Consider the following 122,185-nt stretch of genomic DNA (forward strand, 5'->3'; position numbering starts at 1 on the left):
TGGAGGTGATGAGCATGTAAAACAAGCTAAGGAAGAAAGCCTTAGAGGAAAGTTTGAAGACATGCGAATGGTTGAAGGTGAAACCATTCAACATTATGGTATAAGAATCAAAACAATTGTTGGAGATATCAAGAGTGCAGGTGGTAAAATAGAAGATTCCACTATGGTAAGCAAAGTCCTGAGATCCCTATTGTCGGTCTATGCAATAAGGGTTGCTGCTATTCAGGAGCTGAGATCAATAGACAAGACTAAGGTATCCTTGGACTCCATCATAGCCAAGTTGACAGCCTATGAGATAAATAGTTTTGATGGTAGTGTTCAAAAGACTGAATCAGCTTTTAAAGCCTCTGCTATACCATCCAAAAAAGGAAAAGAAGCTAGAACTAGTGGTGAACCTAGATAGAGCAGAGAAATGGATGATGAGGAGATTCTGATGGCATTTGAAGCTCTCCTTGCCAGGAAGCTTCCTAAAGGAATTGGTAAATACAAAGGTAAGCTACCTTTGAAATGCTTTTCTTGTAATCGGATAGGACATATTGCTATAAATTGTCCTAATGGTGATAACAAGGACAAACCAGAAAGGTTAAGGAAATTCAAAGCAGGAAACCAGAGAAACTATTTTGTGGCAGTTGATGAAGGTGTCACAGATGAAGAACCAAAGGATGAAGAAAATGAAGATATTGTGTTTGTTGTTGTCAAAGAAGATGTGTCAGACAAGAAGGCTCTTGTCTCCTGGTTTGATAATTCCAATGAGTGGATCATTGACAGTGGTTGTTCTCACCATATGACTGGTGACCGAAGCAAGTTTCTATCCTTGGAGGAGTATGATGGTGGTGTGGTTCGCTTTGGCAATGATGCACCATGCATGGTCAAAGGTAGAGGGTCCTTTTGTCTGAATGGAAAGAGTAGTGCTGACAATGTGTACTGGGTTGATGGTCTCAGACACAACCTACTGAGTCTTGCCCAGCTAAATGATAGTGGCCTCACTCTGGAATTCAAGAATGGAGTTTGTAGAATCAAAGGAAAAGATGGTGAATTGGTGGCCACCGGCATGCAGACCAAAGGTAACCTATTTCATCTAAATGCAAATATAAGTACATGTCTTATGGCTAAGTTTGATGATAGCTGGATATGGCATAGGAGACTCTGCCATGTAAACTTTGATAACATTGTGAAGGCTAGTAAGATCAAGGCAGTTAGAGGGTTGTTGGTGCTAAGAAAACTAGATAATACCTTGTGCAGAGAGTGTCAATTGGGGAAAATGTCTTCCTCAACCTTTAAAGGTAAATCTTTCACTGCTGACAACTTGCTTGATCTTGTGCATACTGATTTGTGTGGTCCTATGAAAACTAGAAGTGTGCAGGGTGATAGGTACTTCATGATTCTCACTGATGACTGCTCAAGAATGATGTGGGTCACATTCTTGAAAGACAAGTCTGAAGCCTTTGTGAAGTTCAAAGCTTTCAGAGCATTAGTGGAGAAGGAAAGTGGTAAAAGGATCAAGTGTCTCAGAATTGATCAAGGAGGGGAATTCACTTCCGGTGAATTCAACAAGTATTGTGAAGAATTTGGCATCAAGAGGCAATTATCTACCCCTCAGACTCCACAGCAAAATGGCCTAGTAGAGAGGAATAACCGAATTGTGGTTCAAGCAGCTAGAACCATGTTGATTCAAGGAAAGGTAGCTCACACCTTTTGGAGAGTAGTAAGAAATGTAGTCTACACAATGAACTAGGTACTCATCAAGAAAGGTAAGGATGAAACTCCTTATGAGTGTTGGACCGATAAGACACCTGTGGTTAGCTACTTTAGAGTGTTTGGTAGAAAATGTTACTTCAAGAGGAGTGAACACCAGAGCAAATTTGATGCAAAATCTGATGAGGGAATATTCCTAGGATATTCCACCAAGAGTAAAGCTCTCAAGTGTTTCAACAATAGGACTCAGAGAATTATGGAAAGCATCAATGTGAGAGTTGATGAAACCTCTAAGAAATCGAAGGAAACCGGTAGTGAGAAAGATGTAAATGAGCCGGTTGCAACCTTCTGGGAACTGGTTGTTAGTCAACCAAGTACCAATAATAGTATTCCTAAACCGGTGAATGCTTATACTGATGAAGATGAGGATGAAGAGGAAAAGCAAGAAGAACCCGTCAAGACTATTCCTCGTTATGTCAAGCTAAATCATGATCCTAAGCAGATCATAGGAGATAAGGATGTAGGAATCCTTACAAGAAGAAAGATCAGAGAAAAATCATGTATGATCTCTGAATTTGAGCCTAAATCATTCAAAGAGGCTCATAAAGATGAAGACTAGATCAAGGCAATGGAAGAGGAACTTGACCAGATAGAAAAAAATGGTACATGGTCCTTGGTACCCAGACTAGAGCATAAAAATGTCATTGGCACCAAATGGGTGTTCAGAAACAAGCTGAATGAGGATGGTACAGTGATTAGGAACAAAGCCAGATTAGTGTGCAAAGGATATACTCAAGAAGAAGGAGAAGACTATGGAGAAACCTTTTCTCCAGTAGCCAGATTGGAAGGAGTTCGTATGATTCTTGCATATGCAGCTTTTAAAGGCTTCAAAGTATATCAAATGGATGTAAAATCGACATTCCTAAATGGTGTACTTGAAGAGGAGGTGTATATTGAGAAACCAGATGGGTTTTCCCTATCTGAAGATAGTGACATGGTATGTAGGCTACATAAAGCCTTATATGGTCTAAAGCACATACCTAGGGCATGGTATGAGTGCCTACATTCCCATCTTGTGAAGATTGGATTTGAGAGAACAAGTGAAGATAGCAATATCTACTTGAAGTCTGAAGGAGATCAGATCTTGATCTGTGAGGTATTTGTTGATGACATTATCTTTGGTGGAGATGACAAGATGAGTCATGAGTTTGCTGATGAGATGAAGGAAGAGTTTGAGATGTCACTCATAGGGGAGATTCATTGGACTACAGATCCAATAGATGAAGGATGGAATCTTTATCACTCAGTCCAAGTATGTCAAAGAGGTGTTGAAGACCTTTGGTATGGAAGATAGCAAACCAGTTGGTACACCAATGGTGACCAGTTGAAAATTATCAAAAGAGGATGATTCTGCATTGGTTGATGAGAAGGAATATCAATCCATGATTGGTAAGTTACATTATGTAGTGTATAGAAAATTGGATATTGCACATGTAGTTGGCATTACTGCAAGGTTCCAGGAAAGTCCAAGACAATCCCACTTGGTTGCAGTCAAGCGGATTCCTAGGTATCTGAAGGGAACTGTTGACTATGGATTGTGGTATCCATATAGAAAGGACTTCAACTTGAAAGTGTTCACAGATGCTGATTGGGCTGGTAATGTGGATGACTGAAAAACCACAACCGGTGGTGCATTCTTTCTCGGCGGTAGACTGGTCTCATGGATGAGTAAGAAGTAGAGTTGTATCTCTCGGTCTACAGTGGAAGTGGAGTATGTTGCAACTTTTATGAACTGCACTTAGACAATCTGGATGAAGCATGTATTAAATGGCTTCAAAATCCTTGTATCTGAACCGATAAGTATATTCTGTGATAATACAAGTGCTATCAATATTTCAAAGAATTTGGTTTTACATTCTAGAACCAAGCACTCTGAGCTTAAGTATCATTTCTTGAGGGAAAAGGTTCAGAACAAAGAGATTGCACTGGAGCATGTGGCCAGTAAGGAGCAGTTAGCAGACATATTCACCAAGCCTCTCCCAAAGACTACATTTACACACTTAAGAGGTGAATTATGGGTATTGCCCCTTCAGGAGCTGAACTAAAGGTATATGTTCCACATCATTCATGTATTGCATAGTCAAATCTTTCTTCAGGATTGATGTGTTGAAGGATGCTACTCCTCAGGGGGAGTAGCATAATGGAATAGGGAAACTTGTGCCTCCACTTTGGCATTGTTGTCAAAGGGGGAGAAGATGTAAAGTGGAGAAGATATCTGTAGAAATTGGGGGAGAAGATGTAAAGCAGAGAAGATATCTACAAAAATTGGGGGAGAAGATGTGAAGCGGAGAGATATCTTTGTATATTGCCATCAATGCCAAAGGGGGAGATTGTTGGCATTATGTGAACCAGTATGAGGACATAATGATATTGCATGTTGTCACTGATGTCAATATGTGATATGAAGAGAGAACTGGCATATGTGAGAACCAACATATGTGAGAACCAACATATGTGAGAACCAGTATATATGCCAAAGTAAAGCGATATATTTGTTCAAGGTGAACCGGCATGTAGTCATGGGAACCGGCACATGGAAGCATTGTATGACTACCCGTTGGTAGGTAGTTTCCACTTCAGGATTTCCGGTTGGAGTACCTCAAGCCTGTATGACTCAAATGGTGATCTTTGTATGATGAGTTAGCAGTATAACAAAGAACTAATCATGTTGCCACATCAACCTTGTGCATGTGAAGGATCTTGCATGAAGAAGACTATCCCTATCTACCTCAGGAATGTGCGAAGTTTGTAAATGGTGAAAATGCATGATGGATTATCAGCCGCCATGAAATCAATGGATAATGAATGATGGAGAATGTCTTGAGATTTATTCAAGATCTATTGCATTCAATACAGTATGATCAATGGTCAGGATTGAACCGTTTGAATTCCTTAACCCAATAGGTCTAGGGTTTAGGGTTTATGCTACCGACCTATCTGTTGTCCTATAAGGTCGATGTTGTGATTCTTTCAAAGGTTGTGGCAAAATTTGTGTGTGAATATCCAAGAGAAGGGATGCGTGATTCTTGCCAAACCAAAGGAGAGAAGTGATACCTGCATAGTGTAAGTACAGAAGGTGAAGAGGAGCTTAAGCAGATCTGCATTGGCATTGAGTGCTATTACCAGATCATTATAATACTTGTTGATCTCTAACCACCTCAACAGTTGGAAAATCCCCTAACAGGGTAGCCTTAACTGGCTTGCTATAAATCCCTTAATAGGGTAACTCAAAGTTATTGAGATCTAGAAAGCTAGAGAGCTCTAGAAATCCTTTAGCTATTGAGTTCTTGAAATCCTCTAACAAGGTACCCTTAACAGGGTTTAACCCTTAACCAGGTATTGTAGCCATCCCTTAATTGGGTGATCTCTAATAGGATCAGTTCCTGGTAGAACCTTTTGTAATGTCTTTAACTGGACAAGGCTCCTAACAGAGTGGACTTCCAAAGAGTTCAAAAACATCTTGTGGGTATTCATCCCCACCGTGGTTTTTCCCAGTTGGGTTTCCACATGAAAAATATGTGTGTCATGTGTGATTATTTTATCTTTTGATGCTTTGTTATTGCCTGTTAAGCATATGATGGTTTTGTGTTTTATGTCTGTCAATAAAACATGTTGAACTGGTTGTTGTGAAGATATGATGATAGATTACCTGTTCATGCATAAGGGTGAAATGGTATTGTAGTTTTGAGTTGAGTGGAAAGCTAAGTGAGTAACCAATTTATGATTGTTTTAGTTGTTTTGAGTTTTACCAGTTGCACTCTGTTTCAAACCAGTGTCACTATTTGCTAGTCATTGAACCGGTTTAGGACTGTATTTTGTCTGTACTGATTCACCCCCCCCCCTCTCATTACCGGTTGGGTACTATTCATTCATCATTGAGTTATCAAGCTCTAATAGCTCTTTAACTCAGCACCACAATTGAACAAATGTTGGAGTAATTGGGACATTATCTAATTAATTCTATAATTAGGCCCTTATTGCTTTATTTGCTTAAGCTAAACTTAGACCTACTTTTTATATTTTATTAGATTAGGATAATAATAGCTTATTTTGTCTCATTCATTATGATTGTGACACTTGTCTCTAGATAATTTAATATTCCTTTAGGGTTTGCATCAAGGGATTCATCTTTATGCTTTTATTTAAGCATTCTTTCATTCATTGTGAAGAGGGGAAAAAGACGGAGAAGGGACAAAGGAGGTTAGCTTGCAAAGAAATCAAATAAGACACAATACAAATTCAAATAACCAAATTTATACCTTGTCTTTCACCTCTCCCTCAGATTGAGCTTGATGAAGTGAAGGTGCCCCTTTTTATGCTCCACTTGATTTGCTCCTTGCTTGATGTGGATGTGGATTGCTCTCCTTTGCTCAACAAGATTAGGATTTGATAGGATTTAGATTGATGAATTATTGATGGATGAGGATTGAGGATTTTATTTGAAAGAAGTATTATGAGGGAATTACAATGGTATGATAGGAAGAAGAAGAGAAATGGGTAGTATAAGGATAGAAGAATGGAAGACTTTTTTTTAAGAAGGAAAGATGCTCTAATTTATAGATTGGAGGAGGCCAATGGAGGGCCAAGATTGATTTGCTTATGAAGGGCTAAGATTGATTCAAGATAGTGGGCATGGATCAAGGATGCATTGGAGAAATAAAAAGGAATATAAAATTCCTTGAGAAGGGGGGGGAAAGGAAATTTGAATTTCAAAATGAGTATGCGTAGGGGGATTCAAAGAAATTTGAATTTCTTTGAGAGGTTCAATGTTGATGTGACATGAGTGGGAATTTAAAATTGGAGAATAATGATAAGTGGTATTATGAGAGATTATAGATGAATTAATTAGGCTAAGTAGGGATTAAGAAAAGTGATTTGTAGGAATCACATGACTAGGCTAATTAATTAAAATTAATTAACTGAGTGGGTTTAGAAGAAATAATTATTGGAGGGACTTTAGAAGAATATGGAAATAATTAATTATTGGACAATAGTGACATGATTAATTAAATTATATTTAATTAACACTGAGAAGAATAAGGATAACACAATTAAATCAAATAATTATGATGACAAGCTTAAATTAATTAAATATTGATTTAACTAATTTTAGGTGTCTACATTTTGCCCCTCTTTGATATAGCGTCATGAAGTGATGTTATATCAAAGAAGAATAAAACATAGTGGAAGAAAAGGATAAGGACTAGTAGCATGATGCCCCATTCATAAGATGAGGAAGAATGACGAGGAAGTAGTTATATGCCCCCTCAAGAGGACATATGAATTCGAAGAACACGGGTGTGCTCTCGAAATGGATGAGAAGACAAGGTGATAAAATAATGAGAGTGATGAAGAGGGAAAGAGGATGGATTGGAGTCTTGTGAATGAAATGAGATAAATAAATGATAAATGGATGGGGTTTCTTGTTGAGAAAACATAGAGAGCAAACCTAGGTTTGATATTGCCAAGGATGGTCTACACCACTTATTATAAGAACCAGGATGATATGAAGATCCAAGGCGTGGACTAATGCTCAAACAAATAGGAATCCCTTGCACACAACCATGCAAGTGTTGATAAACACTAATGCAAGGTTGTTGGATCGTACAAGGAAAAACCTTCAAACACACCATGCCATGAAAACTATGCCCCATTATACACCAGCCAAGACATACCAAGATATAGGATGATCAAGGCAGCCATGAGCAAGTATAGTTCTGGGACACAAGATAAAAATTAAAGCAAAAATATCAACCATGCAAACAACCTGCACATGACCAACTGACATCTCTCACCAAGAGTAGGACATGGATTTGGATAAACTGTCAAACTAGGGAAGGATGCATCGCGATGGACAAGTGATGGATTTGGATGAACTGCCAGACATGGGAAGGATTTATCTCGATGGGCAGGGTGTGGATAGATTGATAGATGACAAAAGACAAGTTGGATGTGCAAGGTCTGCAGATGAGAGGATTGTTGTTTGGATTTGATTTTCACTATATGGATTGGTGTCTAGATTAGGCACTAGTCAGTATGATCTCAGGTAGATGGGAAAAGCTCAGTTTGATGGATTGGATAGGATGGAAGAAGGATACATGATTAGATAGGATTAAAAGGGGGATGGATGAATAAGAATTATTGGGTTAGGGATGGGATTAATGATTGAATTGGAAGAGATGGAGAAGAATATGATTAGATGAGATAAGATTGGATTAAAAATATAATTGGACAGGATGGGGTGGATTGATGGATATGATTTGATTGTGGATGATAGGATAAATGGATAGGAACCAATGACAAGGGAGAACCACGGTTCTATAAAAGGATGGATGAATGGATGAAGATATTATTTGGATAGGATGTGGATGGATTCAGTAGATGGATACAGATGGGATATGGAGCAATTAAGGATGGAGGGTAGGATGATGGAGACCCAAGGACTATACTGAAAAGGGGGAAAATTCCCCACTAAGGGTAGTGGAATGAAGGATAGGAAATATGGTGGAAAATGATGTATGAGATGGATGGATAATGTGTAATGGATATGGATGGTAGAGGTATTAAGGCTTGTATGTTCCAAAGAATGCATATACATTATTTTGCCTCTAACATGATCAAGAACAAAGATAAGAATGGAGGATTGCATTTGGATATGATGAGGGATATGAGATGGAGGATATGGATAGGATAGTCAAGGTCAAAGATAGGAAAGGAGGATGAGCTTAATGTGGATGGTAGGAAGACATGGATGAATCTTGCCCCCAAGTGTAGAGTGCAAGAGGATGAGGGGATTACACATGATGTTTTTTTGCCAAGTTTTCATCATGGTACTTACCCAAGGCACCACAAGACATGATTTTCACCATTGGATGAAATGATTTTTCTTTACTTTTCTGATTTTTTTGCTTTTTTTTTTACTTTTCTTGATTTTTTTATTTTTTTTGAATTTTTGGAATAGTTTGGATGGATGAGGATGAGGATGAGTGGATATAGAAGATAGTGGATGCATGAAGGAGGAAGGGAGGACTCAAGCATCTAGCTCCATGGATGGTATCCCTTAGTATTGCTTCAAACTGGAGGTATGCTCATAGATGTTGGTAAAAATAATTGGTGAGATGAAATGGATAGGGGATGGAAGATAAGGATTCACAAAGGATTGGACTAGTAGAATGGGATTGTGAAAAATGGATGGTGGATAATGGATGGGGTTTTGAAACGTTTGTGGAAGATCAACATTGGCACACACCTTGAAGGGTGGTGGAGTAGTGGAGGAGAGGGTTTTGAATTAGATGGAAGATAAAGTGTGGATTTTGGGACATGAAGACCCAAAATAGAAGAAGGGGATGATAGAGTTGGGATGGTGTATTTTGGGATGTAAGGACCCAAAATATATTTTGAAGATGGGGGAGTGTTAGATGGAGGATTGGAGGACTTATGAATGGATGGAGCTTTTGGATTAGAAACTTTGGATGCCAATTTTGATTTTACTTTGAGATGCATTGCTTCTTTGAGTAGTTTGGGAATCCACATAGTTTTTTATTTTTTATTTTGAGGCCTTTGTGGCCTTTTTGATTGTCATTTCTTTCAAATCATATTTTTCTTTTGAGCATGTCATTTTGAGGGGACATGTTGATCCTTTGATTTTTGTGGATTTTGAGCTTTATGCTTTTTAGATTGGGCATCCAAATTGCTTCCAATAGCAATGGTATAGGTGCATGAGGATGGATGACTTAAGGATTTTATGGATAATGGGATGATGGAGGGAAAGTGTTGGGAGGGATTCGATGATGTGTTCCTTTGTTGATCTTGCTTAGGGATTATTTGAGGTGATGGGGTGTTGGATGGAGGGATGTAAGGACCCAAAATGGATAGAAGGAATGGAGGATTTATCTTTGTAACATAGGGCCCCAAAATGGATGTGGGAGATGAGGGATGGTGGTATTTTTATTTATATGAAGGGCCTTTGGATTTAGGAGGAATGGGAGATGTACCAACATCTTGAGCATTAGCTTGAAGACCCTTATTATTTCAGAAATAAGATGCGAGTCCATTTTGAGGGGGATGGGTTGTGGAAGGAGGATTAGGATCTTTAGATGGATTGGGATCATAACATGGAGATGAAGGGATACTTTCATATTTACTAGGGAGGGTATCATGACATGGAGTGGGAGAGGTGATTGGATCATGAGATGGAAGAGGATCATGTGATGGAGGGAGAGGGTTGGATAGAGGAATCATATGATTATTAGATAAAGTGGAGGGGATGGGACCATTAGATGGAGTGGAGGGTGATTCATCATGAGATGGAGAGGATTCTATGCTAGCATGCTTTGGAACAAGCCCTTGGCATGTTCAGGGTTGTGGGGGTATTGTGATGGAGGAGGATAAGGAAGCTTTGATGTGAGTAGATGGAGGAATGGGGGTATCATGAAGTGTGGGGGATTGGGATTTGTTTTGAGGTGGAGGTGATTGAGGTAGATGGAGGACTTGAGGAGATGAGGCAACTTGATTTAGAGAAGGGTATTTTATCTCCTTTTCTAGCATGTCTTGGATAAGATCACGAATGATGGACTTGGAGGATGTGGATAATATGGATTTTGGAGGATTAGATGAAGGATTGAGATAATGTATTGGGGAATTAGGATTAAGACTTGGAGGAATATGGAGTAGAGTATTTGTATGGGGAGTAGAGGTAATAAAGTTGTTGTAAAAGGATGGGGATTGGGATGTGGATGGGAGGGTAGATGGAGGTATATATGCGGATGAGGGATAATATGGAGATAGGGATGGGGACTAAGATGGGTTTCCCTTGTAAAAGGTAGAGGAAGGATAAGAGATATCATATAGATTGGGATTGGATATAGTGTGGTGAGTTTTGTTGTAGGTTACCATTCTAGCCCAAAAGCTCGTATGAGTTGCTTCTAGGTATCGTACGAGTTTATGTTGTTCTAAGAATTATTGTATGTCTATGTAGAGTTTGTCGTATGGCTATGCAAGGTTTTTCATATGGCCATGTATGGTTTGTCGTATGGTGAAGTAGGGTTTATCATACAAGTTTCTGCTTTTTGTTTTGTCGTATCAAGAACAAAGAGGTTTTTTAGGTGTCTTTTGATATCAATTTGTTAATGATAATCTTAACCTCTTGTTGTCCTCAGTTTTTCTAACCTTTTTGATAGCTTAACCACTATTTTTGTAGAACGTTAGTCAAATTTTTTGCTTGCCAAAGGCTATCTTTCTCAAACAACATGACTACTAATCCATTATTTTTGCAGGTTGCCTAAGGAGATCCAACCAATTATTGTATCTTTTAATCATTTTCTTAGGCACGTAGATCTAATTAGGGGTAAAAGAACAACTTGATTGATGTGTTTGGGAGAAGTGTAGAGGTAGGAGAGTATGCTCTTGTCTACATAGACAATCAGAAATCTAGACCCTTGAATCTTTTCTAGTTTGTTGTGTGTATACCCTTAGCGGGCCTGCCCTCCCAATTTTGTGAGAGGGGAATGACTCAAGTGAGTACGGCTAAAACCCAAGCATTCCAACTCATTATAATAAATAGGCCTTTTGAGATGAAAATCTTGGAGAACGGATCTATTTGAGTTTATACTCATATCGAGCACTTTGTAGGTCCCCTTGAGGTCTAAATCACGCTTGTGTGACTACCATTGTGCTTGGTACTTTGTAGGGCTATAGGCCTCAATCGCGCTTGCACGACTACAAAGGGTAGTCTTTGAACAAAAATCCTTACTAAGAACCCTACGAATAGAAACTACCTGGTTCACCTCCGAAAGGTGGATAATATCTATGCAAGGGAGATAGTAACTCCCCCAAGAAATTTGCCATATCATGCCCTCATTATCGTTTGGAGTCGGCTAATACGGTATTGAGAATCCATTGCGTGAGACTCAGTGGTCGTATTCTGATTAGCTATTGGGTGTGTACCTGAGTCAACAAGCAAAGTTTTTCCTCCTCATCCAACTTCCTAGGATAGTGCATTGGGTGGCCAATGTGTATTCATTGCTTGATATCTCTTGCCAAGTCCATCCTTCCTCAATCCAATCAATCTTCCCTCTTTCCAAATTCTATCTTGTCATCAGCAAATCCCTAATTCATTTCTATCTACCCAAGTAATTCTCCAATCCCCAATCCACTTTCATCCATTCAAGCAATCATCCTTTTGCAACCAATATTTATGTCCAAATCAATTAAATCAATTAATTATGTTGACAAGCTTAAATTAATTAAATATTGATTTAACTAATTTTAGGTGTCTAGACATTGTAATCAATTCAATCTTTATGCATCAATACAATTCTCAAGTTTTTGAGAAAATGTATCTTGTTTGATCTCCATTTGTGATCAATTTTTTTCTTGCAAGTAATTCATGGGATTGAGGGATTGGACAAATAACTCCAACATGGTATCAGATCTCTAGATTTATTGATTTCTTGTTCAATTTTTGATAGATATAGACTTGGGTAGTCTTTTTGGTAATATTTTGGCACACTTTGGGTTCAATATGGACTCATCCCTAATCTAGTTATCCAATCATTCTCCTTCTAATCCAATCAAATCTCCAAATTTCCAATCAATAAATCAATCCATCTTTCTAATCTAGTTATCCAATCCTTCATCAGTAAATCATCCAATCCTTTAATCTAATCCATCATCAATTCCCATTTGTCCTAATCTAAAGGCTAAGGTGATGCAGAGAGTCTTGGAGCTAATCCTAATCACCTTCTTGGTTTACTTGTCTACTCAACCCTCTAACTCCTCAAGCCCATCCAATGGCACTTTGTAGGGGTTTTTTCTATCTAGACCTCCAAGGTCTGATCCATTTTTTCTTGCCTCCAAGGTATAGCCACTAATCTTTGACAATCTAACTACCTTTTGAGGATTCCACCTCAATCTCTAACACCACCCCTAAGGCTCCAATAACCTTTGCAAAGGATCTCAACTCACTAATTAGTTCTTTGTGCTCAAAATGAATTTATATTATGTCTTTGATTTCTTTAAGGTTTTTGGGCATCTTCACACCCATCGTTAAGGTTTCCTAACCTCTCTTTGGCTCCACCGGGCTCAAATAGGCCTAATTCAATTAGCCCTCCATTGGCGGTTTGCAGGGCTTAGTTTAAAAACTTTCCACACAAGTCCACAAAAAAATTGTAGATTTGAGTACCCTTTTCATATTTATAAACAATATTGGAAAATTGAATTTGGGTTATCCGTACACATGGGGTTTTCAACACCACATTATTTTCAAGGATTTAAACCTCCCCGGGTGACTCACAAATGTGTGCTTGAAAATGTTCACCAGTCAAATCATCTTCCAAAGATAATCATGTATTATTCAAGGGCACTCAGAAGGATTTCCAACCATGGGTCCATTTATCTTCTACCAATCCACATGTGCTCAGAATTAGCACATCTTCGATTGTCCTAACTCACTAACTCCTAGCAGTGATCCTAGGGTTTCATTGTAGCTCCTTCACCAAGGCCTAAAAAACAACAAAACCTACTCTAAACTTATGTACAAACCCTAACCTAGCATTCCACTTGATTTCAATAGGTGTCATCAATGGATGCTTAGGTTAGAGTCATTTTGCTCTTAAAACCCTACTTGCAAGGGTTTTACACCTAGTTACAGAGAAGGAATGAGATCTCTGCAACCAAACACACTTAAAACTACTAATCTACCTTGTTGGTAAGATGTTTCAACAAACACTCATGCCCAGAAATGAGATTCTACAAGTAACTTTTTACTGGACTGTACAATGCAACAAAAACCAAGAAAACTATTAAAACGATGAAGAAAACAAGATTTGCTTACAACTCAAAAAAATGTTTGAAGGTGTTTTTGGCTTATATGCCCCTATTTCAGTTGGTTGAACCAACTTTTCAACTAATGCAACTTTTGTAAAATGTTGCAAAATGTTGCTCAACAACTTTTACATCTTTTGACAACTTGGTTGCAACTTTGCACTCAAGTGAATTCCAAGGCTCCCAAAGGCCCTCAAGCATCCTAGAAGACTTAAACACAATACCATAGACCCCTATTACATGATGATAATGATCTAGAGTACTATTCCTATGATCAACATTATCATTACAACTTCCTAGGTTGATAGCACCCTGAACACAAATGACATAGCCAAAAGCTTGGACAACTCAACCATGGCTCTACTAAGTCCCAAATGGTTGGTCCATTATTACATCATGAAAGACAACACAAAATCTTAGGAAAAAATAAAAATTGCATGCTTGGAGTGTTAGGTGCCCTGCACCATAAGGTGTCATCCTAATCCAAATCAATCCAATCAAGTCCTAATCCAAGGACCAATCCAATCTAATCAAATCCTAATCCAAATCAAATCCAATCCATCATCATTTGAATCCAAGTTCTAATCCTCATCTTCATTTAACATCATCTTCATCAACTTTCTCCTCCAAAACATATTCATCCAATTCCAATCTATTCTCTCAATCTCAACATGGCTACCCAGGATTTCAAGGCTTGGTATGATAAGATGCTCATGGAAGTTAATGGACCACCTCAACCTACCTACCAAGCAAATCCCATAACCTCCCATCCATATATCATATCTTCATCCATTTCATCTTCCTATCAACCATCTTGTGCACATTTTGGAGATCCAACCACATACAATCCAAGATCAAATCAAGTGGAGTGTCAAAGGGGTTCCTTCACTTCATCCAAGGCTCAATCTGAGGAAGGTGTCAAGCTTGAAAAGGTATACGTGTCAGAATGAAGAGGGGAAAAAGATAGAGAAGGGAAAAAGGAGGTTAGAATGCAAAGAAATCAAACAAGACACAATACAAATGTAAATAACCAAATTTATACCTTGTCTTTCACCTCTCCCTCGGATTGAGCTTGATAAAGTGAAGGTGCTCCTTTTTATGCTCCACTTGATTTTCTACTTGCTTGATGTGGATGTGGATTTCTTTCCTTTGCTCAACAAGATTAGGATTTGATAGGATTTGGATTGATGGATTATTGATGGATGAGGATTGAGGATTTGATTTGAATGAAGTATCATGAGGGCATTACAATGGTATGATAGGAAGAAAAAGAGAAATGGGCAGCATAAGGATAGAAGAATGGAAGACATTTTTTTAAGAAGGAAAGATGCTCCAATTTATAGATTGGAGGAGGCCAATGGAGGGCCAAGATTGATTTGCTTATGAAGGGCTAAGATTGATTTAAGATAGTGGACATGGATCAAGGATGCATTGGAGAAATAAAAAGGAATATAAAATTCCTTGAGAAGAGGGGAAGGAAATTTGAATTTCAAAATGAGGATGCATAGGGGGATTCAAAGAAATTTGAATTTCTTTGAGAGGTTCAATGTTGATGTGACATTAGTGGGAATTTAAAATTGGAGAATAATGATAAGTGGGATTATGAGAGATTCTAGAGGAATTAATTAGGCTAAGTAGGGATTAGGAAAAGTGATTTGTATGAATCACATGACTAGGTTAATTAATTAAAAATAATTAACTGAGTGGGTTTAGAAGATAATTATTAGAGGGACTTTAGAAGAATAGGGAAATAATTAATTTATTTGATAAAATAATTATTCAACAATAGTGACTGGATTAATTAAATTAGATTTAATTAACACTAAGAAGAATAAGGATAACACAATTAAATCAATTAATTATGTTGACAAGCTTAAATTAATTAAATATTGATTTAACTAATTTTAGGTGTCTAGACATTGTAATCAATTCAATATTTATGCATCAATACAATTCTCAAGTTTTTGAGAAAATGTATCTTGTTTGATCTCCATTTGTGATCAATTTTTTGCTTGCAAATAATTCATGGGATTGAGGGATTGGACAAATAACTCCAACATGGTATCAGATCTCTAGATTTATTGAGTTCTTGTTCAAATTTTGATAGATATAGACTTGGGTAGTCTTTTTGGTAATATTTTGGCACACTTTGGGTTCAATATGGCCTCATCACATGTTCAGAACAACCAAAAACATAAATATTGATTCTCTTTGCCAAAATTTGAGAATTTGAAAAAACAATTAAAAAATGATGACAAGATCCTTCCATTGGGATTTGTGCCATTCTTGCTACAATTTCTCAATCTACATGCACAACTATAGTAGTTTTTTGTTGTTGGGGTTTCAATATTTTTTTTGGCTTTTATCCTTTATTTTTTCTAGAAAATCCAAAAAAAATGGCTCATTAAGGTTTAAAATGCAACAAAAAAAAAATCCTCTCTTTTTTATTATTTTTTTCCAAAAATTTGTCTTTTTGCTTTTCCAAAAAAATCCCACTTTGTTAAAAAATAAAAAAGAGGGGCATGCATTTTCTTTCAAAAAATATTTAAAAATCTTAAAAAATCATTCCTTAGCATGCACCCACCTTATTTCCTACACCATTAACATTTCATCCATATGTATATACCTTTTTGGGAACCCCCACATGCATTTGTATAGCCCACATACATGCTTTGACTTTTGTGAGACCCTTTGTCACATGCACCTAGAAACTATACATTTTTTTAATTCATGCAAAGATTTTAGAGAATATTCAAGGTACTTTAGAGATTGAATGATATTCCACCACCAAAGAGAATATTCTAGCATCCATTTGTGCTTTTGAAGGACACAAAATATTTTAGAAATATTCTCATGATGACATCAACATATCAGGTGGCCCCTAGCCCCCTTCTTCATGTCTAAAGGAGGGCTTTTTTTTGTTTTGGCCATAACTTTTGCATACAGTGTCAGAATTGGGCAAACAATATTGTTGGAAAGGTAATTTCAAGAAATTTCTAGTGGTAGTGGACTCATCTTCAAATTTTCATAGTACTTAGTCAAGGTCACCATAATCTCTGATTTTCATGTTTCTTGTGGTATTGGAAAGGTGATTCAAAGCTCTTTAGATCTATACATGTACTTTTTCAATATTTTTCCTCAGGTACATTTTATTCAATTTTTTTGTATACACATATTGGTTAATTACTAGACTTTTTGGCACATGGAATAGATATGTTTATGGTAGAGTGCTTTATTTAATCTACTTTATGTGTATTGAGGTTTTTTTGTCTAATTATTTTATTTAAGGAGTCATGGGTTTTTTGTTCATCCTTTTGTTATTAGCCTAGGAAAAGATAATTATGATTCTTGGCAAAAGGGTATCTTTACCCATCTTAGGTGGCTTATTTTTTTTTCTTATCTATATGGACTCATCCCTAAACTAGCCACAATGAAGGCTAGAGTTTCTTGGAGGATTATAAATGGCCACGTTGTAAGAGCTATTTTGTTTAATATTGATTTTGATATTATGTGTGCTTTATTGTACATTGATTGCCCCCACATACTTTGGATTCACCTTTGGGAGATCTATGGAGACCCTCATATCTCTATATTTCCAAAGGATCTTGCAACATATTGCCTTATTCCCTTTGCACACTTAGATTGTCAATATGCTTATATGAAATTTCAGATTCTTCTTTGCTAGGTATATGGCACTCTTACTATCATATAACTCTAATAGCTCTTTAAATCGGCCCCACAATTGAACAAATGTTGGAGTAGTTGAGACATTAGCTAATTAATTCTATAATTAGGCCCTTATTTCTTTATTTGCTTAAGCTAAACTTAGACCTACTTGTTATCTCATTCATTATGATTGTGACACTTGGCTCTAGCTAATTTAATATTTATTTAGATTTTGCATCTAGGGTTTCATCTTTATGCTTTTATAAGTATTCTTTCATTCATTGGAATCAATTCAATCTTTGTGCATCAATATAATTATCAGGTTATTAAGAAAGTCTGTCTTGCTTGATCTCCATTTGTGACATGAGTTTTGATTGTAGGTGATTCATAGGCTTGTGAGGTTGAACACATAACTCCAAGAACATAAACTATTTAGCAACATGGTCCCTTTACATGTCTTTATAGTTTCTATGCACTCAACCTCTATAGTGCAGAAAGTGACAACAACTTATCACTCATTTTTTTAATTTAATAGAATATCTTCGTATAGTGAATATTGGTATTTTGGTATGGTTTTGTCATTGATGTCAACACCTGCTAAATACACCTACTTTGGAGATCCAGCAACATTCACCGGCAAACAGTAAACTATGCAAACAGTTACCGGTATATGGTTAACCGACAGGATATAATGTTCACCGGTACCTGCATTGACATGGAAGACACTTGGTAATGTCGAAGACATCATGTGGACACTTTACTTTGAAGTAATAATCATTGGTATATTCTCATTTGCATATTTTCTTTTACTGGCAAATAGGTCCAAGTTATCTAGGGTTACACCGACAGGTTTATTTTTTCCAGATCAGCATGGCATGCTATGGAGATGCTTTATTATTGTTGTAAATGCATTAAGCCAACATGTTCAATCGGTTATTGCATCGAATATTGTATTGTTTGTAAAATGTTTTTATTGTAATATCTTGTAGAGCCGACCTACTAAAATTGGTCTTAGGGTATGGTATAAATGTAAGATCAAGTGTGGAATGCGAAAAAGATCTAAGGAAGGGTATATGCGAGATCAAGCAGGGATATACACGAAGACATCATTTGAAGGTGAAGCTAGGTTTTTGTAGAAGCATATCAGCATTACACCGGTACTGAATCCAGCATATGAAGATGCTATTTTGTGCAGTTCATTCTCATTGGATTTAACCATCCAACTATAGTCAGTGTGACTCCCATTTGTGATTGAGCAGTGAGCTCTAGGCTGTTGGCCTTTCTACATGTGCAGACCCCTCTTTGTACACTTACTATCTGCAGTAGTATCATCTGATTGTGGGTAAGGTTTCCCACCATGGTTTTTCCCCCTTACAGGGTTTCCACGTACAAATATTGGTGTCATGTGTTGTGGATGACTTTGTGCTTATGTTTCATGCATTAATTCTTACCGGTACAGCAATTTTCTATTAACATTGTCTACCAGCATACTTAACTAATTTACCAGTATTAAGCATTAAGTTGGTTAATAAGTTTTTGGTTTGAATTTATTAGACAACTGATTCACCCCCCCCCCCCCTCTCAGTTGTCTCTGGGACCTACAGTGAACAAATAACATTAGTAGTGGATCTCTTGTTAATATATCCTACTTAATTTAAATCCACAGAATCTATGAATATTTATTAATTGTTTGTCCTTTTTAAAATCTTTGTGATAAAAAATAGATTAAGTTCAAAGGAGCCATACAAATACTTGAAACCCCTCTTAATTGTATCTTAATGGACTCATCCAAGATTAGCCCTTCAATTACTAATAACTTTTTCAATTATTGGGGCAATGTCTAGTTTAATCCAAACCATAACATACATCAAATCTCAACAACACTAGCATAAGGTACTTGACTCATGTCCTCTATATTGATGTTCAACTCAAACATTTCTATATAGATAACTTAGTTCCACCAAAATAGGAATACACAAAGTTCTACAAGATTTCTTAAAGATCCTCTCCAAAAATAAGTTTGTGTACTTGATGTGGCCTAACCAAATATTTTAATTAATTTTTTCTCTTCTAATCTCCATACTAAAGACATATCTAGTCATTGCCAAGTCCTTCATCTCAAACTATGTTGAAAGCTAATATTTTTAATTATGAATTTTATCATTGTTATTACCATAAGTAAATAATTAATATAAATACAATAATAATGACTTGATCACCATTTATCTAATAAAAGAATTCGATCATCTAATTTAGATCTCCAAAATCCCAAACCCAGTGCAAAAGAGTTAAACTTTTAGATCATACCCTAGAAGACTATTGGCGATCATGCAAAGATATTTTTAACTTACGAATCAAAGATTATTAACCTTATTCCATGTAAGGCACTAGTTGTGCATGCAGATCTCTTCCTCTAAGCTATGAACATGAAAAATTATCTTCATGTCCATTTTCTCAATCTCAAGATCAAAGGTTGCTTCAATAGATGATAAGAACTAAATGGACATAAGATCAGAAATTTGAGGGAAAAAATGTCAGAATAATCAATTCCTTAAATCTTAAAATATCTCTTCGCTTTTAGTCTAGTCTTAAATTTATCAACACTACCATCATAAGTGATATTCCTTTTAAATACCCACTTAAAACTAACAACTTACAATCATTAAGAAAAGGTGTTAGTTGTGTATGTTGGAAATTGAAGCTATTTGTAAACCCTAAACAACCCAACCACTAGTCTAGATCTACAAAAATATCCAACAAACAATCAATAGAGCTCCAAATAATTATTGGTGGTTTGTTGGCAGTTGTATGTATTTACTTGGCTTGAAGTTCATGGTTACACTTGATGTTATTGACTTTTTAGTTGTATGAATGTAGACCTAGATGTTCTTCATTTATGAGATGGTTATCACGAGTCATGTGTGACTCAAAATCATGGTTCACTGGGAGTTGTTGGCAATGTTTTGGATTCACCTTTGAACAGTCGATGGTGTTCTTAGTGTATAGATGTTGGAGGATATCTTGATCTTTTGTTGCACAGGGTCTTTCATATTTTTAGGTACATTGGTAGGAGATGGTGATCTTCATGATATTTGAGGGCGTGGACATCTTAGAGGACTCGTGGAGTCCTTGGTTGAGGTGTGGTTTATGCTTTCATTTGATATTCTATCATGGTTTGTTATTATGTCATGGTTTACTCGTGATGCACATTTATTGTTTTGGTATGATACCATTATTTGATATGTTCATATGGAGCATGTTATCTCCTAAGAGGGGATGGTTAGATCATGTTGAAATTTTTATGTTCCTGATTTAGTTGTTGGATCTTTGATATTGATCTTGGTTGGTTCTATTTGTATTGAGTGTATGGTCATTTGCTTGATACTTCATGATGGTGTTATGTTGCATTTGGAGTTTGGCCTGGATTGGTCAGTTATAGGTGCTCATGGATACATGGAGACGTAGGTGATGTTGATATTCTCTTTTGATTAGAGACATCTGTTGAGATGGCTTTTATTTCAAAAGGAAGTCTAAGGAGTATTCATCTGGTATAGACTTGAGAGGAGATTGTTCTTAGTGTGAGTCATGATGACTTGGATATATTGATGAGCATTCTCATTCCCTACTCTTGGTCTACTTAACAGTTTACTACTTGAGAGGTATTGCACATTCTTCCTTTTAGGTACATTATGTTTACGCTTATCTTTCATAGATATGGGTCTCAAGCTATGGAGATGTTTCATCCAGAAGGGTTCATTTTGAGAGATGTATAACATGGTTATCTCTATGTGCATATGGTTTGATATTATGATATCATTTTGAGGATGTTAGGAGATGGTTTAGTGGGCTTATTTCCTTCATTTGGAATGGTATTATGAGTTTGATATTCTTGTTTTTGAGAGGCTTACATCCATGTTAGCATGTCATGATACTTATGTGTGTTTGATCTAAGAGATTGAATGGGGTTTTGGGTGTTGTTATGGCCTTTTATTTGGGGTGTTTTGGAGGAGATCATACTTAACACAATGTTGCTTCTTTGAGGTGTTGATAGAAATATGGGTATGGTCTAGAAGTTGTCTCTCATATATGTGAGGATGGTGACATATTGTTGAAGAGTATGCAACTATGTGGGTTGCATATGTATATCATTGTGATTGTTCTTGGTACTACATGTTTTGATTTACTTATCACACATTGATATGAGAAGTAATTGGTAGAATGCTTTGATCTTTATTTCAGATTTGGCATTACCCTTGCAATGGGAGATCCTGGATACGTATGTACTTCATTGGCATGTTTTGATACAGTGATCTTGATTGTAGTTTATGGGTTGATATGATATTGGCATGAGTTTATTGATGTTCTTTATACCTGGGAGCTATGGATGGTTGGATGTATTGGCATGTGTTGTGGATGTCATTTTCAATCATGTGGGTTTTTTATTTATTGCGACAGCTTGGAGCTTTTGTTATCACAGTGGATCTTATGTTTGTGTTCATGGGTTATTGCATCATCATCTTGGCTTCTTCCATAGGTGGCATGTTGGAGGATGAGAGGATTTGTTGCTTGAGATGGTGGTCACTTGGTTTTATTGCAGGTATCTTGATGGAGCGCGAGAGCATGGTGGAGATTAATCTGGTTACATGTATGGCTATGATAATGTATTACATTGTTTGACCCTATGCAATGTATATAGCAAGTGGGAGAATGTTGGGAAATAGGCGTTGTACACCTTAAAAAATAATGCTTATAATTGTAATATTTTATTTATAATGCGATGTTGTACATGGACCTGTAACATGTAGAGATCCTTTTGGAATATTCTTGGGGCCATTGTGATATTGTATCAATACATTGTAATATTATATTAATATTATTTAATATTGGGGATAAATATTTAAAAAGAAAAAAATTAGTACACAATATCAAATTTGGGGTCAAGGGTTAGTTGTGAGTACATGGTTTTACTTTATCACTAGTATTTGTGTGAGATTTCGTCTATAAAGGAATTTACACATGTTTAGTGGTTAAGGTTGGTTGGTAGTTTGGGTTGTCATTGTATTGAGCCATTTGGAGAATTGCATTTGTGGAGCTTGGCATGGGATGTGTGGATTCATGCTTGGACACATGGGAATGCATTGAATGGATTGATGGTTTGAGGGTATTCATGGTAGCTTTGTAAGTGCTTTATGGCTAGTTAATATGATAGAGTATGAATGCTTTTGGAGGCTGGTTTTTTTCCTCATAAGAGTTTTCCTAGGGTATATCTTGTGTTATCTTGTGGCTTGTCTATTTGATCTTTGTATAAAGGTGATTCTATAAACTTGTATGCATGCTTTTATCTCATGCGTTATGTAGGAAATAGATTAAATGAATGTGGATTTAAAGCATTATTTCTTAAAATGTACCCTTTTGCATCATTATTACTCTTCATCCATCCTTCACCACAACCTCCTTATAAGAAAAGGCATTGTGATCGATGTCATTATTTTGAGAATCAACACACAAATTAGGCATTGTGAGGACTAAAGGCTAGTTCTCAACCTATTGTTGATTGGAATGCATTAAAATTTGTGGTTGTGTCATCATATTATTTCTAGCTAGGAAATCTCTTATCAAGTGACCTTCTTGTTGGCAATAAAAACAAGCATTCAATTTATTTGAATATATTAATGATGGGTAAAACTCACATTCTAGACTAATAAGCTTCAATTTTTTAGGTACCTGATTGTTTAAGTCCATCTTCACACAATCTCTAGGATGCATCTTTAGGTTAGAAAATTTATTAGTTATTTTTGCACTACATAACCCTACTCAGCTAAGCAACTATATTCCATTTGGATATCTTGATCTAAAAGACTTTCTGGGTGAAAACTTAAAGACCATGCTTGTAGATAATAGACTTGTCTACAAATAACCAATGTTACATATTGTAATCCTCCCTAGGCATGGTTTGCATTTTTTAATTTGCAGAAAACATAGCCCTTTCCTTAACCCCTAGTGCTTCTATCTCTCAACCCCCATTTTCCCTATTTAATTTTTCCTATTTACACAATCTTCTTCAAATGGCACTCCTCTTTAAAAAAAAAAGATAACTAATCTATGTTGGCATTCAACAATCCAATCCATAACATCATAAGAGAAAAAAAATTGAAGTTTTACTTGAATTTGAACCACTCTTTCCATTTTTAAGAAAGGTTTGCTCTTCCATTTCTGAAACCTCTTTCTCTTCATTTTCTTCTACCAGTTTCTTTCCCATGGTTGCTTTGCTTCTACCCCCACCATTTCCAATTTCATCAACAATAACCTCTTCTTTATATTGATTTCCTCCTAACATTCTTGCTACATTTTTCAGCCTCATTCCTCCCTTAGAAGCGACAATAAGCAAGGATAAATTTCTTAGGGTTTGGTCATTGTGTTTCTCCTGACACTTCGCTTCCCTAATAGTGTAAGTTATCCTATGCAGACATTTGTATGGAGGCTGATGTGAAATAGACACCTAAGAGAAAAAATAGTAAAGTAGACGGTGATGGTTCCTTTTGGTAAATTCTTGTTGGTTAAAGGTATTGACTGAATGTGACTAAATGATGGTCTAACCCTTAGGATCGAGGATCGTCTCTATTTTTATTTTGTGACACACAGAACATAGAAAACAATGATTCTTTAACTTGGCACATAGACCTTTCCTTCAAAACTAACTGTATTGCTAGTGAAGGGTAGTTTACCTTGAATTTGATAAATATGTACATTGGTAATTTACACAAGCTTTTGATATGTGTTTCTCCTATTGTAGGGCACCCAATCCTAAAATCCCTAACAGTAGTATCTACAAACCAAGGGATGTCTTAATGCCAAGGGCTTGGGAATGGTTCTTTAGAAGAGGCCATGAGTTCCATAGCCCTATGTAAAATGTCATTCCAATCTCCAAGGCTTTTCCAAACTGAACATTTCACCAACCCAACTAAGGATTTTTGCTCACAACCAAGTACGCTTAAATACGTTTGTTTTAGTAAACTTTAATTGCACCTCGGGTGGAATCTTTGAGAACAATTCAAAAAAAATAGCCTAGGGAAAGATAGGTTTTTTCCATGAATTAATTAAACATGGACGCTAGTAAGTAAGAAGGTAATATAGATATGTTTTGTCTAGGGTTGTAAAGGAAAATTTTCACTAGATAAAATTAAACAACAAATAACACTAGGGAGGAAGCTAGTAATTAATAAAGTAATATTGGAATTAAGGTCTATGGATTATATCAATTTTGAAGGCTTTTGAATTAAAATTACGTAGGAGGGTTTCATATCTAACATTTGGGATCAAATTCTGCAATCCACTTTTTGGCTCTCCTAGTCTTGATGATGGATCATTGTAATGTCCCCTTCTAAGTAGTAATTAGTGTAGTTGATCGTTAGCATATTCCAGAGACCCGTAGGCTAGTCGGAAGCATAAATTAGGGTTTCCTACCTCTAGGAGGATATTTTTGCATTTTCAAAGGCTTGCATGTTGGAGTTTGTCAGTTTAGGTTTTGGATTCCTTATGAGTTTTAAGAAAGCTTTGCAATGAGGGTACATGCATAACAATTAATGAAGTTTGACAGAATTACTATTTTTAGTAAGTGGAGGTAGAAGCAACTGAGTTCTCTGGGTTTTTTTGGATTTTCTAAGAGCTTTGTGATGGTATAACATGCAAATCAATCTAAAGACCTTTCCAGGACTTACTATTTTTAGTAAGTTCGGCAGCTACTTAGAATGTGGAAAAAAACACCTTGGAAACACTTACTATTTTTAGTAGTATGCTATTTATAGTAAGTACTGTTTTTGGCAATAATAATAACTCGGTCAAGTCGGCCTAATACCTGTCATGCCCAAACTTTTGGGCACAAACGGAATAATTTTTTTTTTAAAAATACTTAACCTAGTACAACTAACTTACTGAAATAATGCAAAACTAGTTTAGTCTTAACTATGTTTGAGTGAATCTAACCACTAAGCCAATTTGGCGAAAAACCATCTAAGTTAAAAGCGGGATTATAATTCTCCAAAAGAATTAATATTATCTCTCATTAATAAATAATTAAACTCACTTAACAAATAATCTCAAAATTAATTGATAAGGGATATTATTAATCCTCATAAAGTCCTTTTATTGCCTAAGGTCTAAATAAATTTGCCCTAGCTCTTAGATTAAATAAACCTATTAAACAAAATTTCCATTAATTAAAATGCCTCATAATTTAAAATTTAAAAAAGGGGCCAACTTGACCCTACATATGTCATTTTAATTCCCTGAGGATTTATCCTCCCAAAGAGTTTTTAAAACATCTTATTAAAATGCTTCTTCATACATATAATAATTGAAAGTGAATTAATTAATTTTACCATTAGCTATTTTAAATCCATATAAATATAAAATTTAATTACATACATATATATGTGTAGATAGCTATATATCTAAGACATATATATATATTTATATATCTAAGCAAGTGTGAGGGAATGTAAAAACACACACACACACACACACACATATATATATTCAAAGATTAAAGGGGTTCTTTTTCTTTATTTACTTTTAAAAGAACCCAAAAGGTCCATATGCTAACCCTAACCCGAAATTGGGTTGGGGTTGGATATATATTTTTTTTGAACAACCCTAAACTTTTATACTATCCACACACATCCCTTATTTTTATAATTTAATCTTTTTTTCTTTGTGTGTTTTTCCCTAACCCAAAAATTGGGTTAGGGCTTTGTAAATGTGTATGCAAGTTTGTTTGTTTTTTGTGTGTGGTGTGTGCAGGTCGTGGAAGTGGAAGGCGTCGCCTATATTTTCTTTTGGGCGGGTTTTGGGCCTGCGTGGGGGCTAAGGCGCTCAAAGGCAAAGGTCGAGCGGCTTGCATGAGAGGGGGGAGCCGAGTGGCGGCCACTGCGATACCCCACAGGGAGCGGCCGCCATCCACCAACAATGGCAGCTGCCGCCCACTGCGGGTTACCACAGTGGCGGTCACCGCCGTTGGGGGTCACCGTAGTGGCGGGCTTCGCCCTGCCCACTACGGACGGCCCACAGTGAGCGACGCCCGTAAGGGTGAGGGAGACAGCCGGCAGGGTAGGGTTTCTTGGCCCTTCCCCCAGTCTGCACATTGTTAATAAATTTATTTTTTTTAATTTCTTTTTCTTTAAAATGTCTAACTTATATATATATATATATATATATATATATATATATATATCCCTTTTTTTGAAAAATGAAGACTTCCAAAATAAGACATTTAAATGAATAAAATGTATATATATATATATATTTTTTTTTATTTTTATTTTTTTTTTTTAATATCTCACTTAAGCAAGTTTATGAGTTTTCTCTTTTCTTTTTCAGTATTATTAAGTCTATATAATCATGCAAAAATTAGAAAAAAGATGACAGTAAGCTATAGATGAAGGTTTCTATTTTTTTTTTAATATGTTAATATGTATGCTTTATATTTTTTTGTTGATTAAGGCATTCTATTTATTTCTATCTTATTTTAAAATAAACATTAACAGCAAGCTCTAATCTATCTATTTTCCTTTTTAAGACTTAGATTCTAACTTTGGAAAGGGAACACTAATTAGCTTTATTTTTCTGCAACTAATAAAATGATAGAAAACAGTAATTTATAACAGCAACTACATTAGCCTAGAAAACATGTAAATCAACTTAAAGATAGATAGCTAAACCTATTTAACACATTTAGTATTTGTATTTAGCTCAAGAGACCTATATGCATGCTATTCCCTATTTCCATAATTTTATTTGGATGAAGAATAAAAGGAACTTTAAACTTCAAAAAGAAACATGAATGCAACAACTTTATTTTTTCCCTTTTTTTTTTGAAACCATAGAACTTAATAAAACTTGTGCATTTCATTTTTTCAAAAATAACTAAGTAAAATCATGCATTTCTTTAAGCTTTTTTTTTTTAATACAATGAAGATAGCATTACAAATGGGATTGAAACCCTACTAGCCTCTCCTTCCCATTGAATAAAAACTTAAAATAAATACATACATTTCTTTGCTTTTAGAAAATAAATACAATAATGGCTTCTTCTTTTTTTGCTACAAAATAAATACATTTTCCATTGAAACTTTTCTGCAACTCAAAATAGCAACAAATCTCTTCATCTTTTCTTTCCCATCCCAAGCAACCTACAAATAGAATACAACTTGACCATGGAGAGCTCACCTCCCAGCCTAGGCTTATTAGAAGCCACCCTCGAGCTTGGAGAACCAAGCACTAGACGGGTCACAAAAAAACAATCACAACAAACATAGAGCAAACACTCAACATGCATTTTCCCATCCAAGCTACACTCTCACCACAACTTGTGATGATCTTTCCATGGGTGGAAGTGGACCAAATACCATTGGGGAGATTGCAAGCATAATACAACTCAAGCCACCTCATGGCAAACCAAAATACAACAAATACATCTCCACACCCTTATGCCCCCCAAAGGCATAAAAGCCATATCTTCTCCCCTTATGACCCCCAAATGCATACACAAGGCTATGCAACAAGGGTCACAAAGAACACCCTTGAGATCACTCTCCATAAGGAGAGCCTCTCACCCAACACTGTCATACTTCTTCCACCCCAAGACCATCCTACTCTCCCAAGAGTAGGAGGCCTTGGACACTCCCAAAACAAGAACACATACAAAGAACAAGGAAGGAAAAATTTACATCTTTCTCCTACAAAGAAAATTACATATACACATCTCCTCATACAAGCATTTTTTTCTTTTCAAAACAACATAAACAACATAACTAAAAAGAAGTAAAACCAACCTTAATCTGCCAAAAGGTATGATAGACTTAGTTGGGGATGAGCAGCCCAAATCTACACAAACTCTTCACCAACCCTTCACCAAAAATCCTATCCTACAACTATTTTCAAAAATTTCATAATCTCCAACAATGGAGAGTGGGTGATTACTCACTAAGTCCCTAATCCTTGCCTAAGAAGGCCTCTCTCACACTTCCCAACCCCTTGGGTAAGGTGAGAGTTCCCATTGGTTGTTCTTCCCAACCTCTTACATGTTGCTAAAACTGGAAAGGGAAAAGGTGAGAGAGGATGGGGAAGAGAGTTTGACATCAAAAGGGAAGGTTGTCTATCCTAGGAGGAACCTTCTAAGTTGAATTTTCGCTCACCTTGGAAAAACCACTTTTTGAGGTGACTAAACAGTCACATGGGAGTAGTCACATGTTTAAAAATACCCCTAACCCATAGGTATACCCTTTGGACCTTTGGAAAATCCCTAAAACTGACCCTAGGAGTCCATTTGACCCCTTAGAAACCCAACTAAAGTTAACCTACGGGTCAAACCTGAGTTGACCACTCCCAAGACTCCCTACCCAAGGCAAATTTGGGACCACACTCATGTGTTTGAATGGCTTTGGTAAAAACAAAACTCCCTCCAAGAGACAAGTCAAAATCAATGACACTAATTAGCACATGTGTCAAGTGACACAATAAAATACAATACAAAAATCACATATGGAATTTGTCTCTTGTAGGTTTACACAATTAAATAAAATAAATTTAACACACATGCATCATTTACTTTCACAAATAAAATACAATACAAACGGGGTGTTGTCTCTCCAAATAGACAACCCCTGGCTTAACAAACGTACATAGGTCTAGGTTTGGTTCTCCATATTATTTCCATGGTCACATGGATAATTTTCCTGCGCATCTCAATTAACACATTAGTAATACCAAATAATCACAATTATATATATAATTAAACACATGGATTTCATTGCACAACAACACTCATACATTTGACAACAATAATTCAATATCTCATACATTCAAATTTGATTCCACATAAGCAATTATCATAATCCTCAAAATTGAATCATTCATATAATAAGCATCCTATTTCTATCATCAAAATGAGGTCCTGCAAATCCAATAATGACCTACATCATTTCAAAATAATTCTATTCTATCAACATATGAAGTTTCATAATCATAATGCATAAAATGAATCATCAGTATACGTCAATGCAATCCAAATCATGGAATCATATAAGTTCTAAATCCATAATGCATAAAATAAAGCATCCATAATAGTCTCCATATGAAAATAACAGAAAATGTCAGGATGAGTCGGGGTAGGGCCTCACAATACCATCCGGTTCATAATGAAATGTGCTAACGGTAACAAGTCAGCTCAAATCACTAAGAATATCTCCAAAAAGCATAAAACATCACGCGGTTCTCCGGGAACATCAAACAAGGCTAAAGCAACATTGATCAATGATCCACAAGTCACGGAAATCAACCGCAACCCAATTCAACTTCGCTCAACACTCTGCAAGACTAAGCGATAAGAACACATCAACTGGGCCAATACCAGAATCGATATCTCACCACAATCAAATCCAAATGTTATGAATCTCGAACATGATAAAGACAATGAACTCAACGAGTTAAATCCAAATCCACAACACTAAACTCTCAAACATGAAGAAATGCCACGATCTCCAAGCAATTCCACTGCTAACTACTCAAACCATTAAGAACTACATTGGTGCTCCTGCATTAGACTATCGGGGTTAATTGAAATGTGAGCCCCATCACTTGATCCAGTTTGGCGATCTATCAGTAGGTACTTGCAACTGCCTCGGGGGTTTGAGAATCTGACTTCAGGTTCTGGTTACCTCTCCTCGGTGATATATCGATCCAACCTATAGCCTGCCTCAATTGGCGATTTGTTCAAGTCTCCACCCACTAACTACCTCAAGCTCAAGCTCTAGGATTAGTGGTCTACCTACAAGCCTTTCTCTGCCTCACATTCGGCGATCTGAACAAGTCCACAAGTTGCCTCAACTTCCTTTCCAACCAATCGATGCATAACTGAGTCTTCCTCCAACAACAAGTTCATAAACTAGCTCTGATACCATTTGATGCAGTCAAGGTAGGGAGATCTAATGAAGGACATCCCATCCTTGCAGCCTAACACAAACAACATGAAAGATATATTGGTAACGGGTAGCACAACACTAGATAAAGCAAAAAGAACAACTGGTGATAGCACAAAATACATAACCGATAAACAGTATAAACAATTCTTATAACAGTTTGAAGAATTACATATGCCATAGATTGGATCATAGTCCAAGCTACAAATAATGCTTACAACACAATTATAAAATCCGTAGATCAACTACACATCAAATCGGCCTCAGGTAACAATCTATCGGTTCAACCCTAATCCAGACCTTAGCCCTTCCGGCTTCAGTCCATCAAAACAAATTCTCATTGGTATCTACATCCTCACTTGATCTTGAACTTTTGTCTTCTATCTTCTATCTTTTGTCTCCTCAAATGATTCGCAAAACTTCTATTTATACCATCCACAAATAATAATAGCTCGATCGAGTCATCCTAAGACCAACCGGTTCATAATGAAACGTGCTAACGGTAACAAGTCGGCTCAAATCACTAAGAATATCTCCAAAAAGCATAAAACATCATGTGGCTCTCCAAGAACATCGGACAAGGCTAAAGCAACGTCGATCAATGATCCGCAAGTCACGAAAATCAACCGCAACCCAATTCAACTTTGCTCAACACTTTGCAAGACTAAATGGTAAGAACACATCAACAGGGCCAATACCAGAATTGATATCTCACTGGAATCAAATCCAAATGTTATGAATCTTGAAACACGATAAAGACAATGAACTCAAGGAGTTAAATCCAAATCCATAATGCTAAACTCTCAAACATGAAGAAATTCCACGATCTCCAAGCAATTCCACTGCTAACTGCTCAAACCGGTAAGAACTACACCAGTGCTCCTGCATCAGTGAGATGGCTACATTTGGGAGAATATTGCTACAACTCCTCTTATCACATGTCCATCAAAATGTCTCCTTTCATGGGACAGTATGGTTATGAGGCTCCCAACTTTGTTGATTTGATGTTTGGTGATTGCAAAGCCCCTCAAGCTAGGGACATGGTGCAACAGTGCTAGGATATTTTGAAGGTTTTGAAGAACAACCTCCAGATTGCGCAGAACCAACAGAAGATGTACGTTGATCAGTAGCATGTAGAGTGTTCATTCAAGGTTGGAGACATTGTCTATCTTAGACTTCAGTCTTTCAGACAATCTACTCTCAAGAAGAGTGGAGCGGAGAAACTCAAGCCACGCTTCTATGGGCCATCCATAGTCATCATGAGAGTTGGTGTCATGGCTTACAAGTTGGAGCTATTAGCGAGTAGCAAGGTGCATAATGTTTTCCATGTGTCATGCCTCAAGAAGGCACTTGGACACAATGTTGTGGTCTCTTCAGATTACCTCCCTTGGATAAGGAAGGACAGTTGGTATTTATTCCGAAGGAGATCATTGATTCATGAGAACGCTCTTCGAGGAGAAGGACAATCAAAGAGTATTTGATGAAGTGGAAGAAATTACTTGTAGAGGATGCTACTTGGGAGAATGACAAGATTTTGTAGCATCCTAACTTGCGGTTGCTTGAGGACAAGCAATCTTGGGGAGGGCGGACTGTAATGTCCCCTTCTCGATGGACTAAAGTTGGTTTTTAGGTGTGTGTGAGTTCTTTGGTGTGGTGAGAGGAGTCTTAGGTTTGGTTGCATTTGTTGGTTTGGTTATGAGCATTGAATATCTATTATGAATCATTTGTAATACTGGTTAGTAGTACTAACAACATTTTTTATTGGTTTCTCTTAGTCCCACTGCATAAGTGGAAGAGGCTTTGGACAGTGTTTTCTAGTAATTCTGATAATCCATATTTGCATTGTAAAGCTGATTAGTAGTACTAACAACTATCTATTTGGATTGTTTCTCTTAGTCCCATTGCATAAGTGGAAGAGGTTGGCTTGTGGCCATCTTATTTATTGTAACATTGTCCTCTCGGTAAATAAGTGGTTGAGTTGATTGTTATTTCATTTTTCAGACCTCCCACTAAATAAGTGGTCAATTGATTGATGTTCCTTCAGTTTGCAATCTTATAATTGGTTGGTTGCACTACCATACTACTGTAGAAATTCTTACACCCACTAGAAAAGTGGAAGGGGTTGGCTTGCTACCCAATATTGTATTTGAGATTTCATTTCCAGTAGTTTATTGAGCTAATGATCCCCTTTGACGTCATATGCACTCACCCTCCCATATTGGGCTCTCAATAATCAGAAAGTGAAAGGGTCACTTTTAGTAGTGTTGATTGTACATTATCTAACCCTAATGGGTGTTGGTGTTGATTATTAATTATGAAAAAATCAAAAAAAAAAAATAAGAGGCTTATTTCAATGGTATTAGAGTTGGTTTTCCTGCTAGCCTATGAGTTAGGTTTGATCAAAGTTCTCCATGAGTGACAGAAACATTCGTTACTACAGTATAGAGCAAATAAGACAGTAGTATCAGATTCCATTTGTCCTAGTTGAAGAGACCTTTTCAGATTTTTTTTAAAACAAAGAGAATTATTGATTCATTTGATACTATGGTAGAGAGGACAACAAAATAGAATGAGGATCCTAGTGTCAGAGCAGAAAGACAATTTAATGCCATGATGGATATGTTGTGACAACTCTTGGCTAAGCTTAACCAAAATATTGTGGGAACTCCTAATCAACACGCTAATGGCCATGAGGCTAGCACTTCCAACAACCCTGGAGGAAATGGAAATGGGATTAACAATGGGAGCAATAATGGGGGTTCAGTTTCAAGACCCTTACAACCCATCTTCATACCTAGGGAAGTGCCACAACCTAAAGTTGAGATTCCAACGGTAATGAGATAAGGAATAGTTACATGGAGTATGCTTCCCTTCTAGCTGAGATCTGAAATATCCTCATTCTTGACCTGTTTATGAATAAAAAGATGAAGAGAGGTAGAAGATATGACAACCGTCCTCATACTCCAAGAGACTATCAGTAAGATCTTAGGAAGGTGACTCTATCTCATTTTGATGGAAGTGATAAGTGTTCCGCTAGAGCTTGGGTGCAAAAGTTGGATAATTACTTGTCTTTCAAACTGATGTCAGAGGAAGATGCCATGAAGTTCACTACCTTGCACTTGGATGGAGCTTCTCACAAGTGGTGGTATCATAGGTTGGTCACCCTTGGACATAGCTCGATTGTCACCTACAATGAGCTCACCAACAAGCTCATTGAAAGGTTCAATACTAAGGACCAAGAGGTGAAGTTTCATGATCTTGCACAACTGAAACAACAAGGGTCATTAGACACCTACATTGTTGATTTCCAGAGATTAGTTGTGATGGTACCAAAAATTATAGAGAAGAGACTCGTGGTCCTCTTTACTAAAGGATTGGAGGAGTCATTGAAGGGGTGGGTGAAAGAATTTGATCCTCCCATGCTCAATGAATTTGTTAAGAAGTCAAGGAGTATGGATTTAGCTGCCCCTAAGTCTAAATTTCACTCCAAGCCCTTCCCCTATCGGAAGGATAAAAAGAAATTTACAAATCAGACCAAGAAGTTCCCTTCTCAAATGGATGATGAGCTCTGCCAAGAGCTCTAAAGGAAGAATTTATGTTACTCTTGCAAAGAATCATGGGCTTCGGGTCACAGGTGTCATGGAAAGGTAAATGCACGTCAAATGGATGCATATTCAGCTGATGGATTAGATTCTGAAACTTCAAAACAACAGACTGATTTGGAGGAGAGTGAGTACGAATAGGCTCCAGAAGGGCTTGAAAATGATGAAGATGATAAGGGATTAGTTGCTCAACTCTCTAGCATTCATTAAAATGAGTCATTCAGAGTTCGGGGAGTGCTTGGAGAACACCGAGTTATTGCCCTTATTGAAACTGGAGCAACCCACAATTTTATTGATGAAAGGATTGTTGCAAAGAGAGGCTTGATAATTAAGGAAGTTGATGGATTCAAAGTTATGGTAGCTGATGGGTCAACTATCTCTTGCAATGGAATGGTTTCCAATATGTCTCTAAAGTTGAGAAATTATGAAGTCATGACTTCTTTGTGGTGAGTATCAGAGGTACTGATGATGTAGTTATTGGCATTCATTGGTTGTGATGTCTTTGTGAGATCACTCTCAATCTAAAAACAATGGAGCTGAAGTTTATGTCCGAAGGGAAAAGAGTGATGTCTAATGGAGGCCCTTGAATTGTATAATTGAAGAGAATGGAGAGGTTGATCCGTCATGACCAAGTGGAGTGGGCAGCATAATGCTTGATCATGCCATCCAATCCACTTGATGAAAAGAGAAACTATCCTACTGACATTCAAGCATTGATCACCAAAAGGAGTAAGGTCTTCAAAAATCTTCCCCCCGAGAGACCTCCTGAGAGAGGGACCAAGCATATCATTGAGTTAGAAGAAGGAGCTAAGTCGATCATCACTACTCCATACCGGTACCCAAAGAAGCAGAAGGATGAGATAGAGAAATCAATAAAGGAGCTTCTGGATATGGGATACATTAGGCCAAGTAAGAGCCCCTTTGCTTTAGTAGTGGTATTAGTAAAAAAGGATGGGACCATGCACATGTGTGTGTGTGTATTATCAGGCTCCCAATCAGAAGACCATCAAGAATTAGTATCATATTCCTAGGATTGATGAGCTCATTGATGAGCTATATGGTGTTGTCTACTTTTCAAACATTGATCTTAGATCTGACTATTGTCTACTCCAACTATTATAATAATAATAACTCTAATTGAAATCTCAATCCAAAGTTCGAACATTCATCTAGTAAAGTTACTATTTTCATGGCTAGTGTTCATTTAGTTATCAACCCAGGGACGTAAAACTTGAAATGGGTCTGCACTATATATGCACTAATCTCCTTCAATGGCTATTTTGCATTACTGCAGTAACTAACATTATGTAGAAAGGAAAGGCAAGAATGGAAATCATAGAAGACTACATGAAAGCTTATAAAAACAATGCTGGAATGATCAAATGTAAATGACAGAAAGCACTCTGTTCTGGCTTGGCTGCAGGAACAGTCAGCGGATCTATTTCCAGTGGCTGCAGGAACAATCAAGGCGTGAACTTCTACTGTAACTAAAGAAGAACTAATTTCAATGAACATAAACATAGGATCACTCACTAAGTGGGCCCCCTTGGATGAGTGATATCAAGCTTCCAGAAAAATACTTTTAACAGATCAAAACAACATATCTTTCATTTATTGCTTCCTGAAAATGATTACATGTTCTAAAAGAAAAACTCCAGAATGCTTGTCGAAATTCTCTACTATATTCCTTTCTATTCTGTCTAACCTCAAAGAAAAAGGAAGATCTTATTATCAAGAAAAGATCAACTACAATGGACAACTCAAATCACTCCTAGAAGAAGAGGCGGATGATTGACAGATGAAGAAGATAACTAGAGCTTGGTTGCAGGAAATGTGGATCTAAACCGAACCATAGTCTTTGCACGTTGTAGTGATATTTTGCAAATTAAATGCCCACTAGAGTTAAACTCCCATAGTGATGTATGGCTACTCCAGTTATGTCATACCTTGCGCTCGCTTGACTCCTCTTCAGTTTGATCTCCAGTTATCACATATGTGATTCTTCATTCTTCAGGTGCGAAAGGAGAATGTCCACCGTGGCATCATTTATTTTTAGCACTACAACAAAAACAACATACAAGGACATGCATACATATTTTACTTAATTAATACATCCATTGACTCACATATGATACTATCCCAAATAATCCACATAACAACATGAACAAGTCACTTGGCTGCAGGAATAAATTGGCATGCCTGCAGGAATAGACCGGCAAAGTTCAAACATGATTTCATAAGTTCAGGTTTAACACATGGAATACATATAGTCAATTCACAATACTTCACTACCATAATGCAACCCAAAAGATGGCAAAAACCTAAGAGTTTTGATGATAAAAACATGACAAAGTATCAGCTTATCATGCTCCCCAACTTTAAGAGTTTGTTGATCCTATAGCAAAAAGAAAATTTCTGATTTTCACAGTAACTCTTAAATCACCAATAGTGCCCTAACCTGTCCCCCTTGAAGCCAAGTTCCAATAAAATCCTTTCATTTTTTCCAGTCTGGACCATCTAGTTGTTTCTTCTATGACTACATCATAGTCCTGCTCTGTTGGCTAGCATGCCAAAAGTGGCCACATAAGGATTGGAGGTTGAAAGATCAATGGTAGCCAGTTGTTGGCTTTCTCCCTACCTAATTGTATGTATTTGGCAGCTCTTTGTATGGCTGCATGAAAATTTTGTAGTGAGTAAGGTTCTCCTTGTTTTAAATGTTCTGGTAGATTATTCCAGCACTGAGTTAACCCTTCTATTGCAGTTGTCCTGTCAGTTTGAACCAATTGCTCATATGCTTGATAGACTTCCTCTCTCATTGGAAGCACTAATTTGCTAACATCATCTCTTACCAGTAACTTTTGTCAATCATAATAAAGAACCCTTGGTGCTTGTGATTCCCTTCTTAATGGTAATGGACAATCAAGCTCTAATTTTTCATACTCCCTGGCTTGTGGCCCTATGATAATCTCATTTTGGATCCATGACATTAAAGCTTTGATATGGATATCCCCAATATACAATAAAGGATTCCACTCCCTATCTGAGGGTACAACATAGTTATGTAAGTATAATTCACATAGCAAATTCTTCATAGCAGGTGGAGAGGTTTGATAAGCATAAAAGAATTCTTCAGGTGTTTCTAAGGAAGGATTAAGGTCCCTAAAAATGCGGTTTAGTTTAAAGTTTAGATGTTGCTCTTTCAAATGTACTGCATAAACTCTTGGAGGTTCCCTACACTGCATCAACTCAGGAACCATACCATAAATTATTTCTACCTTAGCCTCTAATTCCTCAATTATGTTATCTCTCTTTTCAATCTCTCTTTGTTTTTTATAAATAATCCCCTGCAACCTATCCTTCTCTCTTTCTCATTGTCTATAAAATGTCAAAGCAATAGATAAACTACTTAGGGATGAAGGAGGTCTAATAGGTACTACCTTAGATCGTAGGATTTCTTCAATAACCTCCTCATTCTGAGCTAGCATATCTCCAATATTTTCCTCAGGCTGTTGTAGAACATCTTCAACAGTTTCTTCAAATTGCAATGCCACAAAAGCAAGATTTGCTAGTTTATCCTCAACAACATTTTCTTGAATTTCATCCTCAGCAAAATTTTCTTGAATTTCATCCTCCGCAACATTTTCTTGAATTTCATCATCCGTGGGGCTTTCTTCTTCCAAATTTTCTACTACAATAACCTTTGTTGGATTACCCACAGGATGAGTCTTCTGTGTCCTCCTTCGTGTTCTTCTTACATACACTTTTGGAATGGTTGTAGGAGGAATCTGAGTTACCTGCGGCTGAGAAATAAGTTCTTCATCTGTTTCACTCCTTTCTAACTCTTTTCCTTTCCTTCGCAAAACTGGCAAATCTCTTTGAAGAGAAGTAGAGGGTTGTTCTTCAATTGATTCCGCTTCAATATTTTCTTCCATAATAACTACAACTCCTTCAGCAACAAGCAAACCCTCATCTTCAACAGGCGGATTATCTACAACATTCTCTTATTCAACCAGCGGGTTATCTGCAAAAGGGGCATCATCAACCCTAAATTATTGTATATCCTCAAATACACCCCATTCCATTTGTGAAACATCTCTCGGGGACCACTGTACAAGTAGCTTAACCAATCCATGATGGCTAATGGAGCGATTTCCATTTTTTCGGGTCTCCTTAGCACTTGTAAAAATGAGATGGTATAACAAATTATGGAACATTAACTCATCAGCCATGTCGCGGATGACTAAGTAACTTAAAATGAGGTGAATGTAGATTTGAATACTGCCCTTCACATGTAATGTATTTCATAACATACAAAGCTACTTGAGGCCAATGTGCTGGTAGAGAAACCCTTCTAGTTCCTTGTCTATCCACCATTAAGGGTTCATCAGTCGGAATTGTGAACTCTGCCTTGGCACTCCTTGCGTCTTTTGATTCCGAAAAGAGTTCTCCTTCCTGCAGCAACCCCATTACTTATTTTATTCGGTGCTCCGTAGAAATTACCCTCAAACCTTTAATTGTAGCTTCTCCTTAATTAAAGGAATGCATAAATTATGCAGAAATTTCTTCGTTGTAATCCCTGATTTTCAAGAAGTAATCCAACCAGCCATATTTTCAGAAATAATGCTCACAAAGACCATCCTGTAGCAACCCTTCATGGACTGTTGGCTCATGGCGAATGAGATCACCACCCATCTTTTATTCTGATATTTTTTCTCTCTACAACTGAACCAAAATATGTGACAGTCTTGCTAAAAATGAAATTTCCTTACATATCTTAATTCTGGCGGTAGACTTTATTATTCACTTGTGTGAAATAATAACATAATAAGTAATGATGGAGAGAAAATCAATTTGGGGTACCAAAAAGGACTGATAATTAATCATATTGGAAAATGAACCATAAAGTACCCCCCCCAACTTAACCTAGCACATGTCCACACAAGTTGACAAGATTTCGGTTAGTGGAGTGGATTTAAACAGGATATAATCATAATGAACTAATAAATGCATAATTAAAATAAAATACAATATACACGTACCTGCAATTGCATGACAATGAAGGTGAAATGAAATGAAATGACAGGTAAGAACGTGGGATGGAATGTCGTGGATGATATTTTATGTACGGAGAAGAATATTCCCAAATAAAATTGAAATATTTCATTATGAAATGGAAAATATGTTCACTGCAGAGGCTGCGGGAACATTACCTTTATTACCTTGCTCAATTGCAACAGGAAGCTCATGAGTTGTTGCAGAGTCATTGTCAATTGTTGCAGGAACTTTTTCAGTTGTTGTAGGAACCTTTATGTCCCTTTGTGGAACAAACTGCTATAGGAACTCTTCTCTGGTAACTGGCTTAAAATATAGTCGTAGTCGATGTCCATTTACTAAGAGTAAAAATCCAACAGGATCAATTGTGGATAAACGGACTGCTCCATATCAGAAAAATTCTTCTATCTCTTAAGGACCTAACCACCTGGTTTGAAACTTTCCCATAGCATCTTTATATCTGGAATCATACAGTAGTGCCCAGTCACCAACTTTGAATTTTTTTTCCCTAATATATTTATCATGCCATTTTGCTCTTTGATTTTGAATAAATTTTGTCTGTTGAACAACTATCTTTCTCCATTCATCTAGAGCATTTAATTGTTGAATGCATTCTTTCTATGCTTCAGACAATGTCATATTTAATTGCAAAGTTGTCCTTAAAGTTTTATGCTCAAATTCAATAGGCATCATTGTTGTTTTGCCACAAACCATCTCAAAAGGTGTGAAACCAATTGGTGTTTTCCAAGTTGTTCTATATGCCCAAATTGCTTCTGAAAGCCGGTGAGACCAATCTTTCTTGTGAACAGACACTATTTTTGTAAGAATAGCCTCAAGCTCTCTATTTGTAACTTCTACCTATCCATTAGACTATGGATGATATGGAGTAGATTTCATGTGTCTTATATTGTATTCATTGACCAAAGCCTTTATCAATACTGAAGTAAATTGAGGTCCCTGGTCTGAGACAATTTCCCTTGGTACTCCATATCTTGTAAATATCTCTTCATAGAGAAACTCGGCCACCTTATTATCTCTTGCATGTGTCATGGATCGAGTTTCTACCCATTTTGTTACATAGTCTATACATACCAAGATATAAGATTTGCCATTAGAAGGTGGATCAATTGGGCCAACAAAATTTAATCCCCACTTGTCAAATGGTGCAACTGATATTTGAGGATATAGTGGCATCTCATCAGATTTTGTAGGTTGGCCCATTTGCTGACATCTGTCACATTTCCTTGTGTACTGAGCTGCATCCTTGTGTAATGTGGGCCAATAGTATCATGTATTGAGTATTTTGAGTGTTGTTATTTTGGCAGCAAAATGACTTCCACATGGCTCATCATGACATGCATGCAAGATGTCATATGTTTCATCTTCTCTGACACATCTTTGCATGACTTGGTCAGGTCCAGTATAAAATAGACAATCAGCAATCCATGAAAAGTTAAAACTTTTTTCAACTAGCAACCTTCTTTCCATAGGAGAGAAATAAATTGGCATCTTAGTTGTAGCTAAATAGTTGGAAATGTCAACATACCAAAGAGTGTGAGCCTGAATGAGAAACAAACGTTCATCTAGAAAAGTGTCATCTATTATTGTAGAATCTTCTTGCAATTGAAAACGTGAAAGATAATTTGCAACCACATTAGACTTCTCTGGCTTATCAACAACTGTGATATCAAATTCCTACATCAACAATAACCAACGAGCTAATCTACCAGTGATTGATGGATTTTTCATGAGATATCTAATTGCAATATGATCGGTATGCACGAATATGGGATACCCTGTGATATAGTGTTTAAATTTATTAAGTGCATATATGACAGCTAGCATTTCTTTTTCAGTAATTGTGTAATTCAATTAAGGTCCCTGCAAATTCTTGCTAATATAATATATTGCATTTTCCAATTTGTCAACTCTTTGTCCTAGCACTGCTCCTATTGCATAATCAGATGCATCTGTATGGATTTGGAATGGTAGAGACCAATTTGGCCCTTTAAGGACTAGTGCTTGAGTCAAAGCATGCTTAAGCTTTCAAAAAGCTTCATTGCATGCTAGGGTCCATTTAAATTTTGCATCTTTAGTAAGCAATGAATATAAGAGACTTGCAATTTTACTGAAATCTTTGATAAACCTTCTGTAGTATCGAGCATGACCAAGAAAACTTCTCACATCTTTTTGCTTCACAGGGTCATTAATATGTTGAATGACCTCAATCTTTGTTGGATCCACTTGTATGTCTTGTACAGATATATGATGACCAAGGACTATTCCTTCTTCCATCATGATGAAACACTTGTCACTGTTTAAAGACAAATTGTAGTCTTCACATCACTGCAAAACTTTCTTCAGATTATCCAATGCTTGATCAAATTCAGAACCATAAGTTGTAAATTCATCCATATAAATTTCCATAATATCTTGAGAAATATCAGAAAAATATTGATCATTGTTCTTTGAAAAGTGGTTGGAGCATTACACAACCCAAAAGGAAGAACAGAATATGCATACGTGCCCCATGGGCAAGTAAATGTTATCTTCTCTTGATCGTCGGGGGTTATTTATATCTGATTGTAGCCACTAAATCCATCAAGGAATGAAAAATATCTCTTACCAACCAGAGAATCCAATACCTGATCCACAAATGGCAATGGAAAATGATCTTTTCTTGTTGCTAACTTCAGAGCTCTATAATCAACACATACCCTCCATTTGTCTCATTTTTTAGGTACTATCACCAAAGGTGATACCCATTGACTATCAGAGATAGGATAGATAAACCCAGCTTTCAACAATTTCTGTAATTCTTCTTTAACTATCTCCTTCAAGGCAGGATGACTCTTCTTTGAGGTTGTCTGAGTGGGAAACACTCATCCTTTATGTAAATATGATGGGTACAAACTGTTGGATCATTCCCTTTCATATCCTTGTAATCCCATGCAAAAGCATTTTTATGAAGTTTCAGCAAGTCCATAAGGCCCTCCTTTTGAGTATCTGATAGATCTCTATTGATATTCAAATATTTATTCAATTCCACATCTATCTTAATAGTAAGATCAATCTAGTTTATATCAGAAAAATGAGAAAAAGATAATTTCTGTGGCAATAGAGTTTGCAAGATATTAGTGGCTGCAGGAAAGTCCAAACCTGCAATATTCGGAACCAATTCCTGCAATTTTTTCTCTTCTATAAATTCATTTATCAGTATTTTATAAATAATTGATTCATCATCATATAACTACATGAGTGGTCCTCGATTAATCATCATAAGGTGATTAATAGAGTTAATTTCTTCAGATTCTTCTCCCAAGATAGGTCAAACAGCTTGTTGTTGCTCAAGATGAGGTTGTGCTGGAGAATACAAGGCTAATGTTTTTGTAGAACTCCCATCTGAAATAGTCATGTCCCCCAATCTACACCCAATATATGCATCAGCTGTGTCAAGACAAGGTCTACCCAATATGACCGAATATCCTCCCAATGTTGTTTTTGGAGATAACGTCATAAAGTCTGCAAGATATTCCTAGGAATCCAGATTAACTACTACATCCTCTATGATACCGTCAGGTCTCACTATAGAACCATCAGCAAGTTGGAGAACTGTGGGTGTGGCCCTTAAATTATTGATCTCTAGATGTTTCATTAATTTCCTTGTCATTACATTAATGGCTGCCCCTAGATCAATCAAAACATTTTTTATTTGACTGCCATTAATGACTATACTCACAACAGGACTACCTGGATCAGAATACATTAGAATAGCAATTTTACCTAACATAATATCAGCCAATTGACTCATAACATGCACTGTTTGTGGGTCCTTTTTCTTCTTGCCAGTTTTCTTTAGGCATGCTTCTCTCAATGCCTTACCATATATGGGAACATCCTTTATTGCTTGCAACAATGGAATTTTAACACAAATATGCTTCAATTGATCAATAATATCAAAGCTTTGTTTTTGTTCAATGGGAACCTTTTTTTTCTTGCAGCCTATGGGGAAATGGTGGCAATATTTGATTCTGGGGTACTGTATCTCTTGGATTAGAGATTTCTTGCTCTTCCTGTACCTCAGTGATAACTAAATGAGAGGGATTAGGTAAAGTTGTTCCAGATCAGAGGTGAATGCCATCTAGTGATAAAGAATAGGCTGGGTATTGATTAACATCAGCCGAATAAGCTTGTTGTTGTTGTTGAGATTTGATATTTGGATTTGGTAACAGTTGAGTAGGCAACTGTGGTTTTTTAGGCGGTGCAGTCGTAGCTGCAGGAGGAGGCATTAAAGTAGGAGGTTGTGGTTGTTGAATAGGAGGCTGATATCTAGAAGATTGGGTTGGCCAGGATTGGTTTCCCCTCCATTGAGAGGTAGGTTGCCAATTTCCTTGAAACTGGTATCCTTGACTCTGAGGTGGATACTAGTTCCCTTGTGGCTACTGCCACTATGGTATTTGATTAGCAAATTGCTTCCCTTGGCCTTGTGAACCATACCAATGTGGATAGTTACCAAAATTTTAAGAATGTTGTGGTTGCCATTGGTTATTTGGTGCATAAGAATTACCACTATAATCAGAAAAAGAAAGTGGATCAGGTGCAATACCTTGTCTTTGAAAATTTTCTCTTCTTTGAGCAACATAGAAGACTTGCTCGTCCTCACCTTGAGCTGGTTTGAAGTCAAGTACTTCCATGTTTGCAACCATCTTACATTTGCAATCTTTTTTCCATTGTTTACAATGAGGATAGAATTTTGCAAGGAATGCATTAGCTTCCTCATGCTTCTTCTTAGCTGTCAGTGTATCCAACTAGGTAGCCATATTGTTTATAGTGTCCTCCTTGAAATCCTTTAACAGATGACTAAGTTCCAATCTAGAAACTCCAGTTCCAGATGCTGATAATGGTGCCCCTGGCTTAAATCTCTTATTCTTCTTAGAAGTAGATCTAAAATATTTCTTGCAAATTTGTCCTATTTCAGCCCAAGTGGATTGTGTAATGTCACCTCCTCCCATAATATCTAAGGAATCAGTGCATTCATCACTGATACCCCTCAAAAATATCAATTTGAGGGAATCTTCATTTAGAGTGCTATGCTTGGACTTTTTGACACTAAACAGAAACTTTTCCGAATAATCTTCAAGACTCTCATCTTCAGTTTGTGTCATTCTAAAGATATCATCTCCATGACGATCAGTACCTCTACAATAATCTTTGTCTTTTGCAAGAAACAACTATTTCATCTCATCCCATGTGTTGATTGTGCTACTACCCAAGCTCATAAACCATCTCCAAGATGACTCCTTCAAAGTGGCAGGAAAAATTTTGAGTCTATGGGCATCTGTAGTATAGTCAAAACTCCTACAGAGAACATCAAACTCAAACAGAAATGTATCTGGATCCTCTGTCACCAACCCATAGAATTTAGGGAGTGAAGTTGTTGGAATGTTCTTGAGGTTAGCATTATCATGCTGATCAGAGATGGGAAACTCAAATGGTGGACCTCGTAGTGGTGGTGGTGGATTATTCCCACCAGGAGGAGGGTTCCCTTGCATTGGACTTGTGGGGGTTGTTACTATAGGCAATTCTTCTTCTTGTGGACCAAAAAGGAACTGAAAACTACCTTCCGGAAATTCAGATTTAGGGTGATTCAAATTTTGTGGGGCTTGGTAAAGTTTAGCAAAAGGATTTATATATGGGAAATTTTCTTCTGCATGATTAGGGTGAGTGGGCAAAAGTCTACCTCTGGGGTCTCTTCTTTTGCTATGCATGCAGATTCATGAAATTTTCAAACAATTCTTTATAAAATATTGATAAATGAATTTATAGAAGAGAAAAAATTGCAAGAATTGATTTCGAATATTGCAGGTTTGGACTTTCCTACAGCCACTGATATCTTGCATACTCTGTTGCCGCAGGAATTATCTTTTTCTCATTTTTCTAATATAAACTAGATTGATCTTACTATTAAGATAGATGTGGAATTGAATAAATATTTGAATATCAATAGAGATCTATCAAATACTCAAAAGGAGGGCCTTGTGGACTTGCTGAAACTTCATAAAAATGATTTTGCATGGGATTACAAGGATATGAAAGGGATTGATCCATCAGTTTGTACTCATCGTATTTACATAAAGGATGAGCATTGTCCACTCAGACAACCTCAAAGAAGAGTCAATCCTACCTTCAAGGAGATAGTTAAAGAAGAATTACAGAAATTGTTGAAAGCTGGGTTTACCTATCCTATCGCTAATAGTCAATGGGTATCACCTCTAGTGATAGTACCTAAAAAAAGAGGCAAATGGAGGGTATGTGTTGATTATAGAGCTCTGAATTTAGCAACAAGAAAAGATCATTTGGCATTTGGCATTATAACAGACAAGGAGAGATTGTTGGCATTTCAATAAGGATATTGAGAAGGTTGTTGATGATTATGGATATAACTGATTAAGGATGTTTACTGTCTTAATATTATTATTTTGTCATTGATGTCAAGAAATTGATTTTCTAATTCAGTATGATTTGATGAGTATAAAGATGTCGGTAAGAGACACAAAAAGAATATGATGAATAAGGGGAGGAATAAGTTATTCAATGGGCAACTATTACTGAGTTAGACAATGATGAGATCATGATGTTTAGATTGTTTAGATTGTTTTGACATCATACATATGTTATTGACTGTAAGGTTAATACTACATTATCTTACCAAGCAAGGAACCTAGTCGGTAAACCCTAAGGAACCTAGTCGATAAACCCTAAGGTTATCACTATCGGTTAATGAAGGCGGTATGTCTACCGAGTGAAGTTTAGTATTTATCGAGTTGCAACCGAGTAATAACAGAATGCATTGAATGAATAAAAGCATTATTTAATGAAGGAAGCTAATGAGCTGGCTATGATTGAATGATTGGTATGTCGTGAATGAAGTTTGTTAAAGAATCTATGGCAAAGGAAAATCAGCAGAAAGATCTACAGCTCAGATTGAACTGCAATACCCTAGCACAAGTTCCAAGAAATGTATGCAAGTTCCAAGGCGGGGTAAAACGTTTTCAGATCGAAGGATACATTGAACCTGGTCAAAGTTTGAAGATCTGATGGCTATGATTGATCATGAGAAATGTGATCAAGGAGATTAAGCGGTTGGCAAATTGTTTATAAATAAGGAACTGATTGATAAACAATGTATGCGGGCAAGTGTATGCACAGGGATGCTACATAGTGATTACCAAACATAGAAGCTTGAAGTCCTATTTGAATAACAAAGTATAGAGCCTAGCAGATGGACAAGATTAGTTCTATGTATATATTGTATTGAGCAAACAAGAATCTGCTTTAGCATTTTAGATGTGAAGTTGCAGATAGATTTTTATTACCATTATTTTATAAAGTGACAGAAAATCTCTTAACTGAGTGGACTTAACAGTCTTATTTGTAAAACCCTCTAGCAAGGTGACATTCTAATTGAGTGTTTGAAATCCTTTAACAAGGTCACTTCTAACAAGGTGAAGATCCTAACAGATCTGAGGGAAATCCCTTAACCGAGTCACATCTAGTAATGTGTTTGTAATCTTTAACAGGATTTGCTTTTAACCAAGCATACTTTAGAAGAGTATATTTCTTAGTGGGTCCGAAATCCCACAGTGGTTTTTCCCTATTTGGGTTTCCACGTTAAATTTGGTGTTATGAGTGTTATAATGTTTATATGCTTTTGAGTTTGCATGTTTAGCAGTTTTGGTTATATTACTGAAATATATGTTACCGAGGTTGAATCTGATGTTTTTATGGAAGATTAAGTTTGTATGATTCACCCCCCCCCCCCTCATCTTATCAGCTTGGCATCTGTACTTAACATTAAGTATCAGAACTATCAGGCAAATGGAGGGTATGTGTTGATTATAGATCTCTAAACTTAGCAACAAGAAAAGATCATTTTCCATTGCTATTTGTGGATCAGGTATTGGATACTCTAGCTAGTAAGAGATATTCTTCATTCCTTGATGGATTTAGTGGCTACAATCAAATACAAATAACCCCCGAGGATCAAGAGAAGACAACATTTACTTGCCCATGGGGCACGTATGCATATTATGTTCTTCATTTTGGGTTGTGTAATGCTTCAGCCACTTTTCAAAGAGCAGTGATCATCATTTTTTTGATATTTCTCAAGATATTATGGAAATTTACATGGATGACTTTACAACTTATGGTTCTAAATTTGATCAAGCATTGGATAATCTGAAGAAAGTTTTGCAGCGATGTGAAGACTACAATTTGTCTTTAAACAGTGACAAGTGTTTCATCATGATGGAAGAAGGAATATTCCTTGGTCATCATATATATGTACAAGGCATATAGGTGGATCCAGCAAAGATTGAGGTCATTCAGCATATTAATGACCCTATGAAGCAAAAAGATGTGAGAAGTTTTCTTGATCATGCAGGATACTACAGAAGGTTTATCAAAGATTTCAGTAAAATTGCAAGTCCCTTATATTCACTCCTTACTAAAGATGCAGAATTCAAATGCACCCCAGCATGCAATGAAGCTTTTTTAAAGCTTAAGCATGTTTTGACTCAAGCACCAGTCCTTAAAGGGCCAGATTGGTCTCTACCATTCCAAATCCATACAGATGCATCTGATTATGCAATAGGAGCAGTGCTAGGACAAAGAGTTGACAAATTGGAAAATGCAATATATTATATTAGCAAGAATTTGCAAGGACCTTAATTGAATTACACAGTTACTAAAAAAGAAATGCTAGCTGTCATATATGCACTTAATAAATTTAGACACTATATCACATGGTATCCCATATTTGTGCATACAGATCATACTGCAATTAGATATCTCATGAATAAGCCATCAATCACCGGTAGATTAGCTCGCTGGTTATTGTTGATGTAGGAATTTGATATCATAGTTGTTGATAAACCAGGGAAGTCTAATGTGGTTGAAGAATATATTTCATGTCTTCAATTGCAGGAAGATTCTACAATAATAGATGACACTTTTCCAGATGAACATTTGTTTCTCCTTCAGGCTCACACTCCTTGGTATGCTGATATTTCCAACTATTTAGCTACAGCTAAGATGCCAATTTATTTCTCTCCTAAGGAAAGAAGGTTGCTAGTTGAAAAAAGTTTTAACTTTTCATGGATTGCTGATTGTCTATTTTATACTGGACCTGACCAAGTCATGCGAAGATGTGTTAGAGAAGATGAAACATATGACATCCTACATGCATGTCATGATGAGCCATGTGGAGGTCATTTGGCTACCAAAAGAACAACACTGAAAATACTCAATACAAGATACTATTGGCCCACATTACACAAGGATGCAACTTAGTACACAAGGAAATGTGACAGATGTCAGCGAATGGGCAAACCTACAAAATCTGATGAGATGCCACTATATCCCCAAATATCAATTGCACCATTTGACAAATGGGGATTAGATTTTGTTGGCCCAATTGATCCACCTTCTAATGGCAAATCTTATATCTTGGTATGTACAAACTATGTAACAAAATGGGTAGAAGCTTGAGCCATGACACATGCAAGAGATAATAAGGTGGTTGAGTTTCTCTATGAAGAGATATTTACAAGATATGGAGTACCAAGGGAAATTGTCTCAGACCAGGGACCTCAATTTACTTCAATATTGATAAAGGCTTTGGTCAATGAATACAATATAAGACACAAGAAATCTACTCCATATCATCCACAGTCTAATGGACAAGTAGAAGTTACAAATAGAGAACTTGAGGCTATTCTTACAAAAACAGTGTCTATTCACAAGAAAGATTGGTCTCACCGGCTTTCAAAAGCAATTTGGGCATATAGAACAACTTGAAAAACACCAATTGGTTTCACACCTTTTGAGATGGTTTGTGGCAAAACAACAATGATGCCTATTGAATTTGAGCATAAAACTTTGAGGACATATTTGCAAATAAATATGACAGTGTCTGAAGCACAGAAAGAACACATTCAACAATTAAATGCTCTAGATGAATGGAGAAAGATAGTTGTTCAATAGACAGAATTGATTCAAAATCAAAGAGCAAAATGGCATGATAAATATATCAGGGAAAAGAAATTCAAAGTTGGTGACTGGGCACTACTGTATGATTCCAGATATAAAGATGCTATGGGAAAGCTTCAAACTAGGTGGTTAGGTCCTTATGAGATAGAAGAAGTTTTCCAAAATGGAGCAATCCGTTTATCCACAATTGATCCTGTTCGATTTAAACTCTTAGTAAATAGACATTGACTACGACTATATCATAAGCCAGCTACTAGAGAAGAGTTCTTGTAGTAGTTTATTTCACAAAGGGACATAAAGGTTCCTACAGCAACTGAAAAAGTTCCTGCGGCAACTGACATTGACTCTGCAGCAACTCATGAGCTTCCTATTGCAATTGAGCAAGGTAATAAAGGTAATGTTCCTGCAGCCTCTACAATGAACATATTTGTTGTTTCTTAATAAAATATTTCCATTTTATATGGGAACATTCTTCTCCGTACATAAAATCCCATCCTCGACATTCCATCTCACGTTCTTACCTGACATTTCATTTCATTTTGCCTTCATTGTCGTGCAAATGTAGGTACGTGTATAGTGTATTTTATTTTAATTATGCATTTATTAGTTCATTATGATTATATCTTGTTTAAGTCCGCTCCACTAACCGAAATCTTGTCAGCTTGTGTGGACACATGCTAGGTTAAGTTGGGGGGGTACTTTATGGTTCGTTTCAGTCCTTTTTGGTACCCCGAAATGATTTTCTCCCCATCATTACTTATTATATTATTATTTCACGCAAGTGAATAATAAAGTTTGCCGCTAGAATTAAGATATTTAAGGAAATTTTATTTTTAGCAAGACTGTCAAATATTTTGGTTCAGCTATAGAGAGAAAAAAATGAGAGTAAAAGATGGGTGGTGATCTAATTCACCATGAGCCAATGGTCCATGAAGGTTTGCTGCAGGATGGTCTTTGTGAGCATTATTTCCGAAACTACAGCTGGTTGGATTACTTCTTGAAAATCAAGAATTACAACGAAGAAATTATTGCAGAATTTATGCATTCCCTTAATGAAGTAGAAACTATAGTTAAAGGTTTGAGGGTAATTGCTACGGAGCAGTGAATAGAAAAAGTAACGGGGTTGCTGCAGGAAGGAGAACTCTTTCCGGAATCAAAAGACGCAAGGAGTGCCAGGGCAGAGTTCACAATTCCCACTGACGAACCCATAATGATGGATAGACAAGGAACCAGAAGGGTTTCTCTACCAACACATTGGCCTCAAGTAGCTTTGTATGTTATGAAATACATTACATGTGAAAGCCGGTATTCAAATATGCATTCACCTCATTTTAAGTTACTTAGTCATCTGCAGCATGGCCGACAAGTTAATGTTCCCAATTTCTTATACCATCTCATTTCTACAAGTGCTAAGGAGATGCGAAAAAATGGAAATCGCTATGTTAGCCATCATGGATTGGTTAAGCTACTTGTACAGTAGTCCCTGAGAGATGTTTCACAAATGGAATGGGGTGTATTTGAGGATATACAGCAATTTAGGATTGATGATGCCCCTGTTGTAGATAACCTGCCGGTTGAAGAAGAGAATGTTACAAATAATCCACCTGTTGAAGATAAGGGTTTGCTTGTTGCTGAAGGAGCCGCAGTTATTATGGAAGAAATATTGAAGTGGAATCAATTGAAGAACAACCCTCTACTTCTCTTCAAAGAGATTCGCCAGTTTTGCGAAGGAAAGGAAAAGAGTTAGAAAGGAGTGAAACAAATGAAGAATTTATTACCCAACCGCAGGTAACTCAGATTCCTCTTGCATCCAAGAGGAGTAGGACAAAAAATTAAAACTCTTGCAGCCATTCCAAAAGTGTATGTAAGAAGAACACGAAGGAGGACACAAAAGACTCATCATGTGTGTAATCCAACAGAGGTTATTGCAGTAGAAACTTCGGAAGAAGGAAGCCCTGCGAAGGATGAAATTCAAGAAAATGTTGTTGAGGATAAACTAGCAAATCTTGCTTCTGTGGCACTACAATTTGAAGAAACTATTGAAGATGTTCTACAGCAGCCTGAGGAAAATATTGGAGATATGTCAGCTTAGAATGAGGAGGTTATTGAATAAATCTCGCGATCTAAGGTAGTACCTTTTAGACCTCCTTCATCCCTAAATAGTTTATCTATTGCTTTAACATTTTATAGACAATGGGAAATAGAGAAGGATAGGTTGCAGGGGATTATTGATAAACATCAAAGAGAGATTAAAAAGAGAGATAACTGAATTGAGGAATTAGAGGCTAAGGTAGAAATAATTTATGGTATGGTTCCTGAGTTGATGCAATGTAGGGCACCTCCAAGAGTTTATGCAGTACATTTGAAAGAGTTGTATCTGAACTTCAAACTAAACCGCATTGTTAGGGACCTTAATCCTTCCTTAGAAACATCTGAAGAATTCTGTTATGCTTATCAAACCTCTACGCCTGCTGTGAAAAATTTGCTATGTGAATTATACTTACATAACTATGTTGTACCCTCAGAGAGGGAGTGGAATCCTTTATTGTATATTGGGGATATCCATATCAAAGTTTTAATGTCATGGATCCAAAATGAGATTATCATAGGGCCATAAGCCAGGGAGTATGAAAAATTAGAGCTTGACTGTCAATTACCATTAAGAAGGGAATCACAAGCACCAAGGGTTCTTTATTATGATTGGCAAAAGTTACTGGTAAGAGATGATGTTAGTAAATTAGTGCTTCAAATGAGAGAGGAAGTCTATCAAGCATATGAGCAATTGGTTCAAACTGATAGGACAGCTGCAATAGAAGGGTTAACGCAGCACTGGAATAATCTACTGGAACATTTAAAATAGGGAGAACCTTACTCACTACAAAAATTTCATGCAACCATACAAAGAGCCCCCAAATACATACAATTAGGTAGGGAGAAAGCCAACAACTGGCTACCATTGATCTTTCAACCTTCAATCCTTATGTGGCCACTTTTGGCATGTCAACCAACAGAGCAGAACTATGATGCAGTCACAGAAGAAACGGCTAGATGGTCCAGACTGAAAAAAATTAAAGGATTTTATTGGAACTTGGCTTCAGGGGGGACAAGTTAGGGCAGTGTTGGTGATTTAAGAGTTACAGCGAGAATCAAAAATTTTCCTTTTGCTACAGGATCAACAAACTCTTAAAGTTGGGGGGCATGATAAGTTGATACTTTGTCATATTTTTATCATCAAAACTCTTAAGTTTTTGCCATCTTTTGGGTTGCATTGTGGTAGTGAAGTATTGTGAATTGACTATATGTATTCAATGTGTTAAACCTAAACTTATGAAATCATGTTTGAACTTTGTCGGTCTATTCCTGCAGCCATGCCAATTTATTCCTGCAGCCAAGTGATTTGTTCCTGTTGTTATGCGGATTATTTGGGATAATATCATATGTGAGTTAATGAATGTATTAATTAAGTAAAATACATATGCATGTCCTTGTATGTTGTTTTTGTTGTAGTGCAGATAATAAATGATGTCGTGGTGGACATTCTCCTTTTGCACCTAAAGAATGAAGAATCACATATGTGATAACTAGAGATCAAACTGAAGACGAGCCGAGCGAGTGCAAGCTACGGCATAACCGGAGAAACCATACATCACTATGGGAGTTTAACTCTAATGGGCATTGAATTCGCAAAATATCGCTATGGCATGCAAAGACTGTGGTTCAGTTTAGATCCACATTTCCTGCAGCCAAGCTCTAGTTATCTTCTTCATCTGTCAATCATCCGCCTCTTCTTCTGGGCGTGATTTGAGTTGTCCATTGTAGTTGATCTTTGCTTTATAATAAGCTCTTCCTTTTTCTTTGAAGTTAGACAGAATAGAAAGGAATAGAGCAGAGAATTTTGACAAGCATTTTGTTATGCCGTACCTTGCGCTCGCTCGGCTCCTCTTCAGTTTGATCTCCAGTTATCACATATGTGATTCTTCATTCTTCAGGTGCGAAAGAAGAATGTCCACCGCGGCATCATATATTATCTACACTACAACAAAAACAACATACAAGGACATGCATACATATTGTACTTAATTAATACATTCATTAACTCACATATGATACTATCCCAAATAATTTGCATAACAATAGGAACAAATCACTTGGTTGTAGGAATAGACCGACAAAGTTCAAACATGATTTCATAAGTTCAGGTTTAACACATGGAATACATATAGTCAATTCACAATACTTCACTACCACAATGCAACCCAAAAGATGGCAAAAACCTAAGAGTTTAAATGATAAAAACATGACAAAGTATCAACTTATCAACTATCACCAGATTAGGATGAGGGAATCTGACATTGAGAAGACATCCTTCAGATGCCACTTTGGGTATTTTGAGTTTTTAGTCATGCCCTTTGGCTTGACTAATGCACCTACTACCTTTCGATCCTGCATGAACAGGATCTTTCAAAAGCAGTTGAGGAAATTCGTGCTAATCTTCTTTGATGACATCATCATTTTTAGTAAGTCTTGGAAGGAGCATCTACAACACTTGGATGAAGTACTCAGTATTCTGGAGCCTGAGTCATTGTTTGCTAAGGAGTCTAAGTGTGATTTTGGGATGAAGGAGTTACTTTACCTTGGCCACATCATAAGTGTAGAAGGAGTTAAAGTTGATCCTGAGAAGATCAAGGCAAATGTTGATTGGCCTCCACTTGAGAACTTGACACATCTGAAGGGGTTCTTGGGTCTATGTGGTTTTTACATAAGGTTTGTGAAGGGTTATTCTCAATTGGCTGCCCCCCTCGCAGACCTCACTAAGAAAGGAGCTTTTGTATGGTCAAAAAAGGCACAAGAAGTTTTTGACAAGTTCAAAGAAATCATGAGCACGTGCCCTGTTTTGGCTCTACCTGATTTCTCCAACCCTTTTGAGATTCAATGTGATGCATCGAGAGGAGTTGGTGTTGTATTGATGCAAGACAAGCATCAGATTCTGTTTTAAAGCAGAAAATTAAGAGGAGTTGAGAAGACATACTTCATCTATGACAAGGAGATGCTTGCAATCATGCACACATTGGCCAAGTTTAGGCAATACTTGGTGGGGAGAAAATTTGTAATCATAATAGTCTTAAACACTTTATGCATCAGAAGGATCTGAATGAAAGGAAGCGAAAGTGGGTAAGTAAGCTACAGGCTTACGATTTTGATATTAAATATGTCAAAGGCAAGAACAATATTGTAGATGATGCACTATCAAGAAGACCCCATTTGCGCTCATTGTGTCGAGCTTACTGCTAATTGGAGGGACTTGTTGCTTGTTGATTATGCCAAAAATCAGTTTGCAACCAGCATCATTGAGGGTACTTTTCATGATGAAAGGTACAAGGTAGTTGATGGGTTGATGCTTTACAAGGGTAGGATCTTTCTGTTACCTAAATCTCAGCTCAAAAAGAAGATTATATAGACTTTCCATGATGTTCCTCTTGCTAGCCATCAAGGATATTTCAAAACCTATAAGCAAATTCGTGAGAGGTTCTTTTGGAAGGGCTTGAAACATGAAGTGTTGAACTACATCACGGAGTGTCACACTTGCCAGATGAACAAGAATGGGCATACTCACCCTGCTGGTTTATTGCAACCTCTACATATTCCCAATCAAAAATGGGAAATTATCTCGATAGATTTCATTACCGGGTTGCCCAGAGCTAATGGCAAGGATTGTATTTACGTGGTGGTGGATAGATTGACTAAGTTTGCCCAAATTTTTTGTTATTACCATCTTATTTACAGCAGCTCAGGTTGCTGATGTGTTCTTCCACGAGGTGTTTAGATTGCATGGGTTGCCCAAGAACATTGTAAGTGATAGGGACAACAAGTTCCTAAGAACTTTTTGGCAAGAAGTTTTCAGATTGTGCGGCATAGTACTTAACCCAAGAACGAGTTATCACTCACAGACTGATGGGAAAATAGAGATTGTGAACAAATGGTTGAAAGGCTATCTCAAAAACTATGTCTCAGAGCAGCAGAAAGCATGGGTGAGTGATGCAGTCAAGGTAGGGAGATCCAATGAAGGACATCCCATCCTAGCAGCCTAACACACACACCATGCAAGATATACCGGTAACCGGTACCACAACACCAGATAAAGAAGAAACAACAACCAGTGACAACACAAAATACATAACCGGTAAACAGTATAAACAATTCTTATAACAGTTTGAAGAATTACATATGCCACATGTTGGAACGTAGTCTAGACTACAAATAATGCTTACAACACAATTATAAGATCCGCAAATCATCTACACATCAAATCGGCCTTCAGTAACAGTCTGTAGGTTCAACCCTAATCTGGAGCTCAGCCCTTTTGGCTTCAGTTCACTCGACCAGATTCTCGTTGGTATCTACATCCTCGCTCAATCTCAAACTTTTGTCTTCTATCTTCTGTCTTTTGTCTCCTCAAATGATTTGCAAATATTCTATTTATACCATCCACAAATAATAATAACTTGATCAAGTCGGCCTAAGACCAACCGGTTCATAATGAAATGTGCTAATGGTAACAAGTCAGCTTAAATCACTAAGAATATCTCCAAAAAGCATAAAACATCATGCAGTTCTCCGAGAACATCAAACAAGGCTAAAGCAACATCGATCAACGATCTGCAAGTCACGAAAATCAACCGCAACCCGATTCAACTTCTCTCAACACTCTACAAGACTAACCGGTAAGAAAACATCAACGGCCAATACCGGAATCGAGATCTCACCGGAATCAAATCCAAATGTTATGAATCTCGAACATGATAAAGACAATGAACTCAAGGAGTTAAATCCAAATCCACAACGCTAAACTCTCAAAACATGAAGAAATGTCACGATCTCCAAGCAATTCCACTGCTAACTACTCAAACCGTTAAGAACTACAATGATGCTCCTGCATCAAACTCTCAGGGCTAATTGAAAAGTGAGCCCCATCACTAGATCCAGTTTGGCAATTTGTCAGCAGGTACTTGCAACTACCTCAGGGGTTTGACAATCTGACTTCAGGTTTCGGTTGCCTCTCCTCGGCGATCTACCTGTCCAACCTACAGCCTGCCTCAATTGGTGATCTATTCAAGTCTCCACCCACTAATTGCCTCAAGCTCAAGCTCTAGGATCAGCGGTCTACTTGCAAACCTTGCGTTGCCTCACGTTCGGCGATCTGAACAAGTCCACAAGTTGCCTCAACTTCTTTTCCAACCAATCTATGCATAACCGGGTCTTCCTCCAACAATGGGTTCACAAACCAGCTCTGATACCATCTGATGCAGTCAAGGTAGGGAGATCCAATGAAGGACATCCCATCCTTGCAGCCTAACACAAACACCATGCAAGATATATTGGTAACCAGTAGCACAACACCAGATAAAGCAGAAAGAACAATCGGTGATAGCACAAAATACATAACTAGTAAATAGTATAAATAATTCTTACAACAGTTTGAAGAATTACATATGCCACATGTTGGATCGCAGTCCAGGCTACAAACAATGCTTACAACATAATTATAAGATCCGCAGATCATCTACATATCAAATCGGCCTCCAGTAACAGTCTACCGATTCAACCCTAATCCGGACCTCAGCCCTTCCAACTTCAGTCCACCAAACCAAATTCTCGTTGGTATCTACATCCTCGCTCGATCTTGAACTTCTATCTTCTATCTTTTGTCTTCTGTCTCCTCAAATGATTCGCAAAACTTCTATTTATACCATCCGCAAATAATAATAGCTCGATCAAGTCAACCTAAGACCAACCAATTCATAATGAAACCTGCTAATGGTAACAAGCCAACTCAAATCACTAAGAATATCTCCAAAAAGCATAAAACATCATGCGGTTCTCCAAGAACATCGGACAAGGCTAAAGAAACATCAATCAATGATCCGCAAGTCACGAAAATCAATCGCAACCCGATTCAATTTCACTCAACACTCTGTAAGACTAACCGGTAAGAACACATCAACCAGGCCAATACTGGAATTGATATCCCACCAGAATCAAATCCAAATGTTATGAATCTCAACACAATAAAGACAACGAACTCAAGGAGTTAAATCCAAATCCACAACGCTAAACTCTCAAACATGAAGAAATGCCACGATCTCCAAGCAATTCCACTGCTAACTACTCAAACCGGTAAGAACTACACCAGTGCTCCTGCATCAGTGAGATGGCTACATTTGGGAGAATATTGCTACAACTCCTCTTATCACATGTACATCAGGATGTCTCCTCTCATGGCACAGTATGGTTATGAGGCCCCCAGCTTTGTTGATTTGATGTTTGGTGATAGCAAAGCCCCTCAAGCTAGGGACGTGGTGCAACAGTGTCAGGATATTTTGAAGGCTTTGAAAAACAACCTCCAGATTGCACAGAACCAGCAGAGGATGTACGCTGATCAGCAGCGTGTAGAGCGTTCATTCGAGGTTGGAGACATGGTCTATCTTAGACTTCAATCTTTCAGACAGTCTACTCTCAAGAAGGTTGGAGTAGAGAAACTGAAGCCACGTTTCTATGGGCCATTCAGAGTCATCATGAGAGTTGATGTCGTGGCTTACAAGTTGGAGGTATCAGCGAGTAGCAAGGTGCATAATGTTTTCCATGTGTCACGCCTCAAGAAGGTGCTTGGACACAATGTTGTGGTCTCTTCAGATTTACCTCCCTTGGATGAGGAAGGACAGTTGGTATTTATTCTGAAGGAGATCATTGATTCACGAGAACACTCTTTGAGGAGAAGGACAATCAAAGAGTATTTGGTGAAGTGGAAGAGCTTACCTGTAGAGGATGCTACTTGGGAGAATGACAAGAATTTGCAGCATCCTAGCTTGTGGTTGCTTGAGGACAAGCAATCTTGGGGAGGGCGGACTGTAATATCCCCTTCTCGGCGGTAATCAGTGTAGTTGACCATTAGCCTATTCTGGAGACCCGTAGGCTAGTCAGAAGCAGAAATTAGGGTTTCCTACCTCTAAGAGGATATTTTTTCATTTTTGAAGGCTTGCATGTTGGATTTTGTCAGATTGGGTTTTGGATTATTTCTGGGTTTTCAGAAAACTTCGCAATGAGGGTACATGCATAGCAAGTGATGGAGTTTGACTAACTTACTATTTTTAGTAACTGGAGGCAGAAGCAGCTAAGTTCTTTGGGTTTTTTCTGGGTTTTCTGAGAGCTCTTCGATGGTATAACATGCAAATAAATTTGAAGATGTTTCTGGGACTTACTATTTTTAGTAAGTTCGGTAGCTGCTCAAAATGTGGAAAAAATCACTTTGGGAACACTTACTATTTTTAGCAGTATGCTATTTATAGTAAGTCCTATTTTTGGAAGTGTTATTTTTAGCAGGGGTTCGACAACTCAACTCAGTGTCTATTTTCGGCAATGCAATTCAGTACCTTGGCCTCAGTTCATTTTGGCAATATTCAGCATTTGGAAGAGGAAGTATTTTTTTACTACTTTATTTTTATCCATGGCCGAGGCAAAATTTGTTTATGACTTCAAGGGGTCAACTTGGTGTTAGAGATTAAATTATAACTCAAGGCAAATGGGTCAATTTTCTAAGTATATTGCCTTAGTTATATTTTTATTTTTGAAGTCATAGTTGGGCGCCCACTTTACTATTTACTTTATGAAACTTACACTTATCAAAAAGGGCGATTAAGGGTGAAAGTGAGATGGGTGAACTTGTGCAAGGAAATGAAATGAAATGCAATGCCAAATGTGGATGAAATGGAATGGCATTTGGTTTGGGTGCATTTGGAGAGCATTTGAATTTGAATTTGGCTGGCAGAAAGTTATAATTACAGGCCTTGGGCTCTCATTTTGGTATCTATTATTGCTTTGATAAGGAAGTGTTGTTGAAATAATATCAGACTCTCTTACCTCCTAGTGCTTCAGTTTCGTGCTTGAAAGATAGTGCCTAGCTGAATCTATAACTGTTTCTCATCCAGAGGAGCAAATTGGGGCTCAATGAAGATGAACTTTTATGGATTTTTTATTTTTGGGAGTGTTGTAGTGTGTTTCTAGGTTGTTGTCTTCCAGTTTAGCTGAAACGTGTTTTCGTTCGTAGCTCCTTGTGTGTGTGTCAGCTCATTCTGGGTGTTTGTTTGTCCAATTCCTATGTCGTGGGCGATTCATCCGGTAAGTTTTTGTTGAACATTTTGAAGTATTGGATTTTATATTGCAAGTCATACTTTTTTGTCATAGACACCCTTGCTAGGAGGTGTTTGGGTTGCATGTTATGTTGTTTCTGAATTGTTAGTGTCCTTTTCTCAGTCCTGCACTAGTCGTTGTATGTCTAGGGTCTTTGAGGGTGTGTTTAGAGTTAATTTGGGTGTGTTGGGAGTGAGATAGAACTGTTTTGTGTGGATTTTATGTTGCTGGTCTGTATTTCCAACATGTTGTTCATTCATATCAGATTCGGTTCTTCAAGATTGAAGTTGGTTTTTAGGTGTGTGAGTTCTTTGGTGTGGTGAGAGGAGTCTTGGGTTTGCGTTTTGGTTATGAACATTGAATATCTATTATGAATCATTTGTAATGCTGGTTAGTGGTACTAACAACAATTTTTATTGATTTCTCTTAGTCCCACTGCATAAATGGAAGAGGTTGGCTTCACTGCCTACCTTTGTGTTGTGACCATTTCACACATCGCCCCATAGCAAATGGGGACCCCCTCTCTTTTTTGCTTGTTTTTCGCTCGTTTTCGCTTTCATTTTTAGGGTTTTGTTAGTCAGTTAGTTGTCTGGATTTAGGGCCAAGCCTTAGGGTTTTAAATTTTGCCTTTTCAAGCCAAAATCCAGTCATTTTTGAGAGCTTCTGAGCTTCTTTTCTAGAATGCAAATTTTTGAATGCAATGATTTCGCCAAAATGGTCTAATTTTCAATTAGAATGTTCATGCAGGACTTAAACTTGTCTAAGTGTTGACCGTCAATATGAATTTTTGTCTGATTGAATATTTTGACCAAATTTTGACCTTTTTGAATTTTGATCCTGGGCATTGGAATTGATTTGTTTTCGCCTCGTGAAGTGTTAAAATGTGAAAAATCTTGTTATTTTGGCCCGTAGGAGCAAAATCGCTCCTGTCCCTCAGTGAAGGACGGGAGCTCATTTTCAAATATCTCTTCATCCTTGCAGAGTCCAGACAAATTTTACGTTTGAAGTGATGGAGAACGGCGAGATCTTTCCATTGAATATAAATTGAAGATTTTTATGAGCACAGAAATGCCTCCAGGAGGAAAATCGCTCCTGTCCCTCAGTGAAGGACCAGAGCTACAATTCAAATTTCGCCTTGTCCTTGCAAGATTTTGAAAGTTTAATGATTTGAGGACGTCCAAAGGAAGATACTTTGCCAAATGAATATAATTTGATATGCAAAAACGAAGGAGAATGACCTATATTGACCATATCGCTCCTGTCCCTCTCCAAGGGACCAGGGCGAAGTACCTTGTAACTCTCGTCCCTCTCCCAGGGACCAGAGCGATTTCCTTCATTATGCAAAATCCAGACAAGGGTCAAGGCAAGTTTACGTTCAAAAACAAAGGAAAACATGAGGTGAACGCATTGAATATAATTTGAAGATTTTTTGGACGTCCATACCAGTGTTAAATGCCTAGTTCGCTCCTGTCCCTCAGGAAGGGACCAGAGCGATTTTTGATATAATTGTTTTTCTTGCAAAGTTACAAATGATGTCAAGGCATGAACGAATAGAGGGAAGAAGGACGAGTCCGTTGAATATAAACTTGGAACCAGGCAAAGTGAGATAGTGGCCACAAGGGAAGGATCGCTCCTGTCCCTCTCCAAGGGACCAGGGCGATGTTAGGCAAAACACATGATATTCTTTGAAAATCACGTTAAGACAAGGGCGCACAAGGTTTTAAATAGCATTTGGAAGATGATACAAGGAAAGGATCGTACCAAAATGGAGAATTTCAAGCAAAAAACTTAGGATCGCTCCTGTCCCTCTCCAAGGGACCAGGGCGATAATGGTCATAAAATGCATTTGTTCGCACAAGAAAGAAATTCAAATTCGAAGGACCACCAGATGATCGATTTGGAACGTGGAAATGAAGGAGTTGAACGTTGAAAACGCAAGAATCATGCCAAAGATGGTGAATCGCTCCTGTCCCTCTCCAAGGGACCAGAGCGATGAGGTACGTCCCTTTATTTTCATATTTTTGGCGCCAAATTAAACAATTCAAATATCCTTAAATGCTAAATCGATTTAAAAAATTGAAAATCCTATTTAAATTGGCATTTAATATGGCGTTAATCTTTATTAATTATTTTTTTGCCTTTATTAAAATCGAAATTTGCAAATAAAAATGCAAGGCATTAATAATTAATTATTTAATTAATAAAAAATCGATTTCAAGCGCTCATATATGGAAGTCGGCCTTGTTATGTCATTGCAAATCATTTAAAAATCGTTTGAAATTGTTATATTTTATCAAGTTGGCCAAAGAGATAAATCGATAAGAGCGCTATATATATAGGGGGGTGAAAACTATTATTTTCACATCATTATTTTACCTCTCTACATGCGAATTAAGGAAGACGAAGGAAAGTGTTAAGTGTGTTCAAAGATAGTGCGAATATTATCCAAGGTGGTGCAAGTTTTATTCATACCAAAGGTGGCGCTAATATAGAGTGCGAATTACATTGAAGACCAAGGGTGGTGCGAGTTTGAAGGTTCATTTGAAACCACGTCCAAGGCGAACTTGAAGACCACGCCAAAGTACGAATTTGAAGATCCATTTGAGACCACGTCCAAGGCGATAATTGAAGATCACGTCCTGTCCAGAGGTGGCGAAGTCAATTCTGAGGAGATCATATTGAAGATTACTTTATACCTCAATTTTGCCTAGGCGAATTTTGTTTTTGCATTCTAGAGTTAGCTCTCTATCGAGGTATGGCGATTTATTGTTATTGTTTTATTCATTCATCGTCATATTTCAATTTTTGAAATTTTGATCCTTGAATATCTCTTAGCTCAATCGTTGTATTTTAGGAAATGATAACTCTAGAGACTTATCATGAGGTTTCCTAAAATTTATCTCTCTTATTTACGTTATTTATTGCAAAATCTATTTCTTATAATGAAATGTTGTGTAGGTATGGCGACCCCAAAGGCGGGAGCATCCACCAGTCGCTCGGCTCTCATGAAAGAAGATTAGAAGACCGAAGAAGTGGAGACCAAGATCGTGTCCAAGTGGAGCAACATTGGAGATACCAACTTGGGGAACTTTAGCACGAAGAAGTTCCGAGAGGTCCCTTACATCGGCAAGCCATCACCTGTCGCCCGGAGAATAATAGAGAGTGGCATCATTAAGGCGGCCGGTTTTCCTCCAGCCATTCAATGCCACGAGTTGATGATCGAGTGTGCCCGTCATTACAATCCACAGTCCAGGACAATTGTGTCCAATGAAGGAAACACTTTGGCGTACCTTTCAGAGGAAGCCATAAGTGAAGCCTTCCATCTTCCAGAGCACAGGGACATGATATACAAGAGCATTGAAGGAGCCAGATCAGTGTATGATGATGATCCAGATGCTTGCCTAAGCATAATCAACAAGAACTGGCTACTTAAGAGTCGTCCCCGTCTGAGCAAAGTACCGAACACACCGCACAGGATTGATTTCCAAGAGGAGTACAGAGATTTGATCACCATGCTCAACAGAGTCACAGGAGCACCTCATGCCTTCTATTTTGAGAAATGGATGTTTTACTTCATCCAGGTGATTGTTCAAGGAAAGGGTACAATACATTGGGCTAGGATAATTAGCCATTGCTTAGACGTACAGTTGAGAAGACTCAGGGCTACTAAGTCCTTCCACATGAGTTCATATGTCATCTATGCCTTAATCAGGAGCGTTGAGTACGCAGGACTACCTCACAGAGGAGTGATTGGAAGAGGACCCGGCGAGGTCAGAGTTTGTGAATCCTATACCTACTTGCATCATCCACCAGGGAAGAACTACAAGTTAATCAATGATACTTTCACGATGAACATCACAAGGACGTTGCAAGGAGGGATTCACAACAGATTATCTCAGGATGCCCAGGAATTCATCAAGAGGTACGGTGCTTGGTTCATTCAGTTTCCCAAGTTCACTTACATTAGAGTGTATGGATGTCCTTTACCTCCATACATGTTGCCGAGGTACCCAACAGACAGAATTGTGTTACTTGAAGTAACAAGGCAGTTGGCAGCATATGTGAAGGCATTCAGACACAGATATCAGAATGGAGTTCAGGTACCTATTATTTTGGGTAATTCAGTTGAGGTATGTCCTACTGTCTTAGCCATGGATGACGCAGAGAAGGAGTTAGCCTTGTATCCCTTTTCATCTTTTGCTTGGAGGAATAGTTTTGATCCACATGGATACTTAGAGGAGACGGTCGGTAGAAGATTTAGGCATGAGTACCAGATTGAAGATTTTATGATGAATCTCCTAGATGATCTCGAAGTGAAACGAAAGATACATTCTAGATTGCCTTTGGATTTCATCAGGAAATGTAAGATTTACAGAGTAGCCGACCAAGCTCAGGACAACGGCAGGCACATCCAATCTTCATATGATAGAGAAAGCAAAACAATAAGTTTGAATTGGAATGAGCCCGAGGCCGTGGATTTAGATGATTTGATGGCACCAGTCTTGTCTTGTACTCGCAGATGGATAGACGTTCAACATCAGAAGTTGAGAGAACAGGGCATAGCCATGTCTTTTACTTTGGAAGAAAAGCCAGCCGAAGGTGGAGCCAGTGTTAGTGAAGGCAATCCTAATCCTAGGAATTCAGGTGAAGGTAACCTTCGATGTGCCAGTGAGGGCAATCTTCATTCGAGAGGTTCGAAGAGAAAGGAAAGATCAGAAAAGAAAGAGCCTTCCAAGAAAAAGCAAGGTGCCAACAAAGATCAAACACCAGGTACTTCTTCCAGACCAGAGGATAGAACAATTCAAGTGGAAGAATCCATGGAATCGGTGGTACAGAATGATAGGCAGGAGGAAGGATAGATGCAGCATGTTTCATCCGATGGATCTCTCCAAGACTACGATTTAGATAATGATAATGAAGTAACATCTCCTCCCAGACAAGAAGAAATAGTACATAAAGAAATTCAAGTTCAAGAGACAAGATCAAATATCCCAGATTGGTTGAAGGAAAGATTGACTAAGGTGATCGTAATTGAGGACGAGGACAGTGCAATTGATTTAGAGAGCCTTGTTGGACGTTCACATATGACAACAGAGAAGAAGAAGGCTACAAAGATGTCCAAGATGATTCGAGATGAGACTGGATCTAGAAAGCTGCAGATAGCTACACCAGCAGCAGACAAATATGAGGGTGAGATCCTAGCAGAGGACTATCATATACAGACTATTGAGTTAGGACCATCCACAGCAGAGCAGACTTTAGATGATGCCACCGACACATTTGAGGCATTGAAGGACAAGTTTAGAGAGGAAGTAGAAAAGAATAGGAAGCTTGAGAAAGAGGTCGGTGCATGGAGGACATATTTCAGTCACATCAATGAACCTTTGGGATGTCAGGATCCAGTTAGATCACCACTGCAGGCATTACCCCTTCAATCAATCAATGAAGCAGAAAGATTCAGGAATATGGTCCAGCGTACATGTAGTTGGATGGATAGATCTCACACGGTGGCCATTGAGTTTGTTACAAGGATGTCGAAGATCACCCATCAGGCTATCCAAGTTCTTGAGATTATTCACAGATTGATGGCAACAGTAGCTGCATTTGCCCATACCAAGGACGTTGTCATTCCTGTCTTGAAAGTTATAAGACACACATCCAGAAGAATTTTAGCACAAGAGAGGATCTTAGAAGGTGATTCTCACAGTTTGTTTCAGTGGTCAACCTTACTCCATATAAAGAGTGTTCTCTTTGAGGACATCAGTGTTAGATGTGGTCAAGTTGAGGAGGTGATCAATCCGATCCAGGACAGAGTATTTGAGGTACTTCGTACCATTCTTGGTAGAAGGATCGAGGTCGAGACAGATGTGGATATACAAGAATTTGAGGATAGAATCAAGATCATCTTTCGCAAGGACGCAGATGTTACAGATGAGCAGTATGATCAGATGTATGCCACCATGCTCCTGATTGATAGAACAAAGGAACTTGAACCTACTTGGGACACAGCTCTTCTAGATGCATTTGATCAGGTTATCCACTTAGAAGAGAGTATCAAGAATCTTCCCGAGATTCCAAGCACAGAAATCGAAGAAATCGTGACAAAATTCATTGCATATGCTAAGAAAGAGAATTGGAAAGGGAATAAGATTCTAGATGAAAGGTTGTTACAGATGACATGACATCTTATTTCTCATTGGTTGATACCTCCTAGATTTTTGTGCCAAATTTAATATTTGGCTATGTATTTAATGTTGTTCAGTAAAAAGGAGGTCATTTGTAACAAACCCTAATTAGGGTTTAGGTGTCATGATCTTGTCCATTGATTTACTTTCAATCTGGACCTTTCATTGTAATTGGGGATGCTATTTATACCCCCATTTTTCATTTCATTTGAGAATAGAAAAATAGTGAATAGTGTGAGAAATAATAGTTGATGTAATAGAGAGATTAGAGTTAGAAGCAATTTTTATTTTGTAGCAAGATTGAGTCTTGAAGAGAGAAACTCAAGCAATTGTTGTATATGATGACTTGGAAATCAATAAAATATTGAAGTTATGGTGTTTTGTTGCAAATTTCTTAAGTTATCTTCATGGTTGTTGGATGTACTTGAATCACGCTCAATCAAAGTAATTTGTTAATTTGAAAGGCTAAGTGTGAGATTTGATATTTGGTAGGATTCGCAATCCAAACCACTAGCTCCTTGCTGATTGTAGGAACGCCTTGCGTGGTCAACTGGAAAACATTTTGAGTCCTTAACCTTCAAGCATTTTCGCATCTAGGATATGTACCTTCGTAGTAGTGTCCTTGGTCTTTGATGCATTGAATACCATTATTACCTTAGAAGATCGCACTAATTTCAATTGAGTTGTTATCTTATGGCAAAATTGAAGTTGGTTGAGTCTTGCCAAATCTCATTCATGCTAAGTCGTTCATAGGGTTAGGCTAGATTAGACTTCCTTAAACCCTATCTCTTTTCCATTTTTTGAAAGTTCCTTTTAGATTAGTAAAATCTTCGAGCCTTTGGAATCCGTAAGACGCCTTGAAGGAGACAGCAAATCACATCATACCACTAAAAAGCTTGTCCACACGTGGAGACCCCACTAAAAGAACCTTGGAGTCCATCTAACTGATCCTTTTTGCAGATCTTCAGCAGTTAGAGACTATTTTCTCAAGAGAGGATAAGATACCCTTAGGTATTTTATTCTGTGTTAGGCTGTGTACAAAACACACGTCAACACTTTGGACAGTGATTTCTAGTAATTCGGATAATCCATATTTGCATTGTAAAGTTGATTAGTAGTACTAATAGCTATCAATTTGGATTGTTGCTCTTAGTCCCACTGCATATGTGGAAAAGGCTGACTTGCCGCCTTCTTATTTATTGTAACGTTGTCCTCCCACTGAATAAACGGTTGAGTTTATTGTTATTTCATTTTCAGTCCTCCCACTAAATAAGTGGTCGAGTGATTGTTGTTCCTTCAGTTTGTAATCTTCTAATTGGCTAGTTGCACTACCATACTATTGGAGAAGTGCTTACACCTACTGGAAAAGTGGAAGGGGTTGGCTTGCCACCCAGTATTGTATTTGAGATTTCATTTCCAGCAGTTTATTGTGCTAACGATCCCCTTTGACACCGTATGCTCTCACCCTCCCATATTGGGCTCTCGATGATCAGAAAGTGAAAAGGTTACTTTCAGCAGTGTTGATTTTGCATTATCTAACCCTCACGGGTGTTGGTGTTGATTGTTAAATGTGAAAAAATTAAAATTAAAATTAAAGGGCTTACTACAATCATATAGTCTGAAACATCGAAAAAAAAAAAGACAAATGTATAATGTAGAAGCCTTCAGCTTTACTGTAATGGACAGAAAATATCATTTCCTTAAAGATTATATCAGTAAAATAATCTTTAGCATTTGCATCCTTCTCTATTGATAGAGACCATTTGATGTGCTTTGTTTGGAAGGTGATTGGACTAATCTCTCCAATCTCTCTAAGTGATGGGACTAGTTTGTTATTAGAAAGTCTGGTTCAATGTGAATACAATAGTGGCATTTTCTGAGGATTTAGCTAGTATACTAAGGGCGTGATGAGTAGGCTTATCTTGGACCTTCTTTAGAATAAGCCTCCTGTTTATTGTTTATTTGATCTAGTTTGAGATTAGTTTTCTGTGATCTATTCAGTTGTAAATCCCTCCTTATGGTGTTATTATGGCACAAAGAACTATAAATATGTCCGGAATTGGTCTAGCTGTCTGATTTCATCATATTTTAATTGTATTTTCTAGCCTGTCGTAATGTTTGAAGGTGCTTCGTAGGTCTAGGAGGAATTTCTTTTGCTCTTACTTGACTTGAGAGATCTCTCTGTGGCACATTTTTGGTACTACAATCTTATTGCTCTGGCCTATGTTTTGACGCTAAGTTCCAAATTTGGGAAACATCCAATCAGCAAGCTGGAAAACATTGCAGGGCTAAAGCTTCTATGATAGCTTTGGCACCCAGGACGATCATAAGGTCTGTGTGGGAAAGGCCATTTTTTATAGAAAAGCATTGGCAGAAATAGCTTTGGAGGAAGATTTTCTCATCAGTACTGCTAAGCGTATTCACAGCAACTCAATGAGGAAATGGCTCATGGGAATTGATAAAGGTCAGATCAATTTTGGATGACGTATAACATGATGGAAGCTGACTAAATTGGACGTTAATCTTCTAGACTGTGTTAGACACATACCCAATATAATTATCATTCCTTTGCTAAGACTTCTGCTTTATAAATGTTAGTAGCAGTCAGTGATTCCTCCGATGTTCTCCGGTCTGTAATCAAATATTCAAAAGCTCGGGGGACTGCCAATTACACTACTTTCTAAACCTCAAGAAGATATTCAAGCTTCTAGTTCAAATCAGTATCTCCCTTGGATCTATGGTGCTCTCAGGCTCTGGCATTCATTATCTGGAACTTGGAAGGTGTTTGCTATTAAACTAGGTTATTAAATTATTTTTCACAGCTTACAGTTGAAATCATACTAATTTTATTTTGTTTCTCTGTGAACGGGTGAATGGTGGAGCAGATATAGGGAATCGATTATTGGTGCTTGCCTGTCCTGCATCAGTCAGGAATTGTACCATGTAATGCTAGTTTATGAATAGATGAGTTGGAACCCAAGGAGACTGCCTTGATTTGGACTGATCAAGGAGATAGTTTAAGTTTATCACAAATACTTAAGCAGCACTGCCTTGATTTCATGTCTCTTAGCTCTCTAGTATCCTGATGATGGATCACGAAGTGTAATCTGAAACATTGATTCAACTAATACACAATTTAATCCAGAAATCCAGAAATAAATCAAATAATGAATTGTGGAAATCTGATTAACATCAAGCACTATTTACAGACAAAAAAGAGCATAGACTAACTAAACAAAGAGATGCCATTTTCATTTTTAACAAAATTTCAAATTACATTTACATAAGTTTGAGATGCCGCTTCCATCACATCAATGGGTATTCCAAATGGCCTCCTTTCAAAAAAGTGAAGTGGATCCAAGGTAAACGGAGCCATTTAGTTTCCAACAACCAAAATGAATAAATAAATAACATTTGGAATGTATGGGGTATCAAACCCACCAAAGGAAGCACTCTCTGTGGGGTTTGAGCCACAAACCCCGTACATACATCAGTTATACATGTTTCTACAGCTATACTTCTGCATAAGAGAAGTCATACACATTTAAATGTATAAGAAAGGAAAATCAGACCACCATTCTATAGTCTAACTTCCATTTTGCAATTAGCCATGGCATTCTTATAGTGCCGTTGTTATAGGTTTTCCATCTCTCCATGCCTGACTGCTTTTTGTTTGCTGTGTTGCATATTCTCTGTAATCAGAAAGCAGTTTGCTGTTGACTTTCTGCTTCATATTCTCCAGCAGTCGAAGGAGAACCTGCAACATAATGACTTGTTAAAATATTGTTGAACTATCTACAAGATAAAAATGTTTAAAAAGGTTTGTGTTAGAGTCTTAAGAGTTCTACACTACATACATACTGAATGACCAATGCCTTTGAGAACATCTTCAGGAACCACAGCAAGTGCTGGAGGCAATACAAAGCTAATGCTCATCTCCATCTGTGCCTTTAATCTCGATGCAACTCCATATTTCTCTGAGTAAAGAACCCCACGAACTCCAAGTTCAAAATCTGATGGTTTCAAAATATAATCTAATCCTCGAAGATCCCATCTTTTCTGAGAAAATGCTTCTCAAGATCAATTAAACATATAAACAAAGCTGCCAAAAGTAATGATACACTGAAAAAATATTCATCAACTGGGGTATGGAAAAACTATGCCATAAACAGCAACACAAACAGAGTACACTTGGATTGCAGTATTTACAGTTGCACAGCTACATCAACATGTAATACTTACAGCTTCCAAGGTTATAACTTTTTTAACACTTTTTGCGATACCATCAGGGAATCCTTGCCCTGGTTCTTTTAGAACTATACTCATATCAATAACTGGATATGCAGACACAAAAAGGAACTCGATAGGCAACATATGAATTCGCCATTCATCCTGCAATGAGACACTCGTCCTCTTAGACCAACTGGAGAAGCCAATAACATCAACTATCAGAGAAACCTCGGTTGGAGAGAAGACTAACAAATTTAAAGATAATATAATGTTAGATAACCGAGAATCAACTAGAGGTGGTTATGGAAACAGCCAAGCCGATGGTTGTATGCTTACCTTTCTAATGGCAGAAAAACACACATACACTAGGATGGAGTCAGAAAACATTAAGCTGCATTGACTTTAATAAAAAGAGTACAATCCAAAGGGAACAACAGGAAGAACACCAAGGTGACTTTTAACAGAACACGGTCTTCTCTATAAGTTTACAACAAAGCAACAATGAATTTCAAAATTGTTTTAAACATATGAATAATTACAAAAATACTGCTAGAATACAAATTCTTGCCGTGGTATTTGACATCAAATCCAGATCTGAAATCACTTACATCATTTAGCCTCTCACTCCTCCTTTTGTCTGGGAATATTGCTTGAAATACTCTTGTCCTATCACTCAAATATTGATCAAAAGAAACCTGAAAATAGAGTGAAAAATGTTATGCAGGGCAAAAGTAAGATTGAAGCATGGAAAAAATAAGATTGAAGCTCAAATATTACCTGTAGGTCATAATTAAGGATACCTGAGGAACCTCATAAAGAGGAATATCAGTGCTGATGTCAGATGAAAAGGTGACAGTCTTCTCTGCCTGCATAACCACTCGAGGCATTGATCTTGTATAAGGTGCTCTGCATCGTCTTGCTGGATTGCCTAAATGATAAAACACCATTCAAATGCTGATGCCTAGATAAAAGTGGCTTTTATTCTACAGGTAAGGAAAATGAATGCACTTATGAACCACAGCCATGAGGAATGGATAGTAGTCGCTAGCACTCATCGTAGCCTATGTCAGTGACATCTCAAGAAAAATATGATTTCACTCCCTCATCAAGAGAATATTTAGAAGAAAATACAGAATTAACCTGTGTATAAAATTTCATATTTCTTCACCTATGGGTTTCCTTTCTATACTAGTTGATTTGGATGCCTCAAGACTCAGAATACTAAATCTAAGATCACAAGCATGTTATCAGATTTGGCTTGATATACTTGAGGCAACTACTTGTTTTCTGGGGAAACATATCTAATCTGGAAATGAAATTCCTAGGAAGATTTTTGAGGGATACTTTATAATTACTAACATATATTTTATACATTTAAGTAAGAACATTGTATTCCCTTTCAAATAATGTGGAACCTATAATAATTTTCCCTTGATACAAGAGCCAATGACACAACAATGTTCAATTCATACAGCTTCTATCAGTCCCATAGAAAAAGGTTTATGTTACTTAAGATCAAATTTCCAGATTCACTAACTCAAAAATTGCAGCCAAACAAACCAAAAAGCAAGATTAAGTCTGTCAGACTTTGCACTCTGATGTCAAGCTTTGTATTTTCTTTTTTGTCTAATTATAAATATTACATCTTACAGCTAAAAATATACAGCTTTAGCATATGTAACGACTTATGTCACTGCACATTGTAAATCAAATCAAATTATAATAAACAAATGAATCATGAGCATGCACAAAAAACTTTTACATGCATAAGGTACTTTGGCTTCCTGAAGGTTATGAAAATCATAATTCTTCGAAAATATATGTACTGTTCTTTCAACCAACTGAAAGTAATCACGTTTCACTTTAAAAGGATCTTAATCCATACTATAATTCCATATTCTAGTCTCTATTTATTTGTTCTGTCTGTAGACCAAAACTGCCTTGTGGCAAATACTTGTAATATGGTTAGCCCCAAAAGGGTCTTAACCCACACCATATCAATGTTGTTATTTTGTAGATTGTGATTTACTTTGAGTTAATATAATAATTTAAGGACTTCAAACTATAGAATAGATTTTGAAAAATGTAAGCCCAAATAGTGTGTCATACAGTGCATACACAAAGGGTCCGAATTCTCCTGTATAAACATTAACCAATTGGGATTGAATCTTACTTGCCATGCCAAACTAAATATTAGTAACAGGCGGCAATCAAAAAAATTGGTTGGTAGATAATTGAAATGCTGTCATCAAGGAAGGGGATGTCACTTTTCTAATATACTTCACATTTTCAGGAGAATTAACCTCTACTGGGGTCACAAGGTATATAGTGAAGGAATATAACATATTCATCATTCAATAATTTCCATTAAATTCTGAGAATACATTGTTGACTTTTATAGATTTAAGAATATAACTGCAAAATAGAGGAGGAAAGGAGGAGACGGTGTAAGTATCCATGTAGAAATTTGGAAAGACATATTTGGGATAAGTATATATTCTTAGAAGTTTGATAAAAGGTAAACACTGTTTGAAACATGAGATGTTGATTTGCAGTTATAAATTGTTTTTTTTTTTTTCTTATAAGAAGAAATAAGTGTTTGTAAGGATTTTTTTGAGCATTATTGATTGACCTTACACGTCATGGGATCTACTTTGATTGAAGATGGAATTTTAAATTTACACATTAAAATTGACAACTTAAAAGAAGCAAATCAAATAGCAGAATGTTGAGAATATTTTAGTCTACTTCTATGCATTTTTGTGTTCATTTCATTTTACTATGACAGGAGATAGATAGGTTGCAAGATCAGACACATGATACCTTAACACAGAAGAAAAATCTCAAAAATGTTGAACAAGATATTCCTTCTTCGAGTACTTCCACACAAGAATCAAGTGAAAAACCCATTGTGAGAGTTTGAGAGACTCAGAAAATAAACAAGGGAAAATGTGTTCTTGGTTATAAGGTTTTTGTTGGGTCTTATTTCCCAAGTATTTGAAACCCATCAAATTTGTATCTAAAGGACTTAAGAATGCATGTCAAGTTGAATCTTCCTCTGCCAATTTTCAAACTGGTTCAGCCAAAATTGTTTTCATATTGTGGTCATCATAATCATACATCAGTTTCTTGTTTTGATCTATATCCATTTCTTTATGTGGTCAACATACTCATGATTTTTTTATCATATTTTTCAAAAGAAAGTGCAAAAAACTTTGTTATGTGTTGCTAATCCTTTGTTTGAAACAGTCCCAGGGGAGACATTAGATGCTTCTATAGATCCTGTAGGTGAGACATCTTTTGACAGATGTTGAGCCAGATGCTCCAAAAAGGGTATGTTTTGTACTGTTGAAGCTACTATTGGTGATGACAATGATGTTGGTAATGTTGTTGGTGATGACAATGATGTTGATAATAATGTTGCTGATGATATTGTTTTGGGCAATGATATGATTGCTTTTTCTCATCTTCAAAGTGTTATGGATTTCCTTTATGCTTGAGATGCCTTTGATTTGAATTTGTATGATTCATTCTGATGATGTTGATGCAGTTGTTGTTGTAGTGTGCTTTCCTTGTGCAAAGGACATTTCCTGTTATGTGTGTGATAAATTTGAGTAGAGACTTACAAAGATGAGTGATATATGCTTCAAATGTTTTGCAGATTTTTTATTTTGTGGAATTATTGGTTTATTTCGGATTTTTCTTAAGTTGCTGTTGGCGATAGCTTTGGTCATTGTTTGGTCCTTATTATTGCAGAGTTGTGGATAGACCATGAGATTGGTCCCAGGATTATTGAGATCCAATTTGATTAAGATTTTGAGATTGCAAATTACAGAATTATAGACAATGCAAATAGAGATGAGTCGACCATGCATAGCTATGATTAGGAGTGAGCATCATTGATGAGAGTGACTCGAGATGGTCAGCTTTAGTTTGATCATTTTTTATTGGAGTGAGCATCAACAGAGTGACTCACAATGGTTGACTGTAGATTGATCATCCTTGATTGCAGAGTGACTGCATCAATGTTTGGAGAAAGCAGATTCACCATTATTTGGAGATAGCCACGGAGAAGTCCTGAGTCAAGATAGTGCTGCAGCACATATTTTGGAGATTTTCTTCAAAATGTTCATTATATGGAAGAATGAAAGAATGAACAATTTATTCAATTAATTAGCTGTTATAGGTAGTTGCAGATTTCAGTTATACTCTCAAATCTATATATACAACAATGTATTCTCAGAATGTAATGGAAAAATGAATGTAATGGATATTAGTATTACTGAATAATCATTCCACATTTTATATTCTTCATATAGCTAAACGAACCTGTCTGCTCACTCTTTTCATTGACTGAAACTGGAACTTCAAACTATTCTTAATTAGACCTGGAAATAATATCAGGAAAATTTCCTTAGTTCCTAGTAGAGTGTTGATGGCACTTTCCACCCAAGCTTAGGGTTATTTCATCTCCATATGTCGTTAATTATCATTGACCTAAGGAAAACTATTACCCAAAAGTTGCATGTCAGTCATATAAGAAGCTCCCTAAGAAAACGAAAAAATCTCAATAGCTGTGTAATCATGAAATTTCAGTTTCAAACAAAAGAAGAAAACTTAACAAGACTGATACTATTGTAGTGGAAGCTTCTGTTCCTGTTATTGTGAACTTGGAAGAGTTACAACTTGGGCAGTTTAAAGTTGATCAGGATTCAGTTTTCCTGTTAAAATATCACTATTCCCCGTTCCTCCATGGACACGGGAAACAAAGACCAAACTTACAATAAGGCCAAACAAATTAGCTTTTAACGTGAGATGAAGTGATCTTGATACTGCAGTGATGCAAACGAACTCCTAAGAATTAGGATTTTGACTGCCAACTAACTCCAAAGGAGGAGTAGATTTTCTGTTGAAAAACTATTGTCACTTGTAGGTTCCGTGAGAGATAAATTAGGTGCTGATTACTCAGTTGAACTGCTGTTGCATTGTAGGCTACTGTTGATGTGTCTTTTGTACATGACCAAACACAAAGTAAAATACCCAGAGGTATCTTATCCTCTCTTGAATAAAGTTCCCGAATGCTGAAGATATCGCAGAAGGATCAATCCGAGAAACTCCAAGGTTCTGTTATGTAGGTTCTCTACTCGTAGATAAGCACCAGTGGTCGTTGTGTTTGCTGTTTTACAAGGGGCCTTATGTACTTTTTGGGAAATCTTGTTCTTGCAACTACTTTTCAATGAGGAACTGAATTCTCCTAATACTAACTGATGTTTCAAAAAAAGGCAAAAGATAATGGTTTTAAGGAGATGAGACTAATCTAAATCCTAAGAATGACTAAATGAGGACTGGTCTTAGCAAAACTCTACCAATTTCAGTATTGCCAAAAGATTACAACTCTACTGGAATTGGTGCGATCTTCTAAGGGGATTCAATGATATTCAAATCATCCATGGGATAGATACTATCACTAAGATACATATCAATATCTCCAATAATGATTGAACTCTTAAACAATTTTAATATCTCCAGTTGACCACACAAGGCGTGCTTACAATCAATAAGGAGCTAGTGGTTTGGACTATGAGTTTTACCAAAGATCAAACACAACATTTGTCCTTTAATCTAATTCTAAAACTTAAGTACTATCTCTACTAAGAGTGATTCAAGAAGATAAACAACCATGAAGATAGCCACAAGGATTGCAATAAAACACCATAACTTCAATATTTCATTGATCTCATAGCAAAATAAAACAACAATTGTTCAACTTTCTCTCTTCACTTCTTATTTCTCTGCTACTAACAATCTTAATCTTATTTCTCTCTTCTCTCTAACTCTCTAACTCTTTAAAATGAAATGAGTGAGGGCTTATATAGCACTCTCAAATACAATGAACGGCCTGGATCAAAAGAAGATCAACGACTGAGATTTTGACACCTAAACCCTAATTAGGGTTTGTTACAAAAAGACCCCATTTGGATAAACATTATCAATCCATAGCCAATAGAAATGGCACAAATAACGAGGAAACATAGCCCAATGGGGATAAAGTTGCCACATCATTTCATAACAACTTTTCATCTAGAATTTTGTTCCCTTTTCTATGCTCTTTTCTGGCATATTCAATGAATCTGGACATAATCCCTTCAATCTCAGCAATGGGAATCCCATGAAGGTTCTTCATTCGTTCTTCCAAGTGAAGGACTTGATCAAAAGTTGTGAGAAGGGTTGTCTCCCATCTAGGCTCTAGCTCTTTTGTCTTCTCGATCAGGAACATAGTGGCATACATCTGATCTCGCTACTTTTCTGTGACCATGTTCTCCTCTTTGTAAAAAATAATCTTGATCCTGTCTTCCAATTCTCGGATATCCACATCAGTTTTGATCTCTATCCTTCTGTCAAGGATTGTACATAACACATCAAACACCTTATCTTGAATAGGGTGGATAGTGCCTTCAACTTGGCTGCATCTGTTATTGATGTCTTCAAAAAGAACTTCCTTCATTTGGAGCAAAGTTGACCATTGCAGAAGGTTATGGGTCCCTCCTTCCATTATCTTTTCCTATGCTAAAATCTGCCTTGAAGTCCTTCTAATCACTTGCAAGACCGAGATGACAATGTCTCTGGTGTGAGTGAATGCATCCACGGTTATCAATAGATTATGAATGATCTCAAGGACTTGGATAGCCCTGTGAACTGTTTTCATCATTCTTGTTACAAATTCAATGGCTACCTTGTAAGATTCATCAATCCATGAACTCATGAGTTGGGCTAAGTTCTTCATCTTTTTTGCCTCATTTATTGATTCAGGAGGAAGTACATGCAAAGGTGATATTGTTGGATCCTTTCGCCTTAATGGTTGGTTAAGGTGGCTAAAATAATTCCTCCAAGCACTAACCTCCCTTTCTAGCTTCTTATTCTTTTCCATTTCTTCTTTGAGTTTGTCATTAAGTGCTCTCACTGAATCAGTTGCTTCTTCCATGGCCTACTCGGAGGTAAGTGGACCAGGATCAAATGTCTCTAGATCATATTCCTCTGCTAGAATCTCATCCTCATACTTGTCCACTGTGGCTACTTGTATCTTTCTGGATCCTGCATCATCTCTAATTACCTTTGACATCTTTGTAGCCTTCATCTTTTTTATTTCTTCTTGAGAATTTCCTATGAGACTTTCCAAGTCAAACACTTGTTCTTCTTCTTCGACCACAACTACCCTCGTCGGTCTTTCTTTTAGCCAATCTGGAATGGAAGACTTTATTTCCCTTACCTGTATTTCCTTAGGTAGTGGTCTATCTTCCCTGAAAGGAGATGTTGCTTCATCATCATTCTTTTCTTCTTGTTGTTCATTAGCACCGACTCGGAGAGATTGACTTGATGAGTGCTGGGGTGTTCGTCCTTTACCTTGTTTATCATTCTGCACCATAGATTCCATAGACTCATCAATTTCATACACTATCTGTCTTTGATCTTCTCCTTGACTTATTTCTTTTTCATGCCTAGAAGACGTACTCGGTGGACGATCAGGATTCACTTTTTGTTTCTTTTTGGAAGGTTTTTTCTTCTCAGGTCCTTCCTTTCTCTTCGATCCTTTGAAATGAGAAGTATTCTCACTCACACTTGCTTCTCCTTCTTTTGTTCCTGTTTCTAGGGTGAATGTCCTGGCTATATTTTGCTCCTTCAATTTTTGATGTTGTACGTCCACCCATCTGCGAGTGCAATTCAAAACAGGGTCCATCAATGCTCTTAGGTCTGCAACCTCTGTCTCATTCCAATCTATCTTCACTTCTTTATCTTCCTTCTCATAGGACGATTGGAGATATCTACCGCTGTCCTGGGCTTGATCGGCTACTCTGTAAATTTTACATTTCCTGATAAGATCCAAGGGTAATCTAGAATGCATCTTTTTTTTTTCCTCCTCCATATCATCCTGAACATTCATCCAGAAATCCTCTACTTGAAACTCGTGTTTGTATTTCTTCCCAACTGTCTCTTCCATGTGACCATGAGGGTCGAAATTCTCCCTTGAGGCAAAGGATGTGAATGAATATAGAAATAATTCCTTCTCTACATCTTCCGCGGCTTGAGAATTAGGACACACTTCAATTGGATTTCCTAGTAGAATGAGTACGGGGATACCATTTCCATGCTTATGTCTCGATGCTTTAGCATAAGCTGCCAACTGTCTAGTCACCTCAAGCAATATTATTTTGTCCGTAGGATATCTTGGCAACATATAGGGAGGTGAAGGACACCCATGGACCCTGATGTAGGTGAATTTTGGAAACTGAATGAACCATGGACCATGCTTCTTCACGAGCTCTTGTGCCTCCGAAGACAGTCGGTGGTGAATCCCTCCTTGCAATGTCTTGGTGATATACATCGTGAAGGTGTCATTGACTAGCTTGTAGCAATTCTTAGGTGGATGATATAGTTGAACATAGGAATCACATGCTCTTATCTCTCCCGTCCCTCTCCCAACAACTCCTTTGTGTGGTACCCCTGCATACTCAAAACTTCTGATTAAGGAATATATAACATATGAACTCATGTGGAATGACTTGGTAGGGACTAGCCTCCTGTTGTGACCATTTCACACATCGCCCCATCGCAAATGGGGACCCCTTCTTTTCGCTTGTTTTCGTTCGTTTTTGCTTTTGTTTTTAGGATTTTGTTAGTCAGTTAGTTGTCTGGATTTAGGGTCAATCCTTAGGGTTTTTATTTTGTCTTTTCGGGCCAAAATCCAGTCGTTTTTGAGAGCTTTTGGAGCTTCCTTTTCTAGGATGCAAATTTTGAATGCAATGAATTCGCCAGAATGGTCTAATGTTCAATTGGAATGTTGATGCAGAGCTTAAATTTGTCTAAGTGTTGAGAGCCAAATGTGAATTTTTGTCCGATTGAATATTTTGACCAAATTTTGACCTTTTTGATTTTTGATCCTGGGCATTGGAATTGATTTGTTTTTGCCTTGTGAAGTGTTAAAATGTGAAAAATCATGTTATTTTGGCCTGTAGGAGCAAAATCGCTCCTGTCCCTCAGTGAAGGACGGGAGCTCGTTTTCAAATATCTCATTATTCCTGCAGGGTCCAGACAAGTTTCGAGTTGGAAGTGATGGAGAACAACGAGATCTTTCCATTGAATATAAAATGAAGATTTTCATGAGCACAGAAATGCCTCCAGGAGGAAAATCGCTCCTGTCCCTCAGTGAAGGACCGGAGCTACAAATCAAATTTTGCCTTGTCCTTGCGAGATTTCGACGACTCGAAGATTTTAAAACGTCCAAAGGGAGATGCTTTACCAAATGAATATAATTTGAGATGCAAAAATGGAGGAGAATGGTCCACAATGCAAAGTTCGCTCCTATCCCTCAGGAAGGGACCAGGGCGAAGTATCTTATAGCTCCCGTCCCTCTCCCAGGGACCAGAGCGATGTCCTTCATTAGGCAAAATCCAGGCAAAAACCAAGGCAAGTTTACGTTCAAAAGCAAGAGAAAGCATGAGATGAACTCATTGAATACAAATTGAAGATTTTAAAACGTCCACAGGGGTCCCAAAAGGCCTAGTTCGCTCCTGTCCCTCAGGAAGGGACCAGAGCGATTTTTGGTATAAATGATTTTCTGGCTAAGTTACAAGCAATGTTAAGGCATGGACGAATGGAGTGGAGTATGACGAGTCCGTTGAATATAAATTTAGAACCTGACAAAGTGAAATAAGAGCCACAAAAGGAGGATCGCTCCTGTCCCTCTCCAAGGGACCAGGGCGATATAGTGAATATATTGCTTTTCACTCAAGTTTGAAGCCGATCCAAGTCAAGACAAGGTGGCAAAGGACATTTCAAGGCGTCTTCATCAAGCACAGGCACTCGAAGGTCATTATAATGGAGAGATTTGCACTCTAAGACCTAGATCGCTCCTGTCCCTCTCCAAGGGACCAGGGCGATGTTGGATATATTGGCCACTTCATGCAAGTTTTACGTAAGGACAAGATTTTGCAGGGTCTTAGAAGGTCCATGGTGCCTTTTGAAGATGGTATACGAAGATTTCAATCGTAAAATAATCACCAAGTTGAACATATGGACCATATCGCTCCTGTCCCTCTCCAAGGGACCAGGGCGATTTGCTTTGGACTCTTTATTTTGCTTCAAGTTCAAACTAAGTTAAGACTTCACAAGGTTATGCAAGGTTCGAGGCGTTCTTTGAAGACCACATGCCGAAGTTTTGAACGTCCAAACGTTGCTAGTCAAGCTAAAAAGCTCACATCGCTCCTGTCCTTTGGACAAGGACCAAGGCGATCTCATCAAAGGCACTCATGTTCCTTCAAAACGAGGCAAGGCAAGGATGAATAAGGTGAAGGACGGCGTTTGGAAGACATCACAACAAGGATCTAAGTTAGAAGTTGCCAAGGTCAAGGAGAAAACATGGATCGCTCCTGTCCCTCTCCAAGGGACAAGGGCGATGATCCCTTTAAACGTCCAAACACGTCATGAAAACAAATGGAACAAGCTTAGAAGGAACGAGCAAGGATGTTATTCACTCTACAATGAAAGATCAAAGGTCGAATAGTGAACGTGAAAATATGGAGATCGCTCCTGTCCCTCTCCAAGGGACCAGGGCGATAAACATCCAAAAGGCACCCATGAACGCATGCAAGATGATCTAATTCGGAGGACCCATTAAAATGATCGATATTGAACGTGGAGATGAAGGAGTTGAACGTAAAAAATGCAAAAATCACGACCAAATCATGGATCGCTCCTGTCCCTCTCCAAGGGACCAGGGCGATGAGGTACGTCCCTTTCATTTTCATAATATTGGCGCCAAATAAACAATTCGAATTTCCTTAAAATGCTAAGTTCGATAAAATTGAAAATCTAATTTAAACTAGCATTTAATATGGCGTTGATCCTTTATTAATTATTTTGCCTATATTAAAATCGAAATTTGCAAAAAAAAACGTAAGGCATTTAATAATTAATTAATTAATTAATAAAAATCGCATGGAGCGCTCATTTAAGGGAGGTCGGCCTTTTTGTTTTATTTAAATCATTTAAAATCATTAAAAAATTGTTTTATATCCTCAAGTCGGCCTAAGGAATGAATGCAATGCAAGCGCTATATATGGAGGGTGAGAACTATTATTGTCATATCATTATTTTTATCCTTCATGCGAATTAAGGAGAAGCGAAGATAGTGCGAAGTATTTCATGTGTGGTGCGAATTTAATCCAAAGGTGGCGCTAGTCTATCAAAGGGTGGTGCGATATTTGAAGACTTCATTGGAGCGAATTTGCCAAGGATCGAAGACCACGTCAAAGGGGCGAGACTTGGAAGATTTGTTTGGGCGAACTTGAAGGTCCATTTGAGCGAATTGTCAGAGGTGCAATTGAGGATCGCGTTTAATCCAAGGGTGGCGAAGTGGATTTTCTTGAGGAGATAACATTGAAGACTATTTATACCTCAATTTTGCCTAGGCGATCTTTTCCTTTTTGCATTATAGAGTTAGCTCTCTATTGAGGTATGGCGATTTGATTTTATTGTTTTATTCATTCATCGTCATATTTTAAATTTTGAATTTTGATTTTTTGAATCTCTTAGCTCAATCATCGTTGTTTTTTAGGAAATGATAACTCTAGAGACTTATCATGACGTTTCCTAAAAAAAAAAAAATTTCTCTCTCTAATCAACGTTATTCATCGCAAAATCTAGACCTTATATTGAAATGTTGTGTAGGTATGGCGACCCCGAAGGCGGGAGCATCCACCAGCCGCTCAGCTCTCATGAAAGAAGATCAGAAGACCGAAGAGGTGGAGACCAAGATCGTGTCGAAGTGGAGCAACATTGGAGATACAAACTTGGGGAACTTTAGCATGAAGAAGTTTCGAGAGGTCCCCTACATTGGCAATCCATCACCTGTCGCCCGGAGAATAATAGAGAGTGGCATCATTAAGGCAGCAGGTTTTCCTCCAACTATTCAGTGCCACGAATTGATGATCGAGTGTGCCCGTCACTACAATCCACAGTCCAGGACAATTGTGTCCAATGAGGGAAACACTTTGGCGTACCTTTCAGAGGAAGCTATAAGTGAAGCTTTCCATCTTCCAGAGCACAGGGACATGATATATAAGAGCATTGAAGGAGCCAGATCAGTGTACGATGATGATCCAGATGCTTGCTTAAGCATAATCAATAAGAACTGGCTACTTAAGAGTCGTCCCCGTCTAAGCAAGGTACCGAACACACCGCACCGGATTGATTTCCAGGAGGAATACAGAGATTTGATTACTATGCTCAACCGAGTTACAAGAGCACCTCATGCCTTCTATTTTGAGAAGTGGATGTTTTACTTCATCCAGGTGATTGTTCAAGGAAAGGGTACGATACATTGGGCTAGAATAATTAGCCATTGCTTAGACGTACAGTTGAGGAGACTCAGGGCTTCTAAGTCCTTCCACATGAGTTCATACGTCATCTATGCTTTGATCAGGAGTGTTGAGTACGCAGGACTACCTCACAGAGGAGTGATTGGAAGAGGACCCGGCGAGGTCAGAGCTTGTGATTCCTATGCCTACTTGCATCATCTGCCAGGAAAAAACTACAAGTTAGTTAATGATACCTTCACGATGAACATCACAAGGACGTTGCAAGGAGGGATTCACAACAGGTTATCTCAGGATGCCCAGGAATTCATCAAGAGGTACGGTGCTTGGTTCATTCAGTTTCCCAAGTTCACTTACATTAGAGTGCATGGATGTCCTTTACCTCCATACATGTTGCCGAGGTATCCGACAGACAGAATTGTGTTACTTGAGGTAACAAGGCAGTTGGCAGCGTATGTGAAGGCATTCAGACACAGACATCAGAATGGAGTTCAGGTACCTATTATTTTGGGTAATTCAGTTGAGGTATGTCCTAATGTCTTAGCCATGGATGACGCAGAGAAGGAGTTAGCCTTGTATTCTTTTTCATCTTTTGCTTGGAGAAATAGTTTTGATCCACATGGACATTTAGAGGAGACAGTCGGTAGAAGATTTAAACATGAGCACCAAATTGAAGATTTTATGATGAACCTCCTAGATGATCTTGAAGTGAAACGAAAGATACATTCTAGATTGCCTTTGGATTTCATCAGGAAATGCAGGATTTACAGAGTGGCCGACCAAGCTCAGGACAATGGCAGGCACATCCAGTCTTCCTATGATAGAGAAAGCAAAACAATAAGGTTGGATTGGAATGAGCCCGAGGCCGTGGATTTAGATGATTTGATGGCACCAGTTTTCTCTTGTACTCGCAGATGGGTAGACGTTCAGCATCAGAAGTTGAGAGAACAAGGCATAGCTATGTCTTTTACTTTGGAAGAGAAACCAGCCGAAGGTGGAGCAAGCGTGAGTGAAGGCAATCCTAATCCTAGGAATTCAGGTGAAGGTAACCTTCGATGTGCCAGTGAGGGCAATCTCCATTCGAGAGGTTCGAAGAGAAAGGAAAGATCAGAAAAGAAAGAGCCTTCCAAGAAAAAGCAAGGTGCCAACAAAGATCAAACACCAGGTACTTCTTCCAGACCAGAGGATAGAACAATTCGAGTGGAAGAGTCCATGGAGTCGATGGTACAGAATGACAGGCAGGAGGAAGGACAGGCACAGCATGTTTCATCAGATGGATCTCTCCAAGACTATGATTTAGAAGAAGATAATGAAATAACATCTCCTCCCAGACAAGAAGAAATAGTACATAAAGAAATTCAAGTTCAAGAGACAAGATCGAATATCCCAGATTGGTTGAAGGAAAGATTGACTAAGGTGATCGTAGTTGAGGACGAGGACAGTGCAATTGATTTAGAGAGCCTTGTTGGACGTTCACATGTGATAACAGAGAAGAAGAAGGCTACAAAGATGTCCAAGATGATTCGAGATGAGACTGGATCTAGAAAACTGCAGATAGCTACACCGGCAGCAGATAAATACGAGGGTGAGATCCTAGCAGAGGATTATGATATACAGACTTTTGAGTTAGGACCATCCACAGCAGAGCAAACTTTAGAGGATGCCACCGACACATTTGAAGCATTGAAGGACAAGCTTAGAGAAGAAGTGGAAAAAAATAGAAAGCTTGAGAGAGAGAGAGGTGCATGGAGGACATATTTCAGTCACATCAACGAGCCTTTGGGACGTCAGGATCCAGTTAGATCACCAGTGCAGGCATTGCCCCTTCAATCGATCAATGAAGCAGAAAGATTCAGGAACCTGGTCCAGCGTACATGTAGTTGGATGGATAGATCTCATACAGTGGCCATAGAGTTTGTTACAAGGATGACGAAGATTATTCATCAGGCTATCCAAGTTCTTGAGATAATCCACAGATTGATGGTAACAGTAGCTGCATTTGCCCATACCAAGGACATTATCATCCCTGTCTTGAAAGTAATAAGACATACATCCAGAAGTATTTTAGCGCAGGAGAGGATCTTGGAAGGTGATTCTCACAGTTTGTTCCAGTGGTCAACCTTACTCCATATAAAGAGTGTTCTCTTCGAGGACATCAGTGTTAGATGTGGTCAAGTTGAGGAGGTGATCAATCCGATCCAGGACAGAGTATTTGAGGTACTTCGTACCATTCTTAGCAGAAGGATCGAGGTCGAGACAGATGTGGATATACAAGAATTTGAGGATAGAATCAAGATCATCTTTCGCAAGGACGCAGATGTTACAGATGAACAGTATGATCAGATGTACGCCACCATGCTCCTGATTGATAGAACGAAGGAACTTGAACCTACTTGGGATGCAGCTCTTCTAGATGCATTCGATCAGATCATCCACTTAGAAGAGAGTATCAAGAATCTTCCCGAGATTCCAATCACAGAAATCGAAGGAATCGTGACAAAATTCATTGCATATGCTAAGAAAGAGAATTGGAAAGGGAATAAGATTCTAGATGAAAGGTTGTTACAGATGACATGACATCTTATTTCTCATTGGTTGATACCTCCTAGGTTTTTGTGCCAAATTTAATATTTGGCTATGTATTTAATATTGTTCAGTAAAAAGGAGGTCATTTGTAACAAACCCTAATTAGGGTTTAGGTGTCATGATCTTGTCCGTTGATTTACTTTCAATCTGGACCTTTCATTGTAACTGGGGATGCTATATATACCCCCATTTTTCATTTCATTGAGGGGATAATAATAGTAATAGTTGATGTAATAGAGAAGAGAGATTAAAGTTAGAAGCAATTTTATTTTGTAGCAAGATTGAGTCTTGAAGAGAGAACTTCAAGCAATTGTTGTACATGATGACTTGGAAATCAATAAAATATTGAAGTTATGGTGTTTTGTTGCAAATTTCTTGAGTTATCTTCATGGTTGTTTGATACACTTGAATCGTGCTCAATCGAGGTAGTTGTTAATTTGAAAGACTAAGTGTGAGATTTGATATTTGGTAGGATTCGCAATCCAAACCACTAGCTTCTTGCTGATTGTAGGAACGCCTTGCGTGGTCGACTGGAGAACACTTTGAGTCCTTAATCTTCAATTATCATTGTGTCTTGGATATGTACCTTCGTAGTAGTGTCCTTGGTCTTTGATGCATTGAACATCATTATATTACCTTAGAAGATCGCACTAATTTCAATTGAGTTGTTATCTTATGGCAAAATTGAAGTTGGTTGAGTCTTGCCAAATCTCGTCCATGCTAAGTCATTCATAGGGTTAGGCTAGATTAGACCTCTTAAACCCTATCCTTTTGCTTTTTTTTTTGAAAGTTCCTTTAGTTTAGTAAAATCTTCGAGCTTTAGAATGCGTAAGACCCCTTGGAGGAAACAGCAAATCACATCATACCACTAAAAAAGCTTGTCCACACGTGGAGACCCCACTAAAAGAACCTTGGAGTCTACCTAACTGATCCTTTACGCGAATCTTCAGCAGTTAGAGACTATTTTCTCAAGAGAGGATAAGATGCCTATTGGTATTTTATTCTGTGTATGATTGTGTATAAAATACACGTCAACAGAATTGGCGCTAGAAGGAGGGCTCTTAGTTTCCGAAAGTTCGAAGTCCGAAGATTTTGAAAAGAGAAATACATTGCAAGCATGATCATGAAGTACGATGGTGTTGCCGAATGAAGGACTGAATCAAGTAGTGCAACCCAATTTGCAAGTAGGCAATACCCAAGAAGACATCATTTCCGAATTGAATCAAGTAGCTTGGAACGCAAGGAGAAGTCAAGTCGAATATAACCGAGTCAGGATCATCTTAGAGCAAGAGGAAGATAGAGCCGAAGAACATCAAAGGGTCATAGCTAGAGATCTTCGCAATCAAAGGAACCTACAATAATCCTTGCAAGACTTCACGCTGGATCGCATTGGTTCATTCTCGCCCGAGAAACATCAAAGGTTGTTGAGGTCCACACCAGGCATCAAGGATCTAAGTGAACTTCAGTTTACTTCCAAAGCAAAGCGAGTTAAAAGAGAAGACACTCCCAAAGAATTCGAACTAAGATTGGAAGGATCTCCTGAGTCATCACAAGTTCTTCAAGAGCAAGTTCAAGCGGCGATCCGATCTAGTATCCAGGCAATTTCACAAACAAAGGGCCAAGCTAGTTCATCAAGCTCAGCTTCAAAGAGTACAATGGCTCAACGTGCTCCACCTCCACCTCCTCCTCCTCATATACTTAATGGTGCGACGTGGCTAGTCAACAATCCGTCACCGTTGGAATTTGCAGTTTATCATGATATGCCGAAGAATCCAGAACACTTTTGTTCCAAGTTCAATGTTAGTGATTTCCATCGCACGGCAGAAGATCACATCAAAATGTTCGAGGACCTTCTTCGTAACAGACAAATTGAATATGGAGATGTGGCATGTAGGCTTTTTCCCTACTCATTGGGAGAAGAGGCATACTTTTGGTTTATTCATTTGCCTACAGGGTCCATCAGGACTTGGGACGCGATGAAAGACGCATTCATTGCCAAATTTGGCATCCCAACTACACCAGCAGAGTTATACAGACAATTTGTTGAAGTTCGAAGGAGAAAGCATGAACCTATTACTTCCTTCAACAACAGATTTCACCGCGCATACACAATGCTACGTCCTCCTTATCTTATTGCAGATCCAAGAGAGATTTACTATGGTGCTTTAGACCATCTCACAGCTATGTTCGTAAGGACGCATCCAACTCCGAATGATCTAAATGCGGCCTATGCAAAGGCCATTGAAGTAGGTAAGCACATGGGGCAAAACATCACTGGGCCACTTCTTCACATGGGACCTGTCGCAGCACCGAACCAGATGCAGGCAGTTGGTACGGCCTTGGCCAACCAAACTCCAGTCATGAATCCAATTCCACAGGCAACTTATCCGAGCATACAACCGGCAAATCAGTTGGTCCTTCACCCAGGAGCTCCAATTTCTCAAGCTCCACCTGCGCAACCTGTGTACCTGCAAAATGCCACAAATTCGTCATGGACACAAGAAGAAAAAGATGAAATGAAAGAGTTGATCGAACAAGTCAAGAAGCTATCAACTGAGGTCACTCACCTAAGGAACCAGAATAATCAACTCCAAAGCATGCAAAGAATCAATCACAACCAAAATTTCCAAGGGAATAATAATCAAGGATTTAGAAACAATTATCAAGGAAATAACAATCAAGGTTTCCAGAGAAGACCATGGAATACAGCTCCGAACAATGGAAATGTGGTGACACCCTTGGACAATCCGCCAAATTCGCAAAGTCAAGAGAACCCCTCTTCAAGCAAAGTGTTTTTAGCCGAAGCAGCCTTGTCCAGTTGGTGCAGACTCCACAACACGAACCAACATTCTGAGTTGCAGTGTCCTGAGTTCAAGATTGCAGCCGACATTTTTCAACAGGAGATGCGTACCACTAATCCACCTGAAAATCCTCCCACCACAGGATATGAAATTGTTCCAACCATGCAATATGGTCAAGCCATGATCGTTGAAACCTGTAGATATTCACAAGAAGAAATTAGTCAAGTGCAAAATGGAAGATTTCCTCCAGAGTCAGCCAATGGACCGATGGTACCACCAGGATCCCAGTTTCCGCCAACATCTGCAAATGGACCTGTAGAGGATTCAGAATACTACTTCCCACCATTGAACGACAGTGTCCTAGTAGAAGGAATAAAGGAAGTGTTCCATCAATCATCAGGAGGAGTGAACCAAAGAGTATATCACAGGAATCAGAGGAATCCTGAACCGTTAACAACGTCGATTCCTCCAAATAATTTCTCAACTCCGCCGGATCCCCAAGCTAGCAATGTTCCAGAATATCCACAGAACACCCAAGAATATAGACAAAGGAATATTTCACCTCCCGCGGGAAATGAAATGAAAAGATTGGCCGCCTTAGTGTTAGATGAACTCAAGAAAGTTAAGATAAGTCTACCACTCTATGAGTTGCTCAAAGTGTCAGAAATTAAAGAGGCAGTGATCAATAGTTTGAGTGAACCTAGTACAACAAGGTCAAATGTTCAAGCCACTATCAACATGACTCAAGAGGAAGGCGATTCCCAAGAACAATCCGAACAAAATGAATGCATGGTTCAAACTATAACCTTCCCAGCTAAAAAGGAAGATATGTTGGAAGGAAAAGTATTACTAAAAAGGGGTGAGACCAGGAAAGCTCAGCCTACAGTCAAAGAGAACCTCACCACTAACTTGGTTCTTCCCGAAAAGGAAGTCGCAATCAAGAAAGATGTGGTTAAAAAGGGAAAATCTACAAACAAAGCCAGTCACTCGAAAGAGGAGAGCCCAGCAAAGGATGATCATTCAAAGATTAATCAAGTCAAACATCAAGAATTAAGTGAGGAAACTTCAGCTACTTCTCAAGGGAAAGACGAACCGGCCCCGTTCCTGTTATCAGTTAGAATATTTGGAAAATTATTACACAATTGCCTTTATGATTCCGGAGCCTCAAGCAATGTCATGCCCCTGGTTGTTTGTCAAAGACTTGGAATAACTCCCGCTCCTACCAAGAGGAAGGTCACTCAGCTTGACAAGACAGAAGTTCCAGTCATGGGAGAATTGAACAACATTCACATGCAATTGGCCGCAGATCCAAGAGTCCAGAATTTCATAAATATATCAGTAGTGGATATTCCAGATTCATATGGGATGCTCCTAAGTCGAGATTGGTCCCGAAAATTGAATGGATATGTATCGACCGATTTCGCACACATGTGGCTACCATGGAGAGGAGTCCCGAACCAGATTAAAATTGATAGCACCCCAAGGTTGAGGTTGATGATAACTGAATATGGGGAAGACAACGAAGTCCTATTTTTAGAGTCCGACCTGGGAACGTACAAGCCCAAAGTGGAGGAAATCTTGATGATACAAGGTATGCGAAATGAAGATACCCAGCAAGAAGTCATGGAATCAACAGAGATCGTCATTGAAAGTGATCAAGGATCCGATCAAGAGGACGAAGGGATGTTTGAAAACTTCAGAAGGTTCGTACAAAGAAACATCCAGCAAAGTGTGCAACTTGGCAACCTAACCTCCGTCCGAGATTTGCTTCTTCCGAATTGGTGTAGAATTCACAATGCCGTCCACTCAGAATTATCTTGTGCTTTATGCCAGACCGCATTGGAACAAGTAAACAAAAGAGTCCCACAGACACTACTTATAGAAGAAATTCAAGATTCAGAAGATGAGAGCTCTACAGAAAACGAAGTCTTATCCGATACATCATCTGAAAGTCAAGAAAGTCCAGAAATAGAAAATCAAGAAAATCAAATATGGACATTAAGGTTCGACGGATCTAAATCCAAACAAGGATCTGGAGCTGGATATGAATTGATTAGTCCAAAAGGAGAAACATACCTTGCCGCTCACAGATTGCAGTTCCCTTGTACCAACAACGTAGCAGAATATGAATCTTTGGTTCATGGATTACTGTTAGCCATCCAAAAGGGGGCGAAGATACTGCAAGTATATGGAGACTCAGAAATTGCAATAAGGCAAATCAGAAAGCAATATGTTTGCCATGACAAAAGATTAACCAAGTACAGGAATCGAGTCTGGGATCTAATCGAAAGTTTTGATGCTTTCAATATCAATTCAATTTATAGACATCAGAATCAAGTGGCCAATTCACTTGCACAGGCCGCTAGTTCGTTAATACCATTGGCAATGGAAGGATTGAAGAAGTTTACAATCGAGTTAATATTAGTTCCTTCAGTCCCAGATAACATTACCAATTTCCAAGTTTTCGAAGACGACAAGCACATACTAGACTTCCTAACCAACACGGACGTCTTCTTAACACAGATCATAGATGAAGAAGAGGTAGGTGAGGCAGAGTTCGATGCTGAAGGAGTCCTGAACTTAAAGACAAACACTATTCCAAAAGGAATGGTGGAATTAGAAAGGATTTTTGATCCTGACAAGCTGAAAGAAAAGAAAAATCACAATGTACAAGGCAATATGTGTGATGCAATCAATCTAGGTGATGAGACACAAGTTAAAAATGTCTTCATTGGAAAGTCTTGCACAGCGACTGAAAGAGATGGAATTCTGAAAAACATGAGGGACTTCCCAGATGTCATCGCATGGAGCTATGAAGATCTCAAGACCTACGACACTGCAATTATCACTCACACAATCCCGTTGAAGCCAGGAAGCAAGCCATTCAGGCAAAGACAAAGACCCGTTAACCCTTTGTTAGAACCACTGATATACCAAGAAGTAAAGAAGTTATTCACAGCCAAGATCATCTTCCCAGTAAGACATTCGACGTGGGTCGCCAACCTGGTACCTGTTAGAAAGAAAAATGGAGAGATCAGATTGTGTGTTGATTTTAGAAATCTCAACAGAGCGTCAGAGAAAGATAATTATCCGCTCCCATCATTAGATGAGGTATTGCAGATCGTCAATGGATCACAGATGATGTCCTTTCTGGATGGATATTCAGGATACAATCAAGTTCTAGTCGAACCTGAAGATCGACTGAAGACTGCTTTCACTACCAAATGGGGAACGTTTGCCTATAAAAGAATGCCTTTTGGACTCATAAACGTCGGGGCCACATTCCAGAGAGCTATGGATATCGCTTTCAGAGATTTAATTGGTAAATGCATTATTATATATATGGATGATATCACAGTTTTCTCCAGACAAAGAGAAGATCATATGGACGACTTGAGAACAGTCTTCCAAAGATGCAGAAGATACGGTGTCTCCCTCAATCCGAAGAAATGCATATTTGGAGTCACAGAAGGAAAGCTTTTAGGACATGTCATTTCAGAGAAAGGGATATCTATCGATCCTGAAAGAGTGAAGGCCATATCTACTATCAATTTGCCAGCAAGCAAGAAAGAGCTCAAGTCATTTTTCGGCAAGATCAACTTCGTCCGAAAGTTCATTACCGGATTTGCCGAGATTGTCAGACCATTGAATGAAATGTTAAAGAAAGATGCAAAGGTTGAATGGACTCCACCAACCAGAAGGGCATTTGAAGAAATAAAGACCGCCATCTCAGAGGCACCAGTGTTGATCAGTCCAGATTATCTCAAACCTTTTTATTTATATTCTTTCGCCTCCGATTACACTTGTGCCGCCATTCTCACCCAAAGAAGTGAAGAGAGGGACGAAAACCCAATTGCTTTCATGAGCACTCCGTTGAAAGATGCGGAACTGAGATATCCAAATGTTGAAAAGCAAGCATACGCATTAGTAAAGGCAGTGAAGAAATTCAGACATTACCTCCTGAGAGCCAAAATTTATGCAATAGTGCCCGATGCAGCCGTCAAGACTCTTCTCATGCAAAATGAATTAGGAGAAAGAAGAGGAAAGTGGGTCGCCATTATCCAAGAATTTGATATTGAGATCCAGCCCATGAAACTTGTCCGAGGACAAGCTTTGGCGCAGACATTGGCAATAGATGGGCCAGGATTAGTTCAACAAATTTATGAATTAGAAGATGTCACACATGATGAATGGTACAAAGATATTGTGACATATTTGCTTAATCACAGATGTCCTGCTCACATGACACCTACACAAAAGAGAGCATTAAGATTAAAGTGTCAACATTACATGCTTCAAGGATCTGTTTTATACCGCAAAAACTATGAAGGAGTATACCTGAGATGTGTTGGCAAAGATGAAGCAAAGCAGATAATTGAACATTTCCATTCCAAGTTTGGAACCGGACATGGAGCCAACCTCGCCACAGCTCACCAGATCCTAAGAGCAGGATATTATTGGCCTACGCTTTTCAAAGATACATTCAATCACATTAAGACTTGCCACACATGTCAAATCGCAGCTTTTAGAGAAAGAAATCCTGCCATGCCATTGAATCCAGTGATTGAAGCCAGACCATTTGCCAAATGGGGAATGGACTTTATCGGTGTTATCAACCCCGCATCCTCAGCACAACACAAGTACATCATTACAGCTACAGATTATTGTACCAGATGGTCAGAGGCACAAGCACTTAAAGTTTGTTCTACCGAAGTTGTAATCAAGTTTCTAGAGGAGAACATAATCACAAGGTTTGGATGCCCTTATGCATTGGTTTGCGACAATGGATCGGCGTTCACATCATTGAGATTCTCAAATTGGGCTTTTGAGTACGGAATAACCCTCAAGTTTTCATCAAATTATTATCCTCAGGGTAATGGGTTAGCAGAATCCACAAACAAAAATTTGCTCAGCGTCATCAAGAAATTATTAGAGAGAAGTCCAAGAGAATGGCATACCCAGTTAAGATTTGCTTTATGGGCAGACAGAATCAGAACGAAGAACGCATTAGGCATTTCGCCTTATTTTTTGGTTTATGGCCAAGACCCAGTCTTCCCCATGCAACTCAGGATTCCGACCTTAAGATTCATTCAGGAGTACATGGAAGACACTGATGCAGTGCAGGCCAGATTGACACAGTTGATGAACCTAGAAGAAAAGAGAGATCAAGCACTAGAGAACTTCGCTAAACACCAAGGAGTGGTGAAGAGATGGTTTGATCGACAAGCAAGAGTCAAGGCGTTCCGAATTTCAGACCTCGTCCTGTATTGGGACAAAGCACATGAGAAAAGAGGAGAACATGATAAGTTTGATAAGCTCTGGAAGGGCCCTTATCAAATTTCAGAGATATTGGGAGAAAATGCATTTACGTTGCAGACTTTAACTGGAGAGGACATCCCGTTGCCTGTCAATGGGAGATATCTCAAACATTATTTCCAATCCTAAAATGCCAAGGCCTTCCCTTGTACATAGTTAGTTTAGTTTGCTTTCGTTGTTTCTCATTTTCGTTTGTTTTGTTTCTCGTTTTGTTTTGGTTTAGGTGTTTTGTTTTTTGTTTTAGGTTAGTTGTTTTGTCCTGAGGGGTATCCATTTGACATTGGGTGATTTTGTTATGTAACGCTCTGACTTCCTGCTAGGTTGTTGGGTGCATTTGGAAAATCATGAGGTCTTTTGGAACAACAAAGGGAGTTTCTTTTAATGAAGCTTTGAGTCAGGACGTATTTGCATTGAAGTAGATTAGCTTATTGAACTCACGTATTTTTGTCCTTCAGTTATTATATTTTCACACACTTATAATCTCCGAGTCATTATGGTTTACAGGCGAAGCTGTGATCAGTGAAAAATCTAAAGTCTAGCTTCAGCGCCACCGCAATCCTCAAACCCTAGTGAGTTTTCAATACTCATGAGCCAAAGAATTGACAGAACTGAAAAGCAGTATCAAAAGAAAAGATGAAAAAATAAGAAAAATCAAAAGAAAAGAAGATGAGCTAAAGAGAAATATCAAAATTGGCTAAAGGGAATTTACGAGTAACTCCATCGGGGCTATAGACGCCTGACTGGCAATGGAGCAATGTTCGTGAGCTTGCGGCGATAACCTCGTCGAGACTATGGACGTCTGACTGGCAGCGAGGCTCTATCCAGGATGCTTTTGGAGTTTAGACGAACTACGTAGCTTATCACAGGGGAACTTGAAGACCATGATTGTCTTGTTGAGGGGAATTAACGCATTTGCACACACATGGGTAACTGTGGACTTGATACTTTGTCTCAATATGATGGTCTCTTCTTGTAAGTGTTTCTTAACTCCTGGATTTGTTGCGGGAAGTTTTCTGAGTCTTCTTTTAGAAGGATTGATTCCCAAATGTTTTTGCAACATTTCTCAGTGGTGTCGCCAGATGTTGTGACCATTTCACACATCGCCCCATCGCAAATGGGGACCCCTTCTTTTCGCTTGTTTTCGTTCGTTTTTGCTTTTGTTTTTAGGATTTTGTTAGTCAGTTAGTTGTCTGGATTTAGGGTCAATCCTTAGGGTTTTTATTTTGTCTTTTCGGGCCAAAATCCAGTCGTTTTTGAGAGCTTTTGGAGCTTCCTTTTCTAGGATGCAAATTTTGAATGCAATGAATTCGCCAGAATGGTCTAATGTTCAATTGGAATGTTGATGCAGAGCTTAAATTTGTCTAAGTGTTGAGAGCCAAATGTGAATTTTTGTCCGATTGAATATTTTGACCAAATTTTGACCTTTTTGATTTTTGATCCTGGGCATTGGAATTGATTTGTTTTTGCCTTGTGAAGTGTTAAAATGTGAAAAATCATGTTATTTTGGCCTGTAGGAGCAAAATCGCTCCTGTCCCTCAGTGAAGGACGGGAGCTCGTTTTCAAATATCTCATTATTCCTGCAGGGTCCAGACAAGTTTCGAGTTGGAAGTGATGGAGAACAACGAGATCTTTCCATTGAATATAAATTGAAGATTTTCATGAGCACAGAAATGCCTCCAGGAGGAAAATCGCTCCTGTCCCTCAGTGAAGGACCGGAGCTACAAATCAAATTTTGCCTTGTCCTTGCGAGATTTCGACGACTCGAAGATTTTAAAACGTCCAAAGGGAGATGCTTTACCAAATGAATATAATTTGAGATGCAAAAATGGAGGAGAATGGTCCACAATGCAAAGTTCGCTCCTGTCCCTCAGGAAGGGACCAGGGCGAAGTATCTTATAGCTCCCGTCCCTCTCCCAGGGACCAGAGCGATGTCCTTCATTAAGCAAAATCCAGGCAAAAACCAAGGCAAGTTTACGTTCAAAAGCAAGAGAAAGCATGAGATGAACTCATTGAATACAAATTGAAGATTTTAAAACGTCCACAGGGGTCCCAAAAGGCCTAGTTCGCTCCTGTCCCTCAGGAAGGGACCAGAGCGATTTTTGGTATAAATGATTTTCTGGCTAAGTTACAAGCAATGTTAAGGCATTGACGAATGGAGTGGAGTATGACGAGTCCGTTGAATATAAATTTAGAACCTGACAAAGTGAAATAAGAGCCACAAAAGGAGGATCGCTCCTGTCCCTCTCCAAGGAACCAAGGCGATATAGTGAATATATTGCTTTTCACTCAAGTTTGAAGCCGATCCAAGTCAAGACAAGGTGGCAAAGGACATTTCAAGGCGTCTTCATCAAGCACAGGCACTCGAAGGTCGTTATAATGGAGAGATTTGCACTCTAAGACCTAGATCGCTCCTGTCCCTCTCCAAGGGACCAGGGCGATGTTGGATATATTGGCCACTTCATGCAAGTTTTACGTAAGGACAAGATTTTGCAGGGTCTTAGAAGGTCCATGGTGCCTTTTGAAGATGGTATACGAAGATTTCAATCGTAAAATAATCACCAAGTTGAACATATGGACCATATCGCTCCTGTCCCTCTCCAAGGGACCAGGGCGATTTGCTTTGGACTCTTTATTTTGCTTCAAGTTCAAACTAAGTTAAGACTTCACAAGGTTATGCAAGGTTCGAGGCGTTCTTTGAAGACCACATGCCGAAGTTTTGAACGTCCAAACGTTGCTAGTCAAGCTAAAAAGCTCACATCGCTCCTGTCCTTTGGACAAGGACCAAGGCGATCTCATCAAAGGCACTCATGTTCCTTCAAAACGAGGCAAGGCAAGGATGAATAAGGTGAAGGACGGCGTTTGGAAGACATCACAACAAGGATCGAAGTTAGAAGTTGCCAAGGTCAAGGAGAAAACATGGATCGCTCCTGTCCCTCTCCAAGGGACAAGGGCGATGATCCCTTTAAACGTCCAAACACGTCATGAAAACAAATGGAACAAGCTTAGAAGGAACGAGCAAGGATGTTATTCACTCTACAATGAAAGATCAAAGGTCGAAGATGCATAGTGAACGTGAAAATATGGAGATCACTCCTGTCCCTCTCCAAGGGACCAGGGCGATAAACATCCAAAAGGCACCCATGAACGCATGCAAGATGATCTAATTCGGAGGACCCATTAAAATGATCGATATTGAACGTGGAGATGAAGGAGTTGAACATAAAAAATGCAAAAATCACGACCAAATCATGGATCGCTCCTGTCCCTCTCCAAGGGACCAGGGCGATGAGGTACGTCCCTTTCATTTTCATAATATTGGCGCCAAATAAACAATTCGAATTTCCTTAAAATGCTAAGTTCGATAAAATTGAAAATCTAATTTAAACTAGCATTTAATATGGCGTTGATCCTTTATTAATTATTTTGCCTTTATTAAAATCGAAATTTGCAAAAAAAACGTAAGGCATTTAATAATTAATTAATTAATTAATAAAAATCGCATGGAGCGCTCATTTAAGGGAGGTCGGCCTTTTTGTTTTATTTAAATCATTTAAAATCATTAAAAAATTGTTTTATATCCTCAAGTCGGCCTAAGGAATGAATGCAATGCAAGCGCTATATATGGAGGGTGAGAACTATTATTGTCATATCATTATTTTTATCCTTCATGCGAATTAAGGAGAAGCGAAGATAGTGCGAAGTATTTCATGTGTGGTGCGAATTTAATCCAAAGGTGGCGCTAGTCTATCAAAGGGTGGTGCGATATTTGAAGACTTCATTGGAGCGAATTTGCCAAGGATCGAAGACCACGTCAAAGGGGCGAGACTTGGAAGATTTGTTTGGGCGAACTTGAAGGTCCATTTGAGCGAATTGTCAGAGGTGCAATTGAGGATCGCGTTTAATCCAAGGGTGGCGAAGTGGATTTTCTTGAGGAGATAACATTGAAGACTATTTATACCTCAATTTTGCCTAGGCGATCTTTTCCTTTTTGCATTCTAGAGTTAGCTCTCTATTGAGGTATGGCGATTTGATTTTATTGTTTTATTCATTCATCGTCATATTTTAAATTTTGAATTTTGATTTTTTGAATCTCTTAGCTCAATCATCGTTGTTTTTTAGGAAATGATAACTCTAGAGACTTATCATGACGTTTCCTAAAAAAAAAAAAAATTCTCTCTCTAATCAACGTTATTCATCGCAAAATCTAGTCCTTATATTGAAATGTTGTGTAGGTATGGCGACCCCGAAGGCGGGAGCATCCACCAGCCGCTCAGCTCTCATGAAAGAAGATCAGAAGACCGAAGAGGTGGAGACCAAGATCGTGTCGAAGTGGAGCAACATTGGAGATACAAACTTGGGGAACTTTAGCATGAAGAAGTTTCGAGAGGTCCCCTACATTGGCAATCCATCACCTGTCGCCCGGAGAATAATAGAGAGTGGCATCATTAAGGCGGCCGGTTTTCCTCCAACTATTCAGTGCCACGAATTGATGATCGAGTGTGCCCGTCACTACAATCCACAGTCCAGGACAATTGTGTCCAATGAGGGAAACACTTTGGCGTACCTTTCAGAGGAAGCTATAAGTGAAGCTTTCCATCTTCCAGAGCACAGGGACATGATATATAAGAGCATTGAAGGAGCCAGATCAGTGTACGATGATGATCCAGATGCTTGCTTAAGCATAATCAATAAGAACTGGCTACTTAAGAGTCGTCCCCGTCTAAGCAAGGTACCGAACACACCGCACCGGATTGATTTCCAGGAGGAATACAGAGATTTGATTACTATGCTCAATCGAGTTACAGGAGCACCTCATGCCTTCTATTTTGAGAAGTGGATGTTTTACTTCATCCAGGTGATTGTTCAAGGAAAGGGTACGATACATTGGGCTAGAATAATTAGCCATTGCTTAGACGTACAGTTGAGGAGACTCAGGGCTACTAAGTCCTTCCACATGAGTTCATACGTCATCTATGCTTTGATCAGGAGTGTTGAGTACGCAGGACTACTTCACAGAGGAGTGATTGGAAGAGGACCCGGCGAGGTCAGAGCTTGTGATTCCTATGCCTACTTGCATCATCCGCCAGGAAAAAACTACAAGTTAGTTAATGATACCTTCACGATGAACATCACAAGGACGTTGCAAGGAGGGATTCACAACAGGTTATCTCAGGATGCCCAGGAATTCATCAAGAGGTACGGTGCTTGGTTCATTCAGTTTCCCAAGTTCACTTACATTAGAGTGCATGGATGTCCTTTACCTCCATACATGTTGCCGAGGTATCCGACAGACAGAATTGTGTTACTTGAGGTAACAAGGCAGTTGGCAGCGTATGTGAAGGCATTCAGACACAGACATCAGAATGGAGTTCAGGTACCTATTATTTTGGGTAATTCAGTTGAGGTATGTCCTAATGTCTTAGCCATGGATGACGCAGAGAAGGAGTTAGCCTTGTATTCTTTTTCATCTTTTGCTTGGAGAAATAGTTTTGATCCACATGGACATTTAGAGGAGACAGTCGGTAGAAGATTTAAACATGAGCACCAAATTGAAGATTTTATGATGAACCTCCTAGATGATCTTGAAGTGAAACGAAAGATACATTCTAGATTGCCTTTGGATTTCATCAGGAAATGCAGGATTTACAGAGTGGCCGACCAAGCTCAGGACAATGGCAGGCACATCCAGTCTTCCTATGATAGAGAAAGCAAAACAATAAGGTTGGATTGGAATGAGCCCGAGGCCGTGGATTTAGATGATTTGATGGCACCAGTTTTCTCTTGTACTCGCAGATGGGTAGACGTTCAGCATCAGAAGTTGAGAGAACAAGGCATAGCTATGTCTTTTACTTTGGAAGAGAAACCAGCCGAAGGTGGAGCAAGCGTGAGTGAAGGCAATCCTAATCCTAGGAATTCAGGTGAAGGTAACCTTCGATGTGCCAGTGAGGGCAATCTCCATTCGAGAGGTTCGAAGAGAAAGGAAAGATCAGAAAAGAAAGAGCCTTCCAAGAAAAAGCAAGGTGCCAACAAAGATCAAACACCAGGTACTTCTTCCAGACCAGAGGATAGAACAATTCGAGTGGAAGAGTCCATGGAGTCGATGGTACAGAATGACAGGCAGGAGGAAGGACAGGCACAGCATGTTTCATCAGATGGATCTCTCCAAGACTATGATTTAGAAGAAGATAATGAAATAACATCTCCTCCCAGACAAGAAGAAATAGTACATAAAGAAATTCAAGTTCAAGAGACAAGATCGAATATCCCAGATTGGTTGAAGGAAAGATTGACTAAGGTGATCGTAGTTGAGGACGAGGACAGTGCAATTGATTTAGAGAGCCTTGTTGGACGTTCACATGTGATAACAGAGAAGAAGAAGGCTACAAAGATGTCCAAGATGATTCGAGATGAGACTGGATCTAGAAAACTGCAGATAGCTACACCGGTAGCAGATAAATACGAGGGTGAGATCCTAGCAGAGGATTATGATATACAGACTTTTGAGTTAGGACCATCCACAGCAGAGCAGACTTTAGAGGATGCCACCGACACATTTGAAGCATTGAAGGACAAGCTTAGAGAAGAAGTGGAAAAAAATAGAAAGCTTGAGAGAGAGGTCGGTGCATGGAGGACATATTTCAGTCACATCAACGAGCCTTTGGGACGTCAGGATCCAGTTAGATCACCAGTGCAGGCATTGCCCCTTCAATCGATCAATGAAGCAGAAAGATTCAGGAACCTGGTCCAGCGTACATGTAGTTGGATGGATAGATCTCATACAGTGGCCATAGAGTTTGTTACAAGGATGACGAAGATTATTCATCAGGCTATCCAAGTTCTTGAGATAATCCACAGATTGATGGTAACAGTAGCTGCATTTGCCCATACCAAGGACATTATCATCCCTGTCTTGAAAGTAATAAGACATACATCCAGAAGAATTTTAGCGCAGGAGAGGATCTTGGAAGGTGATTCTCACAGTTTGTTCCAGTGGTCAACCTTACTCCATATAAAGAGTGTTCTCTTCGAGGACATCAGTGTTAGATGTGGTCAAGTTGAGGAGGTGATCAATCCGATCCAGGACAGAGTATTTGAGGTACTTCGTACCATTCTTGGCAGAAGGATCGAGGTCGAGACAGATGTGGATATACAAGAATTTGAGGATAGAATCAAGATCATCTTTCGCAAGGATGCAGATGTTACAGATGAACAGTATGATCAGATGTACGCCACCATGCTCCTGATTGATAGAACGAAGGAACTTGAACCTACTTGGGATGCAGCTCTTCTAGATGCATTCGATTAGATCATCCACTTAGAAGAGAGTATCAAGAATCTTCCCGAGATTCCAATCACAGAAATCGAAGGAATCGTGACAAAATTCATTGCATATGCTAAGAAAGAGAATTGGAAAGGGAATAAGATTCTAGATGAAAGGTTGTTACAGATGACATGACATCTTATTTCTCATTGGTTGATACCTCCTAGGTTTTTGTGCCAAATTTAATATTTGGCTATGTATTTAATATTGTTCAGTAAAAAGGAGGTCATTTGCAACAAACCCTAATTAGGGTTTAGGTGTCATGATCTTGTCCGTTGATTTACTTTCAATCTGGACCTTTCATTGTAACTGGGGATGCTATATATACCCCCATTTTTCATTTCATTGAGGGGATAATAATAGTAATAGTTGATGTAATAGAGAAGAGAGATTAAAGTTAGAAGCAATTTTATTTTGTAGCAAGATTGAGTCTTGAAGAGAGAACTTCAAGCAATTGTTGTACATGATGACTTGGAAATCAATAAAATATTGAAGTTATGGTGTTTTGTTGCAAATTTCTTGAGTTATCTTCATGGTTGTTTGATACACTTGAATCGTGCTCAATCGAGGTAGTTGTTAATTTGAAAGACTAAGTGTGAGATTTGATATTTGGTAGGATTCGCAATCCAAACCACTAGCTTCTTGCTGATTGTAGGAACGCCTTGCGTGGTCGACTGGAGAACACTTTGAGTCCTTAATCTTCAATTATCATTGTGTCTTGGATATGTACCTTCGTAGTAGTGTCCTTGGTCTTTGATGCATTGAACATCATTATATTACCTTAGAAGATCGCACTAATTTCAATTGAGTTGTTATCTTATGGCAAAATTGAAGTTGGTTGAGTCTTGCCAAATCTCGTCCATGCTAAGTCATTCATAGGGTTAGGCTAGATTAGACCTCTTAAACCCTATCCTTTTGCTTTTTTTTTTGAAAGTTCCTTTAGTTTAGTAAAATCTTCGAGCTTTAGAATGCGTAAGACCCCTTGGAGGAAACAGCAAATCACATCATACCACTAAAAAAGCTTGTCCACACGTGGAGACCCCACTAAAAGAACCTTGGAGTCTACCTAACTGATCCTTTATGCGAATCTTCAGTAGTTAGAGACTATTTTCTCAAGAGAGGATAAGATGCCTATTGGTATTTTATTCTGTGTATGATTGTGTATAAAATACACGTCAACACCTCCTCAACTGGACGTCTAGGTTGTTGGTAATGATTCTAGCCCAATTGAGCATTCCTTTTCCTTGGACGATCACTTGAATAAAGAAGAACATCCATTTGTCGAAGAAGAAGGCCTGAGAGGCACCAATAACCCGATTGAGCATGGTTATCAATTGCCTGAATTCTTCTTGGAAATCAATTCTGTGTGGCGTATTAGGTATCTTGTTCAAGCGAGGCCTACTCTTGAGCAACCAATTCTTGTTGATGAAGTTCAGACAGGTATCAGGATCATCTTCGTAGATAGACCTAGCTCCTTCCAAGCTCTTGTAGATCATATCTCTCGGCTCCGGGAGATGAAAAGCTTCACTTATAACTTCTTCTGAAAGATAGGCTAGGACAGTTCCATCCTTGGATACGATCGTCCTCGAATGTGAATCATAGTGTCGGGCACATTCAATCATCAGCTCGTGACATTTGACTGCAGGGGGAAAGCCTGCGGCCTTGATGATGCCACTCTCAATTATCTTCTTGGCTACGGGTGATGGCTTGCCGATGTAGGGTGCTTCTCGAAACTTCTTCATATTGAAGTTTCCTAAATTGGTGTCTTCGATATTGCTCCATTTGGACACGATCCTGGTCTCCAAATCATCGCTCTTTTGATCTTCTTTGATGAGAGCCTGTCGGGTAGTGGATCCACTGGCCTTGGGGGTCGTCATTTGATACCTACAAAAGAGGCTTAAGTTAGGTTTGAGTATAATACATCAAGATAGGAGATTTGAGACCTTTTAAAGAAATGATTAGATTACAATTTGAAAATAGAGTGATAAGTCCTTAAAATTATGAATTTTCAAATTGATATTCCCTATGAATCAAATCAGATTATTGAAGACTTAACCTCGCAAAGGACTAATATAGAAATTTGAATCAAATCTTCAATATGCTCTCAAAAATCTGATTGTACATACCTTCTCCTAGATTTCTAGCTATCAACTTGAAAAAAAAATGGATAAAGAAAAATGAAGATTTGCTGGACGAAAGGTCTTTGATCTGAATTTCAGGTTCTTCCCTTGATGATTTAGCCTTCAATCAGCCTTCAACCAGTCTTCTTCAATCAAGAAATTCGCCTAGATCTGCTGAAATTTGCACCCCTAATTCTGCTCCTGAAATTCGCTTAGAAAAATGAATGAAAGAATGAATGAAGATTTCAAAATACACCTTTCCTTTATAGGGCGCTTTCATCATTTTACTAATAGGCCGACTTGTATAAATGTGCAAATAAAATAAAATAAAAATTCCTCCAAGCTGGCCGACTTAGTAATAAAGCAAAAAAAAATTGTTTTGAGCGCCAAAGTATGAATTTCTTGATCTTAAGGCTTAAAGAGGGATCAATTAATCCATTTTATAAGTGCCTAAATCATGCGAATTTGCCTTGCTCACACAAATAAGGCTTGATTAGCAATTTGATGAGAGGATATAGGTAAGCCTAGAAGATGCTAGAGTTTCTTCAAAGTTTGATTAAGGCACATTTTCCTTATAGGCACTAGAATGTTCATGGTATGAGGAAGGCTCAAATCACCCCAAGGAGGCTTGCTTGAACATCTCACCTAGGTACATTTACTCCATCTATCAATACCTTCACAACCTTGATTTTTCACTACTTCATGCTCTTGTCATCATGTCCTTGCAACTTGCCTTTGCCTAGTTGAAATAAGGTTAAAAAATAGGTATTTCCAAGGATTTCGCCCTGGACCCTTTGGAAGGGTCAGGAGCGATTTCCACAATTAGGTCTCAATTACCTCACTCCTTCACTCCGAATTTCTCTTAAAGGTAAGCATATGCTAGTTTTAGTTCAACAAAGCCTAGGGATTCAATTTTTTGGCTTTCACCATGGGTGAATTAGGTGATTATGAGAATTTTGCTCTTGACCCTTTGGAAGGGTCAGGAGCGAAATTCAAGTTTTAGGTCAAAATTCACACTTCTTTCATTCACAATCCCCTTTAAGGCATACTTGTGGCAATCTCTAAGCCCAATCCACCTTGATCACTGTCCTGGCTCAACACAATCTTGGAGGAAACATGATATTTTGTGAATTTCGCTCTGGACCCTTTGGAAGGGTCAGGAGCGAAATTCAAGTTTTAGGCTTAATTCTTCATCTCCTTCACTTCAATTCATCTTGCAGGGCAAAGTAAAATCATTCCAACCTCAACCACGCCCTAGGAGTCAAAGTCCTAGCTTCATACAAGGAGAAAATGGTGGATTTGAAGAATTTCGCTCTGGACCCTTTGGAAGGGTCAGGAGCGAAATTCATGTTTTGCTTGTTTACCCTCACTAAACTCCATTCCTTTCACTTTGTTTCCTCTAGACTCCCTCATTTGAATCCATTTCTCAACCTGGCAACATTTGCTTGATCCTCAAAAGGCTTGAAAAGGAAAATTCGCTCAAAATCATAGCCAGGGACAGGACCTATCCAAAATTTTGCTCTGGACCCTTTGGAAGGGTCAGGAGCGAAATTCTTGTCCTAGCTCAAAATTTACATTTTTGGTGGTCAAAAATCATTCAAAGGCAATCCTAAGGGCTTTTCTCACCTTGGTCTAGGCCTGACTTGGCACAAAATTTGGAGGATAAGATGGATTTTAGGGTTTTCACTCTGGACCCTTTGGAAGGGTCAAGAGCGAAAATCTTATTTTGAGCTTATTCCTTCATTCTTTCAATCTCAATCAACTTCAAAAGGCAAGGACACACCTCTACACACCCATCCAAGCCATAAAAACCAAAGACTTGACTTGATCTGCAAGAAAAACAGGTGATTTTAAGAATTTCGCTCTGGACCCTTTGGAAGAGTCAGGAGCGAAATTCTTGGTTTTGCTCAATTCCTTCAAATTCATTGATTGCTTAGCAACTCAAAGTCACTCCTAAGGGCATCTCCAATCTAAATTCATCTTGGTCCGCACTTGCCTTGGCATAAAATTGGGAAAAAAAGTGGTTTAGTGAAATTTCGCCCTGGACCCTTTGGAAGGGTCAGGAGCGAATTTCCTTTTCTAGGACAAAATCTCCACCTTTTATTGCTTTCAATCATTCCCCAAGGAAAGAACATGTCCATCTTTCTTCCAACATGCCTTGGATACTAAGAACTTGGTCAAACAAGGAAGAAAATGAGGTCCATGGAGATTTTCACTCTGGACCCTTTGGAAGGGTCAAGAGCGAAAATCATGTTTTAGGCTTGATTCTTCATTCCTCCAACTCCAATCTAATCTAGGAGGCAAACATACATCATTCTCCTTGCATCCACACCAAGATCCTAACCTTATCTAAGGAGAAAATGAGCATTTTCAAGAATTTCACTCTAGACCTTTTGGAAGGGTCAGGAATGAAATTCAAGTTTTACGCTAAAACTCTTCATCTCTTCCAACTTTAATCACTCCCTAAGGCTAGAACATGTCAAACACCTCCAAACATGCCTTAAAACTAAGAACTTGGTCTAGACAAAGAAGAAATTGAGGTCTATAATGATTTTCGCTCTGGACCCTTTGAAAGGGTCAGGAGCGAAATCCTCATTCTTGGCTTGATCTTCTACTTAATCCCTCCAATTCTTACTCAAACTTGATAACTTCAACTTCCTTCCATCGCAATCAAGGCAATCCACCATCAAACTAGCTCCAGGAAGGGCTACCCTAGGTCTTAAGGCCAAAAAGAAGGTTAAATTGAGGATTTCGCTCTGGACCCTTTGGAAGGGTCAGGAGCGAAATTCTCCTTCCAGGTTGATTTCCACCATTTCATCGCCTTAAATCTCCTCTCCAAGGCAAACATGCATCAAATCCTTCTCAACTATGCCTCAAAAATCCAAAACTTGGCCATATCAAAGAGCAAAATAGAGGAAAAGGTGAATTTCGCTCTGGACCCTTTGGAAGGGTCAGGAGCGAAAATCTTGGTTTAGACAAAATCCACGCTTTCAACATCTTCAATCACTTCCTAGGGCTAGAACATATCAATTTTCCTTTACCATGCCCAAGGAACAAGGTTTTCAGTGCAAACAAGGAGAAAAAAGGTGACTTATAAGAATTTTGCTCTAGACCCTTTGGAAGGGTCAGGAGCGAAATTCATCTAATTAGGTTGATTTCACACCTCTTTCTTCTTAAACTCACTTCAAACTTGATCAAATTGACCTCTCCTTATCACCATCATGTCTACTTGCCACTTACTTAGCTTGAAACAAGGTCTTTCCAATGCCTTAGGCAAAATAGGAGGTCAAATGAGGATTTCACTTTGGACCCTTTGGAAGGGTCAGGAGTGAATTTTCCCTTTCTGAGTTGATTTTGACTACTCTCCAACCATGCCTTAGAAGTCCAAAAGTTGGCCATAACAAGGAAGAAAAATGAAGGTTAAGTGAATTTCACTCTGGACCCTTTGGAAGGGTCAGGAGCGAAATTCCTACTTGGGCTCATTTCTCACCTTTTTCCTCCCTTTCTTGGCTTGAACATGACTTCCTAGGTCTCCTCCTTCATCATCAAGTCTAGTTGCTCTCAAAAAATGGATTTACTCAAGGTCCTAGTGAGGAAAATAGGGTTTTACAAGAACTTCGCTCTAGACCCTTTGGAAGGGTCAGGAGCGAAATTCAAGTTTTCAGGCCTGATTCACTTGACTTTGCCCTAGACTCACCTTTGGTGCATATCCTTCCACATCCTTGCCAATTTGCTCAACAATTCCTGAAATCGCCTCCTGAATCTTCCCTTGGCCACTGACTCTGCCTAATCGACTCTGACTTAGAGGAAGACAAGACTTTGACATGGAAACCAACACTCCTGACATACCCTGACCTAAGACCTTTTATCCCTTTTGCATAATTTACCATCTTTGATCTCCTGAAAGGTAAAACTCCTCTAAGACAACCCTAGGGTTCAAGGCAGACAACACATGACTTCCTAAATCCAAGCTACACTCAGCTTTGAAAGAAACCCTAGGATGAGCTCTTTGAGAGAAACCCTAATCTACCCAACCCAAGCGACCACCAACTCACTCAAAACACCCACCAAGAAGAGAAAAAACCTAGCTAAGGGAAAGCACAACCCAAGAAAAAGAGGGGGTCCCCATCCTGATGGGGCGATGTGTGAAATGGTCACAACATCTGGCGACACCACTAAGAATGTTCGTGAACATTTGAGAATCAATCCATCTTTCAAGAATACTCAGAGAATCTCCCTCAACAAATCAAGGAGTTAAAAGGCATTTACAAGAAGAGACTTTTCATATTGAGGTAGGGTAATAAGTCCATGGTTATCCATGTGTGTGCAATGAGTTAATTCCTCTCAACAAGACAATCATGATCTTCGGGTTCCCCTGTGATTAGCTACGTAGTTTATCTGAACCTCAAAAGCATCCTGGATAGAGCCTCGCTGCCAGTCAGACGTCCATAGTCCCAACGAGGTTATTGCCGCAATCTCATGAACATTGCTCCATTGCCAGCCGAGCGTCCATAGCCCCGATGGAGTTATCCGTATATTCCCATTAGCCAATTTTGGTATTTCATTTTATTTCATTTTTATTTTTATTTTTTTTTATTTTCCCCTTTAGATATTGCTTTTTCATTCAGTCAATTCCTTTAGCTTGTAAGCAATAAGGCTTACTAGGGTTTGAGAGTTGCGGTGGCACTGAAGCCAGATTTTAGATTTTTCACTAACCACAGCTTAGCCTGAAAACCATAACGACTCGGAGATTATTAGTGTGAAAAGATATAATAACCGAAGGACACTAGTATCTCGCTTCAATAAGCCAATCTTACTTCACTACAAATACAGTTCGACTCAAGATTCCATCAAGAAAGATTCTTTATGTCCTAGAAGACTTCATGATTGAGCAAATGAAACGGACAATCCAGCGGGATGTCAGAGTGCTTTATAATCAAAATCGCCCCTTTTCAAATGGATACCTCTCAAAACAAGCAAACTAACCAAACTAAGACGCAAAAAACCACCCAAACTAAGACCAAAACGAAGACTAAAGAAAACCCAAAAACACACCACACACCAACCCAGGCAAACTGAACTCAAAAGAACCTAAGCTAACTATATACAAAGGCAGACCTCCTGAACTTTAGGACTGGAAATAATGCTTGAGATACCTCCCATTGATAGGTAATGGGACGTCTTCCCCAGTTAAGGTCTTCAATTTGAATGCGTTATCTCCTAGTATCTCAGAGATCTGATAAGGGCCCTTCCATAGTTTATCAAATTTATCATGCTCTCCCTTGTTTTTGTGGTCTTTATCCCAGTATAAGACAAGATCTGAGATCCTGAACGCTTTGATTCTAGCCAGTCCATCAAACCACCTTTTGACAACCCCTTGATGTTTTGCAAAATTCTCTAATACTTGATCTCTCTTTTCTTCAAGATTCAGGAGTTGTGTCAGCCGAGCCTGCACAACGTCGGTGTCTTCCATGTATTCTTGGATAAACCTTAATGTTGGGATCCTTAGCTGCATTGGGAATACTGGGTCTTGACCATAAACTAGGAAGTAAGGTGAAATCCCTAACGCAGTTTTGGTCCTGATCTAATCTGCCCAAAGGGCAAATCTTAGTTGGGTATGCCATTCTCTTGGACTTCTCTCCAGCAATTTCTTGATTACAATGAGCATGTTTTTGTTTGTCGATTCGGCTAACCCATTACCCTGAGGATAATAATTGGATGAAAATTTAAGGGTTATACCATATTCAAAAGCCCAATTTGAAAATCTTAATGATGTGAAGGCAGAACCGTTATCGCAAACCAACGCGTAAGGACAACCAAACCTTGTAATAATGTTTTCCTCAAGGAATTTAATCACCACCTCAGTAGTGCATACCTTAAGAGCTTGAGCCTCCAACCATCTGGTACAATAGTCAGTTGCAGTGATGATATACGTGTGTTGCGCCAGGATGAAGGGTTGATAACACCAATAAAGTCCATACCCCATTTCGCGAATGGTCTTGCTTTGATCACTGGATTGAGCGGCATGGTAGGATTCTTTTCTCTGAAAGCGGCGACTTGGCAAGTATGACAAGTCTTGACATGATCAAATGTATCCTTGAATAGTGTGGGCCAATAATATCCTGCTCTCAAAATTTGATGGGTTGTGGCCAAGTTAGCACCATGCCCTGTACCGAACTTCAAGTGAAAGCATTCAATTATTTGTTTTGCTTCTTCCCTGCCAGCACACCTTAGATATACTCCTTCATGATTTCTACGATATAAGATGGATCCTTGAAGCATATAATGCTAACACTTTAACCTCAATGCTCTCTTCTGAGTAGGTGTCATAGGAGCAGGGCACTTCTGATTGAGCAAGTAGGTCACGATTTCCTTGTACCACTCATCTGGGGTGACATCATCCAATTCATATACCTGCTAAACTAACCCGAGCCTGTCGACTACCAGTGTCTGAGCTAGGGCTTGCCCTCAAACAAGCTTCATGGGTTGGATTTCAATATCAAATTCTTGAATAATGGCGACCCACTTGCCTCTTCTCTCCCCTAGTTTATTTTGCATGAGTAGGATTTTCACAACTGCATCTGGTACAATTGCATGTACTTTGGCCCTCAAGAGGTAATTTCTAAAATTTTTGATGGCTTTTACCAACGCATTGGCCTGTTTTTCAATATTAGGATATCTGAGCTCTGCATCCTTTAAAGGGATGCTCATGAAGGCAATCGGGTTCTTGTCTCTTTCTTCACTCCTCTGCGTGAAGATAGTTGCACAAGTAAATTCTGAGGCAAATGAATATAGGTAGAAGGGCTTCATGTAGTCAGGACTAATCAATACTGGAGCCTCTGCAATTGCTGACTTTATTTCCTCGAATGCTCTCCTCGCCGGTGCCATCCATTCTATTTTGGCATCCTTCTTCAACATCTCATTCAAGGGTCTAACAATCTCGGCAAATCCTGTAATAAATTTTCTGACAAAATTAATCTTGCCAAAGAATGATTTAAGCTCTTTCTTACTGGCTGGCAGGTTGATGGTCGATATAGCCTTTACTCTATCAGGATCAATGGAAATACCCTTTTCTGATATGACATGACCTAGCAACTTTCCTTCTATCACTCCAAATATGCAATTTTTAGGATTGAGGGAAACACCATATCTTCTGCATCTCAGGAAAACCTTTCTTAAATCATCCACATGATCTTCCCTTTTCCTGGAGAAGACTGTGATATCATCCATGTATATGATAATGCATTTCCCTATCAAGTCCCTGAAAGTGATATCCATAGCTCTCCGAAACGTGGCGCCGACATTGATGAGTCCAAAAGGCATTCTTTTATATGCAAACGTTCCCCACTTGGTAGTGAAAGCGGTCTTCAATCGATCCTCGAGTTCTACCAACACTTGATTATAACCTGAATATCCATCCAGAAATGACATCATTTGTGATCCGTTAACAATTTGCAAGACTTCGTCCAGTGATGGCAGTGGATAATTATCCTTCTCTAAAGCGCGGTTGAGATTCCTGAAGTCGACACATAGTTTGATCTCTCCATTCTTTTTTCTGACAGGGACCAGGTTGGCGACCCACGTTAAATGTCTTACTGGAAAGATGATTTTGGCTGAGAGCAACTTTTGGACCTCTTGATATATCAACGGTTCCAATAAGGGATTGACCGGCCTTTGTCTTTGTCTGAAAGGTTTGCTTCCTGATTTCAAAGGGATTGTATGAGTGCTGATTGCAGTGTCATAAGTTTTGAGATCTTCATAGCTCCAAGCAATGACGTCTGGGAAATCCCTCACATTTTTCAAGATACCATCCCTTTCTTGCAAAGTACAGGTCTTTCCGATGAATACATTTTTAATTTGTTTGTCATCACCAACATTGATGGTGTCACATGCATTTCCTTCCATACTATGGCTTTTCACCTCCCTTAATTTGTCGGGATCAAAGATCCTCTCTAATTCCACCATTCCCTTTGGGATAGTGTTTGTTTTTAAATTCAAGACTCCTTCTGCATCCAGTTTTGCTCCTTCCACTTCCTCTTCATCGATGATTTGAGCCAAGAAGACATCTGTGTTAGTCAAGAAATCCAATATGTGCTTGTTGTCTTCAAAGACCTGACAGTTGGTGATGTTGTCCGAGACTGAAGGTACTGGGGTCAACTCTACTATGAACTTCTTCAGTCCTTCCATAGCCAATGGAACCAAAGAGCTGGCAGCCTAAGCAAGAGAATTAGCCACCTGATTCCGATGTCTATATGTAGACTTAATATTGAAGGCATCAAAACTTTCAATGAGATCCCAAACTCGATTTCGGTACCTAGTTAGCCTTTTGTCATGGCATACATACTGCCTTCTGATTTGCCTTATTACTATTTCTGAATCTCCATATACCTGTAGTATTTTAGCCTTCTTTATGATGGCTAGCAGTAACCCATGAATCAAGGATTCATATTCGGCCACATTGTTAGTGCATGGGAATTGTAGCCTATGGGTGGCGAGGTAGGTTTCTCCTGACTAACTGATCAGTTCAAATCCGGCTCCCGATCCTTGTTTGGACTTAGATCCATCAAACCTTAGTGTCCACATTAGATTCTCCTGGTCTTCTGACTCTTTCTCCTCTTGGCTTTCTTTTGACACATCGGATAGAGTTTCTTCTTCTGAGAAATTATCAACTTCTGGGTCTTCAATTTCTTCTATAATCAATGTCTGTGGGACCATCTTGTATACTTGTTCTAATGCAGTCTTGCACATAGCACAAGATAATTTTGAATGGACGGCATTATGTATCCTGCACTAGTTGGGGAGGAGTAGATCTCGAACAGATGCTAAGTTGCCAAGTTGCATACTTTGTTGCACATTCTTGTGGACAAATTTTCTAAAATTCTCAAACATCCCATCGTCATCTTGGTCAGATCCTTGATCACTTTCCACAATAACTTCTGTAGATTCCATCACCTCTTGTTTATTACCTCTTTCTCGCAGATCCTATATCATCAAGACCTCTTCTACTTTAGGTTTATATGTCCCCAGATCAGTTTCTAAGAATAGGACCTCATTATCTTCTCCATATTCGGTTATCATGAGTCTCAATCTTGGAGTACTGTCGATTTTGATTTGGTTTGGAACTCCTCTCTAGGGTAGCCACATATGTGCTAAGTCTGTTGATACATATCCATTCAACTTCCGCGACCAATCTCTACTCAAAAGCATACCATATGTGTCAGGTATATCCACGGCTGATATGTCTATGAAATTTTGGACCCTTGGGTCTCCTGCTAACTGCATGTGGATATTGTTCAATTCTCCCATGACTGGAACCTCTGTCTTGTCTAACTGAGTGACCTTCCTTCTGGTGGGTGCAGCAATTATACCTAGCTTCTGACAAACGGCCAAGGGCATTACATTACTAGAAGCTCCTGAATCATATAGACAATTGTGCAATAATTTTCCAAAGATCCTGACTGATAGCAGAAATGGAGCTGGCTCATCCTTTCCTTGACAAAGAATTGAGGACTCCTCATCATGTTCTTCATTCTTTGCTTCATTGACCTTTGGATTGTCATTCTTTTCTGAGGTTTCTTCCTTTGAATTTTCCGCTTTCTTTGAAGACTTCCCTTTGTTTATCACATCCTTCTTAGTAGCGACCCATTTTTCGGGAAGAATCTGGCTTGAAGTGAGGCATTCTTTGACGGTGGGTTGGATTTTCTTGACATTGCCTCTTTTAAGTACCAATTTTCCTTCTAACATATCCTCCCTTTTGGCTGAAAAGGATACGGTCTGGACCATACATTCGTCTTCCTCCGACTGCTACTTGTTATCAACTTCATCTTGAATTACATTGACGGTGGCTTGAGTATTGTTGGCCGCTTCTTTAGAAGTATTCTGACTATTTGGCCTCATTGCGCTTGTGTCATTCAGGGTATTGATCACGGTGTCTTTAATTTCTGACACTTTTAGCAACTTATAGAGCGGCAAGGTGATATTAACCACTGTGAATCCATACTAGGATCGATTTTCCCCTGGATGCACTAAATTTTGACTAAGTGTCAAGATTTATTCTGACTACCCACGTTTTTCCACCAAGGAGTATGGATGGGATTGCGGATGACAGTTGTCTTGATTCCACACCTGGGTTGACTTTCCACCAGGTCTTTTGTGACAAGTTTTGAGGATTTTTGTGCAGACTCTCAGTCCTGACTCAAATCGATTTTCCACTAAGAGAGACTTCTAATGTTTTGAGTCCGGATTTTCATCCAGATTGGGGTCGTTTTTCCACCAGAGGGGTATTTTTGTGTGATGACTTAATTTTAAGTGGAATTTCCATTCCACACCTAGATCGATTTTCCCCTAGACCCCCATTTTATGCACATTTGATGATTTTCAATTGGATTTTTCCATCCCTACTGGGATCGATTTTCCCCTAAGGGGATATTTTATGATTTTAAGTGATTTTTGTGAGGATTTTTTAATCCTTACTTAGATTGATTTTCCCCAATTGGCCCATTTTTTATTTAAATTGAAATATTTTAATAAAGTGAGCCCATTTAATTGTTTTTTAATGAAAGGCAATGATTATTTAAAATAAATAAAAAACAATTAATGATTTGCACTAAGCATTTAATGTTTTCAACCTTCTAGAAGCAAATCGGTTTCTACCAAGCAAGTATAAGAGCAAGTGTTTTATCCCACATTGCTTGTGTGGTGAGATTTGATGATGAAAGTGAGTTAAAATAGAGAGTGAGCCAGCATTATTTTATTATTGAGATTGCCAAGTGTGCCTATGCAAGGGCGATTTTCTCAATGGTTGGCGATTTTGGAGGAAGTGTTCAAGTAAAGAGATTGATTGAAGACTTTTCTTGCTGCCATTTCTTTTTCCAACTTGGCGACATGTTTAGTGGCTGCCATTGATGATTGAATGCCACGATTTTTGGTGAAGTTCACCATTTTTTGGTGAGGTAGCGATTTTGTGGAAAGGGGCAATTTTTGTGTTTGGAGTTTCTTTCTCCAACTTGAGCGATTTTAATTGATGCCGCCATCCTTTCTTGCTCTTCTCGGACCTAAGTTGGCAGATTGGAATGCCTTTGATGACATTTTCAGACTTGTGTGAGGTGGCGCCATAGCTGGAAAATTTCGATTTTGGTTTTGCAAGAGTTTGATGCCATATTTTGGTGGATTCCCTTCACGCTTGGTGGCTGCCATTGTTCCCTACCTGTTGTGATTATTTCAGATCTAAGTTTTGATGCAATTACTACAGCTAGTTCGACCTCCATTGTTGGCTGATCATCAATTTTCAGACTTATATTTTATTGCCCAGCCAACCACAACTACAGCGATCTACATTTGGAGATATTTTGGGGGCATTTTCAGATCATTTTCAGACCATTGGAGGGCTGTCATGGGTCTACAACTTCATTATTGGCTGCTTGTCCTCAGAAATTCAACTTTTACCAGCCATATCTATGTTCCTTAGTTTGATTGTTTTCGTCATCATGATTGATTTTCATTGAATTTGTGCATATTTTGAATGATTGCAACATGTTTTGAGAAGGTTAATTTATCAATTGCAGGTTGTCTTCAGATTTGTTGGCAGCCATTTTTTACTTCGGAAGGAGCCCTCAGACATAATTTTGTGTGAAAACACAACCTTTCATGCCTTTCCTTACTCTAGTCACTATTGATCCGGTATACTCCTTTGCACTTTGATTTGCACGAAATTTTTAAGTATAAGGAGGTGTTGATTTTATGAGGGTTTCATACCCTAACCTTGTCACATTTTGTATTTAAATTGTTGAAATCTACCTAGAGTGTGGATTATTTTCCTGATTTCCATACCCTAATTAGTCTAAATCATTAAGAAGTCAGGAATTTTAGTAAGAATATTATATTTTTCCTAAATTCTAACTTCAAGCTTTGTACAAGTGCGATGTCAAAGTCCGGACTTAAGGAAAGAAGAGAACAATAGAAGATTGTTGAGACAGGATTCTATCCATAATCCAGGATGTCATCCAAATGGAAGGGGATAATGGACACGAACATGCATTTCCTAAACCTGAACCAGATGCGACAACGGATGTTCGGAGTTGGAAGCCAGATTCCTTCCCCAGCATATGTAAACATTATGAAGAGTGGTATTTTTCAAGCCGTTGGATTTCCACAGTCCATACAGTGCAGTGAGATTATCCTGGAGTGTGCACGATGTTATGATCCTCGCTCCCGAATGGTCAAGACTCCTAAGGGCGTTGTCATTGCCTACCTTGCTGAGGATGCAATTGCGGAAGTGTTTGAAATTCCATGTGGAGCAGACATGAAGGATGCAACTAAAGATGAACATGAAGATCAATATAAGAAGAAGATGGATGCGTGTAAGACCATGGTGAATAAGGAGTGGATGATCAAGCCTAGGCCTCATCATTCCAAGGCTCCCAAGACACTCATGTGCACAGATTCAAAGAGGAATATAATGATGTAGTATTCTTGCTTAACCGAGTGATGGGGATGCCTTAGGGTGCAATATACAATGGATGGATGTTCTATTTTATCCAAGATTGTCTAAAAGGAACGTTGATAAATTGGTCTAGAATCATAAGTGACAATTTGGACTTTCAGCTGAGGAATGTAGAGCAGTCCAAGTCATTCGCCATGACTTCCTACTTGGTATACCTGCTTGCACGGTTTGTTACATGCAAAGGATTGATATGCAGAGGTAAAGTCTGAAATGGACAAGGACAATTCAGGAGTTATGAGTGCTATCCCTAGCTGAACAAGTATAGAATTGAAGATTATAAGAGAGTGAATGATGTATTCACAATGTACATCACGCGGATGCTGCAAGGCGGAATCCACAGAAGGTTGTCCAAGGAGGCAACAGAGCTGATAGAAAAATATGGATCGTGGTATATACAATTTCCCACTTTCACGTACCTTAGGATTCATGGGTTTCAATCCGAACCCTACAGGCTTCCTAGGTATCCTTCCGACAGAATGATCTTGTTAGAAGTGGTGAGACAGCTTCTAGAGTTTGATTCCATTTAGAAAGAGAAGCATAGGACAAGCATGACATTCCCTATTTCAGTTGGGAAGACGTTGGAGGTTTGCCAATCTGCCTTAGCCGCCAGCACTGCGAGTGAGGAGCTTGTATTCTATCGATTTGCAACCTTCAAGAAAAGATAAAGATTTGATCCAGATAAGAAAGTTGGAAGGATCAGGGGAGAGAAGTTCATCCACAAGGCAGACATAGAAGATTATTGGGCCAGCCTAATGGACGAGCAAGCAGTGAAGAGATGAATGTGATCCAGGATGTTAGTGGTTTCATGAGGAAGTGTGGACTTTTCCTCATTCCTGATCAGGTGTTAGATGACAGAGATCATACACATCCACAGTATGAAAATGAAATGAAGAAGGCGATCTTATTGCCTAATTGGTCAGAGTCAAAGGAGATAGATTTGAAGATATTGATGAGAGAGGTCTTGAGTTTCTCCCATGCATGGGTGGATATTCAGATGAATAAGTTAGTTGATATGGGTGTTTCCTTCACTTATGAAAAGATGAAGCTGGAAGAATTTGCTCTGAGGATGATCAGAGAACTATCAGTGATGTCAGGATTCAAGTGGATGAGGAGAGTCAAGCTCCCAAGAGAAGGAAAAACACACTAGGAGGAGTCAAGGCCAGAGGGAAGAAGATTGAGGAGGTCAAGAAGAAGAAACAAAAGACTATCATTCCTTCACCCCCTCTCAATGTCTCATCAATTAAGGAAGTTGAAATGACAGAGCAGAACAAGGAGACCCAGCAATGTTCCAACACAGTGATACTGCCAGAGAATATTCAGGATTTACATGCCACGGCGACATCTGCTCCACCGAATGAGAATGATGATCAATCGGGATCCCCTACTATCCTTTTGGAAGTTAGTTTGGGAAATGAGGTATATGATTTGACCAAGAGCAATCCTGATGACGATGATGATGTTATCTCGGAATTGAGAGGGTTTGATTGAGACATGTGTCTCGATGATGGTATGGAGATATCCGCTATTCCTGATTGGCTGATAAAGAGTATGGAAAAGAGTAAGAAGATGATAGAGGTACAGCCTATTGATAGCATTGATGACTACTTAGCTAGGAGCAATAAGGAGAAAAAACCTAAGAGAGCTGAGATTTTGTCGCACATAGCTAGAGATGAGATAGGAATGCGGATTGCGCAAGTGGATGTTCTTATTGGAGGTGTGACGGCGGACATTGCTACTCCTATAGATTTCCAGATTACTTCAGTTGCCCTTGGTCATACTACAAGAGAGCAAGAATTTCAAGAGGTTGGTGATAACCTTAGGGCGATTTGTGCAAGATTAGATAGAGAGATTGAAGAGAAGGAGAAGTATAGAGAAGATAATATTAGACTTAGAGAGTACATTGCGGGGATAAGGCGTGAGAATCCCACCCTTATTTACCCTATTGCAGTTGATCATGGATTACATTCACACTATGAGGCAGCGAGAGATACACTCTTGGAGGTGGTGAAATGGATTGAAAGTGCAAGAAAACAGGCCGATGATTTCCTTACTCAATTTGTCCAGGCATATGATAGGACAACAGGGCTCATGTTTAGAATCCAGTATTTGGAGGGAGTTTGGGAAGAATTCCGCCCTATCTAGGAGAGGACTATTCCATGCCTTAGAGCTTTGAAGAAGATTCCCAAGAACACATTGACTAGGGAGAACGTTGTGCATAGTGGAGACAGATACGATTTCCATGGTTGGTATTGTTCATTAGCCACGAAGAAATCGACTTATGAGAACGCTCAGCTGAGTTGTACAGAGATGGAAGGATCAATTCAGGATATTCAGTTGAAGATACTTGCCTCTATTGAGGAATTATTGGGTGTTGATGTTAGTGATGCTAGTCGTTTACACTTAGCCGAATTAAGAGACAAGATGAAACTTATGTATTTCTGTCAGTTGGACTCTTTGAAGAAGAGTCAGATGGATGATTTGGTCTCTTTGTTGATTCATGTTCATAGTTCATAGAAGCTCATGCCAGATTGGGAGAATACTTTGGACGCTTGCTCAAACACATTGGACATGATTGATTTGCAGCAAGATACCTTACCTAGCATTTTCATGGAGTTAGATTCTGTATTGGCTAGATTCTTGGAGTATGCTAGGAGAGAGAGAGATGTAGGGAGGAATCTTCTAGAAGATTCCCTATTTGATGACTAGGTATCTTTCTATTGGGCCATATGTTGGTGGCTCCAGTTTTGATGTAAACCCTAATTAGGGCAATTCTAGGGTTTTGTTGGCATGATCTTGGCCCTTGATTTAGTTTTAATCTTGGCCATCCATTTTGTATAAGACTCTATATATACCTCATTGTCTCTCATTTGTAAGAGAGAGTTTTTGCAGAATTGTTGGTATATACTGCAGCTATTTGAATTTAAATCATTGTTCAATTTGTTGGGTGATTTTGCTCTTCAAATGTTGTCTTTGCATTCATGGTTCTCAATTCCTCCAAGTTAGATTAGAATTTTAGATTAGAATTTGTTTTAATGTTTGTTAGATTGAGTGGAAGATTTGTTGAATATATTTGTGTGGAATCCTTAACCCATACCACTAGCCTCTTGTCGTTGGTAAGTGTGCCTTGTGTGGTCAACTGGAAATTTGAGTAAGCTTAACTTCAATTATTATGCATCCCTTGACAAGCGTCAACTTGGATGGTGTCAACGTTTGATGGTAATAGTTTGAAAATCCATAAGTATACTTTAGATGATTGCACTAAGCTTGTGTCAATACCTGTTTGTAAGACCTTGCCTAGTTTGATTCCACTAAATTTGTTCATCAATTCCTACATTCCTAGGCTTAGAATAGATTTCCTGAGCCTTATTCCTTTTGCCCATTTTTTAGTAAGAATTAAGTTCGGAGCTACATTGCTAAATCCTAAGTTGTCAGCACACCTATTCCGCATATTTTATGATCAAAGAAGACAATCCGAACATTTATGTAAGCCCCCAAGTGAACACAGCAATTCACATCGACCATTGAGTTACCCACTCATCAAGACCTGACATGTAGAAACCTTGGAATCATTTTAGTTGATCTTACCCTTAGCATCTGAAGTGATTTTGTTCAAGAGAGGGTAAATTACTTTGGTATTTTATTCTGAAATGTTATGTGCATAAAACACACATCAACAGTTTCTAGGAGTATGGAGTCCATTGTTTTTACTGTTCTCTGTTCTATTATGTTAATTTCCTTTGCATTACAAGGATTTGATTACTAATCTTGCCGGATCTGAGAAATAATCTGCATCACGCAGAGAGGGAGGATGCTTACACATTAAGACTCCAAAAAGACCAGCTGATGGAATCACCCTTTAAGTAAGCAAGAGACTGCTCCAGGCTCCCGATTATATCAAGAGCTTATAGCATATCTTCTGGGCTGGTACAGTTTGTGTGAAAACTCACTGTTCTGTAAACTAGGTGGACAAGTTGTATTCCTATGTAAGACCTTGCCCTACTTGTGGAACTAAACATTGTTTACATTCAACTTGACAAAGAACCCCTGTTCCTTGGCAGTTACACTAATCACTCAATTACAATGCATTCCATAATATAATATGGAGTTATTAGAGTTCAAAATTTGTTAGGCTGTGGCCTGTCAGTAAGGTTGGGCGCTTGCTCCCACGATGCTAGATGTTCAAAACCCACCACACTTTCCCCTTCTGATAACTCAGAGTTATAAGGCAATTTACATATTCTGTGTTGGACTGATGGTGAAGCCGTGTGTACTCTACAGTGGTGGTCACATTCTTTAATCTCAAGAGAATGAAAAATTGTAAATAAATATTGAATAATTCATAAGGTAAATGGAAAATTAACCACCACCTGTTATTCCTGTAAAATGGAATTTCAAGCACCAAGTTGCTATCTCCCTTGGCGGTACCCTTGAAAGCCACCTTTAATCTTTTTAATAAAATGTTGGCAATCTAAAACATAAATATGCTCTCATTGAAAAAAGAATTGGGGTTCTAAAAGTAGCTTTACACTCCAATTTACCAAGTTTTGTCTTTGGCAGAAACTATGGTGGAATGCAGCTCAAAAAACCTACTATAGTTTATGGATTACATCATCCTGGCATTAGTGACCAGGCTATTAAATCTATCTTCATAAGTATATGCATGTATAAGGCAAAGAAACGCTAACAGATTGCAGTGAGAAGCCTTTAATTGACAAACAAAACAAAGATTTTCCAATAAAAAGACATTAATACAAATCAGAGCATCAAAATGCAGAGTACAAACAGAGCTTCTTTTCTAACACTTTTTAACTTGCGGGTGTTCGATGTTTTACAGGCAACATTGAAATCCAAAGTAAGAAACGAATGTGAGACAAAATTTGGAAGAAGTGTGTACCTCTAAGAGTGACTTGTGAGATCACACAGGTGCTTCTGAGAGTTGAACCCATGACCTTTGCCATGCTGGATTTTTTCTACTGCTTTCACCCGGCAAAAGCCTTGGCGGGGTATTTATGATGTTCTGACGTCTGTGTGGCTGCAAGACTGAACGTAAAGACCTGCAAAAAGATATATGCATTTTTTTTATTCACTGCCAATTTTAAAGATCCACTCTTCTAAAAACACGTAGACCAATACTGTGCCACGATTGCATATGTTATCCCTTTCAGTTCAATCGAATGTCATCTCTGATGAAAAGATAGATTTCCTCCTAGATTCTGCTTAGTGCTTCTAAAGTTTTGGCACGGTAACTTAATTAAAGGAAAACTATTATAAAATATAATTAAAGTTTTCGGAAGATTGTACAATATGGAGTGGGTTATTTTAAATATATTATCAAAAACTTTATATATATCATGAAATAAAGTATGATTTAATGTTTGTAAAACTAATTTTGAATAGAAAATTGTTAAAAAAAATTGTTTGATATATATGATCCATCCTCAAATTCAAGCTTTAGAGAAGAAGTTGAAAAATTATAATATTTAGAATATTTGATATGAGGAAGAAAACAATAAAGGAGCATTTTTTTTTAGTTCTTGGAAAAGAGAAAAATGTACTTTTGATACATTTTTTATCATAATTTTATATTTATTTTAATTTTGAGTTAAATCAGTATTTGATTAGGGTTATCAATCAATCAATAAATTGTCTATTCATCTTTCTAATCTAGTGTTCATTAATTTGTATATTCCTTCTTGCATCCATTTGTACCTCTTGAACACAATCACTATTATAATATTGTATCTTGGACAAGATTGTTGTCATAGTAGTATCTACCTAATGCAAAAATTCACTTCCCACTTTTTTAACTAACCAAATTAAAATTATTTTCAAACTATTCATGAGATTGCATTCGAAATTATCAAAATCAGAGTCTAGGTTGTCATATTTAAAAACATGCCTTAGGTAACTAATCATAACAAAGAAAGAAATCATTAGAGCATCAATTTACAATCAAAGAAAACATTAGGTAGTTATATTGAGATAATTTGTTAGAATGAGCCCTATACTGAATATGTAATTTCGCACAAGAGCGCACCACTTGTCAATATGTAATTATGTTGGGATAATTTGTCAAAATGAGCCCACAACATGGGTATGCAAATTTTACTATTATATAATTTCTTACTTTGAGATGAATGCGAATCTAAAATGAGCATCTCTTTCAAATAATATGAACCTTCTCATCCAACACATGGAAGATAAATATTCTAACATTTCAAAAGGATATCTAGTCTAGTAATGTACCATACTTGGAATTTTATCACATTCTTATGTTTAGTATTAGTGATCAATTGAAAACTATAAAATAGAGAAAACGTATGAATGAGTAGCTTCTATCACCACAAGTGAAATAGGCACAAATAACGCTTACAGTTTAAATTATCTACAAAAACTAAAAGATTAAAAAAGAAATAAGGGTTAGAAATTATATTTATATGAAAAGTGATATATGAAAAATATTTTGTTTGATGCAACAATATATTATGGTGCATCTAGTATGTCCATACAGTTCCATTTGATTATGAGAAACATGATATGACACATTCCATTTTTAAAATTTCTATAAATCAGTTATGGCTCAACTATTTTTAGTATAGATAGGGTCATTATCAAACTAGTTAGTGTATCGCGCTTTCTAGGTTGACCCATTCACACTTGTGAAGTCTCCAATTAGGGAATTTTTAGTTTTTGTCTCGTTTCATATGTTTAAGACACATATACTTGCGTCTTGATACACGTGTCTCATACACATTACACATGCTCTCACACTTTCCATATGAGCTAACATGTGTTGCACATTTAGAGGGGTAGTTAGATATCCAGTTGTGTCTCCCTAGCTCTTCGTCCTTGCCTTTATATGCAAGGTTGATCATTGTACATTTTTACTCAATTTTATTGATATACATGTTTCGTGTGCTTATTATTCACTTGTGGAAGATACCATTGAATATTGGCTACTCCAACATAATATCATAGCCCTGAATAGCAAGTTCCTTCAAAGGTTTAAATGAATCCAACACTCATCCCTATCAATGGAGAATTGTGGAGGCAAATGGAAATAACCATTGAGTCCAATAGGTCTAAGAAATGAAGAATAGTCTTTCATTTGGTGAAATATGATAAGTTTAAATTTGCATAAAATAAGTTACTCCTATATTAGATTTCCACAGTCCATTTGAGCCTTGTTCATTCCCACCAATTCCAATGGTGAATAACACCTATATGTTAGCTTATGGAATTTAAGGATCTATTGATATCAGCAAAGGAAAAATCAATGATATACTTTATGTTCCTTCATTATCCAATAATTTTATTTCAAATTACTAGATCACACGTAGTTGCACAAAGAAAATAATTGAGTACACACCAAATTTAGTGATCATCCAAATTTGCAAAGAAGACACAACATTGCTACAAGACATGCTAATCAAGATTTGAAGATTGTATTCCTCTTCATACTTTGATTCGATCAACTTTGATAATGGTTTGAGTATGGATGACATGGATACCTTCAACATGCAAAAGGAGATATAATTTTCTTATCTAAACCTTGGAGTTCTATCCTCCTCATTTTTTCCTACACCTTACACTAATACTATATCTCCAAGCCACCTCCTGCTTCTTTGAGATTGTGTGTTCCTATC

General features: G+C 38.2%; 2 protein-coding genes across 3 annotated transcripts; one reads left to right on the plus strand and one right to left on the minus strand.

The window, feature by feature from the left end:
- Positions 1–57,186: 57,186 nt before the first annotated feature.
- LOC131859216 (uncharacterized) lies at positions 57,187–57,852 on the plus strand. Its single transcript, XM_059212787.1, has one exon. The coding sequence runs from the start codon at positions 57,187–57,189 to the stop codon at positions 57,850–57,852; it is 666 nt and encodes a 221-aa protein (XP_059068770.1).
- A 10,671-nt stretch (positions 57,853–68,523) lies between these two features.
- LOC131026979 (uncharacterized) lies at positions 68,524–119,675 on the minus strand. Of its 2 annotated transcripts, XM_057956976.2 has the most exons (6): positions 119,434–119,669; positions 70,323–70,450; positions 70,131–70,217; positions 69,535–69,684; positions 69,154–69,351; positions 68,524–69,049 (listed from the first exon to the last, which is right to left on the minus strand). In XM_057956976.2, exons 1-6 carry the CDS (start codon positions 119,495–119,497, stop codon positions 68,912–68,914), a joined length of 765 nt encoding a protein of 254 aa, XP_057812959.1. In that variant the 5' UTR covers positions 119,498–119,669; the 3' UTR covers positions 68,524–68,911. The 2 variants fall into 2 exon arrangements, with proteins under 2 accessions (XP_057812959.1, XP_057812960.1); XM_057956977.2 differs by lacking the exon at positions 69,535–69,684 and having other exon boundaries at positions 119,434–119,675.
- Positions 119,676–122,185: the final 2,510 nt, after the last annotated feature.

Source organism: Cryptomeria japonica, chromosome 10 (genome assembly GCF_030272615.1).
Source record: "Cryptomeria japonica chromosome 10, Sugi_1.0, whole genome shotgun sequence".
Taxonomy (NCBI): domain Eukaryota; kingdom Viridiplantae; phylum Streptophyta; class Pinopsida; order Cupressales; family Cupressaceae; genus Cryptomeria; species Cryptomeria japonica.

Excerpts from the sequence above, each read along its gene's own strand:
- LOC131859216 (XM_059212787.1), top strand. The coding sequence starts at position 57,187 with ATGTCTCCTCTCATGGCACAGTATGGTTATGAGGCCCCCAGCTTTGTT.
- LOC131026979 (XM_057956976.2), bottom strand. The coding sequence starts at position 119,497 with ATGGCAAAGGTCATGGGTTCAACTCTCAGAAGCACCTGTGTGATCTCA. Across the intron at positions 70,451-119,433 it reads CTCACAAGTCACTCTTAGAG|GCAATCCAGCAAGACGATGC; the intron begins GTACACACTTCT and ends TTTATCATTTAG. Across the intron at positions 69,050-69,153 it reads TCAAAGGCATTGGTCATTCA|GTTCTCCTTCGACTGCTGGA; the intron begins GTATGTATGTAG and ends ATTATGTTGCAG.